A 144,179-nucleotide genomic window follows, 5' to 3' on the forward strand; every position below is an offset into this window, starting at 1 on the left:
CCTTGGCTAATAAAAATAAACAGAACCCTCAGAACTGATTGCTCTACCTCTATTTTCTAGATGCAGTGCTAAGATAAATGTATGAGACTTCACCTACCTGTAATGCTGACCTGCTACATTTAGCAAGTTTTTGTATTTTTCCCTGCCTTCATGCTTAGGTAATTAACCCATATCATATTCATGTGATGGATGACTTCATTGTCTTCATTTTGTCTATTCTTACATTAGATACTTAGGTTTATTTGCCTGTGTTTTGTTTGTTTGTTTTTTTTTTTTTTTTTTTTTTTTTTTGGCTTTGTTGATTCTCTACAATATAATATTGAGCATACACATGTATAGCATGCTTGAGCAGCGCTACGGAGTCCTGGGTGCAGTAATACCCACCCTTTTCTCTTCCAACTTTGAGATTCATGCCACCAAGGCTAGCCCCCAGAATGGTTTTCCTTGGAAACATGTAACAAATGTGTAATAGTACAGTAAATTGAATAATTTTTTAGCAGATTTTGTATTAAATATTCTTCCAAATGCTGTGCAAAGGATCGTCAATGAAAGCCCCCACTGAGAAGCAAGTGCCACTGGAGATCATGTGTCATGCAGTATGACTAACACAATTTATGACCCCATCTCATCTCGTCAGGCTCCAGTTTTTCAAATGTGTCACCCTTTCAGTGTTATGTTTCACCCCAGCTGTTCGTGTTTTAACATTTAAAGCCTCTGCTGTCTGATGCAGTAGTAGAGTTTCGTTTCTGTTACCAGACATGATGAGGAAGAGTCATAGTCCACTGTTCACAAAATAAGTTTAAAGTGTTTAATGTATTAAGTGATTGCTTTTAGTTGGTCTGTTCACTTCAAGTGAGACTAGAAATCTCATTAGAATACATAATATTCTCTGGACAGCCTGGTCTGGTGGTTGGTGACCCTGCACATAGCAGGGGGTTGAGACTAGATGATGATTATGGTCTTTTTCAACCCAGGCCATTCTATGATTCTACGATATAAAGTGACAGATTTTATGGAGCCAGCTTACTCTTAGTGACCAATATTGTCCTTCATTTGAATGTAAAGAGAAAATAATTGAATATTTGTTTAAAGGCTGTCATCTGTCATACAGCTATGTCTGGAGTGCCCGATGGCATCAGCAGCAGTTCTGCCTCTGAAGAGGTTTTCAAAGGGCAGTTTTATATTGACTAAAAACTTTATTTTTCTTTCTTCTTGGTGGGTAACTCTCCCAATACAGATTATTAAAATCTTCACTATTTAATCAGCAAAATGGACAAAATATACCCAGATAAAACAAGTCGTATCACAGAATCACAGAATTGTAGGTGTTGGAAGGGACCTCTGGAGATCATCTTTGCCCAACCCACTGCTAAAGCAGCTCCCTACAGTATGTTGCATAGGAAAGTGTCCAGGAAGGTTTAAAACATCTCCAGAAAAGGAGACTCCGCAACAGGTTGTTCCAGTGCTCTGTCACCTTCACAGTAATGAAGTTTTTCCTTATGTTCAGATGGAACTTTCAGTATTCCAGTTTGTGCTCATTGTCCCTTGTTCTGTCACTGGGCACCACCATTGACAGAGCCTGGCCCAAATCCACACACACCCACCTGCACTTTGGATATTTATAAATGTTGATAAGACACAAATACAACAGAGATGTGAAAATGATCTGTAACTGTCAGCACTGCTCTGTAAAAGTTAATTGAACCAAGCGTGTTGGTTAAAACCACGAGAAGAAAAGGAAACAGATATTTTGTCATTTCCTCAGATGGCCACTGCCTTACAAAGCTGCTGTTGGGGCAGTCAGTAAAAGCATTTAGATACCATGTGCCATTGAAATAACATAAAGAATATATTATTTCCTGCCAAAACAAAACAAAACAAAACAAAACAAAAACAATTTGAAAAAATGTGATGACTGCATCTAGACTGGATAGTGAGTAGTTCTGAGAAGTTCTGTGTGATGCAGAATGAGAACTATTAATTTTAAAAAAGCTTTTAAGCTGAGGGCGTGGGAATCTTACGCTACAAGAATCCTATAAGATCCTAGAATGTTGTACATTGTAAAATCCTATTTTATCTCTGTTTTTTAAATACCATGGAAAAATAATTGAGGTCATTTATGAGAACTGTCCCAGTTGTTGTCAATGTTTCTGGTGGCTGAACATTTTGCTCTACCACAACAAACCTTTTGCTCCATCACCATATTCTCTATGAAGCTACCTGTTGTCAGTTAGATTGACTGAAAATATGGAGGGAAAAAAAAAAAAGAAAAAAGCAAAATATTCGAGCATCCCCCCTAAATTTTAAGGCCTCCTAAGTGCTGGTGAAGGACAGTTTCTGAGATGTTGTGCTTCCAACCTGACTGGGGAAGAATGCAGCTTTCCTAAATGGGAAGACATTCCCCAGTTCACCTTTCCTGAGGACGCTGATAGGTGTACTTTAGGTATGCTGGCAGGAATGAATCAACATCACAGCAGCCTTGGGTGCTTATTTAAAAGATACAGACTGCAAAGGAACTGGTAGTGATATTTGGTTGGTTGTTTTTTTTTTTTTTTTTTTTTTTTTTTGTTTTTTTTGTTTTTTTTGTTTGTTTGTTTTTGTTTTTTAATTTCATAGTGTTTCATGTTTTCTCTGAAGAGGTGGAAAGATGTCAGTGTTGTGTCCTCCTACATCACCAATGGTTTGGAGCCCTGCTTGCAGAAGAGTGGCCAGATACAGGGGCTGTAGACTATGCTGCAATAAGGAAGTGGTGTGATTGGAGGTGGTTATGAATCATTAAGTATGAGTTGTGAAACATGAATTTGGACACAGAACAGCTTCCCACTTGTCCAAAAGTAGATTCACAGTCTGTCTTAGGGTAGGATATTAGGCTTGTGCCTCTTTCAGCATTTCAGCAAGTCAGCGTTTGTGCTAGGCTGTAGATCCCAACTTGAAGTCTCTAAATTTCTTCAGTATCTAGGGCAGGGAGCTTAGGCAACTACCTGAAGAGTTTTGGTTACTCTAAGAACAGAATACTTAAAGATAGGTTTTCATCTAGAGCATGTCAATAAAATACTGCACTTCCATGCTCTGGATTCTTTCATTTCTTTACCTAGTAGTAGTTTATGGGTGACAAGACAAACTGGCATCAAAAAAATGACAGGAGCAAAAAAAGTGAATTTTGTACTGGTCTCACCAGCCTTGCCTTCTGGTTTTAGCTGTCAGTTAAAGGATCCTGATGGAGAGCAACCTTGTTTGTCCACATAGTCCATCAAACATAAGGTCATTGGCTAATGAAGCAATTATCTTTCATTATTTAATAAGGAACAGTGTATGTAAATGACTGTGTGCATGGGAAACTTGTCCAGGAGGTACAAGAGTATATCATTATGTTCAATGAGTATTTGCTTGAATAGAAAGCAAGGCAATAAGTGAGAAGGTAAGAATGTGACATTTTATTTGGTTAAAAGTTCTGATATTTAAAAAAAAAAAAAAAAAAAAAAAAAAAATCCCCCAAAACCCTAAAAAAATCCCCAAAGTACAAATAAATAATAATAAATGATTATTATTTCTGCATTACTTTCTGCATAACTGGTTTAATCATTTTACAATCCAATATAATTTATTTAGACGTTGAATATTTGAATGTTACACTCTCATGATGATAAAAATTATCGATGTTTGAGCAGATATGCTTTCAAACTAAGCACTGGAAAGAATCATTAACTGAAGTTTCAGAAAGTTTTGGTTTTTTTAATTATCTTGTTATTGGCTTAGTACTATTTATATTATTTATTCATTATTTATTGTTATTGAATTTAGAATTCAATTGGGATAATAATCTGCTGTGAAATATTTTCGATTAAATAAGTTACCTTTTCAATGAAAGAAGCCTTTTAAGGAGAGGTTCTGAAACTTTCTACTGCTTGATAAATAATGAGTAGTGCCTACTGGAAAGACTGGTTTTCATTGTCGAGCTCTAAATTACCATTAGTCACATTGGAAAAAATCTTACTGCTCCTAAGCAATGTGTGTGAAATATATGATCAATGCACAGGAGTGGTCAAGAAAGTAAATAAAATGTGAAGATGGCTAAGGTTAAATGTAAAGCACTCCAAGCCTTACATTTAGGTTTTCAGGCTCTCTGAGAATCCAGAGGTTTATTCTGTGCAATTCAGCTGCAGCTGTTCTATTGTTTTTTGTTGTTGTTGTTGTTTGCTTATTTTGAATATAGTATTTGACTTTTAGGAGGTATATGAATGGACAGCTGCTGTCTAGAAGCAACTGGAAGGTGATGGACATTCACTTTTAAAATACATTCATCATGGAATATGAGGCTCCATTTTGTACAGTAACAAAGCTTACATTCGTATTATTTTAGTTTCACTTTTTGTTTTCAAAGGGCTTTTGTGTGGTGATTGCCCTCTTCCCTGAGTTACAGCTTCAGTTATCTTTTGGTTTGATTCCCACAAAGAGTAACCAACAGGAGATTTTGCAGGCACAGAAGCAACATTTGAACTCTCACCAGTGATTGAGTGATTGTTAACATTTTGGTTTAAAAGGTGCTGTGTTTAAAAAGCTTCTGGAGCGGTGTTGCTTTTGTTTTCATGTGTCAGAACTATTTACTGCAAAGATAAAAGATCTAAGTGAACGTGTTCCAAAATAGGCTTCATAAATGCAGATCTATAGAAGCTTTTCTCTAGGGTTAATGCTGTGTGTTCATAGCATTTAATGTTTCATAGCAGTGCTTTCTCATGGCTGATTTTACAGGTCACACATTTGGGAAAAGAAAACCAAGAAGGTCAGACTTGTACTTCCTGAGGAAGTAACTAGTGTAGCTACAGTATAATTAAAGTCCTAAATAAATGATGTGCTTAAGACAAAAACAAACAGATTGAAAACAAACAAAGAAAAAAAAACCCCAAAGGGGAAATAATGAGCTATTTCTTGTTGTACGTGATCTTTTTATACGACAAAATGTGCAAAAGCGTTTGCGGTTGGCTGGGGTCTTCCTCTCTTTTCATAAAAATGGGAAGACCACGAGAATCATGAGCAGGAGCACGCTGTGTGTGGGCAGTGGGCAGTCTGCAGGCAGGCACCGTCACCGCCTGGTTTAAGAAGCGTGTGAAGCAAAGTTCAGCATGTGCTATCACTAAGTCTGTGTCACCCTCTCTTTCGGGCTGGCACAGCTGTTCAGCTGCCAGCCAGTGAACCATTTTGGGGAAGTGATCTAGCAGAAAAACAACCGGTGTGAGGTGGTGAAGCTGCAGCTGTCCTTCAGGTGGATCTGCTCTCTAGGGAGTTGGTGGCCAGGGTGAGCAAAGAGAACAACCTTCCTGAAGGCACCAAGCAGCTGGAAGTGAGGGCTGCACCCCGACGCTGTGTAACACAGTTGCCAAATGCAAGCCTACCCTGTGTCACCATTAAAAGGTGAGGAGAAACTAAGAGGAGATAGGACAGTAATATTTAGCTACAGGCTGTGCTATTTAAGATATTAAAGGTACAGTAAGGTACATTGCCCAACTTGTAGCCAACTCTATAAGGAACGAGGAAGGGATAAAAAGAAAGGAAATAAATTTCAGCTCTTGAGACTCATAAGCAAACATAATCACACAGCCTTCATTTTGCTGCGGACCAAAAGCTCCCTTTTCTATGCTGTCATCAACACGACTAGCAGCAAAACACTTCCAGCTCTGGTTATGTGACAGCTAAATGATTGCTACAGACTAGCAGGAGGAGAGTGGAAAGTTAAGGCTGTGGGTTCCTTGTGAAGGAGGCATGTCTCAGAAACAGTGCCTCTTGGGTACTGTTGTGCGAGAGGATAGATGAAAATACGTAATTTAAAAAAGCAACCACCTGTATGGTTGTTTTCATGCACTACCTGCAGGAGTGACAGCTTGTGGACCTAGAGTTACTGTGCTGAATTCTCTGTTGCACACACAAAATGAATCTCAGTATCAGTCAATGAGATCTGGAAGCAGAAAAGGAATGAAGGATCCCTAGAAATCAAGCAGCCTCCTTGTTCAGTTCCTTACATATACTAAGGAATGGTATCTTGGAGTCTTTCTAAATGCGGCCCTGACAAAATTATCAGTTTTCTGAAAAAAATACTAATTCTAATGCTATATGTACCCACATAGAAATGTGAGCACGAAATTCCATTCCACCAGTACTCCTGGGCTATGGCCCACTTGTGTTTCAGTTGTAGATCTCTGCTCAGGGACCTACACACATACACACGTACACACATGAACACACATTCATCAGACTTCTTTTTTTTTTTTTCTTTTCTTCTTTGCTTCACTCAAAAGTGATATATTTGTGATATATATATCACTTGATATATTTGAGTGATATTTGCGATCACTCAAAAGTGATAATTTTTTGTTTTGTTTTATTGTGTTGTTTTTTTTCATTTTGTTTTTTCTTTTTGTGAGGGTGGAAGAGGGGTGAGGGGAAGAGGGGAGAAAAGGGAAGGAATTTAATGGAAGATGATACTTTGTCATCCTATCCTGATTAGAGGTAAATTGAGTAAAAAATATAAATTCTTTTCAACACCTTTTTGGATCCTTTGTCTACCAAGGAAACAGACTTTAACAAATTATTGCAAAACAAATTCTATTATTGTTTTTAGTGCTCCACTGAAGCAAATACTTTCAAAAAGTATAAACAATATCTTTAATGGAAGTTATTTGATTCTGAATAGTGCAGCATATATAAAAACAAACAACAACAAAAACAACAAACAAGCAGCATAGGAGAATCTGTAAAATAATACAAGAAAATCTATATTTTGGAAGGGGACAGGAACTGGCACAGTACTTTGGCCCAACAGTGCAACAGGAAACTTTTCTTAAAACAAACCAAAGTCCTGCTGTTAGCAATCTTACACAACGACACTGGTATAAGAAGAGATAATTTCTGCTTATTCCCAAAAAAGCAATTTGTAAGCCGTTTTTGATCTCATTATATCATCTTCATTGTTTCTCGCCTTTTGTGCAATAAACTCTTAGGGAGCATTAATTTTAAAAATTGCTTTGCATTTTGCAGTAAAAAGCAGAAGCATTAAAACTGATACAATCTATGAGCACCAAGCCTTAGAAAAGGAACTATTGATCAAATTGCAACACCTCATGCTCAGAAACTGCAGTGAATTAAGGCAATATTTAGAGGTTGTCATGAGCTGTGCAAAAACTGGCGCTTTTCTTAAGGACCAAGAGCTTGCAGAGATGTTATTGCCTGATAACCTCATCTTCTGTGGGGGAAGAAATTGAATTGCTGGGTCATAAATGCTCTGTGTGGCCGACAAGCAGCACACAACTCATTTCAATGCATTGGGCTCGCAGCTGCAGAGCTTTTGGAACACAGGTGAGCCGCTCTCCCAAGCTTTTCTTACAGATCAGACTTCACCAGTGTGGGGAACTCAACTGGGACACACCCACCATCCCCCGGACTGCCTGCAGGCTTGTCCCTGCAGCACCAGGGGCTGGCAGGGGGAAGCAGCTGTGTCTGTGGCCAGCTGGGCCTGCAGCCTGCACAGTGAGGAGGGCAGTAGGTACACATACCCCCTGCAGTTCCTGGCTGCAAGGATGCTCACTTCTTTACACAAAGGGTTTTTAGGCACCTGGACAGCCCCCCCCCAGAGAGGTGGTTGTGACCATCCCTGGGTGTGTTATGAGAGTGATGAGGTGCTGGAACAGGCTGCCCAGAGAGGCTGTGGATACCCCATCCCTAGAGGTGTTCGAGGCCAGATTGGATGAGGACATGGGCAACCTGGTCTAATATTAAATGGGGAGGTTGGTGGCCCTGCACGTGGCAGGGGTGTTGGAGATTCGTGATCCTTGAGGTGCCTTCCAACCCTGGCCATTATGTGATTCTGTGTTTAAAAACCACAGAATCTGTGTTTGGATGTGGTGCTCAGGGACATGATTTAGTGTAGGGCTCTTGGAGTTACGGTAGTACGGTTAGGTCGTGGTTGGACTTGATGATCTTGAAGGTCTTTTCCAACCTGAGTGATTCTATGATTCTTGTAATTTTCTTGACTCCACAGATTGGTCTTATAGAAATAAATCTTTTTTTTTGTTTTCTTTTTTTTTTTTCTTTCTTTTTTTCCTAGTACAGTTTATCTGAGGTGCCATAATTTGCAGATCTGAATGCATACACACACATCGTCATAAGCATCTCCCATTTGTTCCCATTTACCCCTCGTGCTGACTACGGCCACCTCACAGCCCCGCGGGTCAAACGTTATGAGCGAAGCGAAGTGCGTCCTCAGGCCCCGTGTTGGGACACCTCCCGCCCAGAAGCCGCTGGCCGGACAGCCGCCGGGAGCAGGTGGGTGTCGCTGCCGCCAGGCCCCGCACGGAGCCCGTTCTCCCGCGGGCATTCGCCGGGCTGCGGCAGCTCCCATCTCCCTCAGCGCCGAACCGGGGAAAGCGCAACCCCCGCGCGGAGACACCGCCGAGCCCGGCCGGGCAACGAGGCCTCTCCCCTGTCTCGGTCCGGACCGGGCCGGGCCGTCCCACGGAGCCGTGCGCTCACTGCGCCGCCAAGATGGAGGCAAGCGCTGCCAGCGGTGACGCCCGCTAGGTAGCCGCGAGGCGGCCGGCCCGCGCAAGGGCAGCGGGGCTCCGGCGAGGCAGGTGCGCGGGGCGGCGCTGCCGCCGGGAGCCGCGGCGGAAGAGCTGAAGGCGGGGCCGTGCTCCGAGCACGCTGGGCGGCGGCGGCCGCGCTGGGAGTGACCGTGGGGCCTGAGCGGATCGGCGCTGCCCCATGGCGGCCGCCCGCCTCGGCGGCCCGCCCGCCTGGCGGTGACTCGGGCTCCCCCTCCCGCCCCTCCTCCTCCTCCTCGTCCGCCGCCGCCTCCTCCTCCCTCCCGCTCCGCTCGCCCAGCCCGGGCCCGGCCCAGCCGCCACCGTCGCCCGCCCGCCGAGCCCGGGGCGCAGCCGGGAGCCGCGCGGGGCCATGACGGTGGAGCAGAACGTGCTGCAGCCCGGCGGCGCCGCCAAGGTGAGAGCGTTGCCCGGCCCCGCAGCGCCGGGCCCGGCCCGGAGCGCGCCGCGATCCCCTGCCCCCGGCCGAGCCTGGGCCTAAGCGGGGCCGCTCCACTCCCTGCGGGGCCACGGCCGGCCGCGCCGCCGCCTTCGCCTCTCGGGGAAGCGCGGTCCCGCTAGCAGCCGGGTCTGCGTCCTGCCCGCGGTCGCCCCGAGGTACGGCCCCACGCGCCGCGGGGTCTGGCCGCAGCGCCGGCTCCGGGGAGAGCCCTCAGCCGGCCGGCCGCTGCCCCGGGCTGGGTGTGCGGCCCTGTTGCACTTGTGGTTGCGGGCGGAGGGGGAAAGGTGCGGTGCCGAGGTTGCGGGAGGGCCTGCCCGCTGCTCCGTCAGGGTGGAGGATGCTCGTGTGCGCGGCATGCCGAGGCCGAGCAGTGTGTGCGAAAGGTGACAGCTATTTTGGGGCCGTGACACATACATGGCTGTGACGCTCTCTTGCTGAAGTAGAAAAGTGGTGGTGTATTTAGGGGCTGCGTTAATGCACGTTATGAAAGGGGGCTGAGCGAATGGCAGTTACACATCTTTTAGTGTGGACCGGGAGTTGCTGAAAAATCTCTTTAGAAATGGACACCCTCTGCAGCTCTTTGCTTGTAGCAGATGGGACTGGTGAGGGGAAGACGATCCTGGAATCTAACCGCGGGGCTCTCTATTCCCCCCTGAAGGTAACTGTTGCTTACTCATGTGCCTGCCCTGCTTACAGGACAGACCTGCCTCCTCTCCCATGCTGTATTTTTTTTTTCTGTTGCATGTGATGCTTTTGTGGGATCATGGAGGTAGGTTTGTGTTGGTGTAGTCAGGATGGAAGTTTAATGGTAGTGGTCACACTTCATAAGCAGTGATGAAGGTGTAATTGGTTCAGGTGGTGCAACTTACATTCATGAAGCTCTCCTGGAGGGTGATGCAGGTATCTCTGGGCTGCTGTCAGCTAGGAGCATATATTTTGGCAGCCTCTACAGGAAGGAGAGGGCTGAATGGACGTTTTTGTCCCTTCCTTCCTTTGTTGATATGGTTTTCAGTTGAGGAGAGCTAGCAGACTGTGTGCCGGGCTTCTGCTGGTTGGGCTTGTGCTGTGCTTTCTGTGTTTAAACACTTCTTCATTGCTGCTATTTATCTGGCAGTTTTCCTGAGAAGGTGTTCTTCTGCAAAATGCACTGTTGTTGCTTTACTTAAATATCTCTTAATTATTGTATTGGACATTCTGTTATGTAATCCTTGCTGAGCCTTTCTAGGGCTTGATGATCCATCAGCAGTGCTACACAGAAAATGTTATGGATAAACTACTGCTTCTAGGTCAGGAGTTCAGGAGGATTACAGTTTCAAGAATTTCTTTACTGTGAGGGTGACGAAGCACTGGAACAGGCTGCCCAGAGGGGTGGGAGTTTCCCTCTCTGGAGATATTCAGAACCCGCCTGGATGCTTCCCTGTGCAACCTGCTGCAGGGAACTGCTTTAGTAGTGGCTTAGACAAAGGTGGTCTCCAGAGGTGCCTTCCAACCCACCTTTACGGTTGTGTGTAATAAGCTTTAAAAGAGACTGGAGATTGAATCATGTATGTTATTGGGGGCCGTATGCTGGAGCAGAGGATTAATGTCAGCAAGATTTTTAAAGCTGGCATTTCTCTATGAATGCAAATTACTACAGTATCTGCAGAAGCTGTGTAAAATTTCAAACTTTTTTCATAGTAAAGCTTTGTATTTTTTATTTCTGTTGAACCATCTGATTATTGTGCTGAGATTCCTTATTACCTACTTTATCCTCAGTTGCATTCTGGGGGAGGGGGAAACAAACTTGAGAATAGTCTGCAAAAAATCGTGTTTGACTCGTATTATTATTTAGTGAGGCAAACAAATAGCTAACTGAGTGACAAGCTTTAACATTGTACAGTTTATTCTCATTTAAAAAGAAAATTTATGGAAGTACAGTGGCCTGAGGCATGGTTGGAGGGATTACCACTAGCTCATCATCTTCCCTGAGAAGAAAATCCCATGCTCCATAAATAAAGAGAGTTTGTTCTACAGACCTCAAAGTTTGTCGTGATTGTTTTCTGTTAGTGTGAGGAGACCACATCTAAACAGAATTATATTGCATTTCCAAGAGATGTCTGAGTCACCAGCATACCTTATTCACAACTCTTGTTCCCAACATTGTTCATCAGATGTTTTCTTACTGTCATACAGGAAGTACGTGTTAAGCTTTAGCAGAACTGGGAGATGCACATTTTTATTAATAAATACCCCAAGTACAAACAGCCCACTTCCCACTCAAGCTGTCTTTAGTTTATTGTACAGTTGAAGAATTTGGATCAGTTCAAAGGAAATTCTTTCATGTTGAGTGATCATCTTGATTCCTCATTGAAAGTAGCAGTATATCTTCTGGAGCAAATAATCGGTCTTTTGACTCTTGTCACTCTCAGCTCCTCTGTGATCCTGTGGTGTGGTGGGGTGTTTGTAGGCTGTCTGTTCTCACCACATGAAGCCCAGAGAATTTGAACGTGGCTGCAAAACGTCTCTTGTGCTGTGCACTTCTCTGGTGTGTTTCTAGAGCAGTGGGTACAAGAGCAGGGGGTGGCGAAAGGTAGTTTTCTAGTGATTGGGGGGAAAAAAAAAGATGTGGAGAAGTCAGACATGCTTCAGCAGTATGTCAGCCTAACCATAATTACTGTGACGGTCATCTTGTGACAACAGATTGGAGAAACTGGATTTCAGAGGGTGATAGCTGGCGTCTGAGCTATGTGTGTCAAGTACTACTGCTTTTGGAGAAGGGCTGAGTTTTGGTGTGCGCATGGATTGAAAGAGTAAAGAGTATGTTTGTTTCCAGTCCTCTGCTCTTTCAGACCTGTGATTCAGCACTATATTGGTAGTCTAATCACAGGAGTAGTGAAATAAAGTTAGAGGTGTCAGTTTTCAATTTTTTATTATTTATTTATTTATTATTTTAGAGAAGTGCATATCTGAGGATATTTAGCACTAGAAACAATGGTGGCATTAAGCAAGATCTAATACTGTTCACTTCTCTTTTGCTCTTTTTCAAGGTATTGAGAAAACTGTTAGCTAGTGTATGTATTTCTACTCTGCTTGACCTATGTATTTGATGTCCTTACTGGAAGAGTGTAGTCTTGTGGCAGTAACAGCTTTTCTTTGCTGAAAGCAATAGCTGCTAACTTCTTAATACCTTGCAGTTGTACATACAGAAGATGGTGCAGTTGTGTGTCTCCAGCAACAGAGACAGTGATGTTTATTCAGTTCTGAATGGTGGGAGGTGATGTCAGAGAATATCCCCTCGGCATTTGGTACACGCAGAAAGTATTTGAGAGTTGTGCTGTTTTTCACCTTGATAGATGGTGACCTTCCCAGCAGCCCTACAGCCTTAATAATCTCAGTGTTATCATCAGCTGAGCTCAGGGCTGACTGACCTGCCATTTGGCCCGTAGACCTACATCTCCTCATGTGACCAGAGGCTCTCTTCCAAGTGTTCTCCTTCATCTGATAAGAGTTCCCTGCACCATGTAATGGGGCCTTATCACATATTGCCCCATGCGCAGGATGCCTGTGTGTGGGCTGTATGGCAGGCCAGCTAATCATGGTGGGTTTGGATGTGGGGAGTTAGACCTCTTTGGCTGACATGGAAGGTTTTATGACCTCTTTTGGCCAGAGAAAGGAGAATAACCAGACTGGCGTACTACCTGTGTTGTCACCAGCTACTCATTAGTTTGCGGTAATTATTTGTAGTGTGCAGTTGAGTCACCAATTTAGATATACATGTCTTGTTACGTAATTTAAAAGATGTTCATTAAAAGCCTACATACCATATGCAGATACACATTCTGTCCAGACTCAGGTTTCTGTTTCTGAAAGCTAGAGCTAGGCACAAAGACCAGTGATGACACAGAGTAGTTTTTGAAAGTCTCCTCAGGTTGGCATGTTGAATGCTTCCCTTATTATGAATGTTCTGGTGGGTTTTGCTGGCATTTTGTGACCTACTAGAATTATCACTGAGTTGGTAGCTATGTAGTTTTTTGATTCCTGCTTTATTCGTTGTCGTTGCTGTTGTGTTAGCATAATGTGCTATGAATCTGCACCTTTTTGAAACCTTTAGTGGTAGCTTAAAACCTACTGCGTTCTAGAAAATCTCTCACAAATATTCAGTAATAATTTTGGTGGTGGTAGCAGGAGTTTACAACTATAATACTGTCATTATCATCTGGCTGAAACAGCATTTTTAAGAAGGGTAGGTCCCTACTTTGTGAAGAAAATACTACTTCAGAATATTAAAAGTTAAGATTTATCCTTTTTTTTTTTTTTTTTTTTCCTTAATTCTGTTAACCCTTTGCAGTAGTTTAAAATGTCTTTACGACTTCCCAGATAATCTTCAGGATAAGTGCATATCCTCAGCCATTAGGAACGGTAGCTACAAAAGATGACACAACCCATCAGCTTCTATGAAAAGGTCAAAAAGCAAATTACTCATATCTTAAAATAGCAAAATATTTCACATTTCTAAAAGTGCTTTGTAGAGGTAAGTGGGAGGATAATAGAACTGTTGCTTTTTTTGTTCTCTTACATCTTGAAAAGGTTTGAGAAGGGAGGAAGTACAATCTCTCTAATCCTATGAAATCGTCAGTGTTTGTGGGCCTCTCTAGCTGAGGATGTAATGTAATGAGCAGGTCAGACTTGAGTTCTGATCACAAGCAGGGAAGGGAATATCATTTTTTTAAAACTTCAGTTCTTGTCTAAGTCTTCTTTTATTTCTGTCTGAAGATTGTACCTAAGCTTTGCTAGTCCATCTATTTGGCTAATCCATGGGAATCTCACCCCATAACTTCAATTATTTAGAGGATCGCAGAATGGCCTGGATTGAAAAGGAACTCAAGGATTGTCTAGTTTCAACTCCCTGCTATGTGCAGAGTCACCAGCCACTAGACCAGGCTGCCCAGAGCCACATCCAGCCTGGCCTTGAATGCCTCCAGGGGTGGGTCATCCACAGCCTCCTTGGGCAACCTGTTCCAGTGCGTCACCGCCTTCTGTGTGAAAAACTTCCTCCCAATATCTAACCTAAACCTCCCCTGTCTCAGTTTAAAACCATTCCCTCTTGTCCTATCACTGTCAACCCATGTAAGCAGTCCTTCCCCCTCCTATTTAGATGCTCCCACTGGGTTGGCACTAGTTTAGTCTCATGGTCCTGGGGTATGGTGCTAGTGTGGAACCTCCCTGACACCCTGACCTGGCTCAGGGCTGCCCTCAGAGGACAGATCCAAATCTTGGTTGAGCTTACAGGGGTGCTCGGGATGAACATGGCCCTGGTGGAGCTCTGAAGGTCAGCGCAGTGATGTCAGTGATGGGATTTTCCAGGTGCCTGCTGGGTGCTTGTGGGTTCCTCTGTTTTGCTGCTCTTTGCTTTCTGTGGTGAGGAACTGATTTGCAGCTCCCAGAGCCTGGCAACAGTCAAGAACTGCACGTGACATTCCTGGTGTTCCTTTGCAGAAAAAAGTAAACCAGAACCTTAAGGGCAATGTCTTCCCTTGCATGTTTTCACATAGGAAGATATTCCTTTTAAAGGTAACTTTTTTTGAAATACAGTTTTTCTTGTTGACATCTTGTGGTTCACTTACTATGGCTCAGATCTCAAAATTCAGAGTGGTGGGACAGTGTGTCTTGTCTGTCTTGCTGGCATGTGGGCTGAAACAGGGAAGTCTGTCCTTCTCTCATATTGAGTTGGAAAGACCTGTGTGAGAGCAGCTTTGCTTTTCTGGAAATGAAAGTGTCTCGAATGCTTTCACTTTCTTGTTCTCCTGCTCAGTGCAATTGTGCAGTATGGCAAAGGTTGCATCAAGTCAGAATGAAGTCTGTGTTTTTTCATTCCTTTCCTTTCAGGTTTTTTTTTTTTTTTTTTTTTTTGTGGTTTATTTATTTATTTATTTATTTATTTTTAGTGGACTTGCTAAACTTCGCTGTCTGAAGTGCCGTTGTAATATTATGGAGTCAGCAGTCAGACACTCACAGTTTGTGGGCATTCAGCATCTCCCTCAGGGTGCTGCTCTCTATCCCTGGGTGAGCAAAGCAGTCCACGGAGCACCACGAGAGGCTGCTGTGACAACAGATGGCTTTATGAATTTGGGATAGACTTCAGTTTAATTCCTGCTAGGAAATAAAGGCTTCTTCCATTAGGCGGTGACTGCACTTTGTCAGCTCCCCACCCAGGAGTGGAAACTATTTGATTGGAGTGCACATTAATTTCACTGAGCATGATTAAATTAATTCAACTTGCTCACAATTTCTGCCTGAGAAGTATGGGCACAGGGTGCTAGCGGAGGCTGTCCTTATGGCACTCACAAACTTCTGGTTGATAAAACAAGGGTAATTGATAGTGGAAAGCTGGTAACTTGAATCGCAGTACTTAACTGTATGTAAACAAAGAGTGAAGTTGGAACTTGTCTGATATACTCTATCTTTTTTATAATACAAAAAAAAAAAAAAAGAGAGAAAAAAGAAAAAAAGGGGATTATTTACAAATACAAGAAGATACAGTGACAAACTAACTTGAAGCTGAGACTGAAGTACAACAGCTTATTGCATGCCTTGCAAAATGCCTTGCAAAAATGCAGCTATCTCAGGCTTTGTGTCAAGCAAAAGGAAATATTTTTACTAGTGACAACTTGACAAATAGCATTTCTTAATTTTTTTTGTGTGTGTGTGAGCACTTGAAACTCTTAACTTGGCAACGCAGTTTTCTGAACAGTATGCATCTTACCAGGAGAGTGGCTGAGGGAACTGGGATTGTTCAGTCTGAAGAAGAGGAGGCTCAGGAGAGACCTTATTGCTATTTACAGCTGCCTGAAGGGAGGCTGTGGCGAAGTGGAAGTTGGCCTTTATCTCACTTAACTAGTGATGAGATGAGCGGGGATGGCCTCAAGTTGTGCCAGGGGAGCTTCACGTTAGATGTTAGGAAACATTTATTCTCTGAAAGAGTGGTTATGTGCTGGGATGAGCTGCCCAGGGAGGGGTGGAGTCATTGACCCCGGATGTGTTCAAGGAACATTTGGATGTGCTGAGGGACATGGTTTAGTGAGGAAGTGGGGGTGGAAGGCAGATGTTTGGACTGGATGATCTTAAAGGTCTTTTCTAACCTTGGTGATTCTATGCTATCAGTTTTTTAATATCTTCAAATGTAACAAATGTTGTCAAAAGTTACATTCTGCTAATGTAACTTAAGGTTCAGTTAAGATTGTAGAAAACAGCCTTTGTTTGGATCATAGTTGAGTGCAACCACAGCTTAAAATGTTGCAGTTTTGCAGCACTGAGATTTGCATGTGGTATGGTGGGCTTTAGTTCCTTTAGGACATCAAAACTCGCAGTAGATGGACAAAGGTCTCTACTGGGCATCAACAGACAAGTTTTATGCAGCTTTTTAAGAATAACCCTGTCTGTCCTGCCTTTCTGTTCTTGGTATCCCAATTTTTAGAAATGAATAAAGGGAATATAATTATCTCTGTGTGCATTGGAAGTGACTGAGGTGCTCACACTGCCTTCTGGTGTGAGCTGTGGGGCTGTATCTTCTCATAAGTGACAATGTGGTTATTGTCTTGGTGAATGTGGTGATTCCTGTGGTTCTAGACTTCAAAGTTCAGCACATTTTAAGTCAATAGTAAAATTTCTATGCAGTGCTATGGAGGTAGAATTTGATCCTAAGGTAAAGACAGATTGGCACAAAATGTCATTGCAGTAATTTCAGTTGTTTAGCAATCCTAGTGAGTTCCTGTCTGTCCAGCAGTGGATCAAGCATTGTAACATTTTCATCAGTGTAGGCTTGGAATCTTGGAGTTTAAGAAGCTGTTCTTTTTTTGTTTGTTTGTTTGTTTTTTCCAATTAATTTTCATAGCTGTTACTCTTTTGAGACTATCAAAAGAATAGGTGCTGCTCTGAAAGTAATGCCTCCTATTTTATTATGTTGGCCCACGGTGTCAGAAGCAGATTTTGGTGGTATGACAGTAGAGGATGAACCTTCTCACCAATATTTTGTTGCTGTGTGACAGATGGCAGCAGAGGAGCAGCCTGGCAGAAATGGTGTCTGATATGGAAGTATGTATGAAATAAAGGTGTGTCATCAAATTCGTCCATGCAGAAAAAAATGGCACCCACTGACATTCATCAGCACTTGATGAATGTTGATGGAAGCCAACCAGTGGATGTGAGCACAGTGAGGTGGTTGATGGTGTGTTTCAGCAGTAGCAGCAGGAACGTGAAAGTCAAGCCATGTTCTGGACAGCCACACACAGTGGTCACACACCACAAAATGATGAGCATCTCAAGTCAGCTCATCTGCACAAATTGGCTACTGGTAATTGAAAAATGTTTTTATGTGGCTGAGATCTTGTTCTGTCAAATAGTGTTGCTGTGCTCTTTGTACCTCATATTGTAGTTCCCATGAAAATAAATAGGAAGCAGTACTTTCAGAGCAATATATGTGACTCGCTGAAATTCAAGAGCGTGCTGAAAGCCATCAGCACAAATATTTTCTTGAAACCAGGTGTTGTCTTATGCTGGGACCGTTGTGAGAGATTACAACACTGAATTTTTACAGTTGTAACAGAGCTCTCATAAGTAAAGATGCATATGTGGTATGGAATAATTTGAAGGCTGAGGTGCAAGTAAGTTAACACTGGAAACAACACCTGACATCAATTTGTGTATTATTATTATAATCATATAATATTATTTTATAGTATAACATTATATTGGATAATATAATTATATGTAATTATAATATATATTGTTGTGTAATTTTTTTTTCTTAATGTAGCAGAAACATCCATATGCAATCTTTTAAATACTGAAACTTGCAGCTTTAGCTTGATGCTTTTGTTTATTGTAGAGTTCTGGATAATTTTAATTGGTAGATTCTTGCTGAAAAAAGTTTCCACTGCACAACATTTTAAACTGTTTCTTAATTAAAAAAAAATCAGTTTTATCTTGTTCAGTTTTCAGTGTAGATTGTACTTATGACAATGTTTAAATATAGATGGTACTTATGACATCTTTGACTGAAACCTTCTTAGTCATGTAGCAAAAGCATGTGCGTATAAGCTCATGTAGACAGAAAAATGTATTTGGTGTATGTATTAGAAAATTCTCAGAGAGCAGTGGTGTTTTAAAGGCTTGTAACATCGTTGTTCAGTTGTCCTATATCTCTTGACTCAGTCTAGGCAGAATTTATGGAAATTAATGCATGCCATGTAGTAGCATTACATGTCTCTGTGGCTCCTTCCTACCAATTAAGTTGTCATAATTTTGCTTATGTTGTACCCCATAATCCACATGGTTCCTTTTGATTTAAACAGGATGTTTACTCATCATTAGGGTCTGAAGCCTGAAAGTTTTGAACAGTGAATTGTGTAGCTATGCTTAATGCCATTTATTGCTTTTGATGAATAGTGAGTGCTAGGCTTGAGGTTTGCACGTGGTTTCTGTGATAGATGTTCTTCTCACAGCTGTTCGACCTCAAGAGAAGTGAGGTACCTGTTCAATTCTAAAACTTTGAGTTTCAGTGAAACGGCTTTTAAGAGTTCATTTTGAAAAGTTGTATTTAACTGTGATCAAAGTGTTGCATGGAAGCTGAACATGGTATTCACATACATTCAGGTGTGTGCTGTCCATGTGCTTTAAAGCAAACAGCAGGCATAAGGTGGGTATGTATGTGACATTTGTCATTCTTTGCAGAAGAGGAGGAGATGGTGAGAAAAGAACTCCTTTTTTCTTTTGTGTTCAATTTCATTTTATTCACGTAAAAGTGGCTTCAAAATAAATGTCTTTTGGGAATGCAGCTTCTGGCAATGATTTTTTTTTTTTTTTTTTTTTTTTTCCTAAATGAAGACTTTCCAAAGTGCATAGGAGCAAACAGCCTGGCTAGACAACTGAATACTGTGTGTTTCCCTGTGTTCTAGAAATCTCATGTTATGACTGAGAAACCAAATATGATAATGCTGATTGCTTTTGGAGTGCTTGCAGAGTGGCATTTCCCCACTTGGACAGATGCTTTCATATTTTTCAGCTTCTTTTCTTCAAATTCCACTTTTGTCTCTTACATGATTTGTGATTTATTAGAGGGGTGTGCTTTTTTTCATTTAAAGTCTTTCCCACCAGTGTTTTCTCTTCTTACTTGAGGGTCTTCTAATTATTTGATGGTGGTCATCTGCAAGCTTGTTTGATTCAGGCACCTAAGTTTACAGGTGTTTCTTTTTTATTTTATGTGGGATACTGGAATTAAGCCTTTTCTTTACCACAGTGTTCCTTTATTTGTTTGGAAATTGAAAAATATCTCTCGTTGTAGTGAGAGGCTTTAAAAGTTCACTCCAGTCTTACACGTGTCTTTCAGGAGTCATATTGAAAGGCACAGAACATGTCTTGTGACAGCCCTGGGTGAGCCATAATCACCCATTACCTGAAGCTGGCTGGGCTGCTGCATTAGGTACCTGTCTGTTGGCCTGCTGGATAACCTCTAGCTTCATGATGTTAAAGATGGTCAGAGGTCCCTGTTTGTCACTGGTTCCATATCCTGTTGCCTCGGCATCTTGCCTTGGAGCTTTTTCTAGAGGTGTTCTAAAGAAGAAGGTTGTTAACTGTGCCACCTACTTTCTAATGCTGGCTGAGAGTGTGTATGCACTGTACAAGCACTTCTGTGTTACTTGCAGACCAGGGATGGATTTTGCAGCCGCCTGCTACTTCCAGCAAACATGCTGACGGCTCTTTTTTTTCTGAGTGGAAAATGATTGAAAATTTTGCTGTTGGAGTTCAGTATTTCTGTTGTTTGATGGGGAGCATATTGACATCGTGTTGTTGGTAGGCAGTGCAGTTTTCATTGCAAAGCACCGTTGAATTATTTGGGTTGGAAGGGAACTTAAAGCCTAGCCAGCCCCAACCCCCGCCATGGGCAGGGCTGCCCCCACCAGCTCAGCTGTCCAGGGTCCCATCCAACCTGGCCTTGAGCGGCTCCAAGGATGGGGCACCACTGCTTCTCTGGGCAGCTTGTTGCAATGGCAGCTTAGGTGCTGTGGGTGACTTGATGCTATTGGGAGTCTTGCTCTACTGCAGAATTTCCTCATCCTCCCCTCAAGCTAACAAGGTACATTTTTTTTCAGGGTATCTTTGAAAAGGACAGGATAATCTATTAAATCATTTTACTGATTGCTGTGAGTTATGGCAACTCTCCTTTCTGATGGACTCTGATAGCATCCCAGCTGAGAAGTCATGAATGTGGGAAGAGGCCAGTCAAGGCTGCAGCCTGGACATCCATGTTCCAGGAGCATCTTGAGTCTGTGTTCAGCCTCCTCTGTGTGCTGCCAGTGGGGCAGGGCCAGCTGCTGCCCTTCTGCCTGAGCTCCAGGAGGGCAGGAGTGCTGAGGATGCAGGGCCCTCTTCTTTAGGCAATCAGGTTAGCAACTTTTTTATTGTTTTAAATCATACTGAATAGAAAATCCATTAATGAAAGGCTTTGTCTTTTTTTTTCTTTTTTTTTTCTTTCTTCTCAAATCAGGTTGTCAGGTGAAATTGCTTTCCCTAAATGTCTCTCTGCTATTAGGTACCATGGACTGTTTGTTATAAAGACTGATCTTAGGAAGTGCAATTTAACTTTTATTTAGGATTCTCGTGCTGTTCTATTTAGAAAGACAGCTGAGTCTGTGAAATCCTTTCTGATCTCGTGGAGCTTATGTGCAGTGTACTCTTTGATGTTGGTCATTAACAGCTGCAGTCAGAGTGAGCATTCTGGTCTGGAATACTGGACAGCATGCAGCTGCAGTATGTCCTGGAATGGGCTTAGTATTTGCTTGGTGTGTAGCGCACTGTATGGCTATATCAGGAGCATTAGATCACTGCAAGTGCTGTGCTGCTGTATTAATTTTACATTCATCTTCTGTTGGAGTAAGGTTCCTGCAGTAGTGCTGAAGTAGAGCAAAGATTACGAGAGATTTTTTTCCCCTCAGTTTCTCTCAGTTAAAAATGGGATTAAAAAGAAGGCGGAGAAGCAATTCAGTTTTACAAGACTGCTGTTCAACAGCAGTTTGATCCAGCCTAAGTAGTTGCAGCCTTGGTCTTGTCCTCTCCCTTGCACCAGCTCTGGCTCTCACAAAGTCAGCAGGAGATGAATTTAAAAAAAGAAGAATTTTCTGCTAGTGAGGCAGGAGCCTCACTGGAGGTTCAGACAATGGGCAACTCTGGCTGACAGGGAGGAGAGGATGGTACCTGGCCACACATGCATGGACTGGTGCTAGCAGGGGCCGCAGCCTGGAAAGCGCATCTGCCACTTCAGAAACAGCTTGCTGTCTGAGAGTATCTCTAGACCTTATTATTTGCAGGTATTGCAGACTGGGATCCTGCTGGCTTGAAGCTTCCATACTTAGTCTGGTTTTTGCTAGAGCAGTTGATGTTGTTATTACTGTAATGGCAGAGTAAGAACAAAGGACTCATCTGGTGTTCTTTAAGTGGGATCTCTTTTGTACTGTGCAGAGCAGAGTGTGAAATTGTGATGGTTGTCTGGGGAAAAAAATCATTTAAATAAAACCCTGACCTGCTGCTGTGATTTGAAAGGTAGGTCTTTGCCTTTTGGTGACAGGTGGATAATAAATGGGTGATGATAGGGCTGTAAAGTCTCTCAAACATGAACTAAAATAACCAGTGTTTGGCATGAGATGTTAAACTGTAGTGGGATGCAAAGAAAAACGTCTCGGAACAGGAAGCTAAAAATGTGCAGCGTTGTCTTAGATCTCAGAATGACAAATTTCATGATTTATTTTTTTTTCAGACATTCAAAAGGATGTCTGTGATAATTGATGCAGTGAAATTATGATATTCTAGACTGTAGTTTTTCCTGTGAGGAGAGAGTCTATATCTCAGTGATGTTGCATGGCTGTGTACTATGAAAGTTAACATTTAGCCATGATGGTGTGTGTGTGTGTGTATATATATATATATATATATATATATATATGTGTGAATGGAAGAGGAAAAAAGAATAGAAAAAACACTTTTACTACAGAAAATGACCAGGAGTCATTGTAATAATAATAATTGAAATTTATAGTGATATATACCTGAAGAGCTAGCTCTAAACCTGTCATCTTCTAGCTTTTTTTTTTTTTCTTTCCATGTGTATAATGTCACTGGTAATTGAGCCCATTGGTTTTAATTTGCTGCAACTTGCATATACTGTTGGCAGTATGTACTTGATGCTGGGTCCAAGCATATGGATGTGTGATGAGGGCATGAACTGAAACTTGAGCGTTCTATCAGGATGGGCATTTGCACAGCAGTTGGGTTCCCTTTAAATTTTACATAGTTTGCTGATAATACGTGTTTGTGCTTTGAAAGACCCGCCACCAATAGCTCTAGTAACCCAACAGATTTGGAGGGGAATAGAGAGACTGTTAGAGTTGATATTAGTATGATAACAGCAGAAGGACAAGCAGTAAAACACTAGCTTGACGCTGTTTCGCTGGGAAATTCTGTTGTGCTGAGCCGAAATTATGATCATAGAATCACAGAATGGGTTGGGTTGGAAAGAATCCAAGTAGTAAAACTGTAGGGCAATGGAGCTGGAATATACAGCTGAGTTTCAGTGCTTCTGTAGTGTGATAAGAAATGATAGAAAATCCTCTGACCATGTTTAAAGCTATGTGTTGCTTTCTGTGCGCTGTGTTACAGTATGTATATACTTAGTAGTTCTTACTCCAATTCTTAGCCACCTAACCATTTTCCTGAAAAGACCATATAGAAAGGAGATACTTCCTCCTTCTTTTCTCTCTCAGCTGCTGTACGAGAAACCAAATTTTGGGGGTTCCTTCCTTTCCTGTTCTGTCCATTTGAATGTGAGGATGTGAAACCACTTGGCCTGCTTAGAGACGGAATAGCCTGAGAAGTCACCAGCTGTGAGCTGACAGGGTTTTCTGCTTGTTGCAAGGATGGTTGCCACCTAGGTGATAATTTGACTCAAGTTTAACTTTGCTATTTTGTAAATGTGTATAACTATCTGGGCTGAGTTTGCTTTACATTTAATGTCAGTAAAAATGTGCAAACCAAACCTCTCAAGTGTCCCTTTAAAATCTTATTTAAAAGGTTTAAATAAAGAAATGAATGTGAACGTTGTATTTAGAAGAGAGTAAATGGAATTGTAGAATCATAGAATCCTCTGAGTTGTAAGGGATGTCTGGGGGCCATCTCGTCCAACATCCTCTGCAATAAGCAGGGACACTGAGACTCAGAATAGTGAATATTTATGTGGGTGCGTGCTCCCTGTTGTGTAGAGTCCTTCAAGTCAAATCCTGAAATTCATTGCCAAGTCACTCCACATTTTCAATTGAAGGAGTGCAGTTTTGTGATAGTTCGTGGAAATTATGGAAATGCAGTGAGTATTCTTGAGTGCAGTCTTATGATGAATATAGGTATATAACACTGTGATAAATGGGATCCTGCCTTGCTCTTCATGGGGGACTGAATGTACAGAAGTAATGCACTCAGGCATTTTCCCCTGTTAAGCTCCTGTTTGATCCAGGCTGCAGTTGGTTGAAAGTTGCTGTTGTGTCCTTCTGCTTCCTTGAAGTACGTTTGCTTTCAGCCCAGGCTCAGGCAGCTCACTGCCTGCTTTGCAGCAACTGCTGCTGTAATTGGCAGCCTTGGCAGAGCAGTCACAGGCTGACGACTTCCAGCCTCTGTGCACACTTTTCTCTCTGCAGGTGATTTTTTTTCTGCCAAGCCCAAAGCTGGGGTGCATTTTGTGTGTGTATAAAAATAAAATGATATTTTTACCCATTTTCTTAATGGATGCGATGTCAGAGATTTCTCTTTTCATGACTGAAAAGAAGGAAGTCCATTTAGTAGCAGGGATAGCAGGCAGACGAACCTAATTACTCTGTGCTTTAGGAAGGTGCTGTAAGAATGAACAGGTCAATGCCTACTACATTTTATTAGCCTGTGTTGAACTTGGCCAATAGCTTATTTGGAGGATGGTTAACGTACAGTGTCTTGCAAGCTTTCTTCCTTCAAATAGCTTTTTCAGATCAGTGTTACTTCTGAAAGAAAAGTGAGTAGGATTTGTGTGGAGGAAATGAGTCAAGATGCAGTTCTCAGCATTTGTCTGAGAATTTTATTTCATTTTACTTTTTCATGTGTCTGTCCCTAGTATAAGTGTACATCCCTTGGGAAGAAATGGGTGCAGGTTGTTCATTTTCATTGTGTTCTGTTTTTCAAATGACCTGTGCAGTGAGGCAGTAGGCCCCATTTTCTGCTAGTAATGGTTGAACCATCGCATTTATTACAAAACATTTTACTTTCTGTTGGAAACTGGCATGGCATGCTTTATTGTCTCAAGTTTTAAAGTGCTTGTGTTGCAAATATGAGTATTTCAGTGTTGCCATGAATAAAGCTAAAGCCTATATGTACTTCTTTAGAAGTTGCGGAGATGAGAAAATAAACAGCTCAAAAATTGGCTATTTTTAAAATTCATTTGCAGATTCATTTGCAGTGTAATTCAGAATTAGTTGGTTTTTGAGATTTACTTTATCCAAACAAGCATTGAGAAATCGTCAGAGTTTACAGTACTGTTGTGGAACTAATTTCAGCATAGTATCTTCCTAAGCAGATAATAGTGCACATCCTTTTCTGCTTCACTAGCACTGGCACAGCTACTGAATGTGCTATTGTGTGGGGTTATAAACCAGATAATCTTAATTGGGTGTTTCCTGACAAGAAGAGAGGGATGGCTGAAAAAGGAAAGAACTGGAAATAAGGGCATGCATTCCTAATGTACAAATTTGGCATTTCTCCAGGAAAATGGAAGAATTTCCTGTTAGTTTAAATCTTCTAAGAGCTGAGAGCCCTGAGATACGTAGCACGTATCTCAGAGATGCAGAGGAAGGGGGAAGGCTGGGAAAAGCTCATGCATGAAAACCCTGGGGAGCTGGCTGCTGCATGACGTGATGGAGGAGAGGGCTGCAGGACTGTGAGCAGCTGGGGATTGGGGCATCAGTGGGCCTTTGTTGGCCATCATCTCCTTCACCCCACCCAGGATTTGGGTTACTCTGCAGCGCCTAATGCCAGTGGAATCTGGTGGCATAGAGCAAGTCCTGGAGCCTTCTTAGAGCTTAGTCAAATGCTATTGGTGTGTGTGTGTGCATGTATGTATTGTATATTTATGTATGTACAATGTAATACGTGCAGTGGCACATGTATGCTGTGGGCATATGTAGGGTTCTTATTAACTAAACTGCAGGATTTGAGCTATAGATCAACTGTGGAACCTGTGGAACTCCAAGGGCAACAATGGCAAACAGGAGAGGACATAGGCAACTAGGAGCTGAAAGGCTTGATGTGGATCTCAGCCCCAGTAGCTGTGTCTGGCTCTGTTGACTTTGGTGCAGATTCTACTACAGATTCACCAATTAGATGTAGTATTGAATCTTTGAATACAGATATGATTACATTTCTTAAACTTATGTGAATGGAGAAGCAAAAAGAAAATGCAAACTTGTCCTCTGATGCATGAGGAAAGGGTGTGATTGTTATTCCTAGATATTGATTGTCTGCACTGTCATTTGTAATGAAAAAGAGCAGAATGACATATATGAGTGCTGTTTAGCTCCCTGTAAGGCATCCAGGATAACTGTTAATTTTCCTTTTAATTTCCATCATTTAGAGTTCACTTAACTACCAGCCAGAAATTCTGGAGAGGAGTGCCTAATCTTTTGGTCTTTATATATGTCTGTATATATTTAGGTATTTAAGTAATATCTTGATGATGAAAGAGCATCTCTGGGCCTGGTTCTGATTTCTGAATGGCCGATGTCCTTGGGCACGGGGTCTCGAAATGCAGCTTTGCACCAGAGTCCTAGAATCTGGATATAAACTGCAGATGTCTAGGTTTAAATGGCACAGCTGTGCTAGTAAATTAACAGCCAATATTTTGAGCTGCTAAGAGATTGTTTGTTAGTAAACTGTCTCTTGTGCCTTTTCCCACTCTCTGTGAATGACTGAATTGTCCTTCAGTCTTCTTTCTCAGCTTTTCCAGGTGTTGTATGTATTGTGGAAGACAGGAATTTGTTGTAACTTTCTGTTGTATTTTATATTACAACTATTAACCACCTTGTTGGTAACTACTACGAAAGCAACCTTCTGCTGTTTGCTGCCCTTGAATTGCTCCTGTCAGTTGTAATACTTTTCCCAAATATTCTTTTTAATTTTTTTTTTTTTTCCTTTGCTTTTTACCAGACTTTATAAGGGAAACAAGTCTTGCCTTTGTACAGTGCTGTGAAATGCATGGAGTAAACAAATGAGGAGGCGGGGGACGGGGAGAGAGTGGGAGTTTGTTTGCCTCATTGCTTGGCTTCCCTTGTGCCAATAGCAGGGCTTTTAAAAAGAAAAGAAGAAAAGCAAATTGGATTGTTAGCAGCGTCCCTTAGGATCATAAATGAAGGGAGGATTGTGTATGTAATTCATAAACATCCTGAACTATACGCCTTCTATTTCAACTTATTAGGGCATGAAGTGGTGCCTGCCAGGTTAATTTCACACTGGGGAGTTCAGCATTCATGCAGTACTTAATTTCCTCCTCTATACAAAGCTGTGATAAGGAGAGAATAAGGCTATTTGAATATTTGATTCCAAAGAACTCAGAGTAAAGAAAAGTGTCTTAGAAGTGGTTGCAAGACGATTATAGCTATTTTTTTAAAATAGTTTGGAGAGCAACGTGAGGCCATTTATTTGTCACTAATAGGAAATACGCCTTTTGTCGAGCAAACCCATATTTTACAAAATCTTCTTTATAGATGAAATTATTGTTTTGAATTCAGTGTGTGGTGGGCAAACAACAAAAAAGAAAAATGACTTGCATGTACCACCAAGCTCTTCTCTTTTTCTCATCTTCCAAAAGAAGAATGGAATCATATAGTTTAGAATAGTGGTCAATCTTCTGTATTTCATGGTTTTAATGACTAAGATGCTTTTAATATTTAAGAGAAGTGCAAGGACTATCCCAGCCAAGTGCCTATTTTTGCTTCCGTGATGTGATATCTGAACATGAGCAGAGAGTGTCAGCTGTTGGCTGTAAACAGGGCTGGGAACAAATTTTTATTTATATTTATATCAAAACTCATTTGACGTGAACATCTAAGTTGCAACCTCTTTTCCCTCTGTTCTAACTACAAGAATTATTTGAAGTTCTACCATGGAATCTGACTGATTTTCAGTTTGTGAGAGCTGGATTCAGCTAGTCTGGGAAGGTGGTGAAGACTGATTCCCAGTGTTTTGCTTTAGCCTTTCTCTAAAAAGTAAATCCTTTTTATAAGATTTCTTCTAAAACATTTATATGTTCAGGAAAGAGACTTTCCGAGTCTTGAGGTGTGAATGGCTGGAAATTGCAAATGTTAAGGAACTCAGAGTTGAGAGTAATTAGGAGTTGAAGTTTTGATGGGAGTAAAATAAACTATTTTCCCTTGAAAACTGCCCTTGAAGACCAAAGTAAACTTGAATTTGTTTAGGAAAGCTGACTGGGGTTTTGTGTGGGCTCCTTTTACTCATGTGTAAGCTCAATTATCTTGTTTTTTTTGGGGGTTTTTTTTTTTTTTTTTTTGTTTTTTTTTGTTTTTTTTTTTTGTTTTTTGTAAAAAAAACAAAAAAGACCATTTAATATGAGAATTAATTGCCCAAGGTGTACAAACTTAAAGTGAAGGCTCTCCCCCTTTGTGGTGCGTAGAGCTTATGCAGAGATGTTTCTGATGTTTGTAGGAAGCATGCCCATCAGTAACAGTGGTTCTGTTGTTATTTGACTGTTACCTAATTCTTTTATCTGTTTATGTTTTTAGCATCAGCAGACATTTTTGAATCAGCTGAGGGAGATCACTGGTATCAGTGACATCCAGGTACTACAACAGGCACTGAAGGTAAGATAGTTGTAGGGAAGTTCCCTACGTGTATCTGAATGCTTAAAACTTGTCATTAGCTGATGGTGAAAGCCAGAAAATGGCATGCTTTCTTCTATCTTTCCTTCCTTTCTTTTATCCCATTTGAATTATTTTTAGATGTATGTTAGGGGAGTAAAAAAAGTGATGGCTAATTCACTTCAGAAGCAGGCCTGATCTGTTTTCGTACTGAGATTAAAAAAAATAATAAAAAAAAATTAATCTGGTGATCAAACATGAAAAGACAGGAATGGTATGACTTGCCCAGAAGGTAACCTTTGGCTCAGGTGTTTTGAGTACTTTGATGCTAGTACAGCTGCTTGACACCTGATGAGTTAAAATCTTGTTTTCTTATCAAGGTGTAGATAATTTTTTCTAGCACGGACAGATCCTGCTTAGCGTGCAGAACAAAGAACTCTTCCTGAACTTGTCACCTTTTGCTAATTTGGCGTTGTTTCCGTGCTTTTGCAATCATCACACATTCCATCACATAACAAGATGTTGCAAGAACGGCAGATTTCTGTATTGTCTTTCCCCAAGTAGATACCAAGAAACTTCCACTCCCTCTTCTAAGCAGAGCTTTTTAGCCATTTATAAATGGTTAATTACATTTAGTTTATTTAAAATATGGGTATAGTTGTTGCTTCTGATTCAGCTTAAATAATGTACACAACTGCCTTTCAGAATCTAGTATTTCTGGACTTAAAAATGAAATAGTATATTTTTGGAAGTGTATGGTTAACTGCTGTCCAAGTCTGAATGTGGTCATTGTGCAAGTTGGTGGGTTGACCTATGCTACAATATCCTTGTTTTCATACAATGCTTTATATTTATTTTTGTTAGAAAAAGTGAAATATGTAAAACATGCAAGCATGGAAAATTTGCTTTTTAACAAATATTTCACCTGAAAATGTGGTATTTCATTGATCTGAAACAAACAAACAAACAAAAGTGGAGAAATTCTCACTTTTTTTTTTTTTAATATATGTGGTTAAAGGATAGCAATGGTAATTTGGAGTTGGCTGTGGCTTTCCTCACTGCAAAGAATGCCAAGGTGCCCCAGCAAGAGGAGGCAAGCTACTATCAGACAGCACTTCCTGGAAATGACAGATATATCAGTGTGGGCAGCCAGGCAGATACAAGTAAGTATTTTTTCTTTTCATAAGTTTAGTATAAAGGCAAGGAAGCTAAAAACTTGCCTGTGAGATGATTGATAATTCTTACTTAACAACTCTGAGACTGTTACGTATATTTTCATTCCTTATTTCAACATCTTGGTTACCTTTTTCTTTTTCTTTTCTTTTTTTTTTTTTTTTTAGCTGATAAGTTAGTCAGAGGGTGGATACCTGGGCTTTCAATCTTTTTTTTTTTTCTTTTTTTTTTCCCTTATTATAAGGTTTATTTGTGGGATATGTAGTACATAATTAAAGTCAAAAAGCAAGTAGTCTGACAGTTAAAAGAAAAAAATTGTTTAGAAGAGGCTGTGATGTGTTTCCTAATATGCTTGAGTAGCTTTGCCCTAGTAGGGGTGATTTTGCTAAAGAGACCAGTGTAAGTTTAGATTTTAAGTTTAGATTTGCATTTAGATTTGCATTTTGCAGTGAAAGACTAGGTATTCAGTATGTGAAATTAATATTAAAAATGTTTCTTTTTAAGCAGTTTAACATCATTGATATGTAAGGTCCGCAAAACTGTTTTTCTGAGTTTTGTAGATTCAGTGTCTTTGCTTACGTAGGTACATAGTTAATTTCTTGGAGAAAAACTAAGGATTTTGAAGTAACTGTACATTTTATACAATGGTGATGAGAAAACTACTGATAGGAGAGGTTTTGTGTTGTTGTGGTCCTGCATATTAAGTTTGTTCTGCAACTAAGCATAGGAAATAACAAAAGCAAGCTTGAACTTTTGCAGAAGGATTGTAAAAGCCAAGTTTCTTGATGCTGTATTTCCTTCCCAAAATTCTAAACCTTGCCATACAATATTTTTATATACAATATAATATGTATTAATCCTTTGATTATGTGGGTAGTACATCTATGTAGCTTATATGAAATTAGCAGAATATTTAGCTTCAGGCACAGCAGGACTTTCTTCCTTTATTTCACTATTAATGGGTTGGCTCTGGTTGTAGTATTGTTTTTTTTTTTTTTAAGTTTATTTGGAACTCATTGCTCATGGTACAATTGTCTTACGGTCCTTGACACCTTGGAAGAAACTCCTTTTTTAAGATGTTATTCTTGCAAACCGGAGTTGAGTTTATTCTCAATATCTCAGTTGTGAAAACTGTTTCAATTGTTGCTATTAGTAGCATCTCTGTATTAAATCCCCTCACTTTTAAAAAGAAAACACACATTAAATCCCATATCTGCTTAATTTGTTATGTCTGAAAACCAGTTGAGTAAGCAGAGACTGTTTTCTATGGACTTAGCACTGTTGACGTGGTCTCCAGTAATGAAGATGTACTGTGGCAGTGCAATAGTAAACTGGAATCTCTTGCAGTCTGCATTTGATTAGATTTAATGTTAATCCCGCTAATCAAAATGTTTAGCTTTGGCATCACTTGATGTGTTATTCAATCTTATTAAAGGTATGAAGTGGTAGGGTATATAAGACAAGGAAAAGTTGGTCTTGCAGAGTCAACATTAACCACAATTGATGGTCAGATTGATGAGAATTAGCCTTTAGTTGCAGATTCCAAACTGGATTTCAGGATATTCTGTTTTCTAGAGGGCTGAAAGCAGACCTGAATTCTCTACTATTAAATATTACTGCAGACCAGTAGTCAAGGCATCTTGGCCAATTCTTCTTCACTTTGGGGGGGCCTGGAAGCAAGAACTGATCATCTAGAGCAGAGCCAAAGTCTAAACCAATCTGATTATATAGCTCCTCTCCATCTGTAAAACAGTTCCAGTGAAAGCTTCTTGTAGAAACTTGCATTTTTCTCCTTATGTTTTACTGCCTGCAGTTATTTTTGATTATGAATTTCAAAAATGTAGCATGTTTAAGATGGACAAATTTTAGGGCACTACATTGGTTGGTGGTGCCAAGTTAGGGAGTATGGTGAAAGACTGTGGATTAGAGATGAGAGCAGAAGGCTGGATATGAATGGGAAAATATTCAGTAATGATGGCTTCAGCCATCGACACTCCCCTCTAAAAAGAATGTTATTACCACATCTCAGAAACTATGTGGACTTGCTGACAGTATCTTGCCTTTTAAATTTGACTCCCTTTTACTATCTCACATAAGTATAATTGCATGAGGATAATTATAACTCACTCTTATCATTCCTTACTGCTTAACTGCGCGTATGTATTTGGCACTTAGGAAGTTATGAGTCACCTAGGTTTGCAGTCCCACCAAGTTAGATCATTCAAACTGAGGCAGTAACAGATAAATATCAGAGCTCTTTTTTTTTTTTTTTAAACCACAAAAAAACCCTCCAGCCACTAATGGAAATTTCTGAACATATGCATTGCATAAAAAGCACATATGAAGTATTCAGTGGGCTTGACTGATGTTTCTTTGTAATGGTTACTTAGTTAAAACTGTATATAACAGGAAATCATATTTTAACAATCAGCCTGGATTGTGCTGCATTGGCTCTTTCAAAAACTGATGGTGGTCGCTCAGCTGAGCACTTAGGTTGCATTCAGTATGGTAGGAGGTATAAAGAAAACTGTTATTAGCTTATGTAGCATTTCAGCAGTTATGAAATGTGCGGAAAACAGTTTGCATAAGTATTTAGTCTCTTTAAAATCCAAGAGTGACTTGCACAGTCATTGTTATTCAGGATACTTGCCTTTTTGCCTGTTCAAAACAGTATGTGCAAGCACCTGCAAGTGCAGCTTTTTCATGTCAAGTGATGCGTGCTTCATCTGATCCCCTTGCAGAGGTATTACTCTGCAATCTGTTAGAGAGCAGAAAGTGCTTAAATTGCAGCATACATGGGAAGAACTTTTAATCTACGATCACTTTAATGTTCTCCTTTAATGTGTACAGCCTAGGCACCCTACTTAAAACAAAAGAAGTAGTAAAGTAGTACTTTCCAATATTTTCTCCTCATTGATATCTCTAGAAATTATTTGCATTAATTCAGAGAAATTTCATCTGTGGCTGCACATCAGAACTATTGCATTGCCAAGCATATATCAATTTTCCTTCTCATTGTTTGAGAAACTTGCAGAACCTAGGGTTAAAGGAAGCAGCAGAATAAAAAGAAGGCGTAAGTATTGTCTTTGCATAAAGCGAGGTCAGGACAAATTCTCTTCTACTCTTCTTTCAAAAATTTAGGAATTCCTTGTTGAAAAAAAAATGAATTACCCGCTCTATAGCCAAGGCAAAAAACTTGAAGCCTTTTTATAAGGACATTGTACAATTGTGAAATGCCACACACACCAATTCTAGAGAATTGTAGAATTCATTGATTCTGGGGACCTGTTTTTTTTTATCTTCACATTCCTTGTGGTGGTTTCAGAAAATCATTCACTCAGCTGATGTTTATATAACCTGTTTTTTAATAGCTCTTGTGTTGTAGAGACTCTGAAAAGTTCAGAGCAGCACATTCTGGTGTTTCACAGACCTTTTTGACTTCTAATATCTTACCTGAATTCCTCTTTTTTTCTTCAGATTTAGCACTTTTGCTCGTTGTGGTATCTCCTGTGGAGATCAGATACAGTTCATCACTTTTGTCTTAGCTCAAATGTTTCATGGCTCAAGATGATAAATCTTGGTGTCCTGATTTTCCTTATATTAAGATGAAGAGCCCAAGTTTTCCAAACCATTGCCCACGTTCTTTACCTAGTGCCATTTTTTTTTTTTGCTTCTCTTACAGATCCTCTCTAATTGTTCTTAAAATGCTGTGCTCAGAACAAAAACCAAGATTGTAGCTGAGTTCTTATAAAAAATGGAATAATTTATCTAAATGTCTATATAAATATTCTGTTATATCTCAGTGCAACACTTTGTATTTTCAATACTGTGATGATGTGAATTGCAAGGTGAAAGTGAATCAGCTGTAGCTCCTAAGTTCTTCTTGACGTGAGTCCTAGTCAATCCCCATTCTGTAGCTGTGTGTTTTACTGTTTCTGTGAGCAGAATTTTACACTGTTTTATTCTGTCACCATAGCCAACTTGGATATCACTGTGTCTTCATGACACTTCCATCTATTTCAGGGATTATTTGTGTCATGTCCTATTCAGGTTCCTGGTAATGTCTCCAGCATGGTGTGGCAGGATACCCTGCTTCAAAATGTCAGGAGCCTTTTCAGGCTCTCTTTTCATTTTACTGATTCACTCGTTCCTTTGCGCTGTGGCTGTATCTCTCCTTCCCATTTCTGCTGGTGTGAGAATCGTCAGTTCACTGTGCTATCATCCTGACAGTAAGGATGGAAGGAGCATCTGAGATGAAGAAATTGCTGTGAGACAGCAGTGGTTCATGTTTGCTAGTTATTTCGTAGATAGACAGTTTTTGTCAGAGCTGTTTGGGTTGGCTAAGCGTGTGCCAGGGTGCTGTGTGTTCTTGCCCCATCCAGTTTTAACAGAAATTGGCCTGTACAAACAAATTTCTTTAGTCTTCTCTTAGGAACCCATGTCTATCATGATGCCCAATGTTGTGTCATAGACTGTAGAATGTATCTTGCTTAGCTCTGGAAGTGTAAGTAATCTCTATTTCTTTCTTTTTCTTTTTATAACGTTAGTGAGTTCAAATTGCAGTCTTGCAGGATTTTTTACTTGGCACCTGCCTCTTGAACCCATCAGGCCTGCCCTTTCATTTTTCTCTCCCTGTGCTTGCAGTTGCATCACTGTTGTTGTCTATTGCTTGTCCTCGTGTTTAATTGCTACTCCAAACCTGTCCCTCATACTGAGTTTCCCAGCCTACTTAAATTCAAAGTTTTTATTCTCAGCCTCCTCCTGCTGCAAGTAATAAGCCGATAAGACAGTAATTATTTTAATGACCTAGGCAATTACCAAGTAAGGAGCATTTATTTAAATTATGGAAAAACTTCCCAAGTAAGCAGAATGACAGGGTTTTATCAAAAAGATTGATATATGTGTATGTGTATCTGTGCATTTACTATATATGTATTTTTGTCACAAATCTCAATGTTGAACTCAGCATTGCTTTATATAATTACAAGCTGGCTTTATGGACCAGAAGTATACATCATTATGTAACACTTTTGTGGAACAAAAATACCTCACTTAATAGAACTGCTTATTAATTCTACATGCTAATTTGGTTTGAATAAACACCATAAATATGCTAAGCTAAACTGTTTTGATGTGCAGTTTTTCCTTTCATACAGGTTCTTTTTTTTTTTTTAGAAGCAAACTTTCTTTGTTTGCTTTGTAGTCGTGGCTTAATTAAGAACATGTTTGCATTTTCAAAGGTGGTGGTTTACAGTAAGAAGTACCTTTACGAATGTAAGATGCTGAGAACTGAGGTGTTATTTGGCCTAATGAGAGGGGTAAACAAAGTCAAGTTTGAAAGCTCAGTGACTGAATTTGGCTTTCTTGTTCTTTTTCTTTATACCTTCATAAAATCTGTCCTTCAGACAAAATGATTATACTGGTTTAACTGCTGAAAACTGGACATGTTTTCACTAAATAAAATCTCTCTGTAAGAGTTCCCAAAACATAAAGTTGCTAAAACAAATCAACAGCAACAACAAGCCTGTGTGAATTTCAAGTATTACAAGTACATGCATATAGTCTATAACTTGCTGATAAGGTTGCAAACTATGCTATTATGTAAACTGATTTTTTTTAAAGTTAATAATTTTTTTTAAAGAGGAGTTTAGTTGCAGATTGTTTCCCTTCTATTATGGCTTCTGTTGAGATCTCTTATTTACAGTTTAAGATTCAAGTCATACCTGAGCTGTTGTGGCTTAATGAGTTACTGTGTCAGCTGAGATGTTGAAAAAGATCTTGAATGTGCTCCAAGAACAGCACACAAGTTGAAATATTTTAGCCTAAATATCCATTAATTTTACATTTGCTACAAGCTAAGAGCTTACATGCAATAGGCTACCAAGGATCATCTGACACTGAGCTTATTTTTGTGTCTTAGCAGTAGGGAAATTCTGTATGACGTGCAACAATTGCACTGATCACAGTAGTATCTGGCAGCAGATCTTTGCCATATTGTCTTTTTTTAAAATGCAGATCATGAACACTTTGTACACAAGACTAACATTTCTGGAGGGAATCCTCCTCCAATCCCTGCATGCCAAAGAAAACTGTTGATTAAATTTCTGAAAGAAAGTGAAAGTCAGGGATTTGGGGCCTTAATATTTAAAAGATATAATCACTTTAATATGAATGCAAAAATGTCTTTAACACATAAGATTGTGGTATAAGTTAAAGAAGAGTGAGGAGCTGGAGAGTTGCAAAGAAATTGGAGAAGTAATGGAAGCTGGAGTTGATTTTGACCTTGCTAGGTTTTCCTGTGTTGATCTTTATAACAGTGGGAGCTTTTGCAAAATATTCAGCTGTGTTATGAGTGTTATGTGTTATGGAAAATACTGTCCATCTTCTTTATTGTTGTATAAAAGTTTCATCACTCTTATTTTAGAAAAGATTAGCTAATGGATTCTTCTTCTTCATAAGCCCTGCTTCACCACGCAGCATGTGTGGCTTATTTCATGTTCAGTTGTAACCACTATTGTAACTCTTAGAAAAACAGGTATTCTCCAGTGGAATTCTCCAGTTCATGTGGAACTACCTGTGAATGTGTAGAATGTAAGCAATGCATTTTAGAGCGTAATAGGTAGCACGTGTAATCACAGGACACTATAATTGCTCTTGTCCTTGCTATACTTGCTTCTGCTCATAGGTTGTAGAACGTAAGAATGCTTGTATGTGACCCAGGTTGAGGTACTATTTTAGTCTGGATTGCTTTGTTCTCACCATGACAGCTCACATATCAAAACTCCTGTGGGTCTGACTTCTCTTGATGATTCCTGTAGTGTTTAAGAAGGAGAAGTTCAGACATCTGAGTTACAGTATCCTTTTAACATGCCAGAATGTATTTGAGCTGACTGTTTAAGCATAAGAATGAAATTATAAACTGTGGTCTTAGTGTTTTTTCATACTTTCAGATTATGACAGGTTCATGGTTTAACTTGCAGGTAAGAGGGCTTTCTCTGAAAGCTCCCTAAATGAAACTGGTATTCAGTCATCATTGTTTGGGGGAAGAAAGGCCTAAGTTGAAACTAGTTTTAAAGATGCTGCTGTTAACAGAAAAGTTGATTTTCCAACTTCTCTTCAGTTGCAGCTTTCAGTGAGGACAAGCCATCCCGTTTTTCTGTTAACGCGTAATTACAATTTTTGTGTCATGAGTTCAGTGTGAGAAACGTCAGAGAAAATTAAGCCTGGGGAAACAGTACAAGCTGTCTATTCAGCAGGCTGATCCATCCAGGAAAAAAAAAATATTCTAAACAGAGAAGGTCTTTGGGAATTGATTGATCTCTTCATGACTAGCCATCAACTTTGAATAGGTTTCTCTTCCTCATGTAGTCTTTCAACTTTTAACACAGAAACCCAAGGCTAGAGAGCAATCTCTTTTGTGGCTATTTAGATAAACTTTGGCCTTTAAGTAGGGAAGATAACAGTAGGGTGCCAACTCCCTGTGTACCTCTGTCTGCCACCACACCTGAAAGTCACTTTCATTTTCCCCTCTCTTTCTGTCTGGTTGACTTGCAAAGAGCAGTTTTTGGCCCTTGAAATCAGGGTAACTAATGACTTTGGTTTTTTTTCTGAAGGCCTCCTACAGCTGACAGGCAATCCTCTTGGCCCTGACTGTGCTGAGAAATGCCCAGTTGGGGAGTGCCTGGTTTAGAGCTGTAATCTGGGCAGTAACGCTCGTTTTTATTCCAGAGGGGAAAACAAGCTTTTACCACATCCAGGAAATGTGCAGAAGGAGTAAGGATCTGATTCTTTAGTTAATCTGAACTGGAGAGGAGGTAAGAATAGGGTTGTTTTCAGTTTATTCCCTGGTTAGTAACCCATCGGGCATTCTGCACTTGTTCAAGTATAGATCCTTTCTTTGATTTCTCTGTTTACTCTCTTAATTTTCTCCATTGAGAAGGATACTTCTGACAGAAAGAAATTAGATTTAAATAAATTTAGAAAATGAATACATGGGCAGAATGGACAGGAGTTTTGTTAAGAAAGGAACTCTTCCACATGCAGTGAAACTGTGTAGAAGTCCCCATGTATGGAAACACTTGTAGAATTTGGGCTTCTTCCTGTGTTTTGGGGAAGCTAGACACACATTCCTTTTTGAGAAGGAAACAGCTCAGGTATCGTTTTTAAAGAGAAGGTGGTTTTCACCATATGTGACCTGGAAGAAACTGATCATGGTAGCTGAAGTAGTACACTTAAGTGCATTTCTTTGAAAGGGCTTTCAGAAACAACAGGTATTTAAGTTTCACAAAACAGTGAGATAAATTTAAAGTCATTAGGAGGAAGAATGACTGTTGACTGTCATGTCCTCCTAAGAGCAAACTCCTAAGGTTTTCTTTGGTTTTGAGGTGATTGGCATGGTTAGTTGTTGGAAGAGAGCAGACCACAGGAGGGGTGGACTCAAATATAGCTCAGCAGTCCTTGGGGGTTCTGTCTCCTCTACAGTAAGACTTGCCTTTCATTCTGTTTCACGTTTAATTTTGAGAAAGATAGTTTTGCTTTTCAGATGTGATTGATCTCACTGGAGATGATAAAGATGATCTTCAGAGGGCAATTGCCTTGAGTTTGGAGGAATCAAACAGGGCATTCAGGGAGACTGGAATAACAGATGAGGAACAAGCCATTAGCAGGTAAACAAACAACTTATGTAAAGCAGAAATTAAATTAAAGAGTTGGAGATTGGCCTGTGTTGCTTTTTTATTTCTTTTTAATTTAACAAAGAATAACTTGTTTGTTTTCACTTGTGCTACTTATATGCCTGGCTTCAGGATGTTGCTTTAATATATTTTATGTTCTAAACTGGAAAATAGTCTATTATGTGTGGGCTAGGAGTTAATAGTATGTTTATCATGTTGATGTATTTGTTTAAATTTTGAGGAAGTGAATGGAGATTGAGGGTATGTGGTCATATTTAAGTAGGACTTAAAAAGTTTCTCTTTTATATCAGGTAACAAGCAATGAAAAACAGACAAAATAAAAACATTTCTAAAAAGCTAATAAATACTCTACCCTGTTTTGTTACACTGCTCATTTTATAGTAACGTTTTCTTACCTCTGGTATGGCTGTGGTTTTGGGAGTGGGGGGTGTAATGCTATGGCTTGAGTACACTAAGAACAGCTGCTATATTTTTAGCCAATGTAGTATGATACTAACTTCTTTAACAAGTGGGATTTATTAGATTTATGTGAAGTTAATGTCTTGTTTTAAAGTTTTATGAACTTAACTTTTGCAGCTTTGGAACGATGAGAGTCCGCAAGTTAACCTTGAGTAAATTTTGCAATGTCTTTGTATAGTGTGTATTTATATATAAATAGAGATATAATTATGAAATATTTGATACTTGGACTAAGACCCGAGTGTAAGGTTGTGTGTGAAAGGGTTTTTTTTTTTTTTTCATGGCCTTGTTCTCTGGAAAAATGGCAATGATTTGATCCTAGGGTTGGAAGATTAAGTACTGCTTGCTTGTTTATATATTAAATAAATAAATAAATAAATAAATTATATGGGGCAAATTTACCACAGTAATTCTTTTCCTCAGTAGACTGTGTTAGGCAGACAAAATGGTTAGCCATATTCTCAGATTGGACTTAAATGGATAGAGTTATTCAGAGTCATTTTCATTTTCCTTTTTGAAAAAATAATGCGCTAATTTTGAGAATAAGCATTCCAACAAAGTGTGCCCTGATATTTGTGACAAAAAGCATACAGTTATTTGAATTTAGTGTTAGATGTTTTTGAAAAGTGAGATGAGAGAGATTTATATTCTCATTAATAATTGGAATAAGTTTTAAAGAGTAGTTTTTTTCTAAGACCTCAAGATATACATGTGCTCAAGATAATGGAAAACGTTCTTTCCAGTTTTGAGCCAGAAGTGCAGCTCTTATATGTTCCTTTTTGAAGGACAGAATTGTCATAATTAAAGAGTTATGATTTAGCCAGATGCTCAGAAATATGGATCTATTTGGAAGAAATATGGAAATATGGAAGTCTTTCTCCTTTTTTTTTTTTTTTTTTAACCTGTGCTCTGCTTCTGCTGTGTTTGCTTCTTGTGTGCCTAGAAGATCTATTTTTTTTTTTTTTCCTGTAGCCACTGTTATTCATTTCTCAGACTAAAAATTCCTTTTTAGTCTTACCTGCTTACCCCAGAACTAATTATTCAACTTAAATTTTAGTATGCTTTTTCTGGTTGTAGAAGATTGTGAAGTAGCATGACTTCTTTTTCCACGCGTAACGTACAAAAGCATGTGGACACTTTTCAGTTATGTAGAGAGAAAAATGTTGGTCTTTTATTTTGATGAAACTGTTAGAAAGGTATATTTGGTGGCAAAATTGCAAACAGCAGTGTGTGCCAGTTTAAGAGCTTGTTTCTACCAAGGGGGGTTATGGAATACTGTTTGTAACACATCTGTTCTTGCTGTAGTATTCTTTGGAGCATTTGTTGTACCAATCCAGCTCCAAAGCCATACAAGAATATTCAGGAACAGATTCAAAGCATGTCATGTCTTGAGAAAAGGGATGAGGCTTAGTTTCTGAATGGAGACATAGAGGAGTGAGAATGTGGGATTTTGGCAACATTAAGATACTAGATCAATTCAGTTACGTGTCAGGGTACACCCTGTGTTGAAGGCAAATTATTTCAAAATTATACAAAAACAAGAAACAAATTTTTGCTCTGAACCATTCAGTCAGTTTCATGAAGGGTAGAAGTTTAGACTGTTAAAAAAAATAATAATAATAAAAAGATTTCCTAGTTAACACCCCACAGAAGAATGTTGGCATTGGAATAGAAAGCACAATATCTGTGCAGGACTTTTAAAAACAAAAAGTAGAACAGCATGATTGTAAACAAGTCAAACTGCAGCCATTTGTTGTTGTTTTTTTTTTCCATTTAGTTAAATAGAAACAGAAATCAAATAGGATCTCAGTAATACTTTAATAATGTAGGATGTGTGCATATATAAATAATTTAGTTGTGGAAGAATTTCTTTCAAAGGTATTCACTCTGGTTTGGGAATCTGACTTACACTGATTTTGTTAAAGTTTCTGAGGGAGCTCTAATGGAATTTCTTGAATTGTGTAATTATTGTTGTAATTCCTCTATGTAATTGCCTTGTGTTGCTTAATGAAGACAGATCTGATTATTATGTAGGTGTTAAGAGGAGTGCAGCTGAAATGTCCGAGTGTTCAAAAGCTGAACATCTTGTACATGATGTGTTTATGTAGGGTAGAGGTTAAGTTTATAAGAGAGTTACAATGTTTTTGCTGAGTAGCCTGCTAGTGAACTTCTATTCAGCATGCTTAGTGAGTTTCCTCAATGTAGTTTGGCCTGAACTTTTATCCTCTGGACACGTTTTGGCCTGGGTTTTCTGTGTTATCTAGCTAGCCCCATGCAAATGACTCTGGAAAGCAGCTTAGCTATACCTAGCTTGTTACTGAGAGAAATAAAACACTGCTTTCAAGTCTCATGCAAAGCCTGGCATTAACTAACCCCCATCTGAAAGTTACCGTCTGAACGTGATTCCAAAACTTGGCCCCATGAAGTTAGAGACATACCATTTGTTGCACATAGTTGATGGCTCTGCTGCTGGTGACAGCTGCTGTGGTCTTTTATGGTCGTAGAGAGGGTATTTCAGCTGTTTGATGAATTGCTAAATCCTCGTGCTGGCTTTCTGTAAAGTTACTCATCTTTTTGAAGAGCAAAGCAGGAATAAGGTGTTTTGTCAAGATAGAATCTCAAATCAGGACTTCATTGTTTCGGTTTTAGTGAATGTTATTGTAAAACAGAAGAGACATATTTGCTATAGTGGGAAGTGCATTTATTTATGTAGCTTTTGAGCTGGTCACCTGATTCCATTTGAATATGCTCATTTTTATTTCAGTTGTATCATAGTTATCATTGTGACCCCCCAAGAATTTGACATTATAGAATGTACAGCAGTTGCGTTTTTCGTTGAAGACAAATAATGTTTTAGATAAACATGAGGAAAAATGGGAAATTTTGAGAATCAACTATGTTATTAAAATGTGAAATCAGATTTGAGGGGGATCTAGAACTGAGGAAATCCCTCAATTGCTATAATAACAAAAAATATTAAAATGAAGGATTTATCAATTGAATTGCCTAGTCTTTGTGCTCTGTAAGCAGTTTGAAAATATGTATGTACGTTCAGAACTTTAATCTAGAAATATTGTTGAAGTTAGAGGGAAAAGATGACTCTGCATGCAGGTGTCAGGCATGGAAAGTATTTTGATCGTATTGATAAATTATTCTGAATTTGTTTCAGTCTGTCTGTCATGTAGGCAGTTTTTAAGATCCCTTCAGTTTAGTTTAAACTGAAGAATTTGGATATTCGTACTGAAAGAAATTATTTTAAATACATTAGTCTTTTGATTTGATTTTAATATCCTCATCGAACAACTTTTACTCTCAAATCAGAGAGATGCTGGCTGTCTGACACTTTTTGAATGAAAGATGTTTTTTTGCCACGTTTTGTCAAGTTTTGTCCCTTCATGCTTCATTGTTCTAGTATATCTTGCAAGATATCTTTTGCTGATTTCACAAGAATGTTGCTTTAAACAACAACAAAAAAATGTTACAGTTAGGAAACTGATGGCTGTGTAGTGTGAGCTTTTTCCTGCTTTTTTATGTTTTCTATTATTGAATATTATTATTTAATATCTGTTTTTTAGTAAGATGTTCAAGTTGTTGTCCTTTGGGAACTTCATTCAGAACCTAGTCTAAACCTGTCCTTTCTTTGAGATTTAGTGAGCCCAGGACCAAAGAGGGCAACCCTTCAGGCTGCACAGACTATGTACGTGTTTGTCATACAGCTCCTGTAATGCTGTGCTTGCCAGATTTAGTAGTTCCTTAGCAGCTCAGTCTTTTGTGTAATAGTTGGACTTGATGGTTAGGGGTAGTAGCAGTGTCAATGCCTCCCGCCAGGGAACTTTGCTTCAGATTGTGTCTATTTCTGTCTTTCAATTTAGAATGTGTAGTTACTACAAATTACCTGTAAGGTACCTGTCTAAGGATATGTGCTGATATGAAAATGCTTTATTAAGCGAAGCCTGAGTTTGGGACCATATCAGATTTTGTTGTGTGAAATAAGGGCATTCTTAATGTTAATGTGGCTTATAAATTAATTATTTACTATGGAAAGCAATTAATGCTATGACATAAAACTGGAAATAGGTTGTCCATTTTTGAAATTTATGTAGGTAGTTTTTGTTTCCTGTCAGTAAAATAAATATTGATGACTTTGTGCTCTACGTACCAGTGAAAGCATTTATAGTTGAAAGTGCAACAGTAATAGTACTGCCTGGAAGTTTTTCTTGACCATCATATTGAATCAGACTCTTAAATAATTAATGACTTACAAATATGGCTCATTGTATTGATAATTCTTGTAGTAGGCTCACTCACTCACTGCAATTACTTTTCCAGAACGTAACAGAATTACTGTAATATATCTAACTGTAAAATACTGTTGTTTTTGAAGTCATAAGATTGTGTGTAAACCCACTTTGAAACCAAGTTCAGTACAATCAGTTATCAAATGATTCAATTAAGATGGCTGTGTTAGTAAATGAAAGTGTTTTACTATATCTTTTTTTGCTTTGGCTCACTTTTTTTTTTTCTTTTCCTTCCTTCTGTTCCCAAAGAGTTTTAGAAGCCAGTATTGCAGAAAATAAAGCAAGTTTAAAGAGGACGCATCCAGAAGTATGGAGTGACTCTCCAAACCCTTATGATCGGAAGCGACAAGACAACTGTCCAGTGGGATTGAAGAATGTGGGAAATACGTGCTGGTTTAGTGCTGTCATTCAGGTAAGCACCATCTTTGATCAGCTCCTCATTGCATTTAACATGACGTGAGTTGTCTTAAGGGAATAACTAAAGATATCTATTTTCCTAGGAAGTTTAGGGCATTGTATGAGAGTTCTTGAGTACTACTTTATTTACTGCGCATCTTAACATGCTGAAGTTTATAAAGTACTACAGCATAACCAAGTAAAGCTTCAAATTGTGAGATTTTAATGATTTTTTTATTAAAAAGTTGTTGAAGACAAGGAGTAGAGTCTTTGAAGATGTTGAGTGCCTGCAGCTCATGCTGACATCAGTGACAACTGTGAATGCCAAAAAGCATGCAAATTGGATTAGGGATGAGGAACAGACTATTTATATTAAAAGCAACATATGCAAGGGATAGAAAGGTGGTGGCTGAGTAGGACAGGGAAATGAAGTGCGCTCAGTCATGGAGTGCGTACTAGCATGGCTATGTGGAGGTATAGCAGAGTAGGGCAGAAGAAGAAATAACTGGTAGAGAATGAAACTTGAGAAATGGGAAAGGGAAAGGTGTGATATGGATGCCTCTGCACCTGTTTTGAGATTTATTGCTTAACAGTCAGTACGTGTGCTCTTTAGTCTGTTTCTTTGTGTAAGTATAGCTGGTTGCTGACTTGGAATAATTGTTTAGCTCAACTACCTACGTAGCTATCACCTACCTTGTTATCAGTTAAGTCGAAAAAACTTCATTTTTTAAAAAGATAGAATAGGTGAGTATAGACACTGCAACTTGTCTTGTGGAGTATAATGTTCTAGTATCATGTGATGCTTTTTTAAATCCATATATTTTTTTGTAGATACTTTCCGAATCATCCAAAACCACAGATATCTGTGGCTGAATCTGGAATTCAGTATGTTTTGTTATTTTTTATTTTTTTACAAGAAGCAAATTCAGCATATATTTTTCTTGCTGTGATTTGTCAGAGGAATCAAATGAAATGCGTAATACCCATTTTTTAACAGATTACTAACCTGATGAAGGACATCCAGTGACTGAATTGTTTCTGTAACAATAGGTGTTGCACTTCTGGCCAAACCTGTTTACATCAGTGTTCTTGCCTGACGCAAATGCATGCTCACAGAGAAATACAAACAGAATAATTTACTATTCTGTTCAAAAATCAAATCAGAACCTTCAGCTACTTTAATCTTGGGAGATTGTTTCTTGATCCTTTGCAGTTTTAGTTGATAATACCCCTGGATTTCTCTTTTGTGCACTTGTCTCCTTTCAGCATTGCAGTCTTTTTTCAGTCAGTGTCCTTTCTGTAGGAATTCTGTAGTTGTGCTTTGTACTACCTGAAGAACTGCCTCTTTTGTTTACAGACGTGGCTCTCTCTAGCTTTTTCTGGTGACCTTCATGTTGGCTGGTAGACAAGACAAAAGTTGACTGCTGTTACATTTCCGAAGACTTCTGTCTTGTTTCTCTTTGAACAAGTTTGTCTTTTTTTCCAAGGTGACTATTGAGTAATTGTCTATATAAAACCTGTTGTAAGCTCTATCAGCCTTCTTGTCCTTCTCCAGGTGTTCTCTAGCTCTAGTAGCTGTTTTGCTGAGGGTCCAGAAAAGTTTTCCAGCAGCTCTGTGGGGGATATGATTTTATTGAATAGCGCAATGGATGCAGGCTCTTCAGGATGGGCAAGCAGGGATGACAAGGCATGGTGTTGCCTTCCTTGGGAAAAAGCAGTTCAAATGTGTTTATACTGGACAAGATAAACTTGTTAAGATGAGTTTGTTGGTCAAGGAGAGGATCATAACAAACTAAAGACGATGCCATCTTCACAGAGCACCTGATCTGATTGAGAATATGGACAAAGCCTTACTTACAGGCAGTGAAGATCTGGAAATAAAGATGGGCTACTGAAGAGTTTGGAAACATTGCCCAAGCATGAGAAGGTGTCTTTGGGAAAGTGAAAACTCAGAATTAATGCTGTCAAAGGATATCTGTGATAAAAAGAGCTTTTTCTTTTTTCTTGTACTAGTAATAAAAAGCTGACCCAGGAGAACTTTGGTCTATTCCTCAATATGTAAGTTGACTTAGAGATAGCAGGCACGTATAAGGTTGAGATATTCTGTGTCTGCTCTGCTTCTCTTCACCAACAAGGTCTCTCAGCTCCCTGTGTCTAGCTGTGGCTGGTGAACTATGAACAGTGGATGAGAACTGAGTCGGAGGTTACATGAAGCTAGCTGGGCCCATGTAAGTCCATTGGACCCACTGAGCTCTGCCCAGTGGAGCTAAGAGAAGAGTGCAAAGTCTTAGGAAGGCTGCTGTCATTGAGAGTATGAGAATTTTCCAGTAACTGGAGAAAGGCAAAATTCTCAACCTTGGAGTGTTGGCATGGTTGGCCTTTGCTGATCAGTGAAAAATTGGAGTTAGGCTTTTCACAGCAGTGTATGTTGGGAGGACCTCATGAAGTTCAAGAAGGCCGAGTGCAAATTCCTGTGCTTGAGTGGAGGCAATCCCTAACATTAATAGTTTCAGTGATGACTGGATTGAGAATGGTCCTCTAGAGAAGAAGTTGGGGTTACTGGTGAACAAAATATTTGACATAAGCCTGCAGCCAGAAAGCCAATTGCATCCTGGATTGCATCAAAGAAATCATGGGCAGCAGGTCAAAGGAGGTGATTCTCCCCTTCTTTTGAGATAGGCTGCCAGTGTTGGAGTTCTTTATCTTAAAGAGGAAGAGGCTCCAGGGAGACCTTGTAGTGACCTTCCAGTGTGTAAAAGGGTCCTATGAAAGAGGTGAGGAAGGACTCTTTACCAGGATGTGTAGTTATAGGACAAGAAGTAGTGGTTTTAAACTTAAAGTGAGTAGATTTAGATTATAGAAACTCTTTATTGTGAGAGTGGTGAGACACTGAAATGGATAATTGAATAACAGCTTGGAGCCTGTAATTTTCTATAACTTTCAGAATTGTTTTCCACCATGTACCTCACTGTACATTTACGTGTTGAATTTTGATATCTTATTGTCTAGTTACTCAGTCCCATACGATCCTTCTGTCAGTTCATAGAATCACTTATGTTTGAAAAGACTTAAGATCAAGTCCAGCTGTTAACCTTGTGCTTCATCTAAACCTTGTCTCTAAGTGCCACATTTATACATACTTCCAAAGATGGTGACTCAACTATGTAGGTTGCTCTGAAAGCAGTGCCTCTTATTTCCATGGGAACTACAGCAGAGAGCAAGAACGCTATTTGACAGAAGAAATTCTCAGCTACAAAACACTATTTTATTTTATTTTATTATTTTTTTTTTTAACATAGTCACCATTACTAGCTGTGCATTTTTTGTCAGTGATGAGCAGGAGCTGGCATGCTATGCTCATAAAAATCTGCATGGCTGTATGTAATGTGGCTTTTCTTTCAAGACATTGTTGCTTTGCTGAAATGTGTCACCCGCTGCCTGTGCTCACATCCACTTCATAAACATTTGGCAAGTGTTGATGAATGTCAATTGCTGTGATTCTTTCTGTGTGGAGGAATCCACCTTTGTTTCAGCAGCCTATTCCAATGCTTCACAACCCTTCCACTGAAGACTTTTTTCCCTAATATCCAGTCTAACCTCTCCTGGTGCAACTTGAGCTAAATTCATTTTATCCCATTGCTTGGTGCATTTGTGAAGAGACTAGCCCCCACCTTGTTGCAGCCTCTTTTGAGATAGTTACAGAGAACAGTAACATCTCAGCCTCTCTTTCTCGAGGCTAAACAACCCTAGATCTCTCACCTGCTCCTCATCAGATTTTTTCTCTAGACTATTTACCAACTTCATTGCCTTTCTTTGGACATACTCCAGCACCTCAATGTTTCTCTTACAGTGAGGGTCCCAAAACTGAAGAGATTTGAGAGGTAGCCTCTCAAGTATAGGGAGACTGTCCCTTCCCCAGTTCTGCTGATGCTATTTCTGTATTTGTTCTCCCTTCCATCTCCCTTACCACCTAAGGGAATTTTTTGCTGTTCTTAGACCTCTAAGTGTCTAATAAATTATCATGTTTGAATTTTCTGTTTTCCTGGGATCTTTTGAAACTTTACTCCTCTCAGTTCCTTTCCCTATTCCCTCTCATTCATAGGTCTTTTTTTCAGTAGCAGAAATGTCTTGGTGCTACTAGAGGAGCATTTTATTTCAGTAAAGGTCTTTGCAGAGCTAATACGATTTGGCATTTTACCTTCAATGTTGTGTAATCAGATTTCACATTCCATAACACTTCAGAATCTCAAGACTACTGTTTTTTTTTTGTGAATTTCTATTTTCATAAAATGTTTTTTTTCTTAATAGGAGACTCAGATTTTTAAAGAAATATTTTAAAGGAAATTTGAATTTTAATTAATCAACCACTGAGATAAGGACAAGGAGATAGGGAAAATAAAAGCTCTAGACCTATGATCTCATGTTATTTATACCTGACATGGAACTTTGAAAATTGGTTATAAAGAGACTAGCTAGTTCCTGTGGTCATTATCCACATTATATGAATTGGGAATTATACTGGTTTGGCCTTAATTAGGTCCATAGAATGTAATTCAAGTAAACCATTAAAAGATTTATAACTTCAATTGGTTGAAAATTTAGATTATTAATATTGTCTGTCAGCAAGAAGGACTTGTGTTTCAAACAGCCACCCCAGGAAATTTAATGCATGTTAATTTAGAGCATTAGCTAATACCATATTTATTTATCCACAGGGACAATTTGACTCCTTAGGTTGCATTGACTGTGTAGAAGTATTTTCAAGCTTTCTTTAGGAGTCTTTTGAAACTTGACTCATCACAAAGGTCAACGATATCTAAAGGTTAACTACTGTCAATCACAATGACATATTGTGTAATACAATCTAAAACTAAATTGCGAAGAAAAAGGATCCTTCTATTTCAGACCTGCTTGTTTAAAAAGGAATATGCTTTTGACATGTTGACAGTTTCCTTATGCAATGTGTATTGTTTTTACAGCCACCAATTAGATAATTTAGTCAAATGCAATTATCAGTGGCTTGTTGTATTTGCGTTAATAGCATGAAATACCTTAAAATACATTTGCAGTGAGTGACAGCCAACACTAACAAGTTTTAAACATTTCTAGAAATACTGACTTTTATTTATGTGTTAAAGAAATATGTGTACATGGAAGTCATTTTCTTTCTTAAGGAAGAGGGAAGTCTCTCCAAAAACAAAACTTTATTTTCAACAGCTACTTTCAGTATCACTAGAATCAATGCTAACATTTTTCTTGAGTGTCTGTTCTGCTGTTGAAAACTTAATAATAACTTGAATTTGGAGAATTGTGTTCAGGAAAATATATCAAAGCAAAACTGTATTAAAGCATGTTCAATTCTTTCTTATCTGCCAGCAAACTAATCAAGTCCCTAAACAATTTCCTCTGTCCTTTTGGCTTGCAATGAACATAAATTTTTGAAGAATTAATCTGTACATACTTGATACAGTTTGGGTAGATTAATGTTTATTGAGCCTGTCCAATTGTCTGGGTTTTTTTGTTTTTTTGTTTTTTTTAATTGTCATGCTAAGCATGAATGAATTGCTTGCAGGACTTAAGATGTAGAAGTAGTAGAACTCATAGGACGCATGCTCTGCTGAGACTGTTGTCTGCAGGCTTGCTTCTTGTGCACATTGTTGCCAAGATTGTGTCTTTTAAGACACTGAATAAGAGTAACTTAATATTTCTGAGTTTGAAGCAGGATTTCTGTCATGTGCTAGATGTGTTTACCCCTTGAAAAAGGTGTCACAGGAGACATATCAAGTGGCTGACTGTTGAGTAAATGCCATGCAGTCATGCCCTAATACAAAGTTCTGATGGAAGGAAGAAAGGGTGTGTATGGAATCACATGAAAATTGTACTGTAAATGCTGTTCTATTTCTGCCATCCCTTGTCCCATATTTAAAGTAGTAAGTGCAGTGTTTATTTGGGACTTCCAACTTCCCGATTGCTTATTTGGATCGTAGTTTCCCACGTTAGCAAATGAGTTATCTCAACAAGTGGGATTTGGAGTCTGCATGCCCTTTTCTATGGGAGCCTGTCAGAGTCTAGTTAGTCTTTCAAAAATATGATGCTAAGATATTTTTTTCCTCCCTTAAACTGCATAGCAAGTATTAAGCTACAGTTTTTAAAAGCATAGTTCTCCCTGGCTGCCCTTTAACTATTATTTTCAGACTTCTTAACAGTACTTCAGGTGTTCCACTCTTGTTTTCTGTTTAGGAGAAACCTTTCTTCTTTCCTAATGTCATTGTATTTGGAGCTCAGCTCTTTTTGCATCCTAAGAACTTAGTTCTGGGAGGAAAAAAGTCTTCTCAGTCTTCACTGTGAATCAAGTAAATGTTTTCTTCGTGGATGGTGGCTCAGCTACCATTCTTAGTATGTTTGAAGCAGTTTCCTATGTGAATCTAATTTTTGAATTGTTTTGTTTTTCCTATTGGTCACATTGAATTAAGGAGATTGTGATGGATCACAGAATGGCCAGGGTTGGAAAGGACCTCAAGGATCATGAATCTCCAACCCCCTGTCACAGACAGGGTCACCACCCTCCACATTTAATACTAGACCAGGCTGCCCAGGGCCCCATCCAGTCTGGCTTTGAACACTTCCATGGATGGATCATCCACAGCCTCTCTGGGCAGCCTGTTCCAGCACCTCACCACTCTCTCTGTAAAGAACTTCCTCCAACATCCAACCTCAATCTTCCCTCCCTCAACTTAAAACCATTTCCCCTTGACCTGCAGTTATCTACCTTTCCAAAGAGTTGGTTCTCCTCCTGTTTGTAGGCTCCCTTTAGATACTGAAAGGCTGCAATGAGGTCACCCCACAGCCTTCTTTTCTCCAAGATGAACAAGTCCAGCTCCCTCAGCCTGTCCTCGTAGGGAAGGTGCTCCAGTCCCCTGATCATCTTCGTGTCTCTCCCCTGGACCCTCCCCAACAGCTCCCTGTCTTTCTTGTACTGGGGGCTCCAGACGTGGATACAATACTCCAGATGGAGCCTTACAAGAGCAGAGTAGAGAGGGACAATCACCTCCCTGTCCCTGCTGGCCACCCCTCTTCTGATGGAGGATGATACCAAGAAGCATATTATTATGTAAAAGAATTGCTTATATACTCATTGTAGAAAGCTCTTGGTTCCCTGGGCATGTAATGGAAAACTGAGTCCTGAAGAGCTTTCAGTCTGCAATCTCTGAGTTGCAGTTGTCATTGACATAACATTTTCTTTCCTCTGTTTTGTCTGCGAAACAGCTGAGGTGAAAGTGGGTGGAGAATGTGGTTTAAACTGTTCTGTGGTTTAAACTGTTTCTGTAGTTTTACAGACAGAGCAATAAGGATTTGGGAGTCTAGGTTCTCTCTTTCCTTCCACTACTGCTACTGTTACACTGCTGAGTAAAAATCTACCTGTTTCTTTCAAGTTCAGATATCCCGTGTCCCTTTCATATGGGATGTTCCTTTTCTTTTTATGTGTGGCCCCAGTTTTCTCTTGTTAGTGCTGTGATTTTTCAGACTTCCTTTATATTTAGTATATAATGTGAAATCTGTTTTGTGAAGTATTGGAAGACCTTACTGGATGATGGCTTTAACTTTGATTAATAACAGGATTAATGAAAATGAGGCATATGGAAAAGAAGTGCTGTGAGCCTTTGTGCGGTTTCTAGGTTCAGTAGGATATAAAGGCTTGAAATTGCTTAGGTGTATTGTTTACTTTAAGCAAGAACTTCAAAACTGTAACCATATTAGGAAAAGTTGGCTGTTACTTTATGTCCTAACAGAGTATTTTTTCTTGCTTTGAACATGTAACAGAGGAGTGGTTGAATGGCATTTCTTATTATGTGCCAAAACACAAGTATAAGATGAGTTATTCTGGAAGCATCTCAGATCATGCTTATCTGTCTTTTGAATTACAGTTGTGTTCTGAAATTGTTGCTTTAAATGAGTAAACTCATTTAAACTCATAAATTCTCTAATTGCAGGCCAGTAATACTATGGTGAGCTGTTGATTTAAAATGTTGATTTAACCCTAGTGTGCAAAAGTTCTTAGGTTAGTCTGACTTTCTAGATCAAAATGTACAAAAACTGTTTTCCCTCTTCTTCCATGTTACAGCAAAGCCTTTTAGAAAACAAAACATGACAGCTTAAAGCTGGTTTTCAGCAGTTTGGAATGCTGAACATTTATGAATAAATACGCTTTTTGTGGTACCTTCCAAAGCTTTTAAGATCTGTGATTGAGTGTCTCTGTGACTTGAAAATTCCGAGTTTTCTCCTGACTCCAGTGTGCAAGTGGAGTTGTTCTGCACAAATTCAACTGCAAGATTTCCTTCTTCTTCCTTACATGCAATTTATAAAGAATGTGTGGATTTCCAGGAAAGCTTTTGATTGTGCAAATTATCAATGCACAGGAGAAAAAAAAAAAAAAAAAAGCAACATGGAGATTATGCTCAGGGTGGTTTCCTCATTTTGGAAGGTCTTTTTCTTTGAAAGGTATAAGACAGTACACAGAGCAACTAAGTGCCTAGGAGGAAAATATACTTAAAATTCTCTTTCATTTTTAACATTATTTTCTACATCATAAGTAAAACAGATATAATTTTATATCCGAATAAATATAGTAGTCAGTTTCATTTTTGTGTAAGCATTATTCTCCATACATATTCTGATTCATGTTGTATTGTGTTTGCTAAATGTTTTACTGGTATGTGATGTGTGTATCAGCTTAAATACAGGACAGATGACCTGCCATTAGTCACTATTCCAATAAACAGGATTTATCACCGTGAATAAGACATGAACAAATGGAGTAACGAGCTGCTCCAGTGTAAGTTAAAGGGATGTGCTGGGTGGGTAGGAGCGCAGTGCATAAACAGAACGGTTCAGTGGCAACGAACAATCCTGTTCATGGAATTCTGTTGTCAAAAGAATAGATTTAAGAATATGAACTAAAAAGTAAAGTATATCATTGAATGGAAAAGGTGAGGAAGGCCTTAAAGGTAAGAGAGAAACAGTGCTGCTGAATTAGTGGTGTACAGTCAGAAAGACTTGAGGCTTGGAAATAAGTGAATTTATAGCCAGTGAAGTTGCTTGTGTTTTTGCAGTATGGTACTAACGTGCACTCTTCAGTCTGTAGGAGTGCTAAATAACTAATAAGCATAAGCGCAATAGCATTTTATTTCCGAACCCTTAACACTTCAAATATCAGTAACTACTAAGTTTAAGCATATGCTAATATGTGCAGTTGTTAGCATATACTCCATATTGTTCTGCATTTTCTTTAACGTAGGTTATCAGCATGAATGAGGAAGTTAATCCTAATAATGTCCAGTTGACCACTAATACTAGCTCTGTGTACAGTAAAACACCAAAAATTATTTATAAAGTGAAGCAAGAATGGAAGTTGAATTTGTCATGGTGGCCAAGGCAAACTATTAAGAATGATATTCTTAGATATTCTTGATGTATTTAGTGATGTAGGCAGAACTCTTTCTGCTCTTTGCTTTTAGAACAGTAATACTGTACTCATTTTTGTACTCATTCTCTGTTCTTGCTATACAGAATGAAGGTATATATGATATCTTCTTTGTGGCTTTAAAATCTGAATAAAAATAAGATCAGAAATGCACAAAAAGGACCAAGATGACTAAATGTTATATTAATGAATGAGTATTTTAGAGTGTTAATGCGTATGTAATCTTTTGTCTTACATAAATCATATTTTAGCTAATTGCCAGTACCTGAAGAAATTCATTATAAAATTGCTGTATGAATGCATGCTTCATTCCCTCTGCCTAAGACTTGCTTTTTAAGCAGTACTAATATCTAACATCTATTGATTTTTGGCTTATAGCTAAATAAGTTCTTAATTTTCTTTGCCAGAATTCAAGTTTATGGTTTTCTCTCTTAAGTCTTAAGCCTTAACACTACTTTGGACAAATTCCTTGCTAGTATTTGCTGCAGACACGTTGGTATTGCTACTCACACGTTAGTGATTATATTCTTGTCCATTTTAAATCCATTTCTCTTTGGTGAAAGGGAGCCTATAAAATAGCATGCTATAAGAATGGAAATTGCACAGCTCTTCTTGAGGCTGTTGGAAGAGAAACCTCAATGATGACTGCATTTCACAAAAGTCAGTGCTGTCCCATCTTTCTGCCTCTGCATATGTCCTATTTTGTTGGCTAAGCTTTCTTAGTAACCAAGATATTTTCTTTTTCTTGCTTATCACCTTATAAGAACCTTATCACCTTATCACCTTTCGGTTTTCTGCAGCCATTATCGCATTGGTCAAGTGTGTTCATTCTACTTAAAGATAATCAGTGATATTCTGTGAAATGAAGGTGCTTTTGGCATCCTGCAGATTGGTTTAGAATTAGCAGTCTGAGTCTCTTCAATATAAGCTTTACAGAATAATTTGGAGGTTCTTCCTTCTGACATTAATCTTTGTAATGAATAAAAAGATGACTGTGTTCTTTGTATTAGAAAGTTGTATGTTTTCATGTAAACTTCGGAAAAGTACTCAGTATTAATAAATCATCAGCTTTTGCTCAGAAATTTTAGCTTCTTTGTCCTCTGTGATGGAAACAAATACAAAATTTCTAATCAAGGAAAACAATGTGTACATGTCCAAGAAATAGCTGGTTTTAGTGCCCTGCGTTTACAGATATTACAAGAATCTGTTAGAGAGTGCCTGTCCTAAGATACATGTAACAACGTGGTAAGTTTTCTTTTATCTAGATGGAGTGTTACTGTTTTCCTATTCTACAAGTATGTTTGATGTCAATACCTTTACTATTTTGGGACTCTGTTGGGAGCTGTTAATGGTCTCTGTTGCATACTAAGCTTTTATGGATTTAATATGCTAATTTATATTCTTGCAGTATTAATATAACATCACAGTACTTGAATGTTAAGAACTAATCCATTATTCTGCCAAGCTAAATTCTTCCTAGGTCCTTATTTTGATAATCCTAGATATTAAGAGGGAAAAAGGGGGATAGGCAGGATGTTTTAAGTGAAACCAAGGCTGCTTATGTTCTGAAACCGTTAGACTCTGTGTAACTAGGTTACACGTTACTCAGAAAAGTGAATGTTTCTAACATCTTGTATTCTTGAAGCTGCAACTACCAAATTGACATTGACATGACAGAAAATATGTAGGTTGCCCTGAAAACAATGCCTACTATTTATTTTCATGGGAACTACAACATGGGATACGAAGAACACAATAACACTATTTGATAGAGCAAATACTCTGCTACAAAACACTGTTGTTCAACATAGTCACCATCATTAGGTGATTTGTGTGGATGAGCTGATCAAGTTGCTCTTCATTTTGTGGTGTGGCAGCTGTACATGGCTATCTGGAACGTGGCTTGTCTTCCATGTCGCTGTTGCCTGTGCTGAAACACACCAACCACTGCCTCATTGTGCTCATCTGATGTTTGGTTTCCACAAACATTCAGCAAGTGTTGATGAATGTCAGCAGGAGCAATTTTTTCTGCATGGAGGAATTCACTGACACACCTTTGCTTCATACATGTTTCTATGTCACATGCCATTCTGTCAGACTGCCCCTGTGCTGCCGTGTGTTGCATACAACAAAAGGTAATGGAATAATAGTGGGAAGGTTCAGCCTCTCCTGCCATACCACCAACATCTGCCTCAGACATCATGGACCAACGTAATAAAACAAGAAATGTTACTTTTGGAGCAGCCCCTGTATGTCTACATCTCTACCTATACCAAGACAGCCACAGATATTCTGTTGCCATTCTGTTAGTACTGTTAGTTTAACACAGATTATTTTTTTCCTTGTTCATTTGGACTTTCTGTTATTCTTTTGTTCTGTCCCAGAACACAGTACGAGACAGTAGTCTAAAAATCTTGATTTTTGTGGTAATTTTAACTGGTACTACTGTCTCCCATATCTGTGTGCCTAGCTGTGGGAGAACAACTTTTCAACAGCGGATGAGGACTGAGCCAGAGGTAACTTGGCCCATGCAAGTCAGGGGATGGTCAGCTTTAGCTTGGTGAAGTTACCACAAGAAGATGAGGTGGGAAGCCCAGTTTATATTCTTGAGGGCAGAGTTGCTGTTCAGAGAGACCTCTGCAGTCTGAGAGAATGGTCTGAAAGGAACGTTATGAATTATCAAGGACAAATGCAAATACATGTGCCCAAGAAAGAGGAAGTCTCTGTGCCTGTATTAGCTGGAAAGCCCTTGTGGTTCCAGGCTGTCAGCAAGCTGAGTGGGAGCCTGCCCTGGCAGCAAGGAAGGCCAGCAGCATCCTGGTTCATAGGAGCAAAAGCACAGGTGGTAGAGCTAGAGGAATGATATTCATAGTACTCTGATTTGGACCCACAGTACAAGAAGGTCACTGACATGATGAGGTGAACTCAGTGAACTGGTTAGGGACTGGAGCACTCCTGTGAGGAAGGGAGAGCTTGTGGGAGGACCTTGTACCTATGGGAAGGCCATTGCCCAGCTGGAACCAGGCTTTTCACTGCAGTGCGTGTTGGGAGGATGTGAATCAAAATTTTTCATTTGGGGCAAGAGATTCATTGTGGATGTAAGGACCACTTTTCTCTGTGAGGAGAGACGGACAGTGGAGAAGGCTGCCCAGAGAAACTGTGGGCTCTATTGCACTTCAAAGACTGCAGCTCAGCATGGCCACATGACCACTTCCTTCCCCATGGTGCGACAGCAGAGAGGATGGGAAACAAAGCAGAACTCTTGTGTGAAAAGATATTAGCTAAGACAGATAAGGAAAGTGGAAACAGAAAAGCAGTGATAACAGTATATATGGCTCACTGCAATTACCACCTGCTGTCTGACACCCATTGCTAGCATGATGCCTAGCAGCACCACAGGGTATCACCCTGCCAACCAATGCTCTCAACCCCCAAGCAATGCTGTTCCCAGCCAGTGTTATGGCCTTCAGTGTGGTGCCACATGGTATGGAGTGATTCCTGTCTTCATTTTGGTCCCACCTTCTTGTCTGTGCCATTATGGTGGTGGCCTTGCCCCAACAAGTGTCCTGGTCCAGCCCCAGGCATGCATGTATCACTCAGCAACAAACAAATGGTGTATGATTGAAACTGTTCTGGATGAAACTGACATGCTGCGTAGAGTAAGAGGTTGTACACCATGACTTCCATGAATGCCTTTCAATCCTAGTATCTCTGTAGTTTTACTGTACAATTAGGGATATTTAAATACAACCAGGAATTTATGTTCAGTTAATGTAATTGAGTGTAAGATTTATTATAAACACAGAGAAATTTCCTGAAGTTGATATAGCTTGGCATGAAAGAGCTATGACATGAGACTGTCCTGTTAGCATTATCACTATGGGCAGTGAATTACTGTATGAGCATTCTGCTGCATCTTGGAACAGACGTGCACAGTGCATCATGTAATACTAGCTTCTGTTTCTTAAGAGGCGTTTAGTAACTCAATACATTTAAGAAATCCCCAAAATAACTTCGAATGGAATGAAGCTAAAGAAAAGAATGTCCTTAATTATCTTCAACCGTTTTCAGAAAAAGATTAGTTCAGCTTACTAGAGCTGTATGTTCACAGTTGAAAATTCTGGGTTAAAGATATGCGTATGAAAGAAATGTGGATCAAATGCCAGGCAAAAATGATAAACTTTGGTACGACTTTCTGCGCTTGGCGCTTTGATAGCTCTTGGATTAGTCATGGAGAGAGGTCAATCTTTGGTCATTATATTTCAACAGCTGTTTTGTTTTGTATGTAAGACATTGCTATGTTTTAGTTGATGAAGAGCCTATCAGTGGAATGCTGTTACATCATAAGACATAACTTCAATTAGTATGAACCTCCAGAATATCACTTAAACTAAATATTAAGATTTTCTGTGCTTTGAGTAAGTAAATAAAGAACTCTGTTTTAATCTTGCCTCTCTATGAGGAAGGATGAAATGGGAACCTGTATTCTGAATGTCAAAACAGAAAAGAAAAAAGGAAAAGCTTGCTTATTTGATTGTATTGGTTTAGCAAGATCAGAAAAGTATTTTCTTGGTAGCTTAGCAGGATTGTTTTTTTGTTGTTGTTTTTAACTCTAAAAACGTTGGGAAGGACAGCATCTGTAGACTTCTGACTTTGGAGATGCTCTGTAGTCTAGTGTATATGAAATATCAAATTCAGAAAAGGCTATTTTATAAGGAGTGTTGGGAGTGCTGCAACTTCTCATGAATTCATCTTTTCCTTGTTCCGAAAGGTTTTAAATTCTTAGAATAGACCCAGTGGATCTTCTTAGTATGTTTTACTTTCTTTCCATTATGGTTTGAAGTCCTGTGAAATCCACTGTGGTCTGTGACATATGTTTTTACCTGTAGGACAAGTTGCATGATCAAAGTCAACTGTCGGTGTAGGCAAGCTCTGCCTTTCCAAAATAGGTAGCTAACATGTGAACAGGGGAAAAAAAAAAAAACAACAGTGTTATAGATTGTACAGACAAAAGTAATGAATAAAGTTAGATCAATAAGAGAGTCTTTCTGCATTTCTCTGAGCATACATAGATAAATTAGATCCTTTTTGTAACCCTTTCTTCATCAAAATGCTCATCTATTGTAATGAAGTGATATTATTAAGCCTAAATTACTTTTAAGAAACTCTAGAACTTCAGCTTTAACTGAAGAAGTTCCTTCTTGTACTGAAAAGCAAGGATGCAGTTACGTAAGTGTTGAGGACATTAATTCTCAGCCACTGCTTTGAACTGTTGTTCTTGTGAACAAAAGTCTTGTTCTTAGACTCTCTTTGTTCCAGGCTCTGTATTGCAGTATTATGTTCTTTGTAGGTGTGCCCATAGAAACCTGTTCTCATGTCCTATTGTTCATAAAATAGCAACAGTTTTTGCCAGGTTGCATAGCCCAGTTTCCCACTCTAATGTGCATTATTCATATCCTTCAGTAATGGGAAGAATTGATAGAATGCAAATATTATAAATAATTGCAAGTGGGTTTACATTATGTATACAAAGATATAGCCACTCTCCATTGAGGAGGTAAATTATAGAGGACTACAAAACAAATTTCCTATGGCCAAACAAGCGTTCACTTTAATTCGAAAATTAATGGCTGTGCGATTAAAAAAATACTTGTTGTAGAAAAGTAATTTCTTCTACCTATCATACAGCGTTCTTGTTCCATTCACATGGTTGTTAATATGTTTTTAAATTATACTGTGGAGTTGGTTTTTTTTTTGTAAAAATAATTGTATAATGTTGAAAATATGTTACACCAAGTTAAGTGAAATAATGCAGCTTCTGAAATGAAACTTTAGAGTTGCGTATGTTTAGTGTTTATTTTATTGTCACTTTTGAAGAATTTTTTAGAGTTTTCAGAAGTGCTTTAACACTTTTTTTCTTTTCCTTTTCAGTCATTATTTAACCTACTGGAGTTTCGAAGGCTAGTTTTGAATTTCAATCCTCCTGCAAATGCTCAAGACTTGCCCCGAAACCAAAAGGTAAATTAGGAGCTGACTTCCCCTAGTGGTTAATGAGGACATTTCTCTCTTGTAATTGAATTTTGTACTGCTCTGTAGCTCAAATTAGCACATTTTATAGAAGCCAATTAACACTGCTCTGAGCTTTCTATTACGGATCTTACCTAAAACATGTTGGCTACGCAATAGAGTAGTACTTTCTTAACATCCTGGCCTATACAATTTGCTTAGCATACTATGCTAAGTATTGTATGCTGTTTAGACTTGGTTTGTTGAATGGGCTTTTCTGATAGTGGTAGCACTGATGCTAGTGAGTGTGCGGTTTTAATGTGGAAGTAGTTTGTATGAACAAACATGTTTTATTCTGCTCCTCTCGCACTGTAGGTATGGGCATACTTTTGGGTTGCTCTGCATAGTTTTGATCAGCGTAGTTTTACCTGTAACATTACTGTTGACAAGGAGTGTGTGTTAATTATTTGCAATTCAAGATCTGAGAATAAGCCTTTGATTATTAGTTGGTCTCTTCTAGCCTTTTAGCAAGGTGATAGTAAACATAAATTCTCCGGTGTTCATTGTGGTCATTGTGGTATTCATATAGAACTGAGGAGTAGAGAAGTTGGCTCAGATTTCTTGTAATCTCAGACTAATGTGGAGGAATGGTCATGAACTGAGGGACAAAATAGATCAAGTTATTTTCCTTTAGAGGATATCCTCTGAGGAAAGATGTATGGGAACACAAATGAATTCTCTGTTACACATTCTTTTATAAGGAAGAAAAAGAAGGAGGAAGTTGCTGTATGTTGTGTAAAAGCATCTAGGATCCTAATTTTCAGCAATGCAGAGCAGTGGATTTTTTGCATATCCTGAAATAAGACTATTGTCTTTTGCCCATTTCCTTAAGATTTTATAAAGAGAGTGTGTTGACAGCCTGGCATAAAGTTGTTTGGCATTGGAGGATTGACTGGAATGTTCACTAGGAAAAAACAGCTGCAATTTGAAAAGCAAAAGAAAACAAATAGAGATGGTGTCCATTTTCTAAACCTTTAGGTATGCACCATAAAAGGGAAGCTGCATGTTCAGTCAGAACTGTATTAATCCTCCCTTCCACCCCTTCCCCCTCTGCTTAAAGAGCAAGTTGTCACTTGTTTTCTTTAGGAAAAAGTGTTTGCATTAAATAATGAGATTTTGTGAAAATACAGCATCGACAGAGTTAGGAGCATGTCACAAGAGGATGACAGATTGGTATATTCTGGTAAGAAGGACAGGATAAAATCATGCTTTGCTCCAGCAAGGCAATTCACAGGTAAAGAGATAATAATTACAAGCTATTGTCTTTGAGAAATATCTTACTTAAGCATTGCCACTAGCAGCCATATTCATTTAGCAATTTAAAGTGCTATTTCTTAGAAATTCTTATCATTACAAACATGTCATGATCGTATGAGATGATGAGACAGCAAATTGTAGGATTCAGGTAGGAACCTTGCTTGCTTGCAAGCCTACTAGTAAGAATCTCTGGCAGTAGTTCCTATCCTCTCCTATGTTTAAACTTAACTTAGATTCCAGAGTGGAATTGTAATTAATCCATATAATTGTATCTCATACCTGAAGCTGAAAAAGGATTGTATTAACATAAAAATATTTTGAGAGGAGAAAGAACAAGAATAAAAAAGCCCTTGGATTTACTTATGTCTGCTTACTTGTTTTAACAAATATTTTTACCTACTGTGGTGGTGTGTGTTTGTTTGTTTGTTTCGTAGGTGGTGGTGGTTTCTTCTTGCTTTATGTGTGTATGTGTGGTGTGTTGCTTATTTCCCCCTTCCTCCCCATCTAGTATTAAACCCTGGATGTGACTGATATTCCTTGCTCATAGAACAAGTTTTAATAAGCTCAGCTTTGGTTCTTGTTGATGGAAATTAGAGTTTAATGCCAGGATCGTAACAGTGTCATGGTATAGAATTAAAGCATATAGTTGCTCTTCAGTGCACAGTGAAGTGTTTCTGTCATCTATTATCAATATATTGAATTCAAATACAAAATTTTCTATCCGGAAATCATTGGGAAAAATTGTGGCATAACAAATAAAACTTCTACCTCCAGCACAAAAACAACAAAACCCACACGCACTTATTTCAGCTGATTGAACTTTGCTTTTCTTGACTTTTAAACTTCAATATACACTTAAAATCTTAAATCAACTTTTCTTCCTTTCTGAAATTCCTTCTTCTTCATTAGTGGATCAGTCAGCTTCCCATGGAACAAAATGTGATTCTCTGCACTTAGTGCATCTTACATGCTTTCCCAGTTATCTGTTCATATGAAAGCATAAGGTATTTTTTGCTGTAATCAGGGATACCACAAACATATTTGATGTAGGGTAGATCTTCAAGCAATGTTCAGTTATTACAGGAAAAGAGTTAATGTGCTACAGGTTAGGACATTGTTCGCTGTTTTAACATTATTGGCATGCCAGTGTGCTGGCATAGTGCTTGACAATAATGAATGCTTGCTACGTATCAAATATGTAGATTGTTTTAGAAGTATTCCTTAATCACAAATAGTCCCAACATCACTGCATTAACGAGGTGCTTATGCAAGCAAGATATGCGATAAATTAGAGAACATCTTAGATAAGAATTTTCCATATAACTTCTATTTTAAAGTTGAATTCGACTTTTTTCTTGTTGCACATAGAGTATGCTTCAAAATGGAGACCTTATGCTGTGCTGTGTTTTCTTCATCAGTTCTTTTGTTCTAATACACAACTCCTTGTGACCCAGCTAAATCCATTTGAAGATTTTAGCCTTTGTTTAGTGAAAATCACTGTTTGTTGTGCTAGTACCTGCATATTCTGGTTGAGGATCATGACAAATGCATTAAAAGAGCACTTTCAAAGAAAAAAAATTACTAGTTTTAGAAAACCTTTTTAGACTTTACAGATTATTCCATGTACTCTTTCTGAAATCAGTATCCTTTTCTTTAACTGAAAACTGCATGCCTGACAGTCAGCCAAATCATTACTGTAAATTTGGTTGATGCAGTTGTGTTCCTTGTCAGTGTACTTGCAATTTAATAGTACAGAGATGATATCTGGAGCATTGTGGTCAACTGTCTATGTTATGCATATGAATAGATAATTGATACTACAGAAGATTCTTGATAAATTGTAATTCTGTTCATCTTTAGTAGATCACTCTATTAAAATTGTAAGAATGAATCACAGTTAGTTTCTCTGTTTTATAATTGTAAATTGTTTTAAAAATGTAAATGGAAGACTAAATTATATTCTCAAATTATGAAAATTCATTGTAGAATTAGGATGGCATTTGGTGAAGCCTTTGATCTTTCCTGTGAACATTGGTTATAATTGGTGTTTTGCAGAGGGGACTAAAAGAGCAAAGAAAATTTGTTGAGAATTTACATGACTAGAAGTAGTTTCTAGGTATTATGAAGAACATGTTTTAATTCCTCACTGCCATGATATTTGAAACTGAAATAAAGCCTTTATGTACTAGAAGCTTTATACATACTGAATTGACATGGGAATGACTAAACAAGTCTGGTCTTTGATTAGCGTGTTTGTCATCAAGTAATTCCAGTTTGATGGGCATCTGACAGCTGTGCTCTTTGAATGATACTTCGTTCTAAGTACAAGTGGATATTACATGGGTTTTAGTTTCACAAGTGTGTCTGCTACCCACTAAGGACTAAGAGTGATACTTAATCTCCACATTAAACCAGTGGATTAATCTGTGTTGTGATTGATTGTGTTTTAGTTTACTTATTCTTCATTATAAGGGCCTGATAGAAATAAGCATAGGGAATTTGGGCTTGTTGCCCAGAGTGTATAAGATTTAGTGGTAAGTAGGTTTTGGGATTAACAGATCTGTCCACTTCATTCGGCCTTATTTTGAGCTAGACAGTCACATCTCGATGTGATTTCAAAAAGCTGTCAGTTTCTGAAGTGTAATTTTCTTTCCACATAATTACATTATTTTGTAAATAGGACATTATTTTGTAATACCAAGAGGTCTTGTGCACAAACTGGGACAGGATGTTCCTGCAACATCAGGAAGCATGTCTTTATTGTGAAGGTGTCAGAGCTCTGGCACAGGTTTCCCAAGGAGTTTTGAAGTTTTCTCCTTACTAATTTTCAAAATTTACCTGGGCACCATGCTCTGGCTGACCCTGTTTGAGTCAGGGGTTGGAGCAGATGGACACAGAGATCTCTGCCAACCTCAAGTATGCTGTTGTTCTGTGATAAATCTGACAAGTAAAGGGCAACACAACCTCTATAGCAATGGAAGTAAACTTAAATATTAGTTTGACAATTGGCAATATATATGCTTAGTTCATTCACCAACACTTTTGTCAACTGTATCTTTGTTACTGCTTTATTAAATATTTTTAATTCTTCAAATACAGGAACATAGGAATTTGCCTTTCATGCGTGAATTGAGGTACCTGTTTGCACTTCTGGTTGGTTCAAAAAGAAAATATGTCGATCCATCTAGGGCGGTTGAAATTCTTAAAGATGCTTTTAAATCAAATGATTCTCAACAGGTAATTTATGTTTTTTTAATTCAAAATTATATATGCTCTCATACGGTCATATAACAGTAGGATTTTGCTCTTTCCAGAGACACTTCATTTCTACAGAAACGTCCTGCTTGAGGTTATATGGTTAGGGTATTTAATTACAACAACATGCTGAAGTTAGTGCCTGGTGAAAGTAATATTAGTCACTGTTGGATACCAGAGAGTTTGAACAATAGGATTCATAAGATGCCTTTGAACTGCAGTGGTATGAAAGCTGAGTCCAAGTAATAAGGATCACAAGACTACATAGAGGCTGAGGAACACTAGAATATTAATGCGCTGTAAGAGGTGCGTGTAAAAAAAAAAAAAAAAAAAAAAATAGCAAACACAAAAACAAACCATGACATAGTCTTGGGGATTGTGTGACTTTGGAATTCTTGTAGGGGAAGGAATACTGCTATCTTGATATTGCAGAGTGACATACCACTGTATTCTGTAATGTATGTGAATGTTTACTGATCATTTAATATTTTCCAACAGCAAGATGTTAGTGAATTTACACACAAATTACTAGATTGGTTGGAAGATGCCTTCCAAATCAAAGCTGAAGAAGAGAGGTAAGATTTTTTTTCTAACCCTGTGTATTGAACATTTAGTTGAGGAAAAGACAAACCAAACAGAAATCTACTTTTAACTGTATGGCTGAAAAAGATCTGAGCTTGTAGCTGTACTAGTTAAAATGTAATTTTCCTTGTATGCTGATAGCTTCAATTTTCTGAATTTTCTTTTTCACCTTCTTCTTCCATGTTAAATATCCAGAATATATAAATAGTAGAGATATGTGTTGTCAGTAATGTTAAGCTTTTTTTTTTCATGTGAATGCAGTTTAATTTTCAATACCATAGTTTAAATTCTTCAAAACCTTGCTCCTGTTTTTGTTCTCAGAAGATGAATGCTGGTAGTTTGTGTAAGTGAACATCTACTTGTAAACTGCTTTTTGAGCATATACTTGTTTCTATAGTGTCTGAAAAAGTAGTTCTTTACAAATTTATTTTGATTTGAATTTGATTTACATAAGTTTTGCTGGAAATAAGTGCTTCTGAAACTTAATTTTCAGACTACACTCACCGTTGCAAATATGTGAATGTTTGTTGTCGTTAGAGGAAAGTACAAAACAGTGAACTATAACTAAGTAAAATAGTCAGCATTTCTATAATAAATTTAAAATATCTTACACATTTTTGTAAGAATTTATGGCTTTCTGTAATCTTGTACTAATATGCTTTCTGTTTTCAGGGATGGAGAGAAACCAAAGAACCCGATGGTGGAGTTATTTTATGGACGATTTCTAGCAGTTGGTGTACTTGAAGGTATGTGCCTGAATTTACTTGGACTTTTGTGCAGGTGTGTTTTCAGTGGTAGTCTAAATGCACAGATGAATGATGCAGTTGTAACATTTTTAGCTGTCTGCAAAAATAAGCTTGGAGAATACACCTGCAGAATGTGTCAAAAGGTTTGTCCTGAGAAGATGAGACTAACAGTGAATGTGGTGAACTTCAGCCATCATGAATGACTGTTTCATTACCTTATAAAGCTGAGTGTGTCCTGAAGTGTAGTAGAAGTTGAGTTGCAGACCAAAAATGATTGCTAGAACTGATAATCAGAGCATTTTTGTCATTTGCTAATGGTATACAGAAGGTATACAGAAGACAAGTGACTACATTTTATTGAGCTAGTCTCTCTCAATCTTCTTCATTTAACGGAATTTAAATTTTCAGTTCTATTTGTCTGCACAATTTCTGGTGTGGATAACTCATCTTCTTTAAAGTACTGTTCAAGGAACCGTTGAAACTTGCTCAAGGGCAGTGTCAGAGAGTGTGCTGAGGAGTCAGAGAACTGTACAACAAGCTTTCCTTTATCTAACTGGCTTACAATTTGTGGAAATGCAGCCTTTTATATTTTCCAGTGGACGGAAACTGTGAAAGCCTTTTTAATGTTGCTGATTCTGTCCCTGTCTGGAGAGCAAATAATTGTTGAGATGCATTTGAATGAAGAACATATAATCTTTGAAGTGTCTTTTATATTGTCCCTTGGCCTGGAACACTTCAGTGCTTTGTTGTCAGACTCAAAAACTGTTGTCTGAATTCCTTGCTACTAGCTAGCATTGTCATTCCTTTCTTTTAGATTTTTTTGTCCTTCACAATCACATCTCTATTGAGCAGATATTAACAAACAAAACAAAAACAACAAAAAAGAGACAACACCAACTGGCCGATGCATGACTTGTTACTGACTTCAGGATGAAATAAATAGAAATTATAAATTGAAATCACTTGCCAGTTATATTTCTCAACATATTTGAGCTTGCACACTGTAGCCAAGCTATGATCTTTTCAGGATGGAAATAATGAATGTTCTTTTCTTGTGGTTTGTTTTTGCAAAAAATACTTGTCCAAAGAGCTGCATCTTACCAGCAATTCCACTTTCTTTGCTGATGCTGTAGAGGGTTCTTTTATTCAGCTGCTATTTGCAAGAGGGCTTTGACTTGGCACTACAATTTTACACACTTAAAACATTTTGAGTTATGCTTATTGTGATTACATATAGAAATAAAATAAATTATCTAAGGTTAAAAGTATTACCTTCTTTTCATAGATATAAATCAATTGCTCAGTGAGAAAATAAGAATATTGTTCAGTAAATTAGGCCAGGTGATCTATAATTGTTTGGTGTTACCGTTTTTGTTTTGCCTTGTGTTAGTTTTCTTAGATCTTTTGGTGTGTATTTTTGTTGGTCGTTGTTATTACTTTAAAAGTAAGTGTTAGTTCTTAACACCTTATCTGTTTAATTTCTTCTATGAAGGTAAAAAATTTGAAAACACGGAAATGTTTGGCCAATATCCACTACAGGTTAATGGCTTTAAAGATCTGCATGAGTGCCTAGAAGCTGCAATGATTGAAGGAGAAATTGAATCTCTCCATTCAGAAAACTCTGCAAAGTCTGGTCAGGAGGTGAGTTGAATGCCCCTGAGCACATCTTTCAGAATGTTGTTGTAGTGCCCTACGTATTTCACTTGGATTCTTTTGTTGTTGTTGCTCATCTTTGTTGTGTGACTACTATTAATTTTGCTGCACATTCTGATGTTTGGCATAATTGGATTGTTAATTTTGGGGCTTGCACTACCTTTTGAGTATCAAGAATATTATTTTTTGGTACGATAGCACTGCATAAAGTGATTGACACAGACTGGTTCCCACCTGTTGCTGATATTTGATCTCCAAAGATGTCATGTTTATAATGTTCTGTGGTAGTTAATCACTGCTTTTACTGACTTGCTGTCCTATGCCATGCTATAAGCAACATGTGCATGCTGCCTGTTTGACCATTGCTTCAAAGAGTGGTTATTATTCCTCTGTACTCTTTCTTGTAATTTCTCAGCACGCTATACTTTTTCCCCTCTCCCATTTTACTGTTTTTTCCAGCATCTTTCTCTGCCTATTGCAATGCACAATTCTCCTCTCTTTTGTTAATTGCAGTGGACAGACAGTACTTGCTCTTAAGAGCTGCTGTTCCTTCTGGTATGAACTTCCAAATGTTTCAGTGCTGTTCCTCCCAAATACCAGAGCATGCTGTAAGCATGGGTGGAGGGAATAAGATGGCACCCCTCTAGGAAGTGGGATAGGCAGTTTGTGATGTTGAGTCAAGGTGATGAATGAAATTTCTTGAGCAAAAGTAACAAGTTAGGGAAAAGAGGAAGTTGGATTGATGGTAGTTGTAAGACAAAGAGGTGTATTCTGATTTGTCCATTTCTTAGTCATGCTTGTGTATGTCCAGCATTTTTCTCTGGCAGGACTCCTTTCAATAACATATCGGTTATTGATGTGGAAATAAAGTAATTCCTATTTCCTGCAAAGGCTGAACTACATGTACTTCACAGTCTCTCATGTTTCATCACAATTACTTTAAAGACGTAAAATCTTCAGAGGTTTCTTCTGCTTAAATAAAAAAATCAGATATAGTGTCTTCTAGTCTTTTGCAATAATGAAATATTGCAGCCTTTAATAATCTCAGTATGCAGGATTTAATTACCCACCCTGATGATACACCTTGATATCATACTCCAATTCGAAGTGTCGCTTAAAATTTGTGTTAACAACAGAAGTTTTGTAGCACCTCTTTTGCAGTCAGTTTTTCTGGTCAGTTAATGCTTATCAAATACTGATCAACCAAATTAGATGTTAGCAAATGTGTATATTTTCAATTACCACATTGTCAAATGTATTGTTGCATCTTACTGTATTCTTCTCTGCCAGGATGCTTCAAATTCTTTTTCTTTTTTAATTCCAGCACTTTATATAAATTACTTCTAAAAATGAGTAGGTTTTTGGAAATATAACAAAAAGAAAAAAAAACCTAAATATATTGGCACAGTTCAAAGTTTGATTTCTTTAAGCAAGATAAAATCTTGTATGTAGGTACAGTGAGAACAGTATCGTCCATCTTATGGACTGTAGGCTTGAACTTAAAGTCTGTGTGCATTCATGCATAAAATGTCAGTTCAGTTGTTAATGCTTGACTAGAAATGTCAGACTTTGTTTATTTTGGGTTGTTTTTTTTTCAACCTTTAATGGTTAAAAAATGTTTTTATGGGGGATGGAAGGATAATCACATACTGTTCTAGAGTGTTAATCTTTGAGCTCTGTGAAGCTATTTTAATTAGTTTAGGTTAGCATGTGAAAATGAAGTGAAATAATTGTATTGACAACAGTGGCACAATGAGAAAGGTAATGTGAAGTCCTAATCTAGAAAACATTGTTATTACTGTAGAGTCACCTGAACAGGTTATCTTTCCCTGGAATTAAATAACGTATTTGTACTGGCTGCAGCTGTTAGTTTGCTTAAACATTAATGCCTCAAAAGTAGAAATTGGGAATTTCTGAAGGAAGCTGAATTAATTGTAGTTTTATCAAAGTGAATCTCTGTTGAAGAAGACTTCAAGTGGCATTGCTAAGAGTTGGTAGATACCAAACTTAACGGTAATGATGTTGATGTGGTTGTAGTGTGTTAAGATTCATTCATCCTTTTTCCCACTACTGCTTTTAATGGAATATTTAGCTAGTTCACTATTTTTATAAAAGTAGTGTGTAGAAAGATCAGCCATGCAGTAGAGGATTTCCACATGTGAATTAATATTCAAACATGGAAAAGACAGCATTGCCTGTCTCAAGGAATTAAACCCAAATTCAGGAGAAGGTGGAGGTCAGGGTGTGTGCATGGGGTTCAAAGTATGGAGAAAACTAGATCAAATTTATCAACAGCATTGTTGATGTTGATGAGTTCAGCAGATTAGCAGGTTAGTCATTAAATGGTTTGGGGTCCTTGCAATAGAAGGGATTTAGGGAATGATTGTGTTTTGGTTTTGCTAATTTTAGCATTGAAATATACTGCTGTGTGAAGGAGTTGAAAGACTTAAGTTAGAAATTGTCTCCTTTAATACTAAGGAATAGTTAGTAAAGGCTAACATAGGCAAGAAAAGGCAAAGCAGTTCCTTTTGCGTGCAGGAAGAGAGTGATGCTGATGGTAATGAACTAGGAAAATTCAGCAATCTGCTTGAGAGCTGTTTGTGTGACTGCTAAGGCTGGACAAAGAGGAAACACTGCTCTGAGATGTGGAATGGTGAGAACCTAGATTAGAATTTTAACCATGAGCAACGAAAGAAAAGCCTGTTATGGAGGTGTTATGTGAAAAGAATATTTGAGACATTTCACTAGACAGAAAGCTTGCCATGAGCCCCAAGTCAAATACATTGGTGCTTACATCAGAATTGTGTGACAGTCATGCCCGCAGCAATCAAAAGCTTGCATACAAAACATATTACACATCCATAAATGGATAGACCGAGCTCTTTATTTTGGAGAATGGAAGGGGGGAAAAAAAGAACTCTAATAGAGCTGAGTTTGTCTAGTTTGTCTTGTATTTTTGTTTACTAAACGAAATATGAAAGGAGGGTAGGGATAGACCTGTGTTGAATACCTAGAGGAAGCTGGGATGAGATGATAATAATATGGGTTGGTTAATGACAGGTTAGCAGTGATTAGGGAAATGAAAAGAAACTTTAAAAGATGTTATTTGTACAAATGAGATTTCAAGAAAAAGTATCAGTTTTACAACAGTAATAGCACTTAACTAATTTGGCACAGAGCACTTACTTACTGATTTTGCTTATGAGGAAGGAGGTCATTAGAAACTTTGAGTGTTATCAGTTGAATGAAAGGGTCAGAAACTCAAATCTGAAAGAACTTGTTGGAAGAACACTTCATACAATATGAACAAGTCTTTCAATGGCCTTTGAGAGTTGAAGGAGAATAGGACACTTGGAAAGGTAGGGGCATTCAAGTGCAGATTGCTTTTAGTACAAGAGAGATTAATGTGAAAAAATAAGAAGCCCTCCAGTCTGCTCTATTTAATGCAGTAAATAGTAGATGAGTTGAAATGCTCTGATGTGCATAGGTAATGTGTTGTCTCTATTTTCAGTGAAGCTGAAAATATGGGAACTTTGGAAAACTTTTGCTGATGGACTCTCTAAAAGTAATTTCTTCCATAGTTGTGTCAGTATGCAAGTACTGTACCATTATTACTGAAGTTCTGTTACTGAAAGCATTCACTGTGGGTTTTTGTCTTTTTGTTTTGTTCAGCACTGGTTCACTGAGCTTCCTCCTGTCTTAACTTTTGAGCTGTCAAGATTTGAGTTTAATCAGGCTTTGGGGAGACCAGAGAAGATACACAACAAATTAGAATTTCCTCCAATTTTGTATCTGGACAGGTACAGTATATTGTTACCATCAAAGTCTTAGTATGAATATAAATTGAATTTCAGGAATTTGGTAAAATTGCTAATATATTTAGTGAATTTCTGTTCTAGCTGAAAAAGTTGTAATTTCATAGGTTTTAGTGATGGTTTCAGAAAATACACTTAGATGACAATTTAAGACATAATGCTACATCATGCCAAAACCTTCTTGTGCTTCAGTCTTTAACTTATTGCTAGATAGTTGTATATACAGGCAAAATACTCTGAAAAATGTCACTGTCTTGCAGTGTTTATTGGTCAGTTCGGGAAAGAGGGTGAGAAGTCAGCTATTTCATGGTGTTCCAGATAGACTGCATGGTATGAAGATACTCAGAATGTAAGGATCTGCAGCATCAGTGCATGGTGTCTGTATGTAGAGGTGAACTATCATCATGGCTTTCAGTTAGCTACTAAATGTTATTTGTGAGCCTAAACAGTGAAACAAGAGTATTGATACATGGCTGCTACTAAAAGCGCTTAATTTAGAACTTTTCTGATATGTTTGTAATACGTGTATAAGACACTTACATTACATGAACAGAGCTTTTGATATTGGGGATAAAGTCTCTACTAAAAGGTATGGTGGGAGGCTTAATTGGCTTACTATTTACTTCTCAGCTCTGTTTTACTGTTTAATGTGTTGTAGGTAAAAGAAGTTCTGGAGAGTAATTTTTTAGCACTAAGTGGTGACCACTCTGACTGCAGACTTTTGTTTCAGTGTTGGAATGATATGAGCTGATGTACCTTTGTAACCTTCATGTTTTACAGATATATGCACAAAAACAGAGAATTAACAAGAATTAAACGGGATGAAATCAAGAGACTCAAAGAGTATCTCACGGTTTTACAGCAGAGATTAGAACGGTACTATAGATAACTGTTCACAATGTAAATGTAAATAATGTTACAGGCTCTGTAGAACAGAATAACTCCTTTCAGCTCTACGCTTTTGACTGTAGTCATTTGCTCTAAATTTCACTGCTTTATCTCTTTTCTTTTAGCATTTCCTTTGAAAACTATTTAATTACGGTAGTTGTGATGCATGAAACTTGCTAGGAAAGGTGTGCTTTATTTAATTGAAGTCAACCAGAAAAAAAATCCTTTTGCTTTGATTTTTATTCTTTTGTATGTGTGTGTGTGCGTGTGTGTTTGTGTGTGTTTCAGTTTTGGTTGTCCTTTTCTTTCTTTCTTTCTTTCCTTTTTTTTCTTTTCTTTTCTTTTTCTTTTTTTTTTTTTTTTTTTTTTTTTTGTATATGTGAGTGATGGCATTAATACATTTTATGGTTAACAGATATTTAAGCTATGGTTCTGGTCCTAAACGATTCCCCTTGGTAGATGTCCTGCAGTACGCCTTGGAGTTTGCCTCCAGTAAGCCGGTGTGCACATCTCCAGTGGATGACCTGGGTGCTAGTGCCCCCTCCAGTGGGACGCTGCCTGCCCAGACCTCACCCAGGTAAGGGCACCCTCCTTCCACTGTGAGATGCAAGCAATGTGCTCAGTGCAAACCCTGCAGCTGAGAGAGAGGAGAAGCAATCTGTTTCAACTAGGTGTCTACCTGAGGGTTACCAAAAACCAAATGTTAAAAATCCAGGGCTGTCTAATGCCCTGGATAATAAATAAGTACTTCTTTAGTGGAGAACTACCACTTTTAAACAAAACACAATAACTATGGTGCTTGATGGACCTAAACATCAGTACTTGTATAGTTTTTAACAGCAGGTCGTTGTCCTTTGCTTATGAAAGGACATCTACTGTTTCAAACAATCACAATATTTGATGAAGTTACTGTTTCCCAGGTGGAATGTATTAACAATTTGAATTTGGGCAGTAAGTTTGTGCTGCAGAGCTTCCAGGTTTCTGGTGTAGACTTTCTTTTAGTTTTGCCTGAAACTTAAACTTTTCTCATTGGCTCCATACATTTCTGACTGAGATTTCGAATTGAGTTTTTAAATTCATAATAGCCATAGTACTAGGGAGATAAATGTCCATTAATGTTATTCTTCTCATTGTTGAAGCTAGAAACTGTTAGTAATACTTAATAAAGTAGAGTATCAATTAGGATAGGTGGACACTAACAATTTCTAACAGAGCTCTTTATTTTGCATTCTGAAAATAGGGTTCTAAGTTCTAGTTCAAAGTGTTTACATTAGTACTTCAGAGAAGTGAAGAAAATTAGTCTGAAAAGCTTTCAAAAATTTTTTTTAATCTTACTAATATAATGCTGATATAACTACTGTCAATTGATTAAAAAAGTGTTGAGAGATACTAATGATTGCATGACATACCATGTCAAGAGTACTATACTTTGAATTCCTGTGTAGAAAATTTATTATGTAAAAATGCAAATACTTCGACTTTTTTTTGCCAGCCTGTAGAAATGTGAACACATTACATGGGGTGACATCTCTAAATGTTCTGTCAACTTTCTCAGCTACTGAAGACTCCAGATTCCTCAGGCTTTATCATGATGCAATGCCCAACATAAATACGTAGTGGATTGCTAGGAAGATCTTCAGATTCATATTCTGCTTAGGATTACATAAACACCATCTTTTTTAATGGGAGCAGAAAAATCTGTAACAATTTTTTAAAGTTCTGCTGCTTTCGTACAGTTTTCTTATGTTGGCCACTTTGAGTTACAAGACTTGCTGGAAACAAGTTCAGATGGTTTGATACTAAATATTAGAGGTACTTTCGCTGTTGCTCTTCAGTTAACATGTGCTCTAGCTAGGTGATCAGAAAAAGAAAGCCTGCTAGGTATAAGGCATGAAAAAGCTGTTAAACAAAGAACTAAATTTATTGGATTTTACAGTCAATAGGCCAAAAACCAAGTTGGTGTAACTCTTCTGTCAGCAGTTTAGCAGTAAATGTTTTAAACTACAGTGATTACTTTTGTGATATGATTTGAAAGTGTTGAATAGTATTTCAAGTAAAGCAAATTGTGGCTTGATTGATCCAATTCCTTTATCTTTGATAATAGCAACCACAGTCGTCATTGTGCTAACGTGTACATCGCAAAGTTTCCAGCCATTATAAAGTAATCTTTGCATTGATATTTTCAGTGCCTTTTTTGGATTGCTCTGTTAGTAATTACCTTTAAAATGTTTCTATTTGAGTGAAAATCTTATTTTTATAGTTTTTATATATTTATATAGTTTGTGTACTTGCTGATTTAGTTTTGGTATTTTATGTTCTGAATGAATGCAGCACAGTAGAGCAGCAGGGGCCTTCTTCTTCAGATGTTCCAAGCACATCACCTGTACAAAGATCTGTAATACATAAACCATTCACACAATCACGAATTCCTCCTGATCTGCCAATGCATCCAGCACCAAGGCACATCACTGAAGAAGAGCTTTCTGTCTTAGAAGGCTGCCTGCATCGCTGGAGGACGGAAGTAGAAAATGACACTAGAGGTATTGCCACAACCTGCAGAATGTAGTTGCAGTTGGAAAGGATTTATAGAATTTGGAAGGAAGAGAACTAGTGTTAATGTCTGTGTGTGTGATGAGTTGTTTGTTTCATACTTCTCTAATTGCTTCTAGGACATAGGAAGGGAAGTCAGTTACACATCTCAGTAGACTGGCAGCGTGTAAACTGGGGATGCTGGGCATTAAGTGTAGTATGCATTGATGTTCTATTAAAGGTTTCTGTGTGCGTGGTAATGGAGAGAGCAAAACGAAAGTGGAATCTACACTGAAGGACCGTCTGCAAATGCGTTCTAGCTGTCACAGTGATATTGGGCTGGGCCTGTGTTGTAACTTGACGTTCTGCAGAGGTGTTTTAGGCAGAGTAGCCCCTTCAGCGAGGAAGAATTTAGCTCATTTCTGAGCAAGATCTTTTTTGAATGGATAGACCTTATGGTCCGTTTTGATGCCATGGGGAAAACTAATGAAGTAATTTTTCCAGTGGAGGTGGAGTTAGTTGAGTTTTAGGAAATGAGCAGTAGTGGATCACAAATCATTGTCTGCTTTCATTTGAGATTTGGTGTTTGGCCAATAGGTAGTTAAGCAGATGCAGAAAATGTGAGATGTAGCTTTGTTTGAGCCTTTTATGAGAAAAAATAAAGATGCAGCCTGACACATTATGCAGCCTAATAGAACAGAATTTGTATTCTTATTTTTCTTTTTAGATTTACAAGAAAGTATATCTAGAATACATCGAACAATTGAATTGATGTACTTTGACAAAACAATGATCCAAGTAAGTATGTTTTCTGTATCAGATAAGTAGATGTTTTTGTCACTTCTACTAAAATTCTTAGATGCTTGAGAAGTGAGGAAGTATGCAACTATTACATGCAGTGGCTTGAGAAATTTCATGGAAAATCCTAGTGGGTTTTGCAAGCTTCCTAATTATGCACAGTCAGATGAAAGAGAACATTGCAGTATTTTACATATGACATCAGGTGCATATAACATGATGTATGTAAGTTTTAGCAACTTTGTGACGAAAAACCAAAGTAGGTTCCATCAGGTCTTTTGACTTGAGAGCAGAACTTTAGTTTTTATACAACAGTAGAATTTTCTCACCCTAATTCAACCTGATTGCTAGGTAGTGTCATTTCTTTATGGTGACAAAACTATTATTTTCTTTTGCTTTATACTCAATGTTTACTGCCACTGCAAATTGCAACTTCTATACTGACATTTGGGAATTTACAGCTCCTGGTTTTAGTTAATAATGTAGTTATAATAATTATTAAGTTAATGCCAACATGAGTCTTTTGTTTTTTAGTGTTTTGTTTTTCCTTTGTCTGTTTTGTTAATCTAAGGAGAATTTTAGGGCAATTCTTCTGCTCTGTAATCAAAATAGCAATTTTAGAATACTTTACTCTGGAACTGTGGCTCCTGTAGTATTTCTTGTGTTCACATGTTCATGTTCACTCTCTTAAACATGTTTAAGGGTAAAGCTTACTTCCTCCGCTACTTTCTGTTAGTAGCAAGAACTGTTGTCCTTCCATGTTAGATCTGTTCATCTTATTTTTCCTTGAGATGTGTTTTCACTTTGTACACAGCTTGTATGTGGCAGCTGAATTCTGCTGCTAAGATTCTCAAGCAGACTCTGTAAGATGGCTTTCTTTAATCTTGTTACTGGCAGGCTTTTTATTTTTTAGTAATACTTGTGACGGGAAGGCTACAGTCTATGTAATCTAACACTAAAATGAAGAAATTTGTTGTTTTCATGCCCAGTTAGATAGCCTTTGTTGGCTTATGTTTTCATAGGAGGAAACACATTTGGATGTATTTGTCCTATAACAAGGATACGTCAGCAGTCATTGCACTGGAAAAATTAGATTATTTAGTAAAACACTTTTTTTCTAGTACATAATTGTAGATTTTATTTTATTTTATTTTGAAAGAAAATTCCAGAAATAGAGGAAGATGTAGTTCTGCAGAGGATGTTTCTGTGCCACACCTGAAAGCAGCGATGTATGTTGCTAAGTGATTGTTACGGGGCATTTTTTTAAAAGGGTCTCTGGACATCTGTTGTTGCCTTAGAATAGAAGGAAAACATGAGGAGAAAATAAGGAGCTTCTTAAGAAGTTCATATATGCTCTATTATGTATTCTGCAAATAGAAATATTTTCCTTAAAGAGTCTAGTTTTGTGTTTCCAGACCTTATTGACTCTAAAATAAAAGCTCTTCCTGTAATTGTATTATTTAGAGGAGAAGATCAATACTGCAAATCTTCTCCAAGGGAATGGAAGAATATTAAGCTGTCCTGTTGGTCAGATATATAGTGAGTCAAAGGAAAGGAGACTGCTATATGCACTCACTTCTTTGCTGTTGTGCCAAAGTACCCATACAAATGAAAAAGTTGAGCTGCAGAAGAGTAACTTTCACTTCCAGTGTGTGATTTCAGACAGGTTCAATAGCTAAGTATTCCCTTTGTGACATAAATTCCTTATTTTGCTTCGTCCTCCTGAATGTATAGACTCTATCAACTGCTTATTTCATTCCCCTTTTGCTTTCTTCCTTCCATGAATGTGCTGTGGGGGAAAATAAGGTGCCAGCTGGTGCTGGAGAAGCAACATCTAGTCTCAGTTTGTACTAAAGAAAGCTTCATAGCTTGTTTTCCCAAAACAAAAAAATACTGTTGTATTCAAAGTTCAGAGTTCACATCGGTGGTTGTTGCCCCGATACCACAGATGTCTTTAGCAATAACCTGTATGATAGGGTACTGTGCATGTCTTAAAGAACGAACGTTCCCCTCTGTTTTTGAAGTTGATAACGTAGAAACCAAAAAGGGAAAAATACACCCAAGTTGGCTTGTGATGGTGAAAAGGTTTGCTATAGTCACTATTCACTGAAGATGCTGAGACCGGTAGCTTTATCTCCTTTCGCTGGTATTGCTATTCAGACATGTAACTGTCACTGTCAACTGGATCAGGTAAAGTCATACAATCTAAGATGTCACAGTTACCATTTGAAAATGTTGTTCGTCTAAGAATGTATTGTTTCTAATCCTTCTACTCTTAAAATATTAAGCTGGCCAGTGATGCACACTGTGAAGTATTCTTCTCGTCAGTTGTATTGTTAGCATTGCAAGGATGCCATTCTGGTTTTCATAATTTTTTCCATCAGGCTGCTATTTTGGTTTGGGGTATGTTCTTTTTGTTTTGTTTTGTTGCCCTGATATATCTATTCTGTAACTGCATGTGAAGAGAGTATTGAAGTTCCATTTCTGTTTCGTAAGTAGTAAGTGTAAGCTATGAAGCTTAATGCAGACTGTTTATTTGGTCTGTTGCCCTCAGCCTTTAGTTGTCATTGGTATATGGCACACTGTAAGAGATGCCTGTGTGTATCACACTTGCCTGTCCCTCAGTCACAGACTTTTGGGGAGCATATGCCTGGAAACTGAGCATGGATGACTGCCAGTCAGCCCTCCAGAGCTGGAGGAAAGTAAAAGGATTTAAATTCACCCGGGATTGTACTGTTTTGTTTTATAATGGGGAAATTTTATCATTGAAGTCTCAGGAGACTTGGTTTACCATTTTTAATCAAGATCTGCGTATATTTATATGCATGTGCACGGACTGGCAATCTCTTTAAGAGAACTTTCATGCAGTTTTGATTAGATGTTAACCCCCCCCCTCAGCACATTCAGATTTAAGGACTTGCTTGAATTTCTTCTTGTGTTTGAGAGATTTACAGTGTGGTTTGGTCTCTGGGATGACAGTCTGTTTGACTTCAGCTGCAGTGCAGTCAGCCAGCTTTACAGTTCAAAGGCGGTTGCAAAATGTTCAGCATTTCCATATAGTCTGAAAAAGAATAATGAGGTAAAAAATAACTTCAGGGAGTTTAAGTCATAGTTGGATGTGTATTTATGGTTTACTGATTACTTTGGTGCTTAAATGAAATTAAAAAAAAAAATTTACTACAGCTTTTTAAGTAGCTGTTTTATCCACAATACAGACTTTTACTGCAATAAAAGTTGTCAGGTTTTTCACCCTAGCTAAGCTGCTATCATTCAGGCATAGCAGGGAAGATTAGTTTTTTCTATTATGTTGCATGTACTGTTTCAGGGGGTTAAAACAGGCCAATCACTAAGATACTTATAAAAAGCTTCTAAGTAAGGAAGCACTCATTCTACTCTTTGTTCTTCAAATTTCCAATGACTTAAGTAGGAGCTGAGTATTTCATTCCTCTTACTTGTCAGTGAGCACGTGTAACCTGTGATACTTTTTACACTGGTCCAAAAAATCATCTTCCTTCTCTGCAGGAGGATAAAGAGAGGATCTATTTATGTGCTCCAGCCTTCTCTTTGCAGTGCTGTAATGATACATTTGACATACGAGAAAAACAGTTGTAATTTTCACTGGAAGAATTTTACTCTTTGGAAATGGAAGTACTAAAAGTCCCAGTTACTCCTTTAAATAAAATCACTTTATAGCACATAGAAAGCATGAAGTTTATTACCTTGAATTCACATATACCTTACAAAATTGAGAATAAAGTTATTGGGTCAGAACTGGAACAAACTGTATATGTGCAAGACTGACATACTTAGTCTCTTTCTAGAGATACAAGAACAGTATGAATATTTAAGAAATTAACAGAAGAGGTTGTCTTGCAGTAAAGATAGCAGAGCAGACATTTCTTCTGCAGGCTTGCTCATGTGCTTAAGCTTTTAGCTCATAATGGTAACTCAAATAACTCAAAGTTATTTTGCATAATGGTTTGCTGATTTTAGCTTTTTGGTTTTTCGCTGTCATATTTTGATCCTGTTTATTTTTGTTACTTTTAACGTAGCAATTATTATTGATGGATAGTCAGAACAAAATGCTGACAAGGACAGTTTGATGATATTTTGTTTGTTTTCCTAGGTTCCTTATAGATTGCATGCTGTGTTGGTTCATGAAGGTCAAGCCAATGCAGGACATTACTGGGCATATATTTATGACCACCATCAGAACAGATGGATGAAGTACAATGACATTTCTGTGACAAAGTCAACTTGGGAAGAGTTGGAACGGGACTCTTTTGGTGGTTACAGGAATGCCAGTGCATACTGTTTGATGTATATCAATGATAAGGAACAGTACTTGATAGAAGGTAACATAATGCTTGTGTTTTCAGCATGATATAGAATTACTGAATGCATTTACAAGAAGAGTGTTTTCCTGGTGGATTTCCAGATCTTCGAAACAGCTTTAAAAATTATTGAAAATTCAATTTACAGTCACAGTTGTCAGTGAAATTGCTTCTACAGATTAAATAATTTATTTTCAATTTTCAGGTTAATAGAGATAATTGCAGTGTTCCTGTATTATTAAGAGAGCAAAATTAACTAAGTTTGCTAATTTCTGAAGATTTTGGATCATCACATGCTCAGTATTTTGGAGGTGTTATCTCCTGAAGAGTAGAATAGAAATAAGGAAATGTAAAGTGATCCTTGACATTAAAATCTTCTTTTCTTCATAAGCTTTGGGACTCACATGAACTTTATTGGAGAGTGGAAACATCACACTTTTTGCAGGGTATTGAAATATATCCCTATATAGACCTACCACCAACCATATGTTAAACTAAAGAAATGTATGGATTTTGATTTATTTTTTTTTCAGGTTATGTAGTTATATATGATTATAAGGCTCTTCTGAAAATACTGGGAGGGAGTGGAAAGTTCCTTAGTATGATATTTATAGGCCCTGTTAACATTTGTTAGGAGTCTGATTGAAAATGGTCAGATTCATAGAACTGTAGAATGAATCATAGAGTGGCTTGGGTTGGAAGGGACCTCAAGGATCATCAAGTTCCAGCCCCCCTAACACAGGCAGAATTGCCAGCGGCTAGATCAGGTACTAGATCAGATTGCCTAGGGACCCATCCAACCTGGCCTTAAGCTCCTCCAGGTGCATTCAAAATTTCTCTGGGCAGCCTGTTACAGTACTTCCTCACTCTCAATAACAGATGACTGAAAACTTTATGTTCCAATTTATTCATGGAGTTAAATGCTAGAATGTGCATTTGTTCAGTTTTTAAATGAAAACTGATAATAACCTTGATGATTCTATGCTACCAGGTTAATGGTAGACTTGCAGCTATCAGGTTTACGAGCTCTGTAGTAATTTGGAGGCCGGGGGGGGGACGGGGGACGGGGGACGGGGGGAAAGTTAAAGCTGATTAATCCTTCAGTACTTGATATACTATCACAGAATCATAGGGATTGAAAGGGACCTCTGGATGTCCAGAAGTCTTATTGTTCAAAGTAGTAATGATCTGATGATGCCTGAGAATTTGTCCGAAGATTGAAAGAGCAATAGCAATATGTTCTATTAGTAGAAGAGTGCCCAATAAATGTTGAGAAAAATTAAAAGTAAGACAGTTTGAGAGATTTGATGTAGTATTACATGCTTTAAGTAATTCACTTGAGAAAATTTAACATCTATTTTTTTCTCCCTATTTTTTGTCTGAAATATAATTTGTATTTTTCTACAGAGGAGTTTAACAAAGAAACGGGGCAGGTACTTGTAGGAATGGACACACTACCTTCTGATCTAAGGGATTATGTTAAGGAAGACAATAAGCGTTTTGAAAAAGAACTTGAAGAATGGGATGCAGAACTTGCTCAGAAAGCACAGCAGGAAAAATTGCTATCTCAGATTCCCAGAGCTCCAGCACCCTCACCCGCTCCAGGTTAGCTGTTTCTACTTGTTTGTTAAAGGAATAGAATGAAAAATCATTGGTTTGCATATAAATTGTTTAGCTGCTTAGAAAGGGAAGAAGTATTAATTTGTGTAATCTTGAATTTTAATTATTTACCTGATCAAGGTAACTGAATTTTTATTTTTATTTTTTTGTCTTCTGTTTCTTTATCTTCGCCTTTTCTCTCCCAGTTTTGTGCTCATTTTTTATTTCGTGATTATTTTGCAAAGTGAAAATATATCTGGAATTCAACTGTCTGCAGATCATTTAGTGTACTACTAAAATCTACATAGATGCTCATTTATTTTCTCAGTTGTCCCTAACATGATTGATCATCCCTTACTCAAGCTTTAATGATCTCTAGTCAGTACAGGTGTCATTGTTTCGTAATGTAAAATTCTGAGTCAGTTTATATGAAAATGTTCAAAATGTCATAAGGCACAGACTGACGAAATGTTGGATCTGTGAATGATGTGACCTACCTGCATCTTCTGTGTGGGTTACCTTATCTGTGAGATGATGATCCAAATAAAACTGCTGAATTTAGAGTTCATGCTTCTGTTAACGTATGGAATTATCTTATTTCTGTCACTAAGTTCAAGCAGGAGAACCAGAATATTTAGAACAGCCATCAAGAACTGATCTTTCAAAGCACTTAAAAGAAGATTCTGTACAAGCGATCAATAAAGCTTTAGCTGAACAAGAAGATAGAAGTCCAGAAGCTATAATGGATACGGTGAGGATATTTTTAAGCTTGAAGTAACTCTTTTATTTTGCAAGTGCAAAGGATGATAGCTGCTCAAAGGTGAGGGGGAGGGGGGGAAAAACAAAAATGAGCGAAAATATATTTGTTCTTCAGGGCCTCTTGAACACTACAAGTCAATGCAGAAAGTGTATACTATGTCAATGAACATAGAAGTAAAATACTGTAAGTAGGTGTACTCTCTGTGATGGAAGTACTTGCTGAGAGTGCTGTATATTGCTCAGATGACAGTCATATTTCTGCCCCGCCATCAAACAACTTTTCAAAATGTTAGGTGGTTCAATTTATTTTGAGGAGTTAACATTGACATTCCATATAAACTACTTGAGAAATGCTGTTTTAAACATTGATTTTTACCAGAGTAATTTGAGAATGTGAGTTATCTTGAAAGAGCTATGGAATTTAAAATAGCTTTCAAATAGTTTTTTCTGAATATTATGTTTATGGAAGAAAGTTCAAAAATGGTCAAAAAATTTGTAATATGATAAAACTCTTAGTTCAGCAGTATTCTGTAATTTTAGTGCAAATTACAAGTTTGTGAAAATTAACTTTGTGATTAAGCAGATGTATATGTTATAATGCTAATAAGAATTACTGTTGGGTGATACTGTTTTCACTTCATGTCTGAATAAATACTGATTGGAAATTGGAAATTAACTGCTTCATGAGCTGCTAGAGAAACATTTAAGTTCTTTCTTTCAGCAAATGTGTCTTGCTTCTGTATATGAATAGCCAATATATTTGCCAGAAAAAAAACATATCTTTTAAAGTAATATATTTGTCTGACTTGGAAGCATATACCATGGAATGAGACATGCAAAATATATAGTACGGCTTCTTTGGACACAGCTAGTAACAAATAGCGATACGTAGTGATACAAACAATTTAGATATGCTCAAAATTTCAAATATGTTTCCTAAATTCTGGTACATGTTCTCTTTAAACAAAAGCAGTCTGGGCCCAGATAGCTTTGGGGCCAGCAGGAAAATTTTTCAAAGCTGTTGAAAATTATGTGACAACTTGTTAACTTTTCTACCTGAAATGTATTCTATCCCTTTTTTCCTGTGGTGTGAGGAGAACAAAGGAGCATGCTTTCTCTGCTAAATCAAAATCAAAACCAGCAGGGAAATTAATCATATGTTAAGATGTACTCTACCACTAATAATTTAAGCTACTGCATAGTTGGCTTTGTTGAGTTCTCAGAGCAGAGACCAGTGAAATGGGAGCCTGTTTAATATGAGTTACCTCTTATGTTAATACCTCTTATACTTAGCTCTGTGGTAGTATGGATGATCTCTGACGGAGTAGCCATGTGGATATTCAGGTTGGGATAAAATGTCTTGCCTGATGCTATCCTCTTTCTAAGGTCTCTGGATATCCTTCTGGTGGGATTTGGAAGAATCTTAGAAACCTGATTCCATGGATCAAGTTTCTCTGTTTAGGCTCAGTGTTGTATACAATCATCACCTTAGATCTTTGCAAGATAGTGGCTGGAAAACTGCTGAGTGAGGCAGATACAGGCCTACTTATCCCAGTTATTCTGATTTCTACTGCCTTGTTCTGCAACAAAGGGAATGGTTCTTCAAAAGCAAAAAAAAAAAAAAAGAAAAAAAAAAAAAAAAAAAAGAAAGAACACCTACAAAAAAACAACCAACAAAACAAACCCAACAACACAAAAACAAACCAAAATCCCACAAACTCTCTTATTTAGAGACATTATGCTTTTAAAATATAAAGCTGCTTCCTAGGTAATCTGAGGCTCCTCTGTTAGTGGATAAGAGCTACCCTCTGTTTACCTGAATTTAGATTAGATAGAACTATACTTCCTTTGGAATGTATCATCATACTCTTTAATTGTTCTACTTTCATCTTCATTCTGATGTGCAGTCACATATCCCTTTCCTCCACTTTTTGTTTGTCCATTTTAGAAAAAGGAAAAACAACATCAGAACATACAACAGAATTATTGGTTACTTGCCACATGATCATTTGTGTCCATTTTCTGCCCTTTGTTCTTTCTATTTGTTTCTCTGCAGTCTTCCTTTGTATTTCTGCAGTGCTGGGTGGTGTAAATGGATACTGTGTGCGTTTCTGGAATTTTTCTTAGAAAATAAAGCCATTATGATTGCTGTAGAACAGCAGCACAGAATTCTTTCTGCACTCCGTGATTGCTTAGATTAGAGTTGAAGTGCTGCAAGTGTTGTAAACTGGCGATCATAAAATGATAGACTGCAGTAGCTGAAATCATCTCCGTTCTTTACAAGCTTGTGTTAACATAAGAATTTCAGTGACTAACACGACTTCCTTTGTATCTCTGTGCAGTTATTTCTCTAAAAAACAGACCTTTTGAGTGTAACCCACCTTTATATATTCTTTCTAATACCTTAATTGCTAGAGGCTTTTTGTGTTTTTTTTTTCCAGTGCATCAGAAAATGTTAGCCTTTGACTTTTTGCCATTTCTTAGCATGAATTCTTCAGATACCTTGGTTATATTTAGTAACTTTTTGGTGGAGGATATGACAGTATGAAAAGAAATGGTGGTTCACAGACTCATCCTTTTAAAAATGCTTTGAATCTGTTGCTGCAGAGCTGCAATAGTGGCATATTAGGCTATGAAGATGTAATTAGTGAATAAAGAAAAAAATGATTTTTTTTTTTTATAATTCTATTTTAATTGTAAAATGTGCTACTTAAAGTAAACTGTAAGTAACTAGAGAATATATGTTCATCATTTTTGTCAGAAATGTACTTCTGAAGTGCATTTCATTTTATTTGATCAGCCTGTTAGCTTGTGATTTTCTCTGCTGTGTGATTCCCCCTCCCAACACACATACTGATCATAATTTTCTTCTGCAGAGCTCTCATAATGCCTCAGCTCAACCAGCTCCTAACCAGCGAGTTGTAGAGGTGGCGATTCCTGATGTAGGGACTTTTGTGATTGAGTCAGAGGAGGGGGGTTATGACGATGAGGTACATTTGATTGCAATTGTGTGCACCGCTCCTACTTGGTGCTTTCTTGTGCTGCCTGATGAGAATTTTTGGCATGTTTGCACATCATGACACCTAACAAATTTGTGCATAACGATATGCTTAACAATTTGTAACCATAGCGATGTCTTAATTTGTAATGAAGTATGAAAGGAAAGCACTAGCTACTCTAATTGGGCACGCTTTGCATGGTGCTGTGTACACTGGAGGTATATTTGTCTTTTTAGCTGTGGAAGTTGAATGTTTGTGCTAGGCCAGATAATCCTTGAAATGCTAGTGGTAGCCTGTGGACTACTGCATTATTTTAAGACTATCAGGATAGAGAGTGGTGTGGTTAATGTTTGTGCTTTCTTGTCAGTCTGATAAAGGTAATGTTCAAGTCCAATCTTTTATTTGCCAATGTTAAGCTTTTTAGACTTTGAGGATTTAATTATCCACACAAATAATCTGAAATTGATATGAGTGCTGGAAGTGACTTTTTTCCCAAGCTTAAAAAAGTAAATTGTTGGGTTTTTTGCAGTTCAGACCCAGAGTGGTAAGTGTCTCTGATACTATTTGAGGAACAGATGGTAGAATCTCATTCTTTCAGGAAACAGTACTTTCTTCTGGCCTACTTTAACAACAGAAAGCAGCACAGCCAGGGTCAGTTCTGCCTTAACGCTGCGTATTCCGTGTTTGTTTTGGTTTGGGGTTAGATCTGATGCGACCCATATTCTTGGCTATCTGGGCATGTGTTATTGGTGGGCTGTGAGAAGCTTTTGCTTTGGTGCATAAAAGGATATTTCAGGAAGTTCTGTCCCGTAATTATCAGCAATTCAACTAAGAGTGGGGGATGATAAAATGATTTAAATGCCATCATCGCACTGAGTCTTCTCACAAGTGTGCAGTCTCTACCTTTAAAGATGTGCCTTTTTTCATTTTTGAGGCACTCTTGTCCACATGGCACTCCTTTCCCAGAGGGTGCTAACTTGCTGCATAATTTTACTGTTTCTTTTGTAAGCATATTTGCTTTTTTAATGCTGTTCTTATGTGTGGGGAAACTCTTCTGGAGGGTTTAGGGCTCTTCATCTTCTTGTCTTGAAGGCCAGCTTTTGTTGCTGTGCCAGTTGTGTTAGCTAGACTGTGGGCAGGGAAGGAAGGAGTGTTTTTCCTTGCTCACAGATATCAAAGAGAAAAGGCCTGTCTGAGTATCCTGCAGGTATCATACTGTTTGTGCTTAACTGATGTGAGTAGCTGTGAGATGTGTGTGTTATGTTTGGTTTTGTGTTTGTTAAATGTTTTGGTTTTATTTAAAAAATTTGTCTGGAAATGCTTCTGGAACCAATTGTGATTGTAGCAGTGAGTCCATTTACTTTGATGTTGAAATATGTATGCAATACACGAAGTGTAGTTCATTTGTTTGTGTCTAGTGTATATGAAGTGTGATTGGATGATTATCTGAAGCAGTTTATTTTATCCTTTGGTGGCCATGTGGTAGCATTCAGCCAGTACGAAATTCCTGATGGATACTAATGCTGAACCAGTGCATGCTCCTTTCCTTGGAAGTTTTGACCGTGTACTTTTCAAATTGTACTTGACACACTTGTTCAGTTTTTGTTAAGCTTCCTTTAAGTCGTATGTTTTGCAGTAGAAGTGTATACACATGCCGTGATTGATTTGCAGAACATGCACAACGGTTTTTGTATTGAAACGTGCCGTTTCAGTGTATGCATGCATTAAGTTGCTTTTTTATCTTGCATGAGACTAAAAGCATATTGAATTTAAAACTCAAAATATTAATCATTCCAAACTTTTACCTTAAATCCCTTATGGCAGGTCATGCTGACCCCGAACATGCAAGGTATTATCATGGCTATAGGTAAAGCCAGGAATGTTTATGACAGGTGTGGGCCAGAAGCAGGGTTCTTTAAGGTACAACTAACATTTTCAATTTTTTCTCTGACTTTTTTTGATAGATATACCTTTTTCCTCCACCCTTCAATGCATATTAAGACTGTTCCAGCGTATATAAGTATTCTTCTATGGCATCAGTCTTCCATTTAAATATTACTAAATTATAATCTCTGCTAGAGATAAATATCTGTAGCTATTTCCATCTTCGTTTAGCAATGTGCTGCCTTGAATTCAAAAGCTTACATATCTTTTTCTATTTTACTTCTTAATAATAGCCACAAGTAGCAAGAAACCTGGATGGGTAATCAATAAGAATATTTACTTTTTTCCCCTGTTCATAACAAAAAGTGTTATGTTAACAAAGACTGTTTGGGACTTCAGTGTTTTCACCAAGGCACACCAGTGTTTAGTCACTTGTTTTTTGTTTAGTCATATTAACAGAAATGTTCTTGTGTTGTCCTTAAAAGATTTTTTAGTAGATCAAAATCATATTCTTTTGTTTTGATGTCAATACAGTTTATTTGTGCAGAGTTTTATTACTGGGAATTGGATGTTACACTCATTGTGTTTGTTAGTCTACACACTAAATAGATTAAAAGATGCATTAGTTTTATTAAATACACAAACTTCTGAACAATTTAGCTTGTAATTTTTTGAGTTTTCAGAGTATAAAAAGGGAATTACTTTGACATGTTGTAGAATCCTCTCAAATATGATGCTTTATTTTTATCTGCTGGAGGAGATGAAAAAGTTTCTTACCTGTCCTTGAGTAGCACTGTTTTCTATTGAATTTTTATGGTACAGTTATACTGAAAGAAAACATTTGAAACTGCCTCCCAAAAAAGGCCAAAGGAAAAAAAAAAACCCTCAAACCACCTCTGTAATCCTTTGCAATGGAAAAATTTAAATCTTATGTTTGTTTGTTTTTAATGTTTTTTTTAATGGATATTTTGTTTTGGATATTTTTGTTTTGACCATGTTGCATTTGTCTCTGTTAAACATGCCCACCGTCAGGCATCGAAGAGACAACTGCCATAGCCTTTATTTAATGAAATGGGTTTTGTTTGGGATTCAGTGCTGTGTTTTTGAATTTCTCACTTAATGACAAGCTGTTTTAATTGAAAAACAAAACAAAAAACCCATGCTGCTCTTATCAAACCAGACATTTTTTGGAAAGGTTAATTACACTGATTGATTTACTTATTTTCAATGTGAAGTGTGTTTTGATGATGAAAGCTTCCTGATGAAAACCTCAGTGGAAGTGTGGAGGTTAGGGGTAAAATTTGTCTTTGAGGAAGTGTTTTTAAAACTAAACTATGTTGTTGGAAAGTAGAAGTCTGCTTACTCAACTTTCTGCTGAATCCTGTTCAAAGCAACTTAGCACTGCTGAAACATGCTACATTTTTAGTAATACATTGGTCTGGATGTTCGCAGATGAAGTGATTCTACTTAGTACCAGGTTTAATATTTTGAAATGTATTAGGTGAAAACCCCTCCTATTTTTTACAATTACTATCAGAAAGATTCTGTGATATTTTTATACTGCTATGCTCTGGTTTTGTTCACGTGTTTGTTTTTTATAACAAGTGCTTACAAAGACTGAGGTTTATTTCTATGATGTCTTTATTGAAGTGTAATGCAGGTAAAACCCAATTAATGAGGGTCATTGTTACTGCCCAAGTTTGATTCCTACTTTACCTCTCAGACTTCAGACTTAACCTATTGCAAAGCAGCTAAGATCTTCATTGATCAGTCATATTTATCTAAACTTCATTCACCATTCCTTGCAGTATGTTTGCCTTAAGATTTTTATATATAATTCTTAGTGACAATCCTAAAGCTTATTATACTTTTTCCTGTATTTTGTTGAAAGGAATAATACTGGTTTAGTTTTCTTCTTTTCAGTATATAGAATTCATGAATCTGTAGCATAACGTTTGACTTTTTTCTAAATGTGTATTTGAAAATCTAAATTTTCTTGCCTTTTTCCTGTTTGAGTAATTCTCTGAAGAATTAAATGCAAAATAGCAATAGCTTTTTGTTTTGTGCCAACCTCAGAAAAGCGACTTTAGTAACTTTGTTATCTGTGTCTGTTTTCTAATGGTAGAATGTCTTATGATGCAAGATAATAGAAACACTTATGTGTGACTTTTGATAATTATCATTGGTTCTCCAAATCTCTTTTTTAATAATAATACATATCATTAGGATGTAAAAATATGAGTATGAATGCAGAATATTCTTTTAAGTTTTGAAGTTCTCCACACACTCTCTGTTTAAGTCCACATGAATAGTATCCTATTCATGTGTTCAGTCTCAAAACACAGTGTTTCTTGGTAAAGTTTAGTAGCCCAAATTTCCAATATTTAAATGTAAAGAAATATTTTACTGCCAGGTAGAGGCATAAAGGGATTTATAATATGGAATAGGGCATTTTCTGCCTGGTTTGTAGCTTTATTTTGTCTGTATATGGTATTGAAACTACTAATGTGTGAAGCTGCTGTGTTAGGTTATTTCTTTCAAATTGGTAGTAACGTTAGCCAGCAGTTTGATCACCTGCGTATTTTGAGAGAGAAATTGTGGAGTATATTAAGATTTGTCACCATTTTTCTAATTATTTTTCTTGTTGCTCTTGGTTGTGTTGTGTAGTTTCAATGGATAATTTCTAATGAGCATAACAGATGAGATTTCTTAAAATCTAATGTGCTGACAAAGGAATCTCTTCCTATAAGCTCTAAAGTTGGCCTAAAATACTCAGTGAGGAGTCTGTCCTTGCCTTATGGGAGGCTAACACTGACCATATTGAAGTATTTTCTGTAGAAATCATGCAACTCGATTTTTATTGTACAATGATTTCCATTCTGACTTGCTGTTTTCAATATCTCACACGTTCATTAAACTTTACCTATAATTTATTTGTGTATTTGCATTTCAACTATGTATTAGGGGTACTTCTGGAAAAATCCTTAAAATGAAATGTCTGTTATACTGCTTTAGGACAGTTCATGCTTAATGTCCCTCTTTAGGGACCAGATAAACCTTCTCTCAGGGTGATATAGGGAAGGACTGGGATTGCTTTTGAAGTACAGGTCTACTTGGGGTTTTGGTAGCCCTGGTTAGAGAGAGGCAGGAGCAGCTTTGCCATTTGTTAATTTTTTTTTTTACTGTAGTTCAGACTGTTTAGAAGGGTCAGATATGGAATTGTTAAAATTCTTTTGTAGTCAGTGGGCCATGGACATGAATTATTCCTAGTATCTGAAAAGGCTGAGTTAAAAGCCAGAAAGAATAACGTATGTTTTTAAAATTATGTAGGCAATTAAGTTGGAATACACGCGTCTGCTAAAACTAGCCCAGGAAGATCCACCACCTGAGTGTGATTACCGTTTGCGTCATGCAATAGTTTACTTCATCCAAAACCAGGCACCAAAGAAGATAATTGAGAGAACGTTACTGGAACAGTTTGGAGATCACAATCTTAGCTTTGATGAAAGGTAATAAGATCAGCATGTCTCTCTTCCTGTGTTTGTGTGAGTTCTGTGTAAAGACACTTTCATATTCAGATATGCATGTAGAGAAAAGAAGAACAGCTTGTACGTTTGGCTTTATCTTCTAGTTAATAGCTTGAAAGCATAAAATGCGTAGAAGAATAATTTTATAAAAGTTTTAATCTCTATAAAAATCCCTATAAAAAGAATAAACAAGAAGTTGGGTCTTTATTGGTAGGAAGTAAGGAAAAATCCTTAGTGTTGCTCCGAATTGTATTCAGTTCTCTGTACCTGTGTTTTGGAGCACTTAAGGCTGTGAATTCTCTGTTTCTTCAGTGGCCCAGAGCTCAGCAGTAGAAAACAAAGCCTGACATCTCTTAAAATGAGACATCAGACTAGATGAATAACTTATTTGAATGCAAGACGATGTCTTCTATACTTGAAATTTCATGTACTTATAAAACAAAATAAAAAAATGACAGGTAGAGAGTGTTAGTCTGACTCCTGACAGCTGTTAAATCTTTGGTTCTAATCCTCTAATATTATTTTCACAAAGTGAGAGTTGGGGAGCTTCAAGCCACCTGAACTTCAAATTTGAAAAAACAGGAAAAAAAAGAGTAATGCAACAGTTCAGTTAGTAAAACTGGAAGTAATTCTTAAATGGCATGGCTGTGCATCACATGTGCTAGAAAAATATGCCTTCTGCTGATTATGCAGGGCATAGTAGAAAGCAGATTTTTCACAATGTTTCCATGCTGGTTTGTGTAAGGCTGTACTCTAAACTGCTTGAGTTTGCTGTTTTTGTATAGATTATATTTTTGAAAATTTCTCTTTCATGATATGTTGTGGCTTTTTATAAGGTGCCGTAACATAATGAAGGTTGCTCAAGCTAAACTTGAAATGATAAAGCCGGATGAAGTAAACATGGAGGAATATGAGGTCAGTATTTCTTATGCTGTAAGTTAAACTGTAACGTCAAATAATTATCAGTAAGTTGAGTTTATGCTAGCAAATTTCTTTTTGTCCTACACTGAGAAGGTGAAACTAGTTCCTGAAACATTATTTATTTCTAGGAAAGCTGCTCTGACCAGTTGATCTAAAGCCATTTTTTCCACATCTGTAATTTCAAATTCAGATTTGACTTGAGCCACAGATAAATGCCAATGTTGATTCTGTCCATACTCCTTAACATGCTTTGACGTCACTAAGAGTATTTCATAATTTAACACCATGCGAGCCAATTGGCTTTCTCTAGTCAGAAACTGCTGTGAGTTGAAGGAATGAAAAGGATCTAAGGATTTAAACATTTAGAGAAATGGGTCACAAGGTTCAGGTCACATTTGTGTTTTTTGTCCAGCTTTTTTTGTAGCCACTCCCATTCTCTTACTAGCATCTTTCTCTAGGTTCTTTCATTTGCTAAGACCATACATTTTCAATTTGATACTTAAAAAAAACTTTGAAAAAAGAATGGAGTAAATTGCAAACATGATACAAGTTTGACTTATATTTAGCAAAGCACTTCATCTCATATTTAAAGCTAAGTCTGTAGGTGTCATTATTACATGAGTTCCAATTCTGTGTGATACTGTACATTAAGGCCTCTGAAAAGGCCTTATTTATATCCTGGGCAGATTCCAATGCACCACTTAAACCTCATTGTAACCAACTTGTAGGTCCAAAACAGCTTGTTCAGGAGGACTATGGGAATAATCTTGCCCTCTTGAGGCAATAAGGGAGTGGGAGGAGTCTTCTTCCCTTACAGATACATGCCACCTTCCTGAGGCAGATAGTTGGTGATTACTCTGAGGACTGTATCACTGATTATCCAATATGGGACTGACATTTCATAGAACCTTTCTCATGCATTTTGTGTTGAATATGTAGGTGGCTATGTATTACGGTATGTTGTCCCTTACATAACTATTAATGAATGATTAAAAACTGGTTAACCAACTGCAAAAAAGACATTCTTTTCTCATGGGGCAGTCATCTGTAAAGTGTATTAGTAGTCACTTTGTATAAGTGGTAATGCAGCAAGATAAATGTTTTGCACCAACATAAGCATTGCCACAGTCTCAAGTACTCAACAAGCTATACAAGCCATTTAGGGCATTCAGCATGTTCAGGCATTTTCTATGTCTTCCTTAAATGAAATTTAATATTCAGTTTATATATAAGCTTTCTTTCACTTTTTGAGTAAAGAACTGTGCTTAATGGAAAGAAGAAAAACAGAGTGTTAGCCTTTCCTTTTTTGAGGGGGTGGGAAAGTAGCGATTCTCACAGTTCTGACTGTGGTTCTCCAAAAAAACCCTTGTGTTCCTTTCAGTTCAAGTGGTAATGTATTCCTGTGTTTTGTTTATGTTTTTAATAAAAATTCTACCTGAAACTCATCTAGAAATATTGTAGGAATTTAAGAATCTTATTTTCATTGAGAGAGGGGGGATTCAGACTGACTTTCCATCATACAAACTTAATAGGAGTCCTTATCACTTACTGTGGGTATTCAGCACTAAGTGTGTAAAATATTTGTATTTCATGTTTGTGGATGAAATTCTATATACCCTTTCTTATATGCAGAGATGGCATCAAGACTATAGAAATTTCAGGGAAACAACCATGTTTCTCATGGTAGGATTGGAGTTTTTCCAAAAAAAGAGGTAAGTGTTAGTATAGAACTCAAATGTGATAGAGTGATTTGAAGGCAAAATGTAACACTGATAAAGTTAAAAGTTATTATTAAAATTAAGAAGTGTTTAATGTGTTCTTCATTGTATTTAAAATTTATTCAATTCGTTAATTTCTTCAGTCTCACATCTAGATCAGCTTCCTGCAACTTCCTACTTTTAATCTCCATTTCTTTGTCCCTTATCAAACCACGAACTCTTCTCAGTGCCCCACAAGCACTTCTTTTTCTCCTCCCTTCCTACTCTGAATGGTCTCTGTATTCCTCAGACATAAGAAGCTTTCTTCTCTTGTACCATATGTACACATAAATGTGGACCTGAACAAGCTTGAGAAGGGAGCTCACACAAGCCTAATGAGGCTCAACAAGTGCAAGGTGCCACACCTCACTTGATGCAGTCCCAGATACATGTACAGAATAAAACACATGGAAAATAGCTGTGCAGAGAAAACATGGGGGAGTTCTGATAGATGAAAAGCTTGACATGAGCAAGTAGCTTGGCTCAGAAGGCCATCTGTAGCTTGGGCTGCATCAAAGGAGGGCTGGCCAGGAGGGAAGGAGAGGTAATTATCCCCATATATTCCTGCCCTTACAAGGCCTCATCTGGGGTACTACCTCTGGGCCAGGGGCCCCCAGCACGAGAAAGATACAGAGCTCTTGGAGTGGATCCAGAGGAGGACTATGAAAATGAGAAAAGGGCTGGAGAACCTTTGTGTAGAAGGGCTGAGAAAGCTGGGCTTGTTTGGCCTGGAGAACAGAAGGCTCTGGAGACTTCCTTGCAGCTTCTTAGAGGGAGACTGACTTTTTATATGAGAGGACAGTGATAGAAAAAGGAGGAACAGTTTTAACATAGAAGAGGGGAGATTTGGATTAGATGTTAGGAAAAGAATTTCCTCAAGAGGTTGGTGAGGCACTGGCACATGCTGCCTGGAGAGGCTGTGGATGCCCCACTGCTGGAGGTACTCAAGGCAAGGTTGGATGGGGCCATGGGCAGCCCTGCTCATGGTGTAGGGGTTGGAACTAGATGATCTTTAAGGTCCTTTCCAACACAAGACATTCTGTGGTATCTATATGCCAAACTTAGTTTCTTGTTTGTATGTTGTGTAGCAAATTGCTTTGTAGTTCTCTTTCTTGTCGTGTATGTTTCCAAAGAAAAAAAAGCTCTAACAAAACAAAATGATAATAACATACTTATTTCTGTAACAAGCTGTGTGTTTGTGTAGTGGTTAACACAATGAGCCGTAATTTTGGTTTGCTACATTGCAAATGTTAGTACGTTTACTAATAATCTGAATTGGCACATCCCACTTTGTTATTATTAAACAGCTGGTATATGAAAGTTGGTCAGAAGACTGCCTGACTTAATTGGAAAAAAAAAAAAAACCACCAACAAAACAGTCTGGTATTGCTGGATCCCTTACAGAGGGAAAAAAAAAGACATGAGTGTGATATGTAGGAATCCTGTTTCTCCTGGACATCATGTGTGCTCCAAGCATGAAGTAGTTCTGGTTCCTTAACTCCAGGAATGACAGCTGTGGCCACAAAATTGCAGTGTTTTCACTGTTCTACTTCTTACTGTAATATATTCTCCTTGGGCCAGCAGGAGGTAAACAAACAGAAACCACAAACAGGTTTCTGTTTGTGCTGAGCAGTATTTTTGTTTTGGCTATCTAGTTTCTATGTTGATTTGAAAAATTAGAGTGACCAGTTAGAAAACAAGCCTATAATGCCCAGTTGTGCATTCTGATATTGGCCAGAAATGTTAAAAAAAAAAAAAAAAGGATATTATCAGACTCATGTCCGGGAGGTATAGTGTTCATTTGCTTTGGCAGTAAATGGAATTTCGCAAGTACTTCAAGTGGTATTTAATACAAAGGCACTAAGATTAGAGGTTAACAGGTAAACATGCTTTAAGGGATGCTTGAGGATCGAATATCCGTTGACTTTAAAGGCGTCTACTGAAATTACGCTGCTGTGTTTCAGCTACTGGTTCCCAAACACCTGAGGTAGTTATTGAGGTTTACAACTTGTTATATTTTTAGAGGGCAGTGCTACTGTCCATGTTCTGAAAATGAGACTAAACTGATCAACTATTTTGATTTTCCTTCGGTGTTCCCTTAACTGTGAAATCATAAACTGTAGCTTTAAATAGTTATGAAAACATGGACTTTAATAATTCAGATATGACCTTCAGTAACAGGGGTTTGTTTGGAGGGTGTGGTTTTTGTTTTTTGTTGTTTTTTTTTCCCCAGAAACCCATCTCCCTAAATTGACAAACTTCTCTTACTTGAAAAGTCAATTAATGTCTTGTAGTGCTCAATATCTAGGTGGAGCAAAAAAACCAGCCTTTACTCAGGGAATCTGATTTTCTTAATGGTGCTGTGCCAAGCAAGCACAAACATTAAAAATGTTTTTACTTTTTCCTTCCACCATGCTAATAGCTTATTTTTAGAGGTGTTGTTACTGATGTGCTAGGCATGGAAGACTATACTTTGAAGGCAAAGGAAACAATAGTTTCTCAGTATTTCTGAAAGTTACCCGGAATATGTTTTTTGCTGAAGCTTTTTGCTGAAAGTAGGCATGATTTAAGAGTCATGCCTACCTTCATAGTTCACTCATGATCCTTCATGGTGGTTGACAAGGCCTTTTCACTGCAGATAAAGGGTCTTTGAGGCATACCTTCACTGATTATACTATTGAGTAGGAAACTGCTGTGAGTGAGGTGAATGTAGTCAACTAAAGAACCTTGGCAGGGCATTTGCTTGTAGCTTGTTCTTATGGTAGTGACTGAAAAGCAAACAAACTCTAGACCTTACCAGTTGGATTCTATTTTTTTTTTTTAATAATGATTTTTCAGTTTTGACAATTTTTTTTTTGTAAGCTGTGTTAAAATTTTGTTTATACATACCTGTGCTTTCCAAAGCCCAGACCCAGTTAGCTCCATAATTCTGTGTGTCATTTTAAGTTCAGACTTAACAAACTGGAACTTAAATGCACTTCATATTTGAAAAGCTAGCATCTGTTTGCTCAATGTAAGCTAAAGTAATATTCCTTGGACTCTCAAGGTATATAAGATATTTGAGCCTGGCTTTAGAATAATAGTGATATGAAATGGCTTCCCTTCCTGTGAGGTAGCACTATTGCTGGTTCAGGTAAGGATTACACAACTTGCAGACAGAGCAGGAAAAGAGGATCTGGGAATTAGGCAGCTGCCAAGTACAAGTTTTTAATTTGGATCAACTGAGTTGTTGACACTGTTAATTCAGCATGCAGTTTCACAAATAACTGAACCAAGAATGGAAAGGAATAGAAGGTCTGGCTCCTCTAGCTTTGTATCTATCAATCCCAGTTTCTTGCAGTCATGTTTTCCACTGTCTTCCTACGTTAATGTTTCTGCTGTCAAGTCAGTTGCATTAGTTAGTGGCTTGGAGAGATTTCAGGAGCAGAGAGACTTGAGAAGAGGGCCATAGAGAAGAGAACTTCTTGCTTTAGAGGGCACAGTTTTATATTTTGAGGACAAAAAGACAGAGAGTAGCAATTATATATATGTAGGAAATATTTAGGATTACAAGAAAAAATAGTGATATTTGAAAGTAAACCTTTAAGTAACCACTGCTATTTAAAGTAACCTTTTCCCTTCCTTTTATGTTGTCTTGTTGGGAGGCCTTACTGTAAGTCTTGAGTTTGTCTATTTTGGAAAATTCTGACATGTATTTTTCATGTATCATGTGCTCTGTGTGCTCACACATAAGTTTTAGCTACTTTTAGTAGTTCGATGTTTTGGTAGTTTATGCCCTAACCTTGATCTTCTGTTCTCACTAGGAGTGTATAATATTCTGTTCTTCTAATACTCCATTAGAAAATTTCTCTCCCTAGATTTTTCTAGTTATCTGAATAAAAACGACTCATCTAACTGCTTGTTTGTAGCATAGTTGCCTGAACTGCTTTTCTGGCTGTCTGTCATGACTGGGTTTCTGCAAGTCAGAGAATTAACAACTTAAGGTGTTAGCTGGAAATGGTATGCAGCAGCGTGAGGGGATTTAACAGAGCGGATGAGATCTCTTGATTATTAACTGTTAGGTTCTTAGGTCTTTTACTCATCCTTCACCAGTTAGGAATGTATTTATTATCTGCATTTAGATTACAGACAGAAGTGCCAATAGAGAGATACTTCTGCTTTTGAAATGCTCTTGTGGCATCATACATCACTTTGGATTTCATTAGTCCAGAAAAAAACTTAGTGAGGCTGAAAGTTCACAATTTATTTTTTAGGTTAATTTTTATTGGTCAGGCATAGAATGCTATCAGGGTAATGGCAATTCTAATGTGACATAAATGCATGCAGGGGAAAAAAAAAAAAAAAAAAAAGCTTTCATGTATATTCAGGGTTAATCCAAAGCTATTTTTGAAGTGGATGAAATGATATAGGTTTATGTCAGTGAGCTTTGGATCACACTTCATGTGCAAGTTTATCTAGCCTGATAATAAAATACATTGTTCTAATGTATACAAAAGAAGAAATGATGTGGTAGAAAAAGCAATATTATGAAGAGATGGATGGGGAGGGTTGGATTTACAGTCAAACAAGTAAGTGAAATTACATGTCCTATGAATAACACAGGAGTTAACTTGAAATAGGTGTCACCTGTATTTGCATCTAACAACTTCGTTTCTTTACTTTGCTTTAGCTATATGGAAGCCTTGCTCTACCTTATCTATGCTTACCAGAATAACAAAGAACTCTTGTCCAAAGGCCCATACAGAGGGCATGATGAAGAGCTGATATCTCACTACAGACGAGAATGTTTGCTAGTAAGTGAAGGGTGAAATATACTGCAAAAGTTGAACTTTCCATTTAGCTTAAACAAATCAGTGTTGCTGTATTTTCAAAAAACCAAAAACCAAAAAAACTTTCATTAAAAATTACGAAGATTTCAATAAGAAAAAGGCGAGAGGAAGAAATGTATGTAGTAAAAATAAAGAATGTGTTTTAAGTAATCAGTTTATCATTTTAAGTGGTGTGCTCACTGCCACTGTGTCTGGGCTAGGTAAAGCAACAGTGCACAGTATTGGTGGGTGAGCTCACAATGTTACTGCAGTTGGACAGGGACACAAATATTTAGAAAGAGGCATCAGCAGATGGTGAGCTTTTTCCTTGACTGTGTCACCTGTTTCTTAGCAATAGCAAGAAAAGGTAAGAGCAGGTGGTAGGACCTCAGTCTTGAAAACGAGCAGCTGCAAATGTTGAGTTGGCAGGTATCAACTGAAGTGGCCTGAGGAATAGTACAAGATCAAATGGTTTAATAGAATGTATGTATCATTGCTGTGAATGTTAAAGCTCAGTTGTTACTGCAGATTTGCCATAAGGCAAACAAAAACAGAATGGTAAAATGTGAAATGCTGTATACTTAAAGAATTTCTTTTTTGTGGTGGTACATGAAGAAACTAAATGAACATGCTGCAGCACTGTTTGAATCAGGAGATGATCAGGAAGTAAATAATGGCCTGATCATTATGAATGAGCTTATTGTCCCGTGTTTGCCATTACTACTGGTGGATGAAATGGAAGAGAAAGATATTGTTGCTGTGGAAGATATGAGAAATCGTTGGTGTTCCTATCTTGGACAAGAAATGGAACGTAAGTATTTATTAGACTATATGATTTTTATTATTTTTTTAAATGTCTTGGTTTGTATCTTGAATGGAGCCTGAATCCTTTGTGTTTTGTTAACATATTTTGAATTATCGTGGCTTTTGAATAGTATGTACACATCTAAATGAACAGCAGTTTTTTCCATGTATAATAATGAAGGTCTGCAATGTTTTCCATATGTAACAGTGCCCTTAAAGGAAACTTTTTTTTTTTTTTCCAAAAGGAAAAACATTGAAGGGGTATCTGTGCCAACATCTTCCTAGGAACCAATGTGTCCTTCAGTATTTACTGAAGAAAGTGCATTATTCCAAGTGAAACTCTTCATGCTCCCATCCCTGTTAAAAAATTAAAAAAGTAAACGAGTCAGTTTGGGGCAGGACAGGAAGAGGACAATTGCACCTGTGGACATAAAAACTTACGGTTGTGTTCTTTTCTTTCATTTGCAGCTAACTTGCAAGAAAAGCTGACAGATTTCCTGCCAAAACTACTAGATTGTTCTACAGAGATTAAAGGTTTCAATGACCCGCCAAAGTTACCCTCCTACTCCACACATGAACTGTGTGAAAGATATGCCCGAATCATGTTGTCACTCAGTCGAACTCCAGCTGATGGAAGATAAATTCTGCAACCTTCCTGAGCACATTGTATAAACTTTTTTAGTTCTTAAACCTTGCCTTCCTGTCACAGGGTTTGCTTGTTGCTGCTATAGTTTTTAACTTTTTTTATTTTAATAACTGCAAAAGAGAAATGACTGTACAAATTTTAGCCAGACTGCAAACAATTAAAGCTGGGAATCGCATGGCGCTCAGTTGTTTCAACCAGAATTGATGCAACTTGCAAGTCTGATAACTATGGCAAAACTGCTTTTTTTGCCACTTCTCTGTTACAGTATTACTTTGCTTTTATCTTAAGATCCTTTACTTTATCAACAGCTGTCTGGATCATTTTGTGACTGCAACTAAATTTAAGTGTCCAGTGCTGTGTAAATACATGGTACTTGGTAGCTTGTAAATGAAATGAAAGAATAAAGTTTTATTTATGGCTACTTCTGTGTTTGCAAGCAGATACCTTGTATATTAGTGTAAAATATGGGTATTTTTAGGAGAGATACAGTATATTGATGGGTAACTCAATTTTATAGACAAGATTCTTCAGGATTTATGGACAGTTAGATGAAGGTAGTCGGAGATTACTGTATGTGAATATACTGAAAAACTGTTGCAGTATTATACACTGTTGGTTGGGTTTCTTTTGTATATACTTTTTTGATCTTTATGATACTGCACCTGAACACTTTTTTGTGTGTGTGTGTGGCTATGCCACATATATTCTGATGACAAGGACTGGTTTCTGAAGAAAAACAATAATGGTACTTTGCTTCTATTCTTAGAAAAAAACTTGGAAAAAAAAAAAGTAAAACTATTTTCATTAGAAATATATTACAATCTCTGAACAAAATTTTTAGGAGTTGATTCGAGAAGAGAAAATAAAGATTTTGAAAAAGTGAACTTTGTGAATCTTCAGGGGTAATTAGATTTTGTTTGTTTGTTTGTTTTTTTAAACTGGTATTTTAGTTATGTAAGTGACCAGAAGGTAAACTGTAACTAATCCGTTACTTGAAATGTGTAGCTATTGATGCAACACAGTATCTCAGAAATCTTAAGTGTGTCCTAATCACGTTTCTATTGGAAGTGAAAGAAAAGATCTGCAGGGCTTGCTTGGTAGAACTGAAACTGTCTAGTTTAAACGATGAATGTTTTTTATTTTGTGGAGAAAGAAATTTAATGTGTCCTTAATTAATCTTGTTACCTGACACTTTTGATTCTTACTTGTTTTAGAGAACATTTTATGTTAGAACAGTAAAATATGTGAATGTTTGCTTGTTGGCTTTATTGGAGCGGCACTGAACTTCACATTGCAAGCTTTCTAGTGGAGAATATTCTAATTTCTGCTAACAAAATAACAGAGGGAAGTGGGAAGGCGGAAGGAGGAAGGATTGATTTAGTTCAGACTACCTGGAAGTGTGATGGGAATAAGTGTGGGCAAATCACATTCAAGAAAAGGTTAACTTGAGTCTTGAAAATTACTCACCCTTGAGAAAACAATGGATTATAATATATAGTAAATAGAATGCAGGCTTGACTTTAAAGTGTTTTTGTTTTGTTTTGTTTTGTTTTGTTTTGTTTTGTTTTGTTTTCCCCAGGAGTATTTTCCTCTTCCTTTTTCAGTGTTGAAGTGCTTCATAATGGTGAATCTACCCATTTGTTGTATTAAACTGAGCTATTAGTATCACACTACTACTCAGAAGCTTTTTTTAGGCCTGAAATTACTTGTGTGTAAAATTTCACCTTTCAACGAAAGAATAAATGCATCTTATGAAAATGTTGAAGATGCATTTTAAATGACTTCACATTTTGTATCTGTTGCACTCTCATTTGAATCTGATTAATATGCCTTCTTATCACTGTGTATTTTCTATATACACAGTGAGTATTTAAAATTTGTCCTTTGCCTTTTTAAATAATGGTGAAAGCAACTAAAAGCGAAGGAGGGCTTTTATTTCTTTATTGCTAACAGGTTTTGAATTTGAATGTTTGTGAAAGCTTTTAAGGAAAGCTCCTCTCTAACCCTGAAGGAGACAGTTAACCAGAGCGTCTATGTAATCCTCTGTGACAAAAATAGGAGAAAAGACACTGTTTCTAAGGTAAAAACAGGAGGCAAATATTTCACTTCTGAAGAATAGCCAAGATATTTAAGTTACGAGGACATAAACAAGGACAAGATTTTTACTGTTCTGTTAATTTTACTTTTTTTTTTTGGTTTCTAAGAGTATGACTTGAATTCTGAGGAGAACTGAAAAGGTCTGTCCAGTAGAGCAGCAGAAGTAAATAAATATGTATAATATATACGTATTTTACTATTTTGATTTCTTTGGAGTATTGTGTTTGAATCTAAACGATCAGTGAAGTAATGACAGTACTGTTTTGTCTTTTAAAGCTTACTTATTTCACTGTAATAATAGAGCCTGTATTCACCGTGACTAGCACAAAACCTATACAAGCAACTGTAGAGGACCGATGTGTACAATTAATTTGACTCCCTAGTATATAGATTTTTTTTGTTTGTTTTCAAAATGGAGAATGTCAGGTTTTTATTGAGTTTTCAGTTTGTAGGGTAATTCACACAAAGCTCATTTACTGAATCACCTACACCAGGTATTAAATGCAGTGGTATTTTTCCATATTTTGCTTCATACACCAAAGGTATTGTAATCCCCCAAAGGCATGGCACTACAGTCTTTTACATATGTGCTTTCTTTTTTCTCATGTGACTTCGTTTTAGATGACTTACCATATTGCTTTGCTTTCACTAACATTTTGGTATTGTCAGAAATCCCATAATTTCTAGTTAAAGGTCTTATTGCAGGTGTGTTAGCCTCAGCCAAGCAGACCATGAGCAGCAGGAGGATTAGTCTGAACAAGAGAAGAGGATTGGTGGATGAATTTGAAGTCGTTAGAAATGATTATCTTGAAATTGCACCAGGTACAAGGTTCTATATTGAAAATTCATTACTGAGTCATCATGGCTTTCTAGACAGCCTGTCCTTCAACTGCAGTTAATGACTGATACAGTCAACAGATTTGCTCTAGAAAGCATGAAGAATATGTGCGTAGTCAAAAGCATGTGTTTCACATTCAAGCATTAAAAACCAAACAAAACTGAAACCACGATGTCTGTATTATACCTAAGTATCTCATAGACTATTCTTAGTAGTAAGCTGGAGTAGCCTCTGCTCCAGAAAATTAGATGAGATAAACAGTAGCACACTGGAAACAAGCTGAGAGTGTCCAGCAGAAGTAAAAGTCTCTGAATAAGGATGATGGTGGTGGTTCATATTCTTTGTTTAGTTTCTTCTAAAAATACAGTGAGTTCAAGTGTCTGTGGAGGTGTTATCACAAGTCAGGAATGTTGGTGAAAAACTCCAACACTAAGTATATAATAACTAATGTATGCATCACTTTTCAAATTGTGTACTTTTTTTTTTTTTTTTTTTTTCCCCCCCCCAATTCTCTTTGTGTCTAGAGTGATGCAAGAGAAGTCATGGCACTGCTTCTGGAGTGAAGATTACTATAAATATGTAAAAACTCTTATTTGAAGAGGTCTTGTAGCAAAATGCACATTCCTTCAGACAAAACAAAATCGTTTTTCATGTGACTTATGCCCAGTTTTCCTTTATGTATTATGTCCCTGAAGATCTTTCCAAATCCAAGGTTTAATGGATAAGAAACAGTTTCTTGAGACAGCACTTTGACAGTACAGCTTGACTTACTTGCTGGTCATTAGGATCAACTCAAATCTCTCACTGGGAATTCTGTAATGAGACAGGTTTATTATCAGCATAGCATTCAAATAAAGGTTTAGCCTTCATTTTTATCAATTTATTTATTTCTCCTGCCTGGTTGTTCCGTTTTAACTCCTAATTTGCCTTCCTTACCAAGCAGAACTTGTGGTATGGAATCATGTTCTTCTTCTGTCTCCATACCAGTGTAACTTTCCATCTACAGGTGCTGGAGTAGTTTCCTTGGAACCATTCTGGTGTGTTTGCATGTGCAGGATATGAAGCTAAAATACCACAGTCCAGACTCATGCTGTTTAGCAGCTGAATGTTTTAGAAGTACAAGGAGTACCCTGCTCACTGTCCAGGTTTATGGGGTTGCAGAGGCTGTGCCCGGCATTGAATAATTTGATCCCTTTGCTTTGTCTACAGTGCTTAAATTTCAGTCAAACATAAACTTTGGCAAAAAAAGATGCTTTGTTTTGCGCTACTGGCTTTTGCCAGTATGTTCTCTACTCTATATGCATTCAGTATCCATGTATTTCCTGTGCCTTTGGGAGATTTTTGTTATCTGTGTTAAATTTTTCTGAGCCTGTTTATATTTCATGCATGTGCAGTGAACAGGGAGGAAAACAATAATTCTGTTCCTTTCCTCCAAGGAACAAAAGTGGCATTTTGTCTGTGAAATTAATCAGTGACAAACTTCTAATTGGTTTGTGGACTAAGGGATTGAAAAATATATCTGTTTTGTGTTTTGTCTTTTTTTTTTTTCCCCTTTAGATAAAGAATTATATGATGGAGGGAATTACTACATAAATATAATAAACTTTTAGGTTAGGCTAAAAAAACTTGTAAGTCCTAAACAAAATAATTCAGAGTTGAATATGCAATTTGAAAAAAAATCATGTTTTCTCAGCAGAGAAGTTGGAGAGTTTAGTTTTTGAGAGAAACTTTGATCTCTGGAACTGGACAAGCTTTGGAAAAGTTAGTGTTTTTCCAGCAAATTGAAGTCTGTAGGTGGTAAAAACTGACTAATCTTAAAACTGGCAGTAATCCCTTAGGGAAGGATAGAAGGCATAGGTAACGTTTATTCTTCTGTCTTCTGTCATGGAGTACAGGCATACAACTAAAATTACTGACTCAAAAATATTTATAATGTACTTTTACCTGCTCTATGGTGATTTAAGTATTTTGCTTTATACATGTTTGCTTTAAAGAGGTTTGTTTTTTATTTACATGATGTCAGTTCTTGGTTATAAGCAAAACAGTGTAATGAGTTCTGATAGCAACTGTATATTGAAAGTACAGTAAGTTGTAATTCTTCACGTTTATCTCCATCCTGCTGGCTGGGTAATTACTTCTCCTTCATCCAACCAAAATACTTTTGAAGCACAGCAGTGGGCAGACTATAATGTTTATTATTAGAATTATTAGTATTATTTCTCTTTTTTGGGGGGGAGAAAACTCGGTGGAGTGTTACACAAGAGAGTTCTGTCCAGGGCAGCAACCAAAGAATGGTAAGTTCTAGCTAAAAGAAGCTTGTAATACAGCCAGTTTTAAGCTAATCTTTTTTATTTCTGCTATTAAGAGTGAACTGATTGGTTTAATGCTGTGCTAATTGTTAAATTGTTATACTGTGTACAAGCCTTGTGTAACGATACTGCACAAAGAATGTCTAAAAGGAAGTGCTGGACTGAGTAAATGCTGAAGGCTCCCAACTACTGTAGCTTAAGACATCTTTCCAGAGTGAAAGTGTTACGGAGTTTCATCTCAGCAGAGTTCAGTAAAGAAATTTGGGGTGTTAACACCTACAGAAATACTCAGATGTGTGAACAGAGAGAGGTGTTCATCATATTCCATCAGGGTTTCTGCAGGGTGAGAGGGAGTAAAGGCTACTACATTCCCTCTTGATCAAGACTAAGTCATCTCAGCAGAGTAGTCAAAACTGGGTTTTGCCACAAGGGGAGTAGGAGTAGGGCTCCCTTCCGTAGAGAAGGGAGAGGAAATGGGCATGTTTTGGATGGAAGCCTGAGGGAGTCAGGCACACCATTTCGGGAGCTGGGAATGATAGCAATAGCTGGAGGAGTTTCCGCTTTCTTTAGGAGTTACTGACATACGTCATCCATCCCCTCTCCTGCATCACCAGCAGAATGGTAACTCCAGGGCTGGTGGTATGGAGAAGTAGGCACAGTCCTGACAGATAAAGATGTTCTTTCTTCCTGAAGCAGAGGATGCTATGAGGAACCTGCGCTCATAGCTGAGTAATCTCAGCTATGCTGTAGTTCTGAATGATTGATGGAAATGTATGCCTTTCTTTCAAATTTCATAGCATTTTCAGACTCCGTCAGCCATTGCTTGTATTTCAGTTCAGTGACATAGTGACTTGACTCCTTCTCCTCCCTTCACTAGGAGTGCTTTCTGTGCACAAGAAAACTGTCAGGATTCCACAAAAACTTCTCTGGAATGAACCATCAGCTTTCAGTCTTAAAGCCTTCTCAGGCAGAGCCATGGGGCTGTAATGGGAGGCTTTGGGTAGACTGTGCTCTCTGCACTACCTTTGACAGCTAGGCTTGGAGTAGGCTTCCTTTGACACCAGCACAGACTGTTGCCTTGCAGTACTTTGTGGTTTTCCAGAAGCAGTAGCAAATGGCCCAACAGCATTGATAGAAGGGTTGTGTAGATTACCAGGTTGCATATATTCCTATGTGCTAGGTCCCCAAGTTAAAAATGTCAGCATTGAGGTGTTTCTTACACCAGACGGGGATGAACACTTGTGTTAAATGACATAAGACATACAGCAGATAAAGGCAGATCTGTGAAACTGAAACGTTTGATTTTTGGGGGGATACCTTACGTGGTAACAACCTGATAATGTACAGTTCAACTTACCTGAAGTTCCCCATTTGCTCAGTTTTGACCCAGCCCTTACACGGTACTGTAGTATTCAGAAAGTTTCTCTTTTTTTATACTGTTTCCTTACAGTAGAAATCTGGGAGGCTTCACCACAGTGCTCAGTGATGGTCTGTGTGTAATGTTTTTTAATAGCTGACCTATATAGCAAGTCATTGAAAATGAATGCATTAATTTGGATAGCTTTCTCTAAGTGGATGAAATGTGTGTATTATTACAGTGCTTCTGTACTGTGAATTTTACAGCGCCGATGGGTTTCCTATGGGATGGTTGGTTGTAATGCCCGCCGTGGTTATGCTGTTTGTGTTTTAGGTGGCCCAATGGATCAGCACCCGTGTCGGAAACTCCAGAGACGGTGTATTTTCTCAGGGAACGCAGCCTGCTAATGCCTCGACTGGAAGTATCCAGGTCCGGCTTCGGGTGACGAGTAGCCCCAGACCGAGAGCTGGGGACGCCGCTCGCTCTTGGATACAACGCCGGGCTGCTGCTGCCTCAGCTGCGCGGCTGCGGGCAGCCTGAACCTACCGCCCTGCGCGGGGACCGCCGCTTCGAGCCGCTTCCGCGACCGCAGGGAGCCGCGCCTCTTCCGAGCTTCTGTGAGGCGCGGGCGCCCCCTGCTGGCTGCCCGCCGCCTCGGCCACTGCTGCTGGGAGGCTGTCACGGCGTCTGAGCGCGTTCCGTGCAGGTGTTCTGACGCCCCGTTCTTGGCCGAGCGCTAAACTGACCGAGTCATTAGCAAGCTGGGAGTGTTCTTAAACGAATTTGATTTTTTTTTTTCCCGTTGTTAACGCCGTGCCGGCCCTGCAGGGTAGAAGGCGCACTGCAATGCTATGGCCATTGGTTTCACTCGTGACATTTCTCTCCTGCTTCTGGCTGTAGCCATGGGAAGCAGTTCTGCACATTCTGCTACTGGTGTCTTCCTCTGAACCACAACAATTTACTCCTGTTTTCTAATCCCTAGTTCGGGTTAGACAGGAGGTGTCGATTTTAAAATAAGAAGCCTGTGTGATTGGCCGAGGCATGGTGGGCGGCTTCTTGCAGCGGTTTGTTCTCATTGGTGTAGGCAGTGCTGCTGTTAACTCACACAGCTTTTGCTATTGAAAATGGCCAGCGGCAGACAGTGCAGCGTTCTGAGTGACCGGGCACTTTGCTCTGAAATTCCCTTTTTGTTTTGTGCCAAAAAATATGGCTTTGGCGGGACCTGTGGGCTCCCAACAAGCATTCCTAAGAACCTTGTAGGCCTGTAAAGAAGAGTCAGGGATGGTGTATTGGGAGGTGTTTGAAAGTAATCCAGCACGGTGCAAAATTAATCATTCTGCTTTGGCGTCGTGTACCAGTAATGGGCTCAGGCAGCCATATTTTTGGGGAGCTTAACTTCTTATATTTATGATGGCAGTTGATCTCTAGCAGGAACAGCCAGTGTTCCTCCTGTGATGGAGCAGGGTTTCAGGGAATGCCCAGAGCCAGTTGCCAGCTATCTAGTGTGTTAGTAACTAACTAACAGGATTATTGCCTTTTTGGAAATATAAACATGTGAAGAAGCACTAGTGAAAACAAAATGATCTGGCATGGTCAAAGTAAGGAAGGGAAAACCTCCAGAGGCTGAAGAAATACAACTGCTCTATTCCAGTATGCATGGCAGGATCCCCTACCTGCCTGCCAGGACTGATGTGTCAGCATCCTGTCTGTTACACCGGGTCTGTGGCTTGAGCTCTTCTGTTTTATTTAGACTTGCTCTGATGAAGTCTTCTTCAGAGTGTCTACCTGATAACAGAGGTGCTCAGCAGTCTTCAGCGCCCTGTGTGATGCCTAAGAAGAAACGTGGATGAGGTTAATCTTTATTATGCTTACCTAGTTTGACATTAAGCAGGCAGACCAAAGATTACTTTACCTAATTAGAATCTCTAATTGGATTTGAAAAGTTATTAACCTTTTAGATAGGCTCTCCAGGGTGGTATGTCAGCAAGCACTGAGCTAACTTTCCACCAGTTTTGGTTCCGCTCGCAGTGCTGATGAATGGATGGCAGGCAAGGGCCACCTGCTGGTGGTGGGATGGTAGGAGCAGGGATAAAGTGCGAGTGGGGCCCGCCGACGAGCGGAGTGGTGCTGTGCGTGCTGGTGCGCAAGTTCAGGCTCAACACATCTCACTGGAATGGGTACGTGGCTGAAGAGCCTGATGTCTTGCCTGTTCTATCACTGACTGCTACTGAAACTAGCTAGGGTTTTACCAGAGGCCTGAATAGAGAAAGAAAACTGTCCCGGAAGTTTTTCTGCCCCTTAACTCTGTCTTGCCATCGTGTTTACCTTTTGTCTGGCACATTATGTGATGTTTCTTCTTCCCACAGCCTGAAGGTTCCTCCTACAAAAAGCTGTAAGAGCTGAACATACATGGAAGCTAACACGGCCAAAGCTGTGGCAGGAACAAAAGCTACAAAGCAGCGTCTTATTTGCAGCATTTATTAGGAGGTACAATTAGTCTTTTCTGATTTTTAGATCAGGACTGCTGGCAGCTTTTTTATTCTTGATGAATTTAAGACCTGCTAATTGTTTGCTCTTCTGTGTCACTCAGTCCTACATGTGCAAGGCTTAAAATAGCATTATACAGACAGCTGTGAAAACGTGAGAGAGAACCTGGAGTGTTGAGATGTACTCGTGATCAACACTGTGAAGTTGGATGGAATGTGAGTCTGTTGTACCATGTCTACCAGGACTTTCCTGTGAGCGTTTCTCATTGTCATACTTGCTTTAGGACTCTCAAACTGTTATTTCTCTCCTTAATTCTCTGGCGTATGAAATCATGTGGGCAGAAGAGAAGGTAAATGTTTATTAAAAACACACCACAATAGGACAGCAAAACTCTTAAGACTGGCACTGTTGCATTTTTTGTTCTGACTGTAATGAATATTCTTCCCCTGCTTACAAGTCACAGCACTTTGCAAGGGCTGCAGAACTGAGGCTAGCATGAAGGCCATTCCAGCTGTTCATGCTAAGGAGCATTGCTTGGGCTTTTTAGTACTGCCACATCTGCTCTATGCTATTTCCTTTCCTGCTTCCCTGGCTGAAGACATTTCTTTACCTGCTCCACGGGGAGCTCCATGGAGGCTGTGCTGCAGTGCGGGTGGCTGGCACAATGTCAGCCTGGTGGTGATGGACTCCTGTCACTTTGCACATGGAAAGCTTGGGGGCCAACAGCAACCTCTAGCTGCCAGGGTAAGCTGTCAAAGCCTTGGCACTGAGTGGGAGGAAATATATCGTACTTCTGGCACGGAGCTCCACTTCCACATGCTCTGCTGAAAGGGAGCAATAGGTTTCTTCAGATGTATCTTGTGCTTATTACCAAATACTCAGGGAGAAGCTTGCCAAAGCAAGGAATTGAAGTGGTGCTTGTGATAGTAATGCTCGGTGAATGCACGGGGAGTTGTTCTTGCTTCTCACCTCAAGGTAAAAACTGAGAAATGTTTGGTAAAACATTATTTTAAACACCTCTCATCTTGGGCCTAATTGAGAGGGTACTGAAAACAGGCTTCTTTGTATTTTTCTTGGTGAAATGGAGCCAAAGGACTGAGTGTCAAATCTTTTTATGCAGATTTGTTGGGTTTAACCTGGAGTGAGCAACCTGTGACCACCAAAGGTCAAACAGAATCACAGAATCATAGAATGGCTTGGGTTGGAAGGGACCTCAAGGATTATCAGGCTCCAGTCCCCCTGCCACAGGCAGGGCCACCAATCTCCATATCTAATGCTAGACCATACTAAACAGAGATACTGGATTAGATACAGGATTTTTCCTAAAGGAGCCACCTGTATTGCTCAGGGGCATGAAATAAATCCAGCATTGCTTACAAGCTCCAAAGTGTTTTACCCTCCCTTACGTTATCACTAGCTATATGCATGCCTTGTTACAGATCTAATTGTTCCTTTTTTTGTCCCTATAGTCTTTGATTTTGCTGATGTCAAGCTGATGACTAGACTGCTAAGAGATGTATTCAGATTGGACAGTAGGAAAAAGTTTCTTCTCAGAAAGAGTGATGAGGCAGTGGCACAGGCTGGTGAAATCACTGTCCCTGGAGGTGTTCAAGAACTGTGTGGATGTGGCACTGAGGGAAATAATCAGTGGGCACGGTGTGACGGGTTGGTGGTTGGACTAAATGACCTTAGTGGCCTTTTCCAACCTTAATGATTCTGTGATTCTGCTGTTCTGTGTGTTGAAAGTAAGCAGTGCTCAGCACCATTCCTACTTTGAGGAGTGCATCTGTGATCGCGGTATTGAATCTAACTTCTAAAACCACGAGCTTCCAGAGAAGTTAGAAGGAAACAAAAGAGATGTTAAAAACAAGTCTTCGATGTGTGCTGCCAAGCTAGGCTTCATCTGTTCCTCTTACAGATTAGGCAAAATAGCTGCTGCCCGTAGTTTGGTATTGGGCACAAAATGTATGTGTGTGTATGTGTGTGTATTCTGATTCTTCCTCCACAAAGGAGAAAGTAAAATATACTGCAAATTCAGCGAAAGATCGAAGCCTGCAGACTTGCATTCTGGATGACCATATGTTGTCATAGGAGGAGATTTGTCTGTGAGGATTCAGTAATTCCATCTTGAAAGTTGATGATCACCATTTTTGTCTGAAGATATTCAGAGCTTTGCAAATATGCAACCTTAAAATGCTTTAAAAGATTTTTTTATTTTATTTTTTTTTTTAAAATATTAACTACTATCTTTAAAATTTGGTTTCAAAAATAGTGAAGCATATAAAAACTATTGAAGAAACTGTGAGAACTCTATGTAGTTATTGCTGAAATACAAGTGTGTACATGTTGGAGGGCCATGTGGGACAGAATCACATTCAGAGTGCCTTCAGTATCTGGTGTATTCACAGTCCAAATCTAATCTCTTTTCTTCCCTTAGATAATATTATCGCTTTCTGGGTAATATAAAAGAAAATGTTTTTTAAAGTATAGTTTTAAGCAGAATAACATTCACTCTACCATACAGTAATGTCAAAGTCAATTAAAATTCAGTGTTATTATGCCAGGATTAAAATACTTCCCTATGGTGTGCACGCCGCAATTACTCAGCTATTAGCTATTTCTGCGCTAAATGAAATTTCAGCCAAGCTTTTTTTTTTTTTGTCAGGTAAATACTAAAGATAAAAGTTGGATTTGAAGTGTTGGTTACAGCTTCTAGTTTGCTCCTTTTTTTTTCCTTTATTAGAGCCTTTTTTTGTGCTGTGGGATTCCAGCGACCAGAATCATTTTGTGCATGGCTTGCATGGCTTTTTGCATGGCTACCATAGATCACTGTTTGCATAAACAACAGCAGCAACTTGGATACCAGCACAAAACAGCCTTGTTGAGATGACCGTTCAGTGACAACTGCTTCTGGGATCCGATCTTTAGTCCTTATTTAGTTGTACTTCTCTCCTCTTGAAGGAGAGGGGAACGCTTGCAGGGATTTATTCCCATGCATCTGGTGCTTCCATGCAAAAAACTTCAGCGTGGGGCTGCAAACACAGCACCCTAAGCTGCGAATCCTGTTGTAGTACTGACATGATGACAATGAGTGTGGGTGGTCTCAGCGTTGCTAATTTCTGGTGCTAAGTACTTCTGGTGCCCTTATAATAGTAGTAATAACAAAAATGATAATAATTTGAATTATCTCTCAGAAACTTGCTTTAGATAGTAGTACTAATTGTAATTCGGTCATCTCTACATTTAAATGCAAAATTTAATGCCCTTTTTGATTTTAAAGTGGAGAAAATTACCAGTATCTCGGGAATCCCAATTTTGGAAGTATTATCACCCTCTGTAATTGATCATGGAAGGCAGAGAGCAACATGAGGTATACATTTAAAACATGACTTTCTTTTCCCACCCATACTGCAGCCCCACAGCGTTTTCTGAAGTCTCATTCAGCAATCTGAGGATAAGTCTAAATGGCCAGAATAATTCAAATACAGATTAAAATATGGCTATAAAAAGAGTACCAAAAACCTAACAACAGCAAGAAGAAGCTCTGAAGAAGCTGCTTTTTCCTTAACTGGTATTCTAATACAGGTGGTGTATTGTGTAAGTAAGGGTAGAATTTATTTTAAGAAAGTAACGCTAGAAAATATTACTGTTTTCAGAAGGAAATAAGGCACCGGAGCTTTTAAGTCTTAATGCTGCAAAAGCATCTTGTGTGCCAAATTAATGTGTTGAGATTATTATTATTTAAACCAAAATTGTTTTCTGTTCTAAATGGTTGGGGTGCTTTTGTAAACAGGACTTTGTTTAGCTTAGGTATTTATGTACTGTGAAAGAAAGGGGGAAGGATTATGCAAGGTGATCAACAATTAATATACTTGTAACTTTTTAAACTTTCTTTTTAATTTGGAGTTAGTTTGAGCTTTCAGAAGAGTCTAGTACATTAGATGTCGCAGTATCATTGGCACTGGAGAGTAACACTTGATTTCCTTAAACCATCTTTGAAAGTCTAAATGTTTTTCTAAGAGGTGAAGAAATGATTAAGCTACAGAGTGTATGGAAATTGTTGACTCTTCCTTCAGAAATGAGGATATGAACAGTAAAAACCTTCACAAACCCGTTCTTCTTACATAGCTGTGCAGGTTTTGATGCTACCTAACTGATGCATGTGCATGTGCAGTTTTGCAGCAGTCATGTGAGTTTACCCATCTTTCTAGCAATAAAGGAAGAGAAGAGCTTCAGCTGTGTTGTTTTAAATATTGACTAACTTTTCTTTAAAGTTGTCTCATGGACATCTGGAAGTCAAATTTTATATGCATTATTAAATGTTGACTTTTCAGAACCTCAATGAATCTTTAAAGACATTGTGGAATTTTATTGCATAGGCTTGGGAAACATTGTACTCTTAACACATGTAATGCTGCCTTTTGTTAGTAGTTCAGAAATTTGATAATACTATTCCTTCAAAAATAAGGTAACATGTCTTTGTAATCTTTTTGTGGTTTTTTTTTTTTCTTTTTTTTTTCAGAGCTTGTGGGGACATTATGGCAAGAATGGAGCTGTTTCAGTAGAAAATAATTTGTTCTTCTGATGAAAATATTTTCTAGCTCATCTCATTTGAAATGAATGTTTGTTAACAGCATACGCAGACAACATTTGTTCTTGTGGTGTCAGGTAAGATTAATATACCTTCTCCTTTTAACAGGAGTTTGCTCCTAGCTATGAATTTTTGGTGGTTTGAGAAACCAGTACGTTGGAAGAATAGTTGTATATACTTGCATATTTCCTGGCAAGTTAAAAGCACTCTGGCATGTTTGTAATGGATTGCTGAACTGGATCATGGTAATAAAGTAGTACCATTTGGTGCAGTTCCTACTGTAAAAACGCCTTTAGCAATGCTTGTATTAAATGCCCTTAAGAATTAAGTGTATGTATCATGAAACCACATATTATTTGTTACAGAACACTGTTTTTCAGCAGTCATTTCCATTAGCTGTGCGTTTTCACCAGTGATGAACTATCAGTGTAGCTGCTGCTGAAACGCATCACCCACTGCCTCATGGTGCTCACATCCACTGGTTTGTCTCCATAAAAGTTGAACATCAGTGGGTGCCATTTTTTGTGCATGGAGGAATTCAGTGACGCACCTTTGCTTCATCCACTCTTCCATGTCAGACGCCATTCAGTCAGATTGCCCCTCTGCTGCCATCTGTCGCATGGCAACAAACGTTATGGGATATTGGTGGGAAGGTCAAACTTCTACTTCCATGCCACCAACATCCACCTGTGACTTCATGGGCTAACATAATAACACAGGAGGCGTTACTTTCAGAGCAGCTCTCAGAGTTCAGCAAGCCTCAAGGCTGTCAGAAGATGGGTGCATAGAAGAAAAATAATAAAAAATAATCAAATCCTTACCACAGGATTTCACCTAGCATCAGTTATTGGTTAATGTTAAGAGCGGGATATTGAGATGGAAGCTCTTCTGGTCTCATCTAGTCAGTGGTCTCAGCTGTGCCATATGCTTTGGTGGCAGATCCTTCACCACAGTGCACAGCCAATCCAGAAGGGTTGAGGTGACACACTACTAGGTGCCTCCCATGGTCTTTTCATGCCTATCTCTGCAAGAGCAAATGTGGCTGCATTCAGTCTTTTATGCTGTTTGGAAAGCATTCCCTAGGTTGCTTGGGTAAGGGAAGAAAAGGAAGCAGTCAAAATGAGAAATTTCTTTGGCCAGCTTTGCAGTGCTTCTCAGTAGAATGCAATCGTTGTATTTCTCCTGTGTTAACCAAGGCTGAAATTTAATTTGAATGTCCTCTAGCCATGCAATTCTCCTGGGAATGAATCCTATAAAACAGGCTGTATCAGGCCTGTACAAATTGTAGACCTGTTTAGTCTGAATGAGCTTTAACTTCATTATGTTAGTACAGAATAATTAGTAGAAAACTGAAATGCAATTTTGTTTGAATAATGGCAGTTCGGAGGCTTTACCTCACCTATAGCCTTACAAGGCTTTTAGTGTTCTGACAAGCAATCTGTCAGAGCAGGAATGTTGAGTGCATTCATTTTTTACTTCAGTTCTTTTCTTACACAGGAGCTCAAGTGACTCCATGAAACCCTGGCATTTATCACAGGCAAAATTAGGTCAGAAGAGAGCACAGAGGTACTGAACTGAAAAGAGATAAATTCATCCTTAGAAGGAAAAGAATGGCTCGAGCTGCAAAGTTGGGTTTAATTTGTCTCCTCTACATAAGGTAAGAGTTTTCCTAAGTGATTTTCCAGCCAAGTTAGCAGTATCTTCGATGTTAACTTGCACTATTGAGCTATAGGACGACTATAAAATGCCCTTTGTTGGACTGTGTAACTACAAAGAACAGAACAGTTGTTTTTTTTTTTTTTTCCAAGACGTAAAAAAAAAGCAGCTTAGGGAGGAAATCTTTTCCAGTTTAATCCAATGGTTGGTATCCAGTCTTTCAAGCTGCTGGGTGTGTTTAGGTGGCAGTGACAGTGGCAAGACTCATCTGTTGTCATTATTTTTCAGGACCCCAGTATTTGCATTCTGGTTACTACCAGCATAGTAATTAAGCTGTATGGATAACTACTGTTGGGCTATTTTCTAATGTATACCTTTCTAACTGATGGTGAAAGAAAACTTTAGCATCTTTGCTGTGGAATATATTCCTTAATTGCGCATTCTGCTATAGTTTAGATAAGGTTTTGAGTGTCTGTCTGGGCCTAATTGAATGGAAACACACACAAATGGCATGCTCTTTGGAAATAGTCTCCTGAATAATATGCCTCTGGTTTTACCTAAATCTTTCAGAATTCACTGTTGTATTTGTGTTTTGCTCTTCCTCTCATGTCTATTGAGATGATTCAGAACCTGCCTACAAGGCTCCTTCCCTTTTAAAATCTTTTGTAAGCAATTAAATCTCCTGTTGAATTCACTGACCCTAACAATAAGCTGGCTAATAGCTCCAGATTTCTTTACATCCATTGTTTTTGATTAAAAAAAAAAAAAAAGTTTATTGTAAATTTTCTTACAAGCAACTTAGAGCTTTCTGCAAGAGAATTATCTGGTTTGCACCCAGTAGCAATATATAGCATCTAATATCTTCATGAATTGAAGACTCAGTAGACAGGATGAGGGGAAGAATGCTGGAAAGAGCAGGCAGGATAGTGGAGATGGTGTCTGATGATTTTTCTAGTGGTAATGTGTTGTATCACCTTTTGTGTGCTGGCCCTGTTACTTACCTTTATGATGTGACTGAATCCCTTGAGATTACTTGTGTGCAATCTTAAGCAACACGTGTGTTTGCAGGCTTGCTGCCTTCATCTGTGAGTTGTGTGAGCTATGCATGTTGATTCTGAATGAGAATGACTGGGTTCCTGAGTGCACAATCACGTAAGGGAAAAATAAGGCAGAATAAGGTGCTTCCTTATCCAGGTCACCTACAGGAGGAAGAACTTGACAGGGTGCTGGACACCAGGCTGTGACTGACAGTGAGCAGCTGAGATGACCAGACTCCTTTAAAATATGTATATGTAGCATGAAGCAAGTCAGCCAAACATGTGCTTCCAGGTGTTCTGTGGCTTGTGTCAAATCAAGGTTATTAATATAAATCATTTCCTCCCCCCCCCAAAAAAGTAAAATGTTTGGAAATGTAGGTTAATAATTATTTCCCCCAGGAATTTGTTGAAGAGCGTCTCTTCTGTCTAGGTCGTTTTTAGTACATCCTTAACTTTTTATATTTCTAATATGAGAAGTTATTTTTGTAAACATATTTCATGAATCATCAAATGCGTTAAAACAGTGACTGTATTTGTAGCTGTATCTTGAGGTGTCAGACCTTTTTAGCTCATCTATTTTAAGAATTATAATTCTAAACTAGCACTTCTGATAGCAAAATCAGATTCCTGAAAATAAAGAATACACTTTTTTATAAGGTTGATTAATAAAAGGTATTATGTTAAGATCTTGTTGTTATTGCTAGAACATTTAACTAACCAGCATCTAAAGATTTTCTACATCTGTATGCGGGAAGAATAAGTCACTGAGGTAGAAAGAACAAGACCTTCTTAATGTCCTTGTAAATAACAAGGAAAATCTGAAGATTGCCTGGGAGCTGATGTAAAAGAAAAATCTAGTTTAATGTGTTGACCTGATTCTGTTCCTCTTGATAACTTTGATATAAGGTTTTAAATCGGATGGAACATATTTGAGAACCTAACAGAAAGCAGTATGGATAATGAAGTGCTTTAATGAAGTACAGAAAGACACTGGGAGTTCTAGTTTTTGATTTTCATTTTTGTCTTTTGTTTCAAATACAGAAAATTACTTTAGAGTGTAAGTGTATATACAGCCCAAAATGTGTTTGTTTGCATGTGCTGTCACTTAAATTTGAAAAAAGAGAACTGTTTGTACACGATACGTATATGCCTATACACACAATATGGTTCATTGAGATGAAAGATGATTGCTTTCTTACATTTTAATGCAAATTTTAAGAACATCATGATGTTTTTCAGCTACTAGTATCCCAAATGGCTGCAGCTATTTTTTCTTCAGATTCAATGGAGAGAAAAATACGGACGCACCTTTACTGCATCTCAAAATATCAGCCCCATTAGGCAACACAGCTTAAAAATAAGGCTGAGAAAATTAAGCCATCTGTATAGCTAAGCAGTAGTACATTTGCAAATGTATGATAATGTGGATTACAGCAGCTCAGTCTAACTGCACTGATGTCATATGAACATGTTGCTAGAACGTTTCTCTTTGAAATGTTCCCAAAGCTGCAGTTGCTCAAGGGCTGTAAGGGGCGATCATATGAGACAAGGATAAGTCAAGTGTCTCTTTTGAAGTGCCAAATTGTATTTTTGCGTAACATTCTCCAAATGGAAGTTCAGTCTTCTGCGAGAGAGTTTGAGTGCAATCTGCACTTTGGAGAAAAATTACTGTCATTTAAGTATGAGTGATAAGGACTTCTGCTGTCCTAAAAGAAAGTTTGTGACTTCAAAGTTCAGTTTTTGCCTTGCAACAACTGCCAGCTTTTGACATCTAGACTCTGAATCAAGGTTGATCTTTGCTCTCCAAATCGCTAATGCTGTCTCAGAGGTTGAAATTATGAGGGAAAAAACATATGTCCCTAAAGCTGAATTCTGGTTTTCATTTTGACAGGCTCCTTCTTTGTAGGGATTGTCAGGGTGGCTGAGTAGTTTTTCATTTGCCCTCTGTCTGTCTTGTATCAATGGAGCTGATAGGCAAGTTTCTAATTAAAAAAATCTGATCTAATTCTGATTGATAAAAATTCTTCCCAACCACACTTTAGGTGTGGAGGAGAATAGGAAACAAGAGGAATGTGGATGTTCTGCTGCTAAACATTAAGTAACTTCATCATGAAAGCTTCTACTGGGAAGCTGAGGTCCACAGGCTGGGTCTCTCCTCTGTTTGTACAAAGGCCAATAACTCTGATGGAGCTGGAGATACTTTCTCCAAAATAGCTGGTGAACAGGTAAAAGTTTTGGAGTCTTAGAGTCCAAGGTTCAACTTCCTTTTCTGAATCACGAGAAGAATTAATTTTTGAAAAAACTTGAGCACAATCCTTGTGTTCACAAAGGATTTTCTGCAATGCAGAATCTCATGTCAAGCAAATCAGGCACTTCAGTCTTGTCTCTGATGGCTAGGAGGTGTGCTTTTAGAGCTAGGATGAATGAAATCTGGGTCCATAATTAAGAGTGAATGACAAACTTTGAAGACCTTCATCCATCCTGATGTGAAATTAGGAGTGAATCTGGGTTCTGAAGCAAGCTGTGCTGTCTGTTAGGACTCAGCTTTGCTTTGGAAGATAATGAGGGATGGAACTGGAAAAGGAAAAAATGCAAAAGGAGACAATGCAATTATGGACAAGTTGAGTGATATCATAAATAATGTATTAAAACTAGACCCCTCTGTGAAGTCCTCAATGAACTACAAAATTCTTAGCTGAAGAAGAAATGACTCACTGACAGTTGATTTCTGTGAGCTGATACTCATTTCAATGGTTTTAATTTTCTTCCTTAGCGGGAACCACTCTCCTATTCTAGATCAGTCTGTTTGGAGATGTAACTTTTGCCTTACTCTCTTGTCTTTCTTCATGATATCCTCCTTGTTTCCCTCCCTAACATTTCCTCCCGGGCATCTTATCAAACTACTGCTGCTTGCTCCTTGCCTCCCTGCATATCCTGCCTATGCTGCTGGCTGTGAGGCATGGAGAAACCAGGCTAAAGAAAGTCTGCCCACACTTTGCTCGGTTGAGTGTTAGGTGCTGACATGCTTCAGAAGGAGAGCCAATGTTTAGGACAAAACAAAATAAAATCTTTGCATTTTAAGTTACAGATAATTTATACACCAGTCAAGCTTCCTTGCTTGCTAAGTCAGGCTTCTTTGAAAAAGGTACCTTTAAATGCTGTAGGATGTTGAGGTGCAGAACAAGATGTGCCTCACTCTCAGACAAGCATATCTTCCAAAGCATACTGAAAGAACTAATACAGTAAGTGGAGTTCTCTGACGTAGGAGAATATGAGATTACTGATGGTGTGTGTATTGTTTGTTTATCCATTACAGCACTATTAATGCAGCTGTAATGGAGATGTAATGCAACTCTATGTAGCCCAGTGCTAACTATGACAGTTGCCACTAATGGATGCTTAAGCAAGAATGTGTGATGTGTCAACATACAGTGCTACTTCCAGAGAATGTTTTCCTATCCTCCAGCAATATGTAGCTCAAGAAAGGTAGCATATTTTCAGTGAGAAAACTCATAGCTACCCATTTAATATATGTAATAAAGGACTGAACTCGGTAACCAAACATTATATGAGTACATAAAGACTCTGAGTTCGGTCTGTGTAAACGAGCAAGGGAAATGGGGAATTAATTTCCCCATTTGTTTCCTTATTACTGTTTTACTTAAGAACATTTACAGTGTTTTTTAGTTGTTTTCTAAAAAACAAGAATGAAGCCCTGTACCACAGTAAAGAATACTTTGATGAAGGAAACCTAAGACTGATAATTAGAGTAATATTTAGCAGTGTTCTGGATGTTGTGAACATTGTTCCTTATTCCCATCACAACACTGATCTTCAAAGGTAAGCAAGTTATTTTAACTGTTGTAGCCATTTTGTTCATTTTGTAGGTAAATTCTTTTATTATTACCAGGATATTTAATCCATATTGCTAATCTATAATATGATAGCGATCACAGCTAATTATTTCTCTTTTGTATAATTAAATTGTAGAAGCTGATACAAATCTCTAGATAATATTTTCAGATGGTGTGAATAGCTGTTCCATGTAGTATTTCCTCATGTTCCAGTGAATCTTGTGGCAAATGCTTACATGTCACATGTGTGAAATGAGGTAAAGGTGACCAGATTCTCAAATCCCTCAGATAGATTAAGGTGAAACAGCATTCTAGACCAAACACAGTAATGAGTTTTAAGGAGAATCTCTGTACTACAGTTATATTAACAGTACTGGCACTTTCACAATCATAGCTGTCTAAGCTGTGCAGTTAAACAACACAGATATATAAGAAAATAAGATTTGCAATTGCTTGACAACTTTATGAGGGAAAACAATGAGATAGAGAGAGACAGAGAAAGAGAGAGATAGAGATGCGGGGGAGTGTTAGAGAAAGAGGTAAAGAGTTCCCTGGCCCAGGGTCCAGCACTGGTCAGCCAGACCTTTGCTTCATCCACACTTCTACCTAATACAAATCTTTATATACGTGCAGTACACAATCTGAATTGATTTCCAATTTTAGGCCCTAGTACTGCAAATTAAAGAATCTAAGATCATGAGATAAGATCATCGGGGTCTGCTGCCTGCAGCTCTGAGCAAACCCTGGAAATGCAGCCTGTTCAGCAAATCTTCTGTAGAGCTGGAGAGCCCCTGGAGAAACTTCCAACGTAGCTTGTTTAGAATCTGTATCTTATCTAGCAGGAAGCAGGATTGTGCCAGGCCCTGCCACGGTAATTATTTTTACATTAGGCTGTTATCTGAAAAGTAGAAGTAATATTGGAGTTGAAATGAGGACCCATTTTATCATTTCCTCTTGTGTGAGAATAGCAAAAGGCCATGTCATTGAGTTCTCTCCTGCCTGTGCCCTTCTAGATCCGTCCCTTTTCATCTTTTTATTTTATAGTTGTGCAGACACAGCGGTAAGGATGTAAAGTACTCCTGTGTGCAATGTATTCACTTGGATTGTGGGAGTTACAAGAAACCATTTTTGTAAGCACCCAAACAAATGGTGTTAAGGAATTCCTGAAGATAAACTTTTATTCTTATTTATTTATTTATTTATTTATTTATTTTTAGTTATACCTAAAGATAAGTTTTTTAAGCGAAGGAAATATGGCACCTTCCCCTTCTGAATTTCTGACTGTGTAAGTCAGAGAAGTAGATATAAGTGCAGATTTATTTAGTTAAGCTGCTTCCTGGATCAGCCTTTTGAACTTGTGTGTCTAACTTACAATTCCTGAATTCTGTTCATTTTAGGTACTTAAATTGTCAGTAGATTTGGCCTTCAAACTGTCATGATAAATTTTACTCATAGACGTAATGGCAGAGTCCATCTTAGATTTTGTCATCATGTGGACCAATTTAGATGTGATTGATTTACTTTAATTCATATGATTCATTTCATAATTGCAAAAAGCTCTTTGAGGTATTTTATCTGTGGGTATTCAGCCTTTGTCAAAGAAAGAATTTGTATGGATTTGAGAAAACTAGAACATTTGGAGGCTAGGAAGGTGATTTGAACACTCTGAGGCTGTAATGTTTGTGTTACCTTGGTTATTTGTCAATCAACTATCTTCTTTAATTGGAATATAACAACTCTGGCCATCTGTCAATGAAGCATTTCAACATCAGTCTCTGGCCTTTTCCTGAACTCTTAAGAATTGTGACTTTTCTTTGAACTCTCAGCTTTTAGTTCCACTGACCCTGTTGCCCATTTATAACTGCTGTGCCATTTATCACTCTCAGGCTTAGAAATATGGTTGGGGGAAAAGGCTCAAGTGCAATTATTAACACCTGTAGTCTCTTTGTACGTGGACTTCACAGTTTCTGCACAGTGTAACAGATAGGGAGAGATTAGTTACAAAACTGTAATTCCATTGAAAGATTGCAATGGTACCGTACCATAAACTGTATACAATGCTCCAGTAGTTTGACATCATCATGGTTCTGAGATTAACTTACAGCATTTACTATCAGTTTTTGTCACTGTCTGTTTTAGAAAAGGGTCTTTGTGTAGCCCCAGTGTTAAATATTGGAAACACAGTAAGTTAGGAAACTTGCTCTTGTACTTATCCTCATGGTATTTGTTGAACTGTAGCGTGATGCAATTCCTACTTGGCACAAAAGGACGTAAATATTTATTGTTACCTGATACAGAGATATTCTCTGTATTGACTGTTGGCAAGATCTTGGCGTATCAAACTGAACTGGGACTACTTTGGCATTTTAACATTTTTGCCTTTTAAAATAAATAAGACAATACAGTATGGGAACCTATCAGGAAGAGTTACTGGTGAGCATACAGTATTATTCCAGGAAAAAAATCCATGTGCCATTTAAACGAAAAACAAACCTATGTCTTACTCTCTTGCATTCCCATTTCCCTGTATAGTTTCTGCTATTTGCACATATGCACTTTTCTCATAGGAAACGTGAGCTTTTCCTTCCTTGAGTTCTTCTTTACTACTTGCTTTTGTCTATTTTTTTTTCCATCTCACTCTTTTCTGCCTATTCATGTGACTTTTACCATTACTTAAGTGATAAGCAGTTGAGTATGTTGTTCTGTAATGCCACTTTGGCTAAGGAATGCTTATTATCTATTTGATTCAGCCTTATGTAGAAGAAATAAGGAATTGCTTCAAAACTCAATCAAAGTATAAAAGCATTGTTTATATTGGCAAGAAATCTTTTTACAAATCATATAAGGCATGCTAGGTAAGGGAAGAATATGGAAAGCTGAATAGCTCCAGTTAGGTTGTTTGAAAGCACTTCCTTGTTCTTTCACTTATTAGAAGAATAAACCCAAATCCAGGATTTTGTGCCATGAAAATTAAAAATGTTGATGAACCACTTAGAGAAAAACAGTGAATTCAAATAATTATTTTTTTTATTTGAATTTGGCATTCTTTAATCAAATCCACTGATTTTTATGTGTGATTTAATACACGAAGTGTTTTGCTTTGTCTAGGTTCAAGGGTGAATGACATTTGCCTCATTTGACCTTCTCCCTTCTGCCTCCTATGTCCAGGCTCACTGGCTGGACTGCCCCTCCCATCCCATACGTTTGTGATCACTGCATTCTATGGTGCATTGTGGAATAGGAAGGAAGGTTTGCAGAGGCTAATGAGTCTTTCTCTTAATATCTGCCTTCACTGTACTTTATGAGCACAGAAAAGTGTTGAGTTCCCAGCAAGCATTAAATTTATGCTTGATAAATACAGTAAGGAAAGAAATCCATCAAACTTCATTGTAAATTTGTGCCATAGCATGTGATGGCTTATCTCCTATATTCAAACCCTCCTTCATCTTAATCACAAAACACAGCATCCTAGTGTTACTCAGTGCTAGTGAAAGTTCAATAAAAACTCACACAATTTATTGTAAGGAAATAAAGTGTCTGGTGAGAGACAACGTAGCCTACAGACAAGGTAGTCAGAGTCTCAAGCCGCAAGAAAGGACTCAAAAAGGAATGGGCATTTTTTTCAGCCTTGGATCTGTGGGGGTGGCTTTGAAATTTGTTTAGCATCTAATACCCCAGTGAGACGTAAGACTGTAGAGCTGTTTTCAATTCATTCTCAGCATTTCCTTGCTCAAAAAGCTGACATGCCAGTATTCAAACTGTCTCTTGAGTAAGGTTGTAGCCAAGTCTGATGATAACCTGTTTATGCTGCAAACAGCTATGAATTTTATGCTTAGTTTTGTAGAACTAGTTTTAAGTTACACTTTGCAATGATCACCATTTAGGATAAAGAAATGGTGTGATATCCCAGTACAGATACTGGTTAGGGTACAGTACAACTTATGTTTAATTGGCAGGTAGTTAGCTATTAGTAATTGCAAATGTTTGTACTGCAAGTGCTTATGACTAGTATTGTTGTGTTTAAAGGGCTTCAGTTTACTTTGCTCATTCAGAGTAAGCTACTTAAGCTACTCTGTTTCTGCATTCAAAGCTCATACTCCAATGAAACCCTGTAAATTTTGTGTCCCTCAGAGGGGAAAGTATAAATTACATGAACCAGCCACCATTACACTTGTGGCTGACTGTTTAAGTTGACGTGTTTTAAACAGTGTTTCATAAATCAGTTGTGATTTAGTGTAGTTTTAAATCCTCTTTTTGGTTTTAAAACTAGAGCTGTAAATGAAGCAGTGGGACTGTGAAGGGGAAAGTTATTCTTGTTTAAATACAAATTGGTTAATTGATTCTTACACCATTAACTGGAAGCTTCTTTGGTGTTCGCTTGCTCCCTGAATTGTGGCTTAGCAGTTTGTAGTTCCAGTTATTTTAACTTACTACTTCTTAAAGAGTGAGACGTATGTTGCAATAAGTTTTAACATATATATTGGAGGTTTTATATTGTGAATATAACAGGAAGGTTAGCATTATACCTGTTTTCCACAGAAAATGCAAAAGAATGCAAAAGGGATCTCAGTTTATTTGTGGACCATTGACTAATTTGATTCAAATACAGAAAAGTTGGTAATCCTCAGGAAAACTATTGCATAACTCACTGCAACCACAAATTATTCTCTAAAACATAAGTACATGTATTTTAGAGCTATCCAAGTGGTGTGAGGTCTATTTTTCCTTAAAGATTCAAAGAGGATGGAGAGGCAATCTGAGTATTGTAGGGACATAACATCATGCTCTTAACAAATGCTTGTCTCCTCACTCTGCTTGGCTTGGGGGTAGCATTTGCTTTATTTTCCTGAGACTGTGAGCCCAAAGGAATTCCCTTCCCGAGTGTGCAGAAGGAATTAGGACAAATAACTTTCTTTAGCTTTTTTTTTCTCAGTGGGTTATGAAAAATTAAATAATTAAAGTTAGACTATACATAAGGCACTGAACTTGCTCAGCTGAGATGCAGTGTTGTCCTTCTCAGTAGGAAGACAATTTATACTGTAAATAAAATGATTACATTCCAGGGATCAAATGGACAAATGGAGAGGGAGGGACTAATGCAAGCTGCACAATGGTAAGGTCCAACATTAGTTTATCAAACCTAGCTTTGCTCCACACAATGTAATCAAGACTTACTTTGTCATGTATGTGTGAATTTAATTGAATAAACTCTCAGGTGATATGGTTTTTTTAAAAAAAATTCTTATTATATTTGTTTTATGTTTTTGTAGTAACCATTCTTAGCCCTTCCCTTAGATTGAAAAATATTGAGTGGCTGTTCATGCTGCTTTTTAATGTGCTTTTTTAACATTTTGTTCTTCAGATTTTGAGTTCAGGAAAAAGTCTTTTATTTTAGTGACAGCAAAATGCCTACAGCTTAGATTCCTTGAAAACAGTGAAAATGCTTTGTGACATGAATGCAATTTACCCTCTTCACATTCCCCTTATAGTGCTCTTTGGCTCATGAGTGTTATCAAGTGGGACCTTAAGGCATTTTCAATGGGGTTGAAAGTACACGGGAAGCAAACAGATCAAAGTGTTCTGAACCTCTGGAAGATGATCAGATTGACCTGCAAACTGATGCATCTCAGCATTTAAAAAGACCAGTGAAATATTACTCTCTTCCAGAACACTCCTGCAATTTCAGATTTGTTGATAATCTGAATGCTTGGAATTGCATGTGCATAGTAAGGATTCATTTTTGGAGGATAAGCCTTTCTAACTATTACAGAATATGAAAATTGAGACACAGAAATACTTTTAAAAATACTGTGTCTTGGTTGATTATTCTTTTTCCCTTGAGTGAAGTTACTGTAGGAGAGCAAAAGGAAGAATGACAAATAGCCAAGCAAAACTGAATCTAAAATGAATCTATCTTGGGGTTAATGGGAAAGTCATGAGAAGGAGATACAGCTGTAAGGAAAATAAAAACAAAAAAAAATCAAGAATGGTGCAGCCAATTAATTTATTTTGACACGTGATTTTTATTTTTATGGAAAGCTTAGAATTATAGAATCATCATAAAATCACAGAGTGGTTTAGGCTGGAGGGAACCTTAAACATCATCTTACTCCAAACTTCCTGCCATTGTCAGGGCTGCCATTCACCAGGTCAACCTGGCCTTTGGTACCTCAAGGGATGGGACATCCACAGCTTCTCTGAGCAGCCTGTGCCAGTGCCTCTGGCACCTTCTGAGTAAAAACTTTTTTAGTTTAAAGCCATTCCCCCTTATCCTATCACTATTAGACTGCTAATATGCAACTGTATGGATAGGTACTGTTTTTGTCTACAGCTCCAATTCATGTAGAAATATTGATAGATATGCTATAACCAGTTGAGGATCATAAATCTTTTGCACTGAGACTGAAACAATTTATCAATTTCCACTGTCAAAACATTCTCTTTGATTATGTGCCTTACATAATTTCTTCCATATGCTGTAACTGTTAAGAAAGAGTAATAGATAAAAAGGACTAGGAGAGTTGTTTATGTTGTAGTTGTGCTTAAAAAGTCCAGCCAAAATTGTGGTTCTGCTGTCTCACTTTCTGTACGTGTGGAAAGAAACAAAACTTAAGCTCCTTGTAACTTCATTACACAAGACTTCCTCTGATGAGAAGAAAGTACAATGTTTGATAGAGATGTTTGTTTGATAGAGATCAGATCGATGCACAGAAAAATTAGAGAACAAATTTCCCTGACCTGAACACAAGGAATTTAGATGTTTAAGTGTTTACAGTTACAGGTGCTGAACCATCAAACCATAGTTGATCCCATGGCAGTAGGCTGCCTATGGACAGCTAACTCCGTATTTCACTCCCCACATTGATACTCAAATATTTCAGGTATATAGGCAGAGGATTTGGAGTTCTGGATATTGGAAATCCTGCTCCACATTGATTTAACAAAAATATTGCAAGAAGAATCTTCCTAATTGTGGATGCTCCATCTCTGAAGGTGTTCAAGGCCAGGTTGATGGAGCCCTGGCCAGTCTGATCTACTGGGTGGAACCCTGCCTATGGCAGGAAGGGTTGGAACAAGATGATTTTTAATATCCCCTTCAGTCTAAGCCATTCCGTGATTCTATGATGAGTCTATTGATATCCAGATTTGAAAAGGACACATAACAATCATAGACTCCAATTTCTGATTCCACATAGCACCACTCAAAAATCAAACCATGTTATTGAGGCTGTTGTCCAGATGTTTTATTGACTTGGACAGGCTCAGTGCCACGACTGCTGTCCTGGGCTCAGCCATGGCTAAGATCCCCAGGTGAAGAACATTTTCCTGATATCCAACCTCAAGTTTATCTTGGGTCTCTTCTGTTTTCAACTGGAAACAAGCATCTTGTATCTAAATATATATATTTTTTTCAGAGCTGTTTGTCATTTGTGCTTTAAAAGTAATCAGCTTGAAAATAAAAAGCATGACTTTGAATGAAATGCTTGTTAAGCCTCAGAAATCTCTATATTAATTTCTTTGCCATTAAATACTGCAGTAGGAAATTTCCTGTCAAAGCCATAATTAGCAGGAGGGATATTATTTTGTAAAGACAAAAAACACATCACCTAATATATGTATTTTTCTCTCCATGGCATTCTCTTCCCTTGTGCAAGCAACTTGGTTTCATCATGTTTTATAGAAACAGACTGATAAAGTTTAGTCTAAGTCTCTCAGGCTTCTATCTAGCAATGTGACCCTTGGCTATCATTGCTCTTCCTTATTGAGATTACTGCCTATCAAATACTCCCACTGGATTTGTAAATTTTTAGAAATGGGTGTAAGATGAAATTGAAAATAGTTTTGCTCTAAGCAATTTTGTAAGTTAGAATAGTTCTAAAAATAATCCTTTTCTAATTATAATAAATGATAATAATATAATGCATTTTTTAATCCTTGCATCTTCTCTCATCTTAAATATCAGTAGACCATTGGCTAAGGTAAGTACAGATTGAATGTCAATCATCTTTCAAACTAGTAGTTAATTTTATCTTCTTAGATAAAATTGACAGCACAAATATCCGTATTTTGAAACCTTATGTCTATAAGCAACAGGAAAAGAAAACTCATTTATTTATATCCACTTTGGAAGCTATGTTGCCAATCTGCAGCATAGCTATTCAGCTCAAGAACTGTTCTTGATTTATAGTAGAAGATTCACACAGTATTCGGAAGATTTATTTGAAATATGTATGCTCTAATCTTAAACAGGTAAAGAGGGTCAAAAACAAAGATGTGAGAGATATGCTTTCTTTAACAAACTTTTTCTGAGAACCAATCTCTTTCCTAATTTACTTAACAAAATCAGACATTGTTGCTTATCTTGAGACTTCTGAATGTAGATATGCAGCCATTATCTCTGCTACTGTTCTGAAGTATTGGGTAGAATTTATTTCAGAAGACCTTACGATGTTGAAAATCAAACTCCTGTTTTCAGCCAGGTCTCTTCTATTTTATGTCACTGAGGTTTTGCAGATAGGAGCTGAAGAACTGAACTGCTAGGTTATAGCAATTCAAAGCCTCATCAGTCTGAGATGTAATTTCTTTCTTTTCTATTTCAGAAGTGACTGTGAAGTGCCGTTGAGGATCACAGTTAATGAACAATGGGGAAAAGGTACTATCTTTTTCAAACAGTTCAAAATATAAATACTACAAATTCAAGCTGAGACTTGAGAGAGAAGCTTTTTTATTTTATTTCTTATTTCTGTCTCTTGTGCAGAATCCAGAAAACTTCACTGTGGGTAGATTCCTCAGATTCTTCGACATACAAAGCTCACATAAAAGGCTCACAAACTCTTTGTCATAGGATGTGGTTGCTCTCTTTTATGACAATACTGGACTGTTTCTGCAGAAATTGCTCTTTCTGGAAGAGAAGGAGGAGAAGCATGCAGACCAAGCTGTATCCTCAGTGACAGTGGATAAAATGGTGGCTGACGGCTTAATTGGATGTCAGAAATACCTGTTGTGAATGAAACTAACAGATACAGAAAGAATCAATGCTGGCTGTTTTTTTAAAGTTGCCTGCTATTTGTTTGTTTTTGTTTTGTTTTTCTCCTAGTCTTAAATGCCAAGACTATTCCAAAAATACTGCCTCCTATTTTATTATGTTGGCCCACGACATCAGAGGCAGATGTTGGTTGTATGGCAGTAGAGGTTCAACCTTCTCACCAATATCCCATTACATGTGGTTGCTGTGTGACAGATGGCAGCAGAGGGGCAGCCTGACAAAATAGCATTTGACATGAAAGCATACATGAGTCAAAGGTGTGTCACTGAATTTCTCCGTGCAGAAAAAATGGCACTCGTTGACATTAATTGATGCTTGTTGAACTTTTCTGAAGACTACCAGTGAATGTGAACATAGTGAGGCTGTGTGTGCATTTCAGCAGTGGCAACAGTGACAGTTGGTCACCTATGCTAGTGCAGATTTTGACTAGCATGGCACCGTAGGCTTTTGTTCATCCCTGGCAAAAATGGATTGCTAATGGTGTTTACTTTTTCAACATACTATTTGATAACTGAGAATTTGTTCTATCAAACAATATTACTGTGCTCATTGCACCTGTTGCAGTTTCCATATAAATAAATATTACTTTTGGAGCAACCTAAGAAATACGCTAATCAGAAGTAAGGATCTTTTTGTCCCATCTTTACTAATGTTCTTATAATGACATTTCAGAGTTGAAATTGTATTACTGTAATGCAACAATCACTTTTTTCTTTATTTTCACCTTTTCTTATGATTTCTTTTAGATTAGATCTAAATAGTTCAGATTTAGAATACAGATCTTGCAGGATCAGGACCAAAGTTGATTAAAAACAACACATAATGATTATAAATATTCTCTTAAGGCCATTATGAGGTACTAAATAATAAAATCTCTACTTATGTGATGAGAAATGGAGTCCCAGACTTCTCCAAAACGGTCAAGTATGGATATGCTGCATGATTAGAACACGGGGGCTTTCATGGCCCTGTGACCCAACCATCACCAATAAACAAGACTGCTTCTCACTGGAGCTTAAATATAACTTGAGCTTTTGATCTTACACTGAGAAAAAAAATCTGCCCTTGATTTAGAGATATATTTAGTAAGCTTATGTTTCTTCGTAAGTGATTTATGTCAAGCAGATTTATCACTCTGTATTATGTAAAAAGGAAGTTGACGTGAGATGCTCCATGACTTGTAATAGAAGAAATTGAATCCTCATCCCCACCTCAGCCTTTATAGTGCTGGATTTGCATTCGGAAGAAATGTCTTTCTTTGGGTATGCACCAATACGTGCTCTTCCATCCATGTGCCATTTAAATACAACTTAGATCTAGACATAGAATCATTAAGGTTGGAGAAGACGTCTAGAATCATCAGGTCCAACCCCAACCCACCCCCACCATGCCCACTGACCATATTCCTCAGTGCCACATCTCCATGGTTCTGGAACACCTCCAGGGGCAGGCACTCGTCCCTCCCAATTCTGTGGGCAATCCTTCTCTTCTGTTGAAATAACACTGTTGTAAATACTTTTCTTGCCAAATTCCCCTGTTCCAAAAGATTCTTACTCTCTTCCAAGGATTCTTCAGTCTCTCTGCAGCAGGCCAAAAACAGCTTTTCTGAGAGCTCTGTGTGCTTTGTTACACTAAGACTTCGCGTCATTGCATACTCAAGATAGCTTCAGGTGGTTTCAGCTAATAGTGTGTGAAATGCACCCTTTCCAGAGTATGTTGGAGCACTGGTTTCAGCTGCTCACTATGCGTTTCAGTCCTACTGTGTCTTTATTTTTTTGTTCCTTGTATTCATCTACTTTTATTTTTACCTGTGTTCCAAATAAGGACTTAAAGGAAGATATTGACATGTAGGGCACTGTGAGCATTTCAATCAGCATAATTTCTTAAGCAGAGTTTTAATTAAAAAATGTTTCCAGAAAAGATGTATGAATTCTACAGACACAAAGGAGGTTAGAGGAGTGTATCTTCTCATGTATGTTCCTGGAGTATTGCGATTTGCACCAGCAGCTGAGCAGATATTGATCTTGCAAGAGAAGTCACAGGCGGGAATGGCAGCTCTGACTTTCTGTATGCCTGGCAAAATAGAAAAACAACTCTGCATTTGACTTATCTCTAGTAATTGCTGTAGCAAACACAAAAATTGCTCAAAACATAGAACAACCTATGAGCATCCCACAGGCTCACAAGTCTCTCACCTTTATGCACTTCAAAAAGAATCTTGACACAACAGATTCAGGAGGCTTGATGTCAGTTTTAATGTGTTATTACGTGGCTGGTTCGAAATGCAAACCTACAGATTTCATTAACAGTTTCCAAGCTGTAAGTTTTCTTTACCAAGGATTTACCATAGCTGAATTGTGCAGGGTCTGTGATTTTTGGTGTGCGAACCTGGAAGGGTTTGTTCCTTTCTAAGTACCTGGAACTTTAGCAGAAGGTAGCTTTATTTTCTTTTTTCCGTTTCTTTTTTTGGAATTTCACACTTGAATTTTCTATTAAAATTCTAAATATTAAGGACTTGAGGAGCACGTTATATGATACAAGTGTTTGTAACCAGGTGACTATAATCCCTTGTCCCCCTATACTTCCATTAGCTTAACAGACATGCAAAAATGAATGTGGATAAATGATCAGATTTTAAAAGTATTTTTGCAGTGTTTCAATATGCTCACTTCTATAGAATTGGATATGGTTGTCCTCTGCTGCTTTACATGGGGCTCAGTAAATGCATTTGATTTTAATGACCTCTTTAGTTGCTGATATGATTGCAACTCTCCACTGCCGTTCCCTACATTGTCTTGTAGTTAATGTTGAAAAGATACTGGGAAATACTTGTTACATCTCTGAATGATGTCCTGCTGCTCTGGGTTTGCTGATGTTCCTCTATTGCTCTATTTCAGCCTGCGAACGCTCAGCGCTTCCAGTAGGGGTCAGGATGACATTGTCAGATATTTTGTAAACGTGCTGACCTGAATAGGAGCCTTCCAATATTCCTTATTCACGCAGACAAAACCTTTGGGTTGGTTTTGTTTGTTTGTTTTACTTTTTAATATGCAGATAAAGCATGGTATAATTATGTTTGTTTCCACGGGATTTTAGCAGAAACTTTGAAAGGTTTGATGACAAATGTGTCGAGTTTCTTGAGAAACGGTGAAGGTTGGGAGTAGAGGAAAGCAGTGGGAAGGAGGTGACCCTGAAGAACAAACGCTGATGTTGAGGTAAAGGTCTGTTATGCTGCGTGTTGGTATGAGGGGGCCTGTGAAATGGGGTTGGATCTGTTTCCAGTTATCTACACGGAGCATGTGTATGTAGGTGTGCACATACATACATGTATATACATGTGTGTATGCATATCACACCTACACAGTTGGACATGTATGCACATACGTGCTTATATTTTTATTCAAGGCTATGCTGTGCATGCACAGCTGCAATATTTAAGCAGCCTTTGCTTGGCTGCTCATTTCTGCTTTGTCATTGTAGCTGCCGTGTCTTGACTTAGGAAAAAAAACAAAACCAAAAAACCTATACAACTGCAGGAAAAGAAATGAAGGAGGATTTTAATTTTTATTTTCACACACACCAATTAATTGATCAGTTCTGTGGGATTGCCATGCAAATAAAGGTACCCGTGCAACATACCGGGCTGCTCAGGGAACAAGGGCTACCTGAGCTGCTGTGGTGATTGAAAAGAGCCAGGGAACGCAATACACGTGTTTTCATTTAAAAATGAAATCTTCTGGTCTCTAGAGCATAGTTTTATGCCCAGGGTTCATCTTTTGGCAGATTCTAAAGTGCAGAACCACAAAGTACAGGTAGCCTCATTGCTGAAGTTCTCACCTAATGGTGTAGATTTGCTAGCGCACATATGAGGGCAGGTCACAGAATACTTCACATCATTTATTTTGTATAGTCCACCGGTGGCAGATGCTGAACTGTGTGTTTCTGTTTTCAAGCCTACTTTGCATTAGGTTCACAAACACACATACACATATGTGCTGTACAAAAGCAGTAATTGTGATGTATTGCACAACTTCTTGAGATCAAAAATTCTGCATTCAGTCTTCCATGTTCTTACTGACATGCTGTTTGTTGGCACATCAGCAATGTACCTGTGCACATAGCTCTTTTGCAGCAGTGCCTGTTCTTCTCTGGATTCCTCAACCAAGCCTTCAGTGGGCATCAGCTCCTGGTGCGCTCATGAATTATTCTACTCAGGGACGCTTCATCTGTGTTCAGAAAGAGCTACAGCAGTCTGTTGTGTACTGCCCCTTTGACTAGCCATAAAATAGCTTAGTCCAGTTTCTGTAGGAATCACCTACAAAATGCATGTAAAATTCAAGTCCTATCCTGCAACATGGTTAACTGGAAGGAAAAGATGATGTTCACCATCTCTGAGTATATAAAATGTTACGGAGGAAGATAAATAACCTAGGGTGAGGGATAATAAGATGAAAATGAAATAGAACCTGCTTTTCCTGATGTCTACCTTACATTATATTGACAATAAGGGTTTTATCAGACTGGCATGCTTTCCAAGTGGAAGTGGTGCAAGTTCGTATTTCTGGGGACGTTAATAGCTGGAATGGAAAAAGACCCACTCTGAGTGCTTATGGGAAAGGAATCAAAAAGTTCAGCAAGACATATGAGGTAGCTCAATTGGTCTTCTTGATCTATTTATTATGACAAAATAAAACTAAATATCGTGCTTTCTCTCTGCTGATTTAGTAATTATTTTATATTCAGATTGATGTTTCCTCTTTTTATTGAAGGCAACAGTTCTGTGAAATCAAGCATTTCTGGACTGAGTTGGGTATGAAAAACATAAAGCAATGCTCTTACATGATATGCTCCTGAATTTATCATAGTAGGCAAGGGTAGCTTACAAATGGCAATGTCAGATTGCATTTTAGGAGATTAGTTTTTCTTACCAAAAAAGAAGGTTTCTTTCTTGTAGTGATTCTTACTACCTGACTTCGGCCATGAACATATATTTACTTTCACAGAGAAGTTTGTCAGTGCTCTGGGCATGTGGTACAACTGCTGGATTGACAATGGCAGCATTTCTCTATAGTTCAGGAGTATTCAGTCCATTAAGGACAAGCTCCTTCTGAGCTAGGAACGCTCTGTGTTCTGTGCGCCTTCTGCTATGCCGGAGTGAAGACCCCTTTGTAAAGCTGATTGGTAAAACTCATACCTGTAAAACTATCACCCAGGTTTCACAAACAGAAGGTCTTGGTCTCTTGTACTTCTCCAGCTAGAATGCTGTCCATTCCATTGCATCTTCTGAAATACTTCTCAAGACGGATTTTTGTTTCTGACAATAATATAGGAAAATCGTGAAGCTTTATTTTCTCCTTATATAAAGAATATTTTAAAATTCATTTAATCAGAATCATTTAATATATCAAATATTTAATAAGAAAAATTTTATAAGCAAATGCCATCATTTTGATAGCAAGAACATAGCAGGTTCTTTATGTTCTCTTCAGTGTAAACTGCATTCTAAATTTTGAACGTTTGTCTGAGTAGGTTTTTTGTGGGAAATGGTCTGAGTATAAAAAAAAAAATTGGATTCCATTGTGCTTAAATCTTTGTTGAGCTCTATCCTGTTGTATTTACTGTTGCTCTTTCCCATATGCTCCATATTTATGTGCACCTGCCTCCCAATTAAATCTTCATTAACATGCACATCTGCAGAAGCTCTACTTGCTTTCATCCCACTTGAAGAATTAGATGTTTTACACTGTCTACATATCCAGCTTACTTTTTTTTCTGAACTTCTGAAAGAAGCAGAGATGGAAAATGCAGAAGTTAAAATTAACTTTGGAACTCAGTAGTCTTGCTAAATTTTGCTCTGACTTCCGTTTTGTTTGTATTAATTTCTCGTTTCTTTATATTCACTGTAAACATTATTATTGTTATTATTATACAGTAGCATTGTACAATTTTTGACCAACTGAATGCTGATTGGAATAGTTAATTTTCTTCCCAGAAAGCTCCTAGTTAGCAGAATCTCTTCAGAAATCTCAAAATTGTGGGACAGATTACAATGGGAAGCAAATTATCCACTTCACTGCAATGTTCAAAGAAAGTAAATTTACCTCTACTGCCATTAACATCAGAAATAAATCATGTGCTCTACACATGTTGTGTACATGTTCAAGTGAACTTTCATTAAAAATCTGATTCTGTCACAAGATATAACAAATGCCCACTGATATAATAGTTGGTCTCTGTTCAATAATAGAAGCACAAAACTAATGCCTAGAATACAGAAGCTGAATTACTTGTTACTCCTAAGGAAAAAAAGAAATATAACCATTACTTCAGGTCACCACTGAGGTCACTGACAGCACCGCATGGGGGATTCAAGTATAGCAGCATGACTGCAACTAGCTCATGGCTGTGAAAGATCTTTAGTCCACATTGCTGCTATGTGCCTAAATTAGAAGCAAGCAAAGTAAAGAAAAAGAGATAAATTAAAAAATGAAATTTAAAAAGAATGTTGGCTCTGTTGTACGCTGTTCCATGTACACTGGAATGTACACTGTTCCATGAAGACAATGTCTGTTAAATTAGTTAAATCAAGAGTGGGTTGGTGGGCAGGCTCCTCTGACATCTACGCACTGCTTTCTGTAATAATTAGATATGGTCCTGTTGTCCAACTGTTGTCCAGCTTTTATCATTCTTGGCAGACAGAGCTGAACAACGCTCTGGTACTTGACCTGCCCATAAAAACTTGAACAGGAAACAGTAATAAATAATCCACTCAAAAGGCCCTTGAGAAAAGCATTGCACTTGGTTCCTTATAGGAATTGCATGCTAATCTGGGGGAAAGTATGAGATTTTTTCAAAACATGAGCTCTGTATTGATAGCAGTAATTTTTTTTCCTATTTCTATTGAATGCCTCAATGGTAGCTTGAAATACAAATGTTTTGTATGTAACAGAGCTGAGAAAGGCTACAAAATGTTTCCAGTTTTATTCCACTTAGTCAACGTAGAAATCAACTTGCAGTGTGCAAATCCAAAACCAAGCAGTGTCTCCAACCAACCAACTAGCCAGCACTAATATCTCACTTATGAAATTGGTCCCAGACTCCTTCAAGTCTGGTTCCTGATTCTTCCAATTCTAGTCAACGTGAAAACCTTGAGCCTTCTGCAATAAAATTAAGAGTTTTGTCCCATTTTCTGCAGGCTAGTTCTTGTTTCTAGAGAGTGGTGAGGTGCTAGAACAGGCTGCCCAGAGAGGTTGCGGATGTCTTGTCCATGGAGGTGTTCAAGGCCAGATTGATGTGGCCCTGGGAAGCCTGGTCGAGTATTAAATGTGGAGATTGGTGGCCCTGCATGTGGCAGGGGAGTTGGAGAGGTCCATTCCAACCCTGTGATTCTGTGATTCCTTCCAACCCTCACAATTCTATGAATAGCACTTTCTTTCTTTTCCTTCCTTCCTTCCTTCCTTCCTTCCTTCCTTCCTTCCTTCCTTCCTTCCTTCCTTCCTTCCTTCCTTCCTTCCTTCCTTCCTTCCTTCCTTCCTTCCTTCCTTCCTTCCTTCCTTCCTTCCTTCCTTCCTTCCTTCCTTCCTTCCTTCCTTCCTTCCTTCCTTCCTCCCTCCCTCCCTCCCTCCCTCCCTCCCTCCCTCCCTCCCTTCCTCCCTTCCTCCCTCCCTCCCTCCCTCCCTCCCTCCCTCCCTCCCTCCCTCCCTCCCTCCCTCTCTTTCTCTCTCTTTCTCTCTCTTTCTCTCTCTCTTCTTTTCATAAACAGAACCAAGTGTACAGCTTGAATGCCTTGAAATTTTGGTAATTAGTTTATTACATATCCAGACTGAAATGCACAAGTGATTTGGTAGCAAAGACTGGTAAAACCATTGAATTCTGCCTAGTAAATAAATGCTACGATGTTAGTGTTGTCTATTTTTTTTATTTTTTTATTTTTCCAAATTTTCCATTTGTAGTGAAAATACTGACTCACGGCGTGAACCAGTGATTGAGCAGCAGGAAGGAAGGGCCGATCCAGGGCAGTTTAGTTGCAAGCAATGCAGCTGTGTGGCTGGAAGAGGTAGAACCAGGATCCACCCTTTCCCAGACTTCATTTAAGAGTTCACAGTGGAGGCAAGGGTATCTCATCTAGAGATCCCTGCCTACCTGACATCTTGCAGGCCTTCCAAAGGTAAGCAGGTTCTTTCCCTTATTTCTGTGCCCACTATTGTGTCTGAGGAGATCCTCATTCACTATGGCCTTGGATCTTTCTTCAGTGCTGTCTTCTTGTGCCTTCCATCGCATTACACCATTAAATGTTGAATGGAGTTAAACTAGTGTTGTGTGGCTTTTGCAAACATCCATTCTTGATGCGTATATCAGATTTATTTTGTTATGTGGTTTGTTCTTATACCGAGTATTTATTTACCTACAGCAAATTAATAGGTAGGTGGAGAACTCATGCATTTATTTAGAAATTTTCTCAGTTATTAACTATGCAAAAGTTTCTACTAATGAAAATTCTTCCCCATTGTGAATAATTAATACATTAAGTACACTTCAGATTCCTCCAGTAATGATACAATGACAATTGCTTAGCTGATTTAAATGACACAGATGTACTACTAATTATACACTTTAAATTGGCAGTAAACACAATTAATTTGTTGATTATCTAAAACAAAAGTAAACTTTTTTATTATAGTAATTTACTGTAATTTCTCACACAGCCATTTTCTTTGTATAATATTTATGCATTTGACAAACCTACAAAGAGATATGTAATTAGACCTGTTTATCCATCACTGACTGCCTTTTAACCAGAGGTCTTATGTGAACAGCTTACGAAGACACTATCAGATCAAACAAATCATAATGGTTACATCTTTTAAATCAACAGATGGATTTTTTTTGTTTTGCTAGTAGTTTCTGTGGATTATTAAAAGTGAATGATTTTAATTTTACTTTTTTTTTATTATTATTTTTTTTTAAGCTACTTTACTGGGCTGTTGTTTGCTTGGTGGTTTGATTGGCTGTAGGTTACTAAATCTGTTGGTGTTTAGACTGCTCATACTTTTGAAAAAATAGGAAACCAAACAAAACTCATTCACTGACGTTTTGTTAACACCTCCCCACCCCCCAAAACAAACAAACACCAACAGTGAAAACAATAATGCACAAAACAAAAACAACCACACTCCAACCATACTCAGGGAAGTTTAGAACTATTTGCCTATGGATGTAGAAAATAAGCGTGAGGACATTCATAACACTTCATTTTCATTTGAGCATTAAAAGTCTGCAAGTGTCCATATGTCCATATCAAGCCCTTTTACTAAGTCATTAGTTTACCTATTTAATTACCAGCTTTAGAGAACTTTTCTGGTGTCACTGAAATTTGTTAGATGGATGGCTTCATTATAATAATCTTCAAAGTTTCTCTTAAAATAGAATACACACACACAAAAAAAATTCTAATTGCTGACTAATTACTGCTGTAGTTCTTTAAATTGACCAGAGGCTTTTAAATAATTTCCAAATGAAGTGAAAGGGTTTGTTTTTATGTTTGCTTTCAGTTCGTGTAGATGTTGTAGCTACCACTAGCTAGGGATACAAATTTTGTCAGAGCATGTAATATCCCCTGATCTATGCTTTTCTTGTGCTTGTTATCTCATATTAGTTTAAAAAAAAAAAAAAGCAAAACACAATAAACAAGAAACCAAACATGGTTTTCTTTTCTTCAGAATGGTTTTAAGTCAGAATTTTTGCTTTTGCCTGATGGGTGCAATAAAGCCATGTAATCTGCATTTAAAAATGAAAAATCTTACTATGCGTACTTTTTTTCCAGACTGCTAATTATTACTTCCCAGGAATTAATAGTGTATCTGAGTGGCAAATGAGATTTACTAAAAAGTATCTAGAATTTAGTTTCTTCAGATGCTGTCATTAGCAATGCTAGTAATATTGGGTGCCAGTGCAGCAGTGTGCTTACCAGCAAAGATGAATCTGGAAGAGATTCACCTCCACTCCCTCTCTACCATTTTCACTTGCCCCTCATCATCTATCCCACCTACAATTTCAACCCCTTCCCGAGAACTGTGCTTCCATCTGCCACTGTCATCTCAAACTTCAGAAATGTTCAAAACCAACAGAAAAGTGCAACGCCCAAACCTGTGTTAGATTTCTGGTGATTAACTACCTATTCATGAGGAAATGTATTTAGTTCTGTTTTATACGATGTAGCCATAACATTGCAGAAACGTTTGTTACCAATGAGTTTTCTCTTAGGTTGTTTTTTGTTGTTGTTTTTTTTTTTGTTTTTTTTTAGTGAGGACAAAGGAGCAGTGGTGAGTGCACAGGTATAGATGTGCAGTTGTTCAGGAAAAACTAACTTTTCCTTTAAAAAAGTAGAAAAATAGCGATTTCACCATGTAATCTCATTTCACTGTATTGTACCTTTAAAAAGAAATATGCAGTTGCTCTTGAACTATTAAACTGTATGTGTCACCAATTTATCCTGTTACCAAAAGGATCTCATTTGTCACTTGGCAGAATGACAGACTTTTTTTTCCAAGGCCATTGTATAAATGTGTTTTGTTAGCTGTTTTTGTTTTATAAATAACGTACTAAAGGATTTCTGAAGATCAAGATTTTTTGATGAAGTATTTTTCTTTGCTGTTCTTTGATGTTGACTTTCCCCCACTCCCATCACAGCAACACATGCAGTATTTTGTTCTCAAAAGTTACCAATTCTATGTCAGGAAAAAAGCGTTTATTTTTCGTGTCAGAGTTTTTGCAAACTGGTTGACTTCATTCCAGCAGATTCCTGAAACTGCTCTAAAAACTTTTTCCCAAGAAAACTAGTTTTGTGAAAACTATCTGCATTTCAAAATCAACAGAGACATCAGTGCTATCCTTCTTCGCATATTTAACTACCTGAACTTGCAAAATCAACATTCCCATAGGTTCTCCTTACTTCATTGGCCCCTTTCTGCTGATTTCCCCTTTTAGCAAAAGTATAATCACAAGGTTCTCTCTCTCTCTGTTTTTTTTTTGGTTTTTTTTTTTGTCTGCACATTTGGAGTGAGAAACTTTTCCAGTAATATTTAATCTAAATCCCTCTTATTGAAACATAATTGAATAAGTTCCTACCCTAATTTTTGGATAATTGAATATGATCTTATCTTATCTTTTGGCAGTTATGGAGAGAAATTATTCATTGTCTGCTTTGTAACAAGTTCTACATATTAGAAATCTGGTTTTAAGCTTGTCATCCTGCTTAATCTTATCTTATTTTACGAAGCAAATACATTTCCCTTAACCTTTCTTCCCACATCATGTTTGTGAAACGTCTTGTCAGTCTTAAGGTTTCCCTCAGGGTTCTCTGCAATTTGTCTGCCTTTCTGAATTAAAAACTGACCCCACTGGATAGAGTATTCCAGCTGGGTCTCCTCATTGCCAGGAGAGTAGAAACTGTACCTCCCAGGTCTTTTGCATGATGCTTTTAAAAACACTTTTTGGATTGACATTTATCAGTTTTGTAACAGCATTACGTATTTTGCCTTCTCTTCACTTTGAGCTATTACAACACATCAGCTCTGCTTCAACTACGGCTGCTTATCCAGGTAGTTTCCCATTTTAGACTGTGTTTTCTTTTAAGAGTAACATATTTTGAACTTTTTCTTCACTGAGTGGAAATCCTATTGTTATTGTAGCACCGTACCTACTCCTCAAATTAATACGAAATATAATCTTGTTACTCAAGAATGCCTGCAACCCTTCTCAGCCATAAATAGTCTTAAGTGCTATAACATATTTGCTGTCCAAGTTATTAATGAAAATATTTCAATCTCATCATGTTTTTACAAAGACCTTGCACAATATTAATTCCTAGTTTGACACTGAACCTGTTTTTTGGGAACAGCTATTCAAATAATGAGGGATGATATAACTTAAGTAAATGTATGTAATATTTAATGCTGGGCATAAAGCTGGGCTCTTCCCTGTTGCTCAGGTATGTGTCTTCTGCCCAGTAGGTGAGCTGCCAGCCTCAAAAAGGGATGTCTCCTGCTTAGGCTCTACCTAAGCATGCTTAGCTGGGATGAGTTTCTGTAGTGCAGGGTTTCATCAAGCAGGTAGCCTACATCTGAAGTGAGAGGGAGACAGGAAACAAGCATGTAATAGTGCCTCCCAGACTTAACAGCACAAGCCACTGTATACATGCAGAGACCATATTATCCATTCTTTATTTGCAATGCAACTGCTTTCTGTGGTTCCATGTGTTGCAAAAAATTTCTACCTAACATTCGATTGATCAGGGTAGTGGTCAATGGCTCTACATCCAGGTGGAGGCTGGTAACAAGTGGAGCCACCCAGGAGTCTGTCTTGGGTCTGATAATCTTGAACATTCTGATCAGTAACACAGTTGATGGGATTGAGTGACAAGCTGAGAAGTGCAGTTGATACAGCAGAAGGAAGGGATGCCATTCAAAGGGACCTTGATAAATTTGAAAGGTAGATCCATGTGAACTTAATGAGGTTCAATAAAGCAAAGTGCATGGTTTTGCACTTGGGTCAAGGATATCCCAGATGGGTTTACAAGCTGGGAGAAGAACACCTCGAGAGTAGCCCTGCTGAGAAGGACTTAGTGATTCTGGTTGATGGAAGAACTGAACATGAGCCAGCAGTGTGTGCTTGCAGCCTGAAAGGCCAATGGTATCCTGGGTTCCATCAGAAGCGGGGTGGCCAGCAGGGCAAGAGAGGGGATTGTCCCCCTCTACTCTGCTGTTATGAGGCTTCAGCTGGGGGGTAGGGGGGGCTGACATGGAAAAGATGTAGAGTTTTTGTAGAGGGTCTAAAAGAGGACTGCAAAGATGATCCTTCTATGAAGACAGGCTGAGGAAACTGGGCTTGTTCAGCCTGGAAAAGAGATGGCTGCAGGGAGACCTCATTGTGGCCTGCCAATATTTAAAGGGATTTTATAAACCTGAGGGAGATCAACTTTTTGCAAGGGTAGATAGTGATAGGGAGGATAGTGAAAGGGTGAGGAGAGGGGTGAGATGCTGCAACAGGTTGCTGAAAGAGGCTGAGGACACCTCATCCCTGGAAGTGCTCAAGGCCAGGTTGGATGGGGTCCTGGGCAATCTGATCTAATACTTGATCTAGTGGCTGGTAAGCCTTCCTGTAGCAGGAGGGTTGGAACTTGATGATCGTTGATGTCCCTTGCACCCAAACCTTTCTATGACTTTATGTTTCATTGGGTCTGTAAGGAGTCTTTGAGGTATACCAAAGCTTCTGTTTCTAGGACTCTGATTTGAACTCAAGACTGACTGAAAAATTTACTTCTTTTGGAACAACAAATGTGTGCTGTGGCTGTTCTGTGCGTGTAAAAATGGGAATAGTTGTCCCCTGTTGTGGGCAATATGAGTATGCCATGAGTGGATTACTAACTACATGAACTTTTTGGACAGACTTCTTAAGGGATGGAGACAGTCCATCCTGCCTATTACTAATAGTTTTATTGTTGTATTTGTACATTGGATGAGCAGCAGAGAATTTTAGAAATAAGTTAGGTAGTCAAGAATGAAGTTGGGTTTAGAGTTTTTTTTTGTTTTTTTTTTTTGGTCCAGTTATAAAAACTGCAAATGTAGTCTTCTATGATAGAGTCTCTTAAACTTAACTCAAAGCCAGAGCCTAGTGTGGGATGTAAAATAATGAGGAGTTAGGGGGAAAATCTTTCCACAAAATTACTGTGGTCTGAAATGCTGTGCATTGTACCGTACTGACTGGGCAGAGAGGCAGAAAGGAAGTTGGTAAAGCAGTTATTCTCCAGCACTCTTGCTCAATGGACATCACTGTATAGAGACATATGATTTTGTCAGTCGGAATGACTTCCTGCTATTGATTTAACGTTCATGGTATTTTAGGACATTTTTTTTAGACATTAATGGTAAATCAGAATATGAAATTATTCCTAATTATATTCTGCAAGCACTTGCAGCTGTCCTCATGTCTTCAACCTTATGATATTAGTCTCAAACCACTCAGTCGAAAATGTTTGACCTGATGAGAATTTATATGTTGTCTTAAATGAACTATGGTTTATAAAATAATATGTGCTGTGTACATCTGAAAAATAATCAAAATTATTTAAGCATAGGAAATTTATAGTTCTGGCTCAGCTGTCATCATCTGACGTCTGGGTTCACAACCTGATATATTTTATAGCTTAGCTGACTAACTGATTTAACAACATGTTTTCAAATTGCCAGCTGAAAAACTAATTTTGGCAGAAGGAGTGGCCAGATATATTCCTCACTGTCCTCAGGCTGAACTAGGTTAGTAAGGACTACAAGTACCTTCATAAATATTTTATGACGTCTACATTTTGGTATTGATGTAAAGTATTGGAAGAGAGCTTGTTCAGCTTCATCGTGATTTATACTGAACAGGGTAAATAATAATAATAATAATTAAAAAAATCCTTAATTTAAATAACAAGCCATTTTTCTCTAATTTCTGTAATATCTTCCTTTTTGACTGACCATGGCTTGTTAATATCAGCATTCCTCTCATCTTCATATAGAAACTGAAGCTGAATCAGTGACCACATAACTGACAGTTGCTTTTGTCTTTAGCAAGGAAAATACTTTTATCATGGGTGATAATCCTACCCATGTGGCTTTAACTTTAGGAGGAAATGAACTACAGAAGTAGTATTGTTCAAACAAAAAGGGAATACTCTGCACTTGTTGCTTTTTATCTGCTGTTCTGATCAGTCTCCTCTGTCCCAAATTTAAATGTTAGCTTACAACTGGAGATAGATGTGTCCATGTTCTTGATCCAGCCATCTCTTTAATGAAGCTCATTTATCTATTGAACTTTGGCGGATTACTATCCAAACTTATTAAAAATCTGCCGTTTTGCTTTATCTCAAAAGATGTTCACTGGCAATTTATTGAATAGAGTGCAATATAGAAATCAAACTAATCAATGTTCATTTGTGTCTCATGTCTACAGGATAGAAGAATCATAGGTTGGCTTTTGAGTTTAAGTTAAATTGAGTATTGAAGGAAGAAGAATAACCACAAAGGAGCACAAGCACGTGAACTTGCAAACACACATAACGCATAAACGCAATCCAAAAGTGCCACCAACAGCAAAAGCACAGAAAACCATCTTGTTATTCTAAATGTTGAACTGAGAAACTCCAATTGAAAATCTGTTTCATTTTTATTTTCTTACTTTTTCAAATCTGGCTTGCTCATGCCGGTTCGGATTTTTTTTGTACTGAACTCTAAGAGGGCTTTAAAATTATTGTTGCTAGAAAAAAATATGTGGCAATGCAGAGAGAGAGCTCCTCATCTATGTTTTACTATAGAAAACCTCAGCCCTACTTGCTCTAGTCACAGCTAATCAGCAAAGTTTTATGAGTACATTCATTTTGAAGTTCTGTTTTAGTAGAAAGAACTTAAGGATGTTCTAAATAAGTGGTGTATGGGAAAGTGCTCTGCTCATTCACCAAATCTAGTCCTTAATTTCTAATGTGCAGCTGTCTTTGTTCTTATTTTTAGCAAACATGGGATCTAGGCCACAGAATTTGATTTTATTTCATTCAAGTAATCATTTGGCTGTTCTATGTGTATAATCGGATGGATTAGTATTCCTTGGCTTTGCTCTTCAAATCTGATAGAAACCAAAGTTGTTGTATTAAACGGATTTCTTGCCTGCTCTGTAATTTGTAGAGAAGGCCAGAAACTTCCACAAACAATTCCCTTTACTTTTCCTTTCCACAGCCTACATTGGCACATATTGCGGGTGTGACTCTGGGTCAAAAGTTATTCTTTTATAACCTATTTGAATAACTTTGCCACATGATAAGAACACCTTCTCTTGTTCCAGTAAAAATTATTGAGGGGGAGAGGGAGATAGATAAAGCTCTTATAGAATTATAGAATGGCCTGGGATGAAAAGGACCACAGTGATCATCTAGTTTCAACCTCAGTGCTATGTGCAGGGTCACCAACCACCAGACCAGGCTGCCCAGAGCCACATCCAGCCTGGCCTTGAATGCCTCCAGGGATGGGGCATCCACAACTTCTTTGGGCAACTTGTGCCAGTGTGTCACCACCCTCTGAGTGGTATCTTTGTATTGTCTTGGGAAGACTATGATTGGGATGTGAAATTAAGGATAATCCAGCTACTGAAACATCTCATGGAATACGAGGTCTGTAGGCTTTTCTATTTGAAAGACAGTTTTATTACTCAGACCTGTTTGTTTTTTTTCTGTTTTTTTTTTTTTTTTTGTTGTTTTGTGCTTGTGATTTTTCTTAATATTATGTCACTGAAAGAAGCATATGAACATACGTATATAAAATAATCCACTTTAATTACAAAAATTTACTTCATTAAAAATGACTACTCTCTTTTCATGGATAACCAGGCAACTAAAATAAGTTTATTTAAAAATTACTGTTAAAGAGCTTTTTTTCCGGTGTTTTAACTATTCTACTACACCTTAAAAACAGGCAAACAAAAAAATTAGGGCAGTGAAAAAAAAAAAAAAAGACTCAAGTACGGTTCTAGGTGCACTCTATTTTGCTATAGGAGGTAATCACTTCAAGACCAAAAGCAGGTACTGGATGGAGGCCATATGGATATTTCTGCCATTGCACTGGGAAGGGGGATGGATGAGATGCTGTGACAGTCTGGAAGGTTTTTATCTGAATGTTTAGGTGGTAAATATGTTTTAAGATTGTTTAGATTAGATATATGCACATAGGAAGACAAGTCTCCTTAAAACACCTCTGAATTGTGCTTTGTTGGAACTGTTGTTTCTTCCTAGGTTTATTTTCTGTGGCA

At 37.9% G+C, this 144,179-nt stretch overlaps 1 protein-coding gene across 3 annotated transcripts; it reads left to right on the top strand.

Moving 5' to 3' along the window:
- Positions 1-8,850: 8,850 nt before the first annotated feature.
- USP25 (ubiquitin specific peptidase 25) lies at positions 8,851-98,955 on the top strand. Of its 3 annotated transcripts, none has more exons than XM_052666874.1 (26): positions 8,851-8,988; positions 27,870-27,947; positions 28,963-29,107; positions 37,660-37,783; positions 42,817-42,979; positions 58,376-58,462; positions 62,867-63,004; positions 63,521-63,597; positions 64,277-64,350; positions 65,843-65,991; positions 69,676-69,803; positions 70,599-70,694; positions 71,122-71,283; positions 73,038-73,246; positions 73,963-74,033; positions 78,160-78,388; positions 79,775-79,972; positions 80,578-80,717; positions 83,602-83,715; positions 85,549-85,644; positions 88,939-89,117; positions 89,972-90,050; positions 91,689-91,768; positions 96,483-96,606; positions 97,237-97,432; positions 97,894-98,955. In XM_052666874.1, the coding sequence occupies exons 1-26, from the start codon at positions 8,944-8,946 to the stop codon at positions 98,064-98,066; spliced, it is 3,354 nt and encodes a 1,117-aa protein (XP_052522834.1). In that variant the 5' UTR covers positions 8,851-8,943; the 3' UTR covers positions 98,067-98,955. The 3 variants fall into 3 exon arrangements, with proteins under 3 accessions (XP_052522834.1, XP_052522823.1, XP_052522843.1); XM_052666863.1 differs by lacking the exon at positions 8,851-8,988 and adding an exon at positions 9,535-9,691; XM_052666883.1 differs by lacking the exons at positions 8,851-8,988; positions 83,602-83,715; positions 85,549-85,644 and adding an exon at positions 9,540-9,691.
- Positions 98,956-144,179: the final 45,224 nt, after the last annotated feature.

The sequence above is a fragment of the Tympanuchus pallidicinctus genome, unplaced genomic scaffold (assembly GCF_026119805.1).
Source record: "Tympanuchus pallidicinctus isolate F22 unplaced genomic scaffold, pur_lepc_1.0 scaffold10, whole genome shotgun sequence".
Taxonomy (NCBI): Eukaryota; Metazoa; Chordata; class Aves; order Galliformes; family Phasianidae; genus Tympanuchus; species Tympanuchus pallidicinctus.

Excerpts from the sequence above, each read along its gene's own strand:
- USP25 (XM_052666863.1), top strand. The coding sequence starts at position 9,593 with ATGGACACCCTCTGCAGCTCTTTGCTTGTAGCAGATGGGACTGGTGAG. Across the intron at positions 58,463-62,866 it reads ACTTGCCCCGAAACCAAAAG|GAACATAGGAATTTGCCTTT; the intron begins GTAAATTAGGAG and ends CTTCAAATACAG. Across the intron at positions 78,389-79,774 it reads GGAACAGTACTTGATAGAAG|AGGAGTTTAACAAAGAAACG; the intron begins GTAACATAATGC and ends ATTTTTCTACAG.